Here is a 144,179-nt window from a genome sequence, read left to right on the forward strand (position 1 = left end):
TAGCTGATCCTTGTCCATTCAGTCGGTATTCTCCGGGTATCATTGTATAAATGATCTTAAAAAGTGACCGTGACTCCATCTTATGAAAGTGAGACTAACCACTGTGTGGGTGCATCGCTTTTGGAATGATTTTAGTGCTACATCTTCATCCTCATGTCCACGATTCACTCTTAACTGATGCAGGCACTGCTTTATATTCTTTGAATACTCTCTAATCTTACTTAACTTTCAATAGAACCTCCTATAAAAGGCAAGAATCACCAGCCCATAACATATGGAGATACACTGTGCTGAGGTGCATAACTGTTTTGCCTACCCAAACAAAGATTAAAAATTCTGACCTGAAGAATGAAATCGTTGCCTTTTCACGGATAAATTTACTTCTCAAAGAAGGAGAATATTACATATACTTGGATACTGCATGTTGTACTTGTAATCGCGCAAAATTATACACGCGCGCATGCACAAATGAAGAAACGAGCATACACTAGTTACAGGGACGATCCGTAGAAACACCTTATAAGGGATTACCTAAGCAATCAGGTAAGATCGTTTAGGTATGTTGCAAAACTCCAACCAGGCATATCATCTTGTTAGACTCAACTTCACACTAGATAGTTTCATATTTTTTTGTATACACAAAGTATGAAACTATTTTGTGTATTGAGTCTCAACCCAATTAATAATTTCTTAAGGCTCTGTAATGCAAAATCCATTCAAGTGCAGGCCCATCGGCTTATACACATCTTTTCTAATATCAGAATAACTCATCACATCGAAAACGACCCACATCCATTTCTTCTCTCCATTTTGAGTATTTAATCCTTTGATATTATGGCTCTCCTTTTTAATTCAGTCCTGTGCCATCTCGATAATAAGCTAAGTGTTTTTACGCGCGTATTTTTCATTTGTTCCAAGACGCACCACTATCTCCTCTACATTTCTTTTCTGCTTGTATACTACGTTTGCCATATCTTTAATTTTTGCTCCCGGGCAGCTCGAAGTAGTCAACTATAATTCCATCGACAATCATACATTTCATCATTTAATTACTTAATACTTTAGTTTCTTTTCTTTTCTTTCCTATATTCCAACTGACTTATAGTTCGTACGATTATTCATTGCTACTTTACTATCATCAACATTCCTTTGCTTGTTTTGTTCACTTTTCTTCTCCTGTCCGACTTTCTTCAATCGTTTCTCGATTTTTTCTAATTTTAATTCCAAGAATGAGATAAAAATATTTCACTTAAACAACTTAAAAGTTCATTAGATAGGCAATCAGCACACCGCAATGAAATTTCAGGTATTAGTTTCACATAATATTCTATTTAAGAACAACATTTAATTAGATGATGTGAAAATTTAATTTGAATCCATGAGTGTAAATTTAAACGGAGTTAGCTCCTTGCACATGATGTTTAGGCCTCATCTTGTATTATGTCGCTATAATTGTTTTTATTTTCTTTTTCTTCGGTCGAGTTTTAGGTTAGAAGTGTTTTTTATATTCTAGATTTTTTCTCTGGCAATATAAAATATAATTCGAGTGTTTTATATTTAGGTGCATCTAAAAAGTAACTTTGCTACATTCACCATATGTCATTTATAGAAAATTCAAGTCTTTATTTTAGAAAACACTTAAAGCCTGCATTAAATAGATAAAGTGCTTAAATGAGGTTTATGTGTTTTATTTATAACAAGATATAAGAGAGCAATTTATAAGGCGCAAAGTTCACAATTACTTACATACTGAAGTTCCAAGCTGATTTAAAAGATTGTTAAGTAAACCAAGTAGAACAGAAATTAAACCGCTAGAGAGATTTATCGGATATCGGATTCATGGTTTAAGGATATCCGATAGAAAGATTTATCGGATATCCTTAAACCATGAATGAATCCAATCATGAAGAAAAAAATCAAGAAAAGTATGAATTTTAAAGAACCGAGAAAAAAGAATAAAAGTCATTTTATGTACGTCGAAACACAGCAACAATACTGTGGGCAGGCGGCGTCATTAAAAAGGTTATCAGATTTAAGACAGAAACAAACTGTGATTGCTGCTTAGTTTTTATGAAACGATATATTAAGAGGAGTTTGTTTGGTTCAACATTAGCGGAGAAAGTTATTTCTAATTAATTATTTGTAATAAATAATTCATTAATCATTTGAGTTAAATTAAACACGTGTTTTTTCTTACTTAAATTGCTAATTTTTCTTTTCATATTTGAAAATTCCCTTACAGAAAATAAACAACGATAATAGAAATGATCCTCCAACATAATTATAAAAATATCCTTTCACTGCAGCATCCATATATATATATATATATATATATATATATATATCATCACTCCCAAAAGTCTCTTTAGCTCCTTAAAGTAGTCTAGTACGCTTTCAATATAAATTTAAAGCTGTACAACAGTCGTACGCCATCCTAAAGAAAAGCACCATTGAAAGAGATTTTTCAGCTCCAAGTAAATTTGTCGGTTTGTGAGTTGGGAAAGTTTTTTTTTTTTTTTCTTTTGTGAACCTTGCTTTTTCACTCTATAAAACGGGCAAATTGGTCAGAGAATAATATAATTAACAGACAAAAGAGATTATCAGAGAAAATTAATTGCGCATGATGTGCTTAATCTTGTTTCCATAAAAATGCCCCTGAATCTTCTATATTAAATGGTAGCTGAGATGAAAGAAATATGGGCATCTATTCTCCAGTCCATGCGTTTCGTTTAAGATTTCTTTAATTCTTCTTTCGAATTCTTGATCTCAAGTTAATTTACTTGCCTACAGAAACATTTTCATTAAGTTTTGCTTTTGAAGGAAAGGGAAGTGAAGTTATTACAGATATACCCGAAACAATACTCTGCAAGGATTCCTTTATGAACTGCTTAGTCAAACCCAGTTCAATAGGAACTGTGAGAATTGCTGATCTTGCAACATACAGAAAACATTTATTTGTTTAATGTTGTTCCACAATACTTATTGGGTCTTTTAAACTAACGTTTGGGACTTTTCTGTTTTACTAAATCCAACTGAACCATGAGAATGAATTCGCATTTCATAAAAAAACTTAATAAAAGAGACAAAACAAAAAGCAAAATCATTTTGTGAAAAATCTTTAAGCGATATCAAGTAATGGTTTTCTTCAGAATAATTGCAGGAATCGCTATAAATAAATAAATTAATAAACATTTGATATCGTGAAACAACTGCAAGCTTATTAATAGCATAATTTCGCAAATTCATGCAAACAAGCTACACACTAAATTTAAAATATTAAACTTAGTTTAGAAATCACTTTTCTGTGCCCTTAGTTAATTTAAGATGAATAATAAAATTCTATTAACATGAAAATGGAATTATCACTGGAAGATCAATTTTAGTTCTTACTGTAGAGTCAACTTAAGAAGATATTCACATAAAATAACTATAATGTATACTTACAAGGATTCCTAGGTCAAGCATACTAAGGAAGCATAAAAGTTTGCTTACTAATTCCAGAAGGTAACTCTGAAATGAAGAAAATATAACAATAGGATTTATACGACTACACACATGTTTTTAGTTTATGTTACAAATATTTATTATGTCGAAAGTCTGCCCAAATAGCGATCAAGTAGGACTTTAGCTGCAATTTAGCTAACATTAATTTTATTCGTGTTTCGCTGGATTTTATTGCAAGAATCTTTACACCCGTAATGATTATCGTAATGACAATGGTCAATAACTCTAAACTTCCTTTTTAAAATTCATTTTAAATATATATATATATATATATATATATATATATATTTAAAATTTCATTTTTATTTATTTTTTACATAATTCGAAATTGCTGCATAGAAATTAATGATGAAATATTTTCAGTCCACTTCAGGTCTCTAATAAGTAGCGCGATGGTTTCATACAGGCGTATGATCTCGCCTCCCCCTTACTTTAAAACTATTCGTAAATATCTATGCATGCGGCGGGATTCGATTGGTTGTCTTTGGATTGTAAGTATGCTATCACTTGGCCAACCAGGGCCAACAAGGTGTCAGAGTGACACCTTGTTGGCCCTGAGTTGCACTGAGTGACAGAGAACGTTATTTCTGCTTCAGAATTAAAGATTTAATGGGTGTTATTCTAAAAAATATAATAAACGAACAGAAATATTGCATATAACATAAAGTTCAGGGAGTAACCTCATTAGTTTTATTCTTTATTTGCAGCTCCAGCTACTACTACCTACTGCTATTATGCATGATTTAAATATACTTACTGATTTATATATGTCTACCTATTTTTGCCACTTTACAGTTGAAATTATGATACTTTAGTTAAAGAACTTTCGAATTTTTATTTCAACCCTTTGAAATTAAATATGTAACAGTTAACTTTATGTTTTAAAGTTTTACTGAAATATTTAGGATTAATCTGATTGAATGATAATATTTGCATGCCGTTATTAAACAAGTAAAGTATAGAAAGAAATTGAAGAAATAAAGAATACTTACATTGTTAGTCATCACGCATTCCATTATCTAGAAAGAAATTGAGGTGTTTCATTTAAAGGACATTATATGGCAACAAATATTTACAAGTAGAATTCTTGTTTATTATTACTTTATGAGTGTTTTTTAAATTATTTCTTACTTGAGAAAAAATAAGATTTAGATACTTATTTGAATGAAACACTATAAATATTATCTTATATTTAAAATATTATAAACGTATAACAGTAAATTAATATTGTAATTTTTATATATTAAGAAATCCAGAGATTCATTGGTGATAGATCAGACATTTGTAGTTAGTGGAAGAAAGGTATGTTAAATATATATATTGCTTGAGCAGAAACATCGCATAATGACCATGCTTTGTAGAACAGAAGTGGACATTACAGAACGCGTCTTAGTTTATAACTGAATTTCGCCAGTGTGAATTCGTAATTCTATATTGAAATCGATATCTGATGAAGACTACAATTACATATCACTTTGTGATACCTTTCTCGTAACCCGGATTTTAACAAAGAAATTCTAATTATCATTATATTATATTCTTCTTCAGGGTTAATATAATAGGTATATTACTTTCTTTTATATTTGTAGAAAGTCTTACACTGACTTTTTTAATGACTTTCCATATAGTGCCGTTTCTTATATTTTTACTTTATACCTTTTAAGGACGAGCCAAAGCAATTAATCGGTATTGACGTTACTCCTTGATTGGATAAAGGCGAGTGTCTTGTCTCATAACGAAGTGACAGGTTTTTATTCAGAAAATCTATTCTATTCTTTGAAAAACTAAAGTTTTGTTGGCCTGAATACTTCAGTCAGGAGAATACACTCAACTTACATGCAAAAATGTAACCATCTATAACTAAGATGAAAAGCCAAAAGGCTATTTTTTTCTGGCGAGGTTGTTATAAGTTAAGGGGATAAAAATCCCTTCTTGTTTTTCAGCCAGTAAGCGAAACTAAGATCGAACACTACGATCTGTAACGTTTCATGCCGACGAACTGTCAGCGTATCCAAGCGTAAGTGACCACTCGGTAGTGCCACACCACGGCAACTCGTTGCAAAGGTGAAGCAAGCTTCCTCACTGTTCTTGATATTTTCTCATAATGTAAAACACAGCTCTTAAGAGATGTAGTACTGTTTTACATTATGAGGAGAGGTCACTACCCAGACCGGTTTCAACCTTTTTTGAGGTCTCATCAGTGAGTAGCTAGAATGGAAGTTAATGTCTTTCATCATCGGCCTTTGGAGTATAAAGATTGCTGAGGGTCAGCAGGTAGTAATAGGGGAGATTAAAGAAAGGTAGAGTAGGATAGTAGTAGGTAAAAAGAGGCCTCAGTCAAACCGTTTAGCTGTATAACCCAGAGGTTGTGGCTAAAAGGTCTATAAAACATCATCTCCTTACACCTGTTCTAAAAAAAAAAACTTTGAAATAAACTTTTCTTAAATGCGCTCGTAAAATACTTTTAAATTAACAATTTAACTGACCAGGTGTCTTTGGAGGTCATCTTCTAACACCTGTTTTTGTATAAAACTTAAATCGGATTTTTTTTTTTTTTTTTTTTAAATATATATATATAAACAGTAAGAGAACTGGCCAACCTTACACCACGGGAAGAGCAAGATTTGGTGGAAGAATCTGGCCCGAGAGATGCCGCTCACAAGGAGCAGCACCGCCTCGCTGTAAGCCTTCGCAGCCCGGGTTCTCAGATCTGCCCCCTCCTATATGAACTGTAAGAACTCGTGAAGAGAGAAAAAGAGAAAGGGGGAAAAAAAAAATAGACAAGCATATTTCTTTTTAAAGGAAGAGACACGGTATGATTAAGCCCTGTCTCAGGACACAGAGGATAGGAGGTTTGCACCATTTATGTACAAACCTCCCATCCCCTAGTATATGTCTTTCTTGTGCGAAGAACCTAGGTAGGTAGAAATAGATCCCACTGAGTATTTTGGCTTGTATAGTATTTTCATCGCTGATTTGGGACTTTTTCCGCACTTTCCAGATGTGATTCTTGAATACATTGATGAGAAAAATTGTAAATTTCTGAATTTTCTTGACTGGTGGGGGAAATTGCAGGTACAAGACCTCCTGTAGGGTAAGCGGCTTGATTCCCAGTGCTGTGCTTAGTCTTTGCCAGACATATCGGGCGGGGGGGCACGAGTAAAAGAAATGTCCCACCGTTTCAATGCTCTGGCAGACGTCGCAGAAGGGGTCGCACGGTCTTGAAGTGTATTGGGACATAACCAGTTTCACCGGTAGCTGACCATAGGCTATTCGCCATGCCAGATCCCGGTGAAATGGCTGTCCCCAGCTATTTCTGATATTTTGAAATAGCGTTTCTATGTTAGTTTCTATATTTGGCGTATCACATCCGGAAAGTCGAAAGAACTCCCAATATCTTGCTTGTGGCTTTAATTTTAGAATTTCCATTCCTTCGTTTTTAAATTTTTTAAGTTGTTGGCATAATGGATAATACCATTCTGGCACAACCTCTGCGCTGGGGTCAGCATGTCCCGTGGTCCCGAAGTAGGGGAGAAAATGCCCTAGAAAATATTTAATTAGGGATCCTGAAATATGGTTAGATTTTAAGGCTTTCCCTATGGTTTTGAGAGTGTTTGCATAGAATAGGCAGTTTAATTTCGGAAGTGAGAAACCCCCTTGATTGATTTTGAGTTTTAAATATTCTCTTTTAACTTCATGTTTTCTTCCGTTCCAAAAAAAATCTATTAGTATTTTGTAAAGTTGACCTTGTTGGGTTTTTTTTATATTAGTAATATTTATTGTATGCATTAGCATGGGGATTATTACTGTTTTTATTATTACTGTTCTTCCGTAGAAGGAGAAATAATTAGGTTTAAAACATTTTACTTTATTTTCGCACTCTTCCCGCAATTTCTTAACAGGCAGTACCGGGCTCGCCGTGAATGGGACGCCTAGTACTGTTAGGGGCTGAGTTTGCGGGACTAAACCACAAGGAAGGTTATTTCTATGGAAATTTCCAAAAATTTTAATTTTAGTCTTCGAAGTATTAACGCGAAGACCACTGGCCATGCTGAATTTTTGCAAAATGCCGAAATAAATGTAGATGGACTCAGAATCTCTGAGCGTCGCAACTACATCATCGGCATATGCTACAATTTTGCTCTGTCTGGAGACTAGGGGTAACGGTATTCCTCTGACTGCAGAGAAGTTATCTATTCTTCTTATGAGGGGTTCTAACGCGAGTGAGAAGAGGAGAGGGCTTAGTGGGCAGCCCTGTCTTACCCCCTTTTTAATAGGAACTGGTTCCGAGAGGAACCCGTTGATAGCTATTTGGGTAGAGGCCTTTGCGTAGATGTTTTTGATTGTTTGCCTAAGCCTCCAGCCCACACCTATTTTCTGAAGGATGTCCTGCAAGTACGTGTGTCTGACGCTGTCGAACTCCTTTTCCAGATCCGTAGAGAGAAGTGCCAAAGGGTAATTTTTATTTTTGGCCAGACGGATTAGATCTCGTAAGAAAAATAGATTTAATTCCATCGATCTACCCGGTATTCCGTAAACCTGGGTGCTTGTTATGATTTTTTCTATACCGCATTTGATGCGACTGCAGATAATTTTTGCAAATATTTTGTAATCCGAATTTGTTAGGGAGATCGGTCGCCAGCTATCTGCCAAGGTGCGATCGCGATCTTTCTTTGGGATAAAAATTGTGTAGCTTTTAACGAATTCCTCGGGGATATTTCCAGAAGTGAGGAATTCGTTAAATATTTTCACTAAAACTGGTAGTGCGTAGTCCCAGATAGATCGGTAGAATTCTATCCCTAACCCATCTAACCCTGGGGTTTTTCTTGCCTTCATTGTTTTGCAAGCTGTTTTTATTTCCTCAGCAGTTATCGGCCTGTCATGCAGAGCGGTAAGATGCTCGGGAAGACGTGTGATGTCCCACTCATTGAAAACATCTGCGCTCTGCTGATCAGAAAAGGCGCCGAGGTACTGCTGATGGAAGATGCGAAGTATTTCCGGGGTTGATTTTATCAGTTTGCCATTCTCTTGGATCTGGTAAACCGTTCGCTCGTCATTTGCCGCCACCCGTTGTTGATTGTAGAAAGCGGCGGAAGGTGTTTCCAAATATCTGAGATAGAGTCTCGCTCGAAAATCGAGGTCCTCGACTCTACTCTGCCGCTCTTGATGTAGCTCAATTTCTACCTGTCTGATAAGATCGCTACAGGGAATTCCTCTCCGCTCGTTGTTGCGGTACCAGCCGAGCTCCCTATAGAGATCCCTCAGACGTTGTCTCTGTTGGTGTGCCCTTTCACGCCCACACCGCTGAAAGAATTCCTTTGCCTGCGACTTGAACTGTAGCCAGGTTTCCCAGTCCCAGTTAGTGTCTCTCCATTCGTTACAGAGGTTCTGTAGCTTATCGCTAAAAAGACTGGGGAAATTGGGAGTGAGCCTCCAAGGACCTCTGGCTGTTTCTATTATTTCTGGTATCCTTATTTTTAATAGTACCATTTTGTGGTCTGTTAGCAGACCTCTCGCAGCGATATGACGTACCCCAAGAACATGTTGTTCTAAAAACTGGGATACATAGAACCTGTCGAGCCTTGTTGATATCCGACCACGGCACCACGTTGTTCCGACTTTCAGTGGATTCTGCCGTCTCCAGATATCGACAAGGTCGAAGTTTTCGCAGCAACGTTTCAGTGTTGCAAAACCGCCAGTTCCGCTGTTAGCATTCCCGCCTATTTTGTCATATCGTGCATCTTCTATACAGTTCCAGTCGCCCGCCACGATTAGGTGTTGCGCACCAAGAAAATAGTTTTCCAGTGTGGCAAAGAAACCGTCTCGTTGGTGGGGGTTATTCGGGGCATAGACAGCCACAAACCGGGTGTTACGGCCACCGTACTTCCAGTCCACGGACAAAAAACGTCCGGCAGCGTCTTTCTGGACATTGAAGACCCCCCTTCCCCCGCGATTGAGGGGCGAATTAGTATCCCCACCCCTCGCGAGTGAGCTTCCCCGAAGCACCAGTAGCTGGTAACCGGGTAGCTTCTCGAAAAGTTCTCCACGTCCCAGTGTTTGTAAAAGTGGGTTTCTTGTAAGAATAAAATGTTGATATTATGCATTAGCATCAGTCTCCAGACAGCGCTTTGCGCCTGAGGATTGCGCAGACCGCTTACGTTTAATGTTGCAATTTTTAAACTTTGGTTCATTTTAGAGGTTGGGGGAGGTGTTACTTCGTTTACGAACTTCCTGGATTTCTGGGGGGGCGGGGGGGCTGTTGTATTGTTATCCTCCATGTTGCTGTCTTAGAATTTCATATCGTCGTCAGAGTCTTCCGGAGATCTGGGATTCCAGTTCCCCTGGTTCCCCCATTGTTGTTAGATTTTCCTTTGCTGGTGTTGGGCTTTCACTATTATTTTCTGTTGGATTTGGGCTGCTGGCTTTTGTCCTTTTATTTTCTTCCGTGTCCGAGTCTCTCGTGCGTTTTGCGGCACTGTTTGCTTCCATTTTTTCTTCTCTTGTTTCTGTTTTGCTAGTAGGGGTTTCTACCTTTGAGAAGCGCTGCTTCTTCTTTTCTGGTTTTCTTGGTGTGGTTTGTTTCAACACTTTAGGATCTTCTATCAACATTGTGTCAGGTGTTGGCTGTACGGATGGAGCTGCTTCTTGCTCTGCAATCGCAGGGTTTTCTGTAGGTACTGCGGAGTCAGGGGTTATATTACCTCCTGTGATTTCCGCAGCTGTTCTACGCGGCCATGCATTTACTTTGTGTTTTGTGTCCCCGCATTTTAAACATGCTTGATCGCATTTATCCAGGCCATGACCTGCTCTCAAGCAGTTTTGGCATTTGCCTCTGGGGCAGTCTGCCCCCATATGTTCGAAGGATCCACATCTGAAGCACTGCTTCTTGATACCAGGGTAATTGATCATTACCCTGGCTGAACCGATAAAGACGAAGTTAGGAACGGGTGTTTTCATCTCCATGGAGACGTATACCACCCCCGACTTCCATTCTGGGAAGTCACTGTCCTGCATTATTCTGACCTCTTTAACTGTTCCCCATTTGGAAAAAAGATTCTTAATTAGAGCTTACCCGCTTTCTAAATATTCGACTGGGAATCTGTCTATTCTGATCGTTTTTAACATACTCCCTATTAAAGTAGGGAGGTATTTTTGTCCTTCGCATTGAATTCCTAAAGAGAGTTTTTCTCTTGTTGCTTCGTCTTTTACAACGACCTGGAACCTCCCTCCCCCGTACGGGGTAAAACCGAATATATTATTTATCCCTACCGTATCTATTAAAGCTTTCGCGAACGTCCGCTTTTCGATGCTAGATTTTACCTCGAAACCGAGGGTTTTCACTTTAGGTAAGAAGGAAGTCATATTAAGAGTATCCTTATAATTTCTCGAAAAAAAAAAGGAAGGATCCAGTGGACCTTCCAGGGGGGGGGGGAAGAGAAACGCTAAGCGTTCCCCGTCCGCAAAAAATCTCCTACTAACAGGCGGAAGACTGACCGACAGGCAAGATCAAAAATATCAGATATCAGAGAAAAACAGGAAAATAACAAGATAAGGGTCTTACCAAGTTGACTTGCAGTTATCATGCAGCAGGGCTCGCACAGGATTCTCAGGCTCTCTCGATCTCAGGAAAAAAAACAGCGGCTGGACTTCTCAGTAGGTGGACATCAGTGAGTAGCTAGACCAATTAATCTAGACCAAGCGAGACCAATTAGCTAGACCAATTAATCCCTAGTTAATATCAGAGTTTAAGTGAAGAAAACTTACATACTTCTGCTATACGATTGACCGAAAGGTGTGTCATAATGTAAAACAGTACTACATCTCTTAAGAGCTGTGTTTTACATTATGAGAAAATATCAAGAACAGTGAGGAAGCTTGCTTCACCTTTGCAACGAGTTGCCGTGGTGTGGCACTTCCAAGTGGTCACTTACGCTTGGATACGCTGACAGTTCGTCGGCATGAAACGTTACAGATCGTAGTGTTCGATCTTAGTTTCGCTTACTGGCTGAAAAACAAGAAGGGATTTTTATCCCCATAACTTATAACAACCTCGACAGAAAAAAATAGCCTTTTGGCTTTTCATCTTAGTTATACTATGTTATAATGAAATATAGTGACACACCTTTCGGTCAATCGTATAGCAGAAGTATGTAAGTTTTCTTCACTTAAACTCTGATATTAAAGAGTATCAGAGTCCTTTTTAGGACTTCCAGGGTAACAAATAGCAATGCTGAACCGAGGAAGTAAACTGAGGTTCGGCTGTTGCTGTTATCCTGGGTGTGAGTTTTTGAGTTCGCTCCCTTAGGGTTTGCCTTAAGGGAGCACCTTGAGTCTCCGGGGAAGGTGTTCTCCGGCAGGGCCCGCTGAGGGGTTCTTGTCGGTGAATTATTATTTTCCTCGGAATTTGAGCGGTTCTGCTCAGGAGTCGGGGAGCCCGTTGGGTTGCTTGAACGTGGCGGCCGACACTGAGTGGAACCAACGCTGAGCGGTTCTGCTTAAACGGGGAGCCCGTCGGGGTGCTTGGACGGGGCGGCCGTCGATGAGTGGAACCAACGTTGAGACATGGACGGTCTTTCGCCCACTATGGAGTGGCCTAGAGATCGTCCGATTTTTTGAGATTTTACCCTTTACTTACTAATCAGGGTAACAAATAGCAATGCTGAACCAAGGAAGTAAACTGAGGTTCGGCTGTTGCTGTTATCCTGGGTGTGAGTTTTTGAGTTCGCTCCCTTAGGGTTTTTGCCTTAAGGGAGCACCTTGAGTCTCCGGGGAAGGTGTTCTCCGGCAGGGCCCGCTGAGGGGTTCTTGTCGGTGAATTATTTTCCTCGGAATTTGAGCGGTTCTGCTCAGGAGTCGGGGAGCCCATCGGGGTGCTAGGATGGGGCGGCCGACACTGAGTGGAACCAACGCTGAGCGGTTCTGCTTAAACGGGGTGCTTGGACGGGGCGGCCGTCAATGAGTGGAACCAACGCTGAGACATGGACGGTCTTTCGCCCACTATGGAGTGGCCTAGAGATCGTCCGATTTTTTGAGATTTTACCCTTTACTTACTAATCAGGGTAACAAATAGCAATGCTGAACCAAGGAAGTTAACTGAGGTTCGGCTGTTGCTGTTATCCTGGGTGATGAGTTTTTGAGTTTGCTCCCTTAGGGTTTTTGCCTTAAGGGAGCACCTTGAGTCTCCGGGGAGGGTGTTCTCCGGCAGGGCCCGCTGAGGGGTTCTTGTCGGTGAATTATTTTCCTCGGAATTTGAGCGGTTCTGCTCAGGAGTCGGGGAGCCCATCGGGGTGCTAGGATGGGGCGGCCGACACTGAGTGGAACCAACGCTGAGCGGTTCTGCTTAAACGGGGAGCCCGTCGGGGTGCTTGGACGGGGCGGCCGTCAATGAGTGGAACCAACGCTGAGACATGGACGGTCTTTCGCCCACTATGGAGTGGCCTAGAGATCGTCCGATTTTTTGAGATTTTACCCTTTACTTACTAATCAGGGTAACAAATAGCAATGCTGAACCGAAGAAGTAAACTGAGGTTCGGCTGTTGCTGTTATGTTATCCTGGGTATGAGTTTTTGAGTTCGCTCCCTTAGGGTTTTTGCCTTAAGGGAGCACCTTGAGTCTCCGGGGAAGGTGTTCTCCGGCAGGGCCCGCTGAGGGGTTCTTGTCGGTGAATTATTTTCCTCGGAATTTGAGCGGTTCTGCTCAGGAGTCGGGGAGCCCATCGGGGTGCTAGGATGGGGCGGCCGACACTGAGTGGAGCCAACGCTGAGCGGTTCTGCTTAAACGGGGAGCCCGTCGGGGTGCTTGGACGGGGCGGCCGTCAATGAGTGGAACCAACGCTGAGACATGGACGGTCTTTCGCCCACTATGGAGTGGCCTAGAGATCGTCCGATTTTTTGAGATTTTACCCTTTACTTACTAATCAGGGTAACAAATAGCAATGCTGAACCGAGGAAGTAAACTGAGGTTCGGCTGTTGCTGTTATGTTATCCTGGGTATGAGTTTTTGAGTTCGCTCCCTTGGGGTTTTTGCCTTAAGGGAGCACCTTGAGTCTCCGGGGAAGGTGTTCTCCGGCACGGCCCGCTGAGGGGTTCTTGTCGGTGAATTATTTTCCTCGGAATTTGAGCGGTTCTGCTCAGGAGTCGGGGAGCCCGTTGGGGTGCTTGAACGGGGCGGCCGACACTGAGTGGAACCAACTCTGAGCGGTTCTGCTTAAACGGGGAGCCCGTCGGGGTGCTTGGACGGGGCGGCCGTCACTAAGTGGAACCAACGCTGAGACATGGACGGTCTTTCGCCCACTATGGAGTGGCCTAGAGATCGTCCGATTTTTTGAGATTTTACCCTTTACTTACTAATCAGGGTAGCGGATGGCAATGCTGAACCGAGGAAGAAAACTGAGGTTCGGCTGTTGCTGTTATCCTGGGTGTGAGTTTTTGAGTTCGCTCCCTTGGGGTTTTTGCCTTAAGGGAGCACCTTGAGTCTCCGGGGAAGGTGTTCTCCGGCAGGGCCCGCTGAGGGGTTCTTGTCGGTGAATTATTTTCCTCGGAATTTGAGCGGTTCTGCTCAGGAGTCGGGGAGCCCATCGGGGTGCTAGGATGGGGCGGCCGACACTGAGTGGAACCAACGCTGAGCGGTTCTGCTTAAACGGGGAGCCCGTCGGGGTGCTTGGACGGGGCGGCCGTCAATGAGTGGAACCAATGCTGAGACATGGACGGTCTTTCGCCCACTATGGAGTGGCCTAGAGATCGTCCGATTTTTTGAGATTTTACCCTTTACTTACTAATCAGGGTAGCGGATGGCAATGCTGTAGCCAATGAAGTTTTAACTGAGGCTCGGCTATTGCCGCTACCCAGCCATGACTAGAGCTATTTAGCTCAATAACACTACATCCACACAGATTTACTTCATTCAGATGACGGGATAAAGAGTCAAGGACTCAGTCCATCGCCCAGTTCTTATAAGAACTATAAGAACTCTGATATTAACTATATTAACTAAGTCTATTCGCAAAATTTTTGGAAATTTCCATAGAAATAACCTTCCTTGTGGTTTAGTCCCGCAAACTCAGCCCCTAACAGTACTAGGCGTCCCATTCACGGCGAGCCCGGTACTGCCTGTTAAGAAATTGCGGGAAGAGTGCGAAAATAAAGTAAAATGTTTTAAACCTAATTATTTCTCCTTCTACGGAAGAACAGTAATAATAAAAACAGTAATAATCCCCATGCTAATGCATACAATAAATATTACTAATATAAAAAAAACCCAACAAGGCCAACTTTACAAAATACTAATAGATTTTTTTTGGAACGGAAGAAAACATGAAGTTAAAAGAGAATATTTAAAACTCAAAATCAATCAAGGGGGTTTCTCACTTCCGAAATTAAACTGCCTATTCTATGCAAACACTCTCAAAACCATAGGGAAAGCCTTAAAATCTAACCATATTTCAGGATCCCTAATTAAATATTTTCTAGGGCATTTTCTCCCCTACTTCGGGACCACGGGACATGCTGACCCCAGCGCAGAGGTTGTGCCAGAATGGTATTATCCATTATGCCAACAACTTAAAAAATTTAAAACCGAAGGAATGGAAATTCTAAAATTAAAGCCACAAGCAAGATATTGGGAGTTCTTTCGACTTTCCGGATGTGATACGCCAAATATAGAAACTAACATAGAAACGCTATTTCAAAATATCAGAAATAGCTGGGGACAGCCATTTCACCGGGATCTGGCATGGCGAATAGCCTATGGTCAGCTACCGGTGAAACTGGTTATGTCCCAATACACTTCAAGACCGTGCGACCCCTTCTGCGACGTCTGCCAGAGCATTGAAACGGTGGGACATTTCTTTTACTCGTGCCCCCCCGCCCGATATGTCTGGCAAAGACTAAGCACAGCACTGGGAATCAAGCCGCTTACCCTACAGGAGGTCTTGTACCTGCAATTTCCCCCACCAGTCAAGAAAATTCAGAAATTTACAATTTTTCTCATCAATGTATTCAAGTATCACATCTGGAAAGTGCGGAAAAAGTCCCAAATCAGCGATGAAAATACTATACAAGCCAAAATACTCAGTGGGATCTATTTCTACCTACCTAGGTTCTTCGCCCAAGAAAGACATATACTAGGGGATGGGAGGTTTGTACATAAATGGTGCAAACCTCCTATCCTCTGTGTCCTGAGACAGGGCTTAATCATACCGTGTCTCTTCCTTTAAAAAGAAATATGCTTGTCTATTTTTTTTTTCCCCTTTCTCTTTTTCTCTCTTCACGAGTTCTTACAGTTCATATAGGAGGGGGCAGATCTGAGAACCCGGGCTGCGAAGGCTTACAGCGAGGCGGTGCTGCTCCTTGTGAGCGGCATCTCTCGGGCCAGATTCTTCCCCCAAATCTTGCTCTTCCGTGGTGTAAGGTTGGCCAGTTCTCTTACTGTTTATATATATATATTTAAAAAAAAAAAAAAAAAAATCCGATTTAAGTTTTATACAAAAACAGGTGTTAGAAGATGACCTCCAAAGACACCTGGTCAGTTAAATTGTTAATTTAAAAGTATTTTACGAGCGCATTTAAGAAAAGTTTATTTCAAAGTTTTTTTTTTTAGAACAGGTGTAAGGAGATGATGTTTTATAGACCTTTTAGCCACAACCTCTGGGTTATACAGCTAAACGGTTTGACTGAGGCCTCTTTTTACCTACTACTATCCTACTCTACCTTTCTTTAATCTCCCCTATTACTACCTGCTGACCCTCAGCAATCTTTATACTCCAAAGGCCGATGATGAAAGACATTAACTTCCATTCTAGCTACTCACTGATGAGACCTCAAAAAAGGTTGAAACCGGTCTGGGTAGTGACCTCTCCTCATAATGTAAAACAGTACTACATCTTTTAAGAGCTGTGTTTTACATTATGAGAAAATATCAAGTACAGTGAGGAAGCTTGCTTCACCTTTGCAACGAGTTGCCGTGGTGTGGCACTACCAAGTGGTCACTTACGCTTGGATACGCTGACAGTTCGTCGGCATGAAACGTTACAGATCGTAGTGTTCGATCTTAGTTTCGCTTACTGGCTGAAAAACAAGAAGGGATTTTTATCCCCTTAACTTATAATGTAACCATCTTTTAATATCTGAATTATGGTTACGAACGCTAAGGATATATGGCAGGTTGTGTGCCCTCAAGGACGATCGACCTGTATGTATTCTCAATGAACTGTCTAAGATTCTATATTATATTTTGTTCTACATTCTGTAAATCTGGCTCTTCGAACAGAAAATTTCCTTTTTATTATTCCTTTTAAATATTCCTTTGGTTTCTTAAAATTTATTATAAAATATCAAGAGAAAATAAAGAAATAAATAAGCACTCAGCTGAGTGAAAGTGGTGTTTGCATTAAACAACGCTAAACAGCGTGAAAAACAACGCTAAACCGCTCAAAGACAGGCTGAAGTTCAAGTCTAGTCGTCTACTAGGGGAATTTTTTTCTGACTTTTTTTTTTTGATCATTTTCGTTAGTCCGGGCAAGCGGTTTGAGTTCAAAAATTGATTTCAGAAAGAAAAATTTGAGTTCAACCGTAGAATCCACACTGTTTCAGACATTAAAATATTATTTTAGGGTTAAGGACCACGAGATGGCGACACTTGTCGAGTCGTCTTTTAACTATGGGCTGCTTAAATTAATGATAACCTTGGACCAGTTATCTCTGATTGGCTACCAGTTGATTTACATAGGGCTAAAACGGCCTCGCCTACTCCCTATATGGGAATACAAGGCGTTAGTTGATTTTTTTAAATATTTTTAAAATAAATAAATACTGGCCTTAATCATGGCATTGGTTGCTTTGATGTAATGCAATCTATCCTAACATTGACATGAAAAACGTATGCGGTATATCGTTGTAACACTTAACGAAGGAATATAACCTGAAGTTTAAATTGTAAATGGTAATTTTTTCCAGTTGAGTTTTAAACACCTCACTTAATGTAGCCAATCATATTATAAAATTGACATGAAACTTACTTCATCTTTACCTGCATCAGTCATGCAAGGTGTGTTAAAATCCGTAAACGATAACGTTGTGCAGTTTCCTGTTACCTTTGTGATCTGAGATGAAAATAAAGTAAGTTCTGTAAGTTGATTATTTAGAATCAGGAATATATTCACTCTATTAGATAATATACCCCATTCGACTAAATGCTAGAAATGATTAAAAAAAGCAAAAAGCAATAATTACGTTCATTAATTATTAATGAACGTAATTTATTTATTTATTTATTTAATGAATTAATGAAAGTTCATTAATTATTAATGAACTTTCTTGTATGCTTAGAAAATTCAGCTAAACTTATTTTATCTATGCTTTCCAGAAATTACCAAAATATTTTTTTAATGATTCCAGGACAAAAGTTCATTTTTTGCTGGGAAGAGAGGAAGGAAACCTCTATTTTTTTCTAAAAAGCCTCTTTCTTTCTTTTCTTTTATTTATTTATTCTTTTTTTTTTTAATTCCATTCGTCTCCTACCTACAAAAGGTGTAAACCTCTAGTGTCTTATATGTTATTTATTAATTTTTATTACATAAATCTTCTCTGGAGACGCCCAAGGCCACAGCAGGATTCGAATCTACATCAATCCACTGGTTGGGAAACAGGGATATATACTATCCATTGGATTCTATGGAGGTGAAGCGTAATAATATACTGATAAATTTAATTCGTCCTCTTTCATGCACACTTTCAATTTCTGCTGTCTGCAATTTATACGAATACTTCGGTGATCACTGTTCATCACATTTGATCAGCAATTCCTCCAATCTCTCGCTCTCTTCTTAACAAATCAGTATTTCCCAGACTCATGTTTAAATCGTTAATACAATTATTAATTACACGATCACTGTTCAACTCCAAACTCGTAACAAAATTTTGTTCTTTTATATTCCTGCAGCTATCCTTTGAAACAAACAGCCTTGAAGTTTGTATATTTCATAGAGAATCAATTTTTCATGCCTTCATTAGAAGATTCAGAATTTTCTTCTATTTCTTTATCTTCCTTCCCATCTACAGTACTGCATTGATACCCAAAAGGTAAGGGCGAAGTAAACTTTTATCTGTATATGAGAAAAGTTTTATGACTACACCCAAATGCGGACATAAATTTATTGCCATCATAATAATAAATTATATTACACAAAAATTCGTTATAAATTCCGTACAAATTAAACTACAATATTTAGCCAAGTGTTACAAATTTGCTAAGAACGTAGTTAAGGAATTTATGTACCGTGATTACAGAAAACTATGTAGAAAGAGAACGATTGCCGTATGAAATATGTCAAACCCGAACTTCGATGCGACTTCCACACAACGTACCATGCTTGCCACCAAGTGAATCAGGAGTTCTTGAGAAAAACTGGCCCATTCCTCTTTCAGGGCAAGGATAAGGCCTTGTTTGTTTTGTGAATGGAAATTACGAGCAGCAATACGTCTCTGTATTGAATCCCAAATGTGTTCTATAAGGTTGAAATATGAGGAGCGTGCTAGTCACTCGATTCGATTAATATCCTCGGTATCCAAAAGTATCTCCATTTCTCTTGTACGATGTAATGTGACATTGTCATCCATAAATGAATTTGCCTACAGCACCACGGAACAATCGAACATGACATTGAAGAATTTCGGTGCAATATCGTTCACCACTTATCCTTTTCCATAGTCCCTTTTTTCAGCACTTATAGCTCCGTGCGTATACTAAGCATAATGCCTTCCCACACCATGACACCAGCACCGCTGTATCTATCCCTTTCAAGAACATTCTCCCGATGGTAAGTAGTGCCACCTTCACGACAGATCAAGTGTCATCTAGAATAGGAGGAAAGACTAAAATGACTCTCATCTGTCAAGAGTACATTAGGTGATGGTGCTTTTCTAATTTTTCTGGATACAACACCACTGAAAATGTGTGCTCTATGATGAGCTGTGGATAAAGGGACGCAGACGAAAGGCATTGAGGCGTATTGGCCTACGTGTCGCAGACGTCATGGCACAGTTTGTAGAGATATCCCCGCTTACCTGTGCTTGAAGATATGTTGACTTGCCGTGGTGCGTCGATTACGTTTTGCTGTTATAACCAAAAATCTGTCTTCATGCTTGAAGGTAGAGCGAAGGTGAACATTTAGCAAACGTCTGTTTTGAAACGCTGTCCAGAGCCTGTATACAACGCAATGTGAGATTGCAAACTCTCTGGCAATAGTTTGCCTGATAGTTTTGAATGTATCTGTAGCCTTCTTCAAGCTTTCTAATAATTCTTCCCACGCAAATAGAATTTGTAAAGCGAAATTCTTCCCCCGAATCATCTAGATGATTTCATTCGGGGGAAGAATTTCGCTTTACAGCCTTTTACGTGACCCCTTTGAACACGAGTCGAAAATTTGAATGTGTAACAAATTTCTACTCGAAATCGTTATAAAAATTGCCACAAGCCAATTCGTCTGAATTTGCGGTTGCAATCTTCATAAATATTGCTTGTCTTAGGTTTTTGGACTACAGTGTAATATTCTAGAACAAAGGGGTGTCAAACTCGTTTGGCTTTGCGGGCTGAATTGAAGCCTAAATTAGATCTCGTGAGCTGAATAAGGACAGTTATTCCTAAAAATGCTATTCATAGTATTGATATATAATCATTTGACAAAAAATGTTTTTTAAATATTTTATTATCACTCTTTTCATGTATGTTTCTAAAACTGACTGCTGATTCTCTGATTGAGTGCATAGGTTAGCAATTTCTTTCTTTGTGAATCTTTTCACTATAATCTTTAAGTTTCCTTTCATTATTGGTTTTATAATGTCGTTGCACATTGCACTCTTTACCAAGAGAAATTTTTTTATTGCAAATCAAGCAGATCGGTTTACCATCCAATTCGACAATATATATATATATATATATACATATATATATATATATATATATATATATGAAAAAAAATTTGAATGACTAGAACCGAGATTTAATTAAAAAGGTTTTAATATAAACACACTACTAGTTTCGGCCTGTAACAGCCTTCTTCAGGTGACATTATAAAAGAAAAAAACACTAAACATTGAGGGTTAAAAGACTATGAACAACATAGACAGTCTTTATACATAATTAGCATGAAAACGTTGTAGTTGTATTAGAAGCTGTTCTTTCATTTGTTGCATTGTGCAACAAATGAAAGAACAGCTTCAAATACAAGTATGTGCTTGCTGCATCACGTGAACGCCAGTACATGATTACAGCTGAATGACTATCTGGGAGGTTGTAGCTTAAGTTGTTATTTAGATGAACAGGATTGAAGATGATTTCTCTCGATTCCACAATTTTTCTCTCTATTTCGTCACTGCAACGGAAGATGTTTGTAGATTTTTCCCAGCAGACTTTGTGACTTTGGTTATCATCATTAGGTTTAGCCGAGAAAAGGATATGACTTGATAATGCACTTGCTCGCTGTCTCTTGTAAGTAATGTCTGTCTTGTGTTCTTCCATACGCATTTCGACAGATTTGTCTGTCTGCCCGAAATAAGGAATATCGCAGTCACATAATATTTTATATACGCCAGGGTATTTGAGTTGATGATGACAAGGTTTTGGGTGGCTAATTAAGGAACGGATCTTTGGAAGTGGAGTGAACAAGGTTCTGATATTGTATTTTTTTAGAACTTTTGCTAATTTATGTGAAACAGTACTTATGTAAGGAATAGATATATTGCTTTTGAATCTATTTGTTTCTTCTGAGTGATGTCTAGGAGGATTAAGAAGGAATTTGTTAATGATTTTCTTGGAATATCCATTAACTTCGAAAGAAGTTTTGAGATGGTTTATTTCTGTAAGCAGTTCATTTGGATCATCAAGAAGAGAACGGGCTCTATGTCCCAAGGTGGAAATTATTCCAAGCTTATGAGGAGAGAAATGATGGGACTGACTGTGCAGATATCTGTTGGTATGTGTGGGTTTTCTATATATCGATATTTTTAGTTTACCAGAGGAGCGAGTCAGTTTGACATCAAGAAAAGGCAAGGAATTATCCGTTTCAAGCTCAACAGTAAACTTAATACTTTGATGTCGGCTATTGACATCTGGTAAACTAAAAATATCGATATATAAAAACCCACACATACCAACAGATGTCTGCACAGTCAGTCCCATCATTTCCCTCCTCATAAGCTTGGAATAATTTCCACCTTGGGACATAGAGCCCGTTCTCTTCTTGATGATCCAAATGAACTGCTTACAGAAATAAACCATCTGAAAACTTCTTTCGAAGTTAATGGATATTCCAAGAAAATCATTAACAAATTCCTTCTTAATCCTCCTAGACATCACTCAGAAGAAACAAATAGATTCAAAAGCAATATATCTATTCCTTAAATAAGTACTGTTTCACATAAATTAGCAAAAGTTCTAAAAAAATACAATATCAGAACCTTGTTCACTCCACTTCCAAAGATCCGTTCCTTAATTAGCCACCCAAAACCTTTTCATCATCAACTCAAATACCCTGGCGTATATAAAATATTATGTGACTGCGATATTCCTTATTTCGGGCAGACAGACAAATCTGTCGAAATGCGTATGGAAGAACACATGACAGACATTACTTACAAGAGACAGCGAGCAAGTGCATTATCAAGTCATATCCTTTTCTCGATATAAAATAAATAACGGAAAAAACTCACGTAAATATTATTTAATAGTATAATTTTCGCCTGTGTGTCACAGGCATCTTCAGTACAATTAAGCTCAAAATTAAACACCAACTGACAATTCCAAAAAGCACCACCTAAGTAGCTGGTGTAAGATAACTAAAAAGGTCAATAACTTTCCTAAAAAAAAAAAAAAAAAAAAATTAATACAATAAAAAGTTAGGAAAGATTAGCTGATTTGTAAAGTACTATCTCCCATAAAGGGGATAGACGTAAGCCGTCGGATCTGTTTAAGTTAGGAGAATGAAGTAGAGTTTCACATGTTTCGTTATAAAGGCGTTCCATGAGAAACTGACTTTTGTGAAGAACTCTTGTCTTTCTCCAATGAACTCTGTGTCTAGTGAAGATGGCATGTTCTGCAAGTCCAGACTTTTCAGGTTTAAAGTATTCAATATAAGATTGGTGTTCTTCTAGCCGAATGTTCTTCCATTCGGCTAGAAGAACAACTCATCACAATAACTCATCACATCTAAAACGACCCACATCCATTTCTTCTCTCCATTTTGAGTATTTAATCCTTTGATATTATGGCGCTCCTTTTTAATTCCGTTCTGTGCCATCTCGATAATAAGCTAAATGTTTTTACGCGCGTATTTTTCATTTATTCCAAGAAACACTACTATCTCTTCTACATTTCTTTTCTGTTTCTCTACTACGTTTGCCATACCTTTAATTTTTGCTCATGGGCAGCTCGAAGTAATCAACTATAATTCCATCGACAATCATGCATTTCATCATTTGATTACTTAATACCTTATTTTGTTTTCTTTTCTTTCCTATATTCTAACTGACTTATAGTTCGTAAGATTATTCATTGCTACTTTACTATCATCAATTCCTTTGCTTGTTTTGTTCGCCTTTCTTCTACTGTCTGACTTTATTCAATCGTTTCTCGATTTTTTCTAATTTTAGCTCCAAGAATTAGATAAAAATATTTCACTTAAACAACTTACAAGTTCATTAGATAGGCAATCAGCACACATGTTGCTTAGGCCTCATCTTGTATTATGTCGCTATAATTGTTTTTATTTTCTTTTTCTTCAGTCGAGTTTTGGTTTAGAAGTGTTTTTTATATTCTAGATTTTTTCTCTGGCAATATAAAATATACTCCAAGTGTTTTATATTTAGGTGCATCTAAAAAGTAACTTTGCTACATTCACCATATGTCATTTATAGAAAATTCAAGTTTTTATTTTAGAAAACACTTAAAGCTTGCATTAAATAGATAAAGTTCTTAAATAAGGTTTATGTGTGTTATTCATAGCAAGATATAAGAGAGCAATTTATAAGGCACAAAGTTCACAATTACTTACATACTAAAGATGTAAGACCTCCAAGGACACTGTTAATCGTATTAATTAATTCAGAAATTAAACCTAAATTTGAAGAGCCTGGTCCCTAGAAATAAAATAATGAAATGCATTTTAATATCCTTCTGGTAAGCCAAAATGTAACAGAATTTTCTAGGGAATAGAAATATTACCAAAAAAAATGTCCTTTTTTTTTAAAGATTTATCGGATATCCGTAAACCATGAATGAATCCAATCATAAAAAAATAATTTCGTATAATAAAGTATCATAATTTCAACTTTACAGTTGAAATTATGATACTTTAGTTAAAGAACTTTTGAATTTTTATTTCAACCCTTTGGAATTAAATATATGACAGTTAACTTTATGTTTTAATATTTTACTGAAATATTTAGGATTAATCTGATAGAATGATAATATTTGCATGCCGTTATTAAACAAGTAAAGTATAGAAAGAAATTGAAGAAATAAAGAATACTTACATTGTTAGTCATCACGCATTCCATTATCTAGAAAGAAATTGAGGTATTTCGTTTAAAGGACATTATATGGTAACAAATATTTACAAGTAGAATTCTTGTTTATTATTACTTTATGAGTGTTTTTTAAATTATTTCTTACTTGAGAAAAAATAAGATTTAGATACTTATTTGAATGAAACACTATAAATATTATCTTATATTTAAAATATTATAAACGTATAACAGTAAATTAATATTGTAATTTTTATATATTAAGAAATCCAGAGATTCATTGGTGATAGATCAGGCATTTGTAGTTAGTGGAAGAAAGGTATGTTAAATATATATATTGCTTGAGCAGAAACATCGCATAATGACCATGATTTGTAGAACAGAAGTGGACATTACAGAACGCGTCTTAGTTTATAACTGAATTTCGCCAGTGTGAATTCGTATTTCAATATTGAAATCGATGTCTGATGAAGACTACAATTACATATCACTTTGTGATACCTTTCTCGTAACCCGGATTTTAACAAAGAAATTCTAATTATCATTATATTATATTCTTCTTCAGGGTTAATATAATAGGTATATTACTTTCTTTTATATTTGTAGAAAGTCTTACACTGACTTTTTTAATGACTTTCCATATAGTGCCGTTTCTTATATTTTTACTTTATACCTTTTAAGGACGAGCCAAAGCAATTAATCGGTATTGACGTTACTCCTTGATTGGATAAAGGCGAGTTTCTTGTCTCATAACGAAGTGACACGTTTTTCTCCAGAAAATCTATTCTATTCTTTGAAAAACTAAAGTTTTGTTGGAGTGAATTCTTCAGTCAGGAGAATACACTCAAATTACATGCAAAAATGTAACCATCTTTTAATATCTGAATTATGGTTACGAACGCTAAGGATATATGGCAGGTTGCGTGCCCTCAAGGACGATCGACCTGTAAGTATTCACAATGAACTGCCTAAGATTCTATATTATATTTTGTTCTACATTCTGTAAATCTGGCTCTTCGAACAGAAAATTTCCTCTTTATTATTCCTTTTGAATATTCCTTTGGTTTCTTAAAATTTATTATAAAATTTCAAGAGAAAATAAAGAAATAAATAAGCACTCAGCTGAGTGGAAGTGGTGTTTGCATTAAACCACGCTAAAACAGCGTGAAAAACAACGCTAAAACGTTCAAAGATAGGCTGAAGTTCAAGTCTAATCGTCTACTAGGGGAATTTTTTTCTGACTTTTTTTTTGATCATTTTCGTTAGTCGATCTCTGGTACGGGCAAGCGGTTTGAGTTCAAAAATTGATTTCAGAAAGAAAAATTTGAGTTCGACCGTAGAATCCACACTGTTTCAGACATTAAGTGGCAGAAAATCCTTTCTTATTGTAATGTTACACACGAACAGTGGTTCAGCTTCTAGAACAGGGATGTCAAACATTCGGCCTGATGGCTTGATCCAGCCCACGATAATGTTCAATCCGGCCTGCGGCTCAATTTGATATATATACGTACAAACTTTAAGGGCAGGTAGAGAACATCAAAATCAACCAAATTCACATAGGAAAGCATGACCGAAAACGCAACCGGAAGGTACAAACAGGGACACAAAGATACAGAAATAACACAAGGCAGTAAGTACTGTAAAAAAACTTTATTAGGCGTAACTGAACAGTTCAATAGTAGTTGGAAGTTGGATACATAATATGGTAAACGAGGTGCATGTCTGCTATCTCAGCGTTCGTAAAACGACGCATGTTCTTCGTACGACGTCGAAAGCTTGAATGAGAAAGTCCCAATTACTCACCTGGAACGCTGACGAACAGCGCCGCCTATCACTTTCGGGTGGCGTTTCCGGTTATGTTTTGCTATGTGAATATGGTTGATTTTGATGTTCTCTACCTCTCCTCAAAGTTTGCACGTGGAATTTTGAACATATTTTGTTTATACGTGGATTTTTGAATATATATATATATATATATATATATATGTAGAAAGTTTTTTACCTTGGGTATAATATATGTTAAAGATACCAAGCTATTTTAAATATACACCTGGTTTTTTACGCCATTTCCCAAGTAAGCAAATAGACAAGTCAGTCAAGTTTGCGCCTGCAAGTGTTGCAAGTCTAGCTGACTCTGCACGTAGTGCAAGTCAAGGCAACTAATGGTAAAGGTAGAATAAGCTCTGATCACTTTTCTTAATATTTACCCTTAATGCAAAACACATCTCCTGTGTGTGTATATATATATATATATATACAGGGTGTTCGGGATAAATTTGACAGTTTCGTAAGGAAAAAGAAAATCTTCTTTGTATCTATTAAATTTAATGAATTGACAAAACAACATTACAGGCAGAGTTAATTACAATACTATCAACAAGATTTACTCAATATAACCACCATTAGCATCGATCACAGCTTCAATTCTGCTTCGGAACCTCGAATAAGCTGATGCTACAGTCTCCCTGGGAAGGGCCGCAAAAACTGTTTTAATTTTATCTATTAACTGGGCTTTTGTATTACTGGAAGTGCGATTGGTGTCTTTTTCAACTGCGCCCCATACAAAATAATCCATGGGGTTAAGGTCTGGGGAGTTTGGAGGCCAAACATTTGGACTGGTGAAGTCGTAGAAATTTTCAGACAACCATTTTTGACTTTTCCCAGAGGTGTGGCAAGGGGCCGAATCCTGCTGCCATACATACGGCCTACCATTGCCTACCCTTGTTATCCAGGGCTTGACTACAGTTAGCAACTCCACGAACAAAGCCCGAATTCCAATGCCAGGGTTCTTCAACACCTGTTCCTGCAGATTTGCGAGGAATTCTGCTGTACGAACGCAATCAGATCGTCTGCTAGGGATCTTTCTTCTTGCTACATCCTCGTAGTCACCATTGCAAGTCTCTAGTTCATGCCTGATTGTTTTTACTGTATTCAGGGAGCATTGGGCAGCAGTCGTAATATCCTTATTTTGATGGCGGGCACGAATCATCATGATACAAGTTATTCTCTGCCATGATTCAGGTGGTTTCCAGCTATCCATCCTTTCTGACATCTTGTATGTGAATGAAGAAGGGTCCAAACTTTTAAATGAAGAGAAGTGTGTGTTAATACATGTAACTTACGGAAAAATATAATTAATTATAAATATGTCAAATTTATCCCGAACACCCTGTATATATATATATATATGGCAGAATGATCATTGACTCGGTTAACATACATAGTTTTATGAAAAAAATTTGAATGACTAGAACCGAGATTTAATTAAAAAGGTTTTGATATAAACACACTACTAGTTTCGGCCTGTAACAGCCTTCTTCAGGTGACATTATAAAAGAAAAAACACTAAACATTGAAGGTTAAAAGACTATGAACAACATAGACAGACTTTATACATAATTAGCATGAAAACGTTGTAGTTGTATTTGAAGCTGTTCTTTCATTTGTTGCATTGTTGGCAGAGTATGTGCTTGCTGCTGCATCACGTGAACGCCAGTACATGATTACAGCTGAATGACTATCTGGGAGGTTGTAGCTTAAGTTGTTATTTAGATGAACAGGATTGAAGATGATTTCTCTCGATTCCACAATTTTTCTCTCTATTTCGTCACTGCAACGGATGATGTTTGTAGATTTTTCCCAGCAGATTTTGTGACTTTGGTTATCATCATTAGGATTAGCCGAGAAAAGGATATAAGTTTTAAAAGAGGTAAACCGTGAGTAGACATATCGATATAAAATAAATTACGGAAAAAACTCACGTAAATATTATTTAATATATTTACGTGCCATAAAATATTATTTTAGGGTTAAGGACCACGAGATGGCGACACTTGTCGAGTCGTCTTTTAACTGTGGGCTGCTTAAATTAATGATAACCTTGGACCAGTTATCTCTGATTGGCTACCAGTTGATTTACATAGGGCTAAAAAGGCCTCGACTACTCCCTATATGGGAATACAAGGCGTTAGCTGATTTTTTTAAATATTTTTAAAATAAAGAAATACTGGCCTTAATCATGGAATTGGTTGCTTTGTCGTAATGCAATTTACCCTAACATTGACATGAAAAACGTATGCGGCATATCGTTGTAACACTTGACGAAGGAATATAACCTGAAATTTAAATTGTAAATGGTAACTTTTTCCAGTTGAGTTTTAAACACCTCACTTAATGTAGCCAATAATATTATAAAATTGACATGAAACTTACTTCATTTTTTCCTTCAGCAGTCATGCAAGGTTTGTTGAAATCCGTAAACGATAACATTGTGCAGTTTCCTGCTACCTTTGTGATCTAAGATGAAACTAAAGTAAGTTCTATAAGTTGATTATTTAGAATCAGGAATATATTCAATCTATTAGATAATATACCTCATTCGACTAAATGCTAGAAATGATTAAAAAAAGCAAAAAGCATTAATTACGTTCAATAATTATTAATGAACGTAATTTATTTATTTATTTAATGAATTAATGAAAGTTCATTAATTATTAATGAACTTTTTTGTATGCTTAGAAAATTCAACTAAACTTATTTTATCTATGCTTTCCAGAAATTACCAAAATATTTTTTTAATGATTCCAGGACAAAAGTTCTTATTTATCTGGGAAGAGAGGAAGGAAACCTCTATCTTTTTTTTCTAAAAAGCCGCTTTCTTTCTTTCCTTTTATTTCTTATTTCTTTTTTTTTTTTTTAATTCCATTCGTCTCCTACCTACAAAAGGTGTAAACCTCTAGTGAATTAGTGTCGCAGGCAGGCTAATGTCTTATATGTCATTTATTAATTTTTATTACATAAATCTTCTCTGGAGACGCTCAAGGCCACAGCAGGATTCGAATCTACATCAATCCACTGGTTGGGAAACAGGGAGATATACTATCCATTGGATTCTATGGAGGTGAAGCGTAATAATATACTGATATATTTAATTCGTCCTCTTTCATGCACATTTTCAATTTCTGCTGTCTGCAATTTATACGAATACTTCGGTGATCACTGTTCATCACATTTGATCAGCAATTCCTCCAATCTCTCGCTCTCTTCTTAACAAATCAGTATTTCCCAGACTCATGTTTAAATCGTTAATACAATTATTAATTACACGATCACTGTTCAACTCCAAACTCGTAAAAAAGTTTTGTTCTTTTATATTCCTGCAGCTATCCTTTGAAACAAACAGCCTTGCAGTTTGTATATTTCATAGAGAATCAATTTTTCATGCCTTCATTAGAAGATTCAGAAGTTTCTTCTATTTCTTTATCTTCCTTCCCATCTACAGTACTGCATTGATACCCAAAAGCTAAGCGCGAAGTAAACTTTAATCTGTATATGAGAAAAGTTTTATGATTAGAGCCAAATGCGGACATAAATTTATTGCCATCATGATAATAAATTATATTACACAAAAATTCGTTATAAATTCCGTACAAATTACACTACAATATTTAGCCAAGTGTTACAAATTTGCTAAGAACGTAGTTAAGGAATTTATGTACCGTGATTACAGAAAATTATCTAGAAAGAGAGCGATTGCTGTATGAAATATGTCAAACCCGAACTGCGATGCGACTTCCGCACAACGTACCATGCTTACCACCAAGTGAATCAGGAGTTCTTGAGAAAAACTGGCCCATTCCTCTTTCAGGGCAAGGATAAGGCCTTGTTTGTTTTGTGAATGGAAATTACGAGCAGCAATGCGTCCCTGTATTGAATCCCAAATGAATTCTATAAGGTTGAGATATGAGGAGCGTGCTAGTCACTCGATTCGATTAATATCCTCGGTATCCAAATTATCTCCATTTCTCTTGTACGATGTAATGTGACATTGTCATCCATAAATGAATTTGCCTACAGCACCACGGAACAATCGAACATGACATTGAAGTATTTCGGTGCAATATCGTTCACCACTTATCCTTATCCATAGTCCCTTTTTTTCAGCACTTATAGCTCCCTGCATATACTAAGCATAATGCCTTCCCATACCATGACACCAGCACCGCTGTATCTATCCCTTTCAAGAACATTCTCCCGATGGTAAGTAGTGCCACCTTCACGACAGATCAAGTGTCATCTAGAATAGGAGGAAAGACTAAAATGACTCTCATCTGTCAAGAGTACATTAGGTGATGGTGCTTTTCTAATTTTTTCTGGATACAACACCACTGAAAATGTGTGCTCTATGATGAGCTGTGGATAAAGGGACGCAGACGAAAGGCATTGAGGCGTATTGGCCTACGTGTCGCAGACGTCATGCCACAGTTTGTAGAGATATCCCCGCTTACCTGTGCTTGAATGGAGTTGACCTGCCATGGTGCGTCGATGATGTTTTGCTGTTATAACCAAAAATCTGTCTTCATGCTTGAAGGTAGAGCGAAGGTGAACTCTTAGTAAACGTCTGTTTTGAAACGCTGTCCAGAGCCTGGATACAACGCAATGTGAGATTGCAAACTCTCTGGCAATAGTTTGCCAGATAGTTTGGAATGTATCTGTAGCCTTCTTCAAGCTTTCTAATAATTCTTCCCACGCATGAAATCATCTAGATGATTTCATTCGGGGGAAGAATTTCGCTTTACAGCCTTTTACGTGACCCCTTTGAACACGAGTCGAAAATTTGAATGTGTAACAAATTTCTACTCGAAATGGTTATAAAAATTGCCACAAGCGAATTCGTCTGAATTTCCGGTTGCAATCTTCATAAATATTGCTTGTCTTAGGTTTTTGGACTACAGTGTAATATTCTAGAACAAAGGGGTGTCAAACTCGTTTAGCTTTGCGGGCTGAATTGAAACCTAAATTAGATCTCGTGAGCTGGATAAGGACAGTTATTCCTAAAAATGCTATTCATAGTATTGATATATAATCATTTGACAAAAAATGTTTTTTAAATATTTTATTATCACTCTTTTTATGTATGTTTCTAAAACTGACTGCTGATTCTCTGATTGAGTGCATAGGTTAGTAATTTCTTTCTTTGTGAATTTTCCACTATAATCTTTAAGTTTCCTTTCAGTATTTGTTTTATAATGTCGTAGCACGTTGCACTCTTTACCAAGAGAAATTTTTTTATTGCAAATCAAGCAGATCGGTTTACCATCCAATTCGACAACACACACACACACACACACACACACACACACACACACACACACACACACACACACACACACACACACACACACACACACACACACACACACACACACACACACACACACACACACACACACACACACACACACACACACACACACACACACACAGGAGATGTGTTTTGCATTAAGGGTAAATATTAAGAAAAGTGATCAGAGCTTATTCTACCTTTACCATTAGTTGCCTTGACTTGCACTACGTGCAGGGTCAGCTAGACTTGCAACACTTGCAGGTGCAAACTTGACTGACTTGTCTGTTTGCTTACTTGGGAAATTGCGTAAAAAACCAGGTTTATATTTAAAATAGCTTGGTATCTTTAACATATATTATACCCAAGGTAAAATACTTTCTACATATATATATATATATATATTTTTTTTTTTTTTTTTTCAAAAATCCACGTATAAACAAAATGTGTTCAAAATTCCACGTGCAAACTTTGAGTGGAGGTAGAGAACATCAAAATCAACCATATTTACAAAGCAAAACATAACCAGAAACCCCACCCGAAAGTGATAGGCGGCGCTGTTCGTCAGCGTTCCAGGTGAGTAATTGAGACTTCCTCATTCAAGCTTTCGACGTCGTACGAAGAACATGCGTCGTTTTACGAAAGCTGAGATAGCAGACATGCACCTCGTTTACCATATTATGTATCCAACTACTATTGAACTGTTCAGTTACACCTAATAAAGTTTTTTTACAGTATTTACTGCCTTGTATTATTTCTGTATCTTTGTGTCCCTGGTTGTACCTTCCGGTGGCGTTTTCGATCATACTTTCCTATGTGAATTTGGTTGATTTTGATGTTCTCTACCTACCCTTAATGTTTGTTCGTATATATATCAAATTGAGCCGCAGGCCGGATTGAACATTATCGTGGGCTGGATCAAGCCATCAGGCCGTATGTTTGACATCCCTGTTCTAGAAGCTGAACCACCGTTCGTGTGTAACATTAAAATAAGAAAGGATTTTCTGCCACTTAGCCAGGATGTACTTTTTTGGTAAATCTAAGATGTTATTTTATTTTAATCAAAGATAATTGAAGTTCGATGTCCATTTATACATCTACTGGTAGCTGGTTTGGCTGCAGATAGCGTATCATTTCTTCATGATAACATGCTATGAATTTCAAGATCACTGTGCACATGATTATTTGTGAATGTCTATAGATGTCTCTAGTGATTTACATTGCCTGTGTTAGGCTCCCGCCATCCTGTTATGTTCCAAATTTTTCCAAGAAAAAGGTTTATGGATTGATTATTCCTTAATGTCCACTCACGGTTATAATGTGGTGCAGGTAAATTGCACTACAGTACATTGCACTTCTCGTTGTTTTTTTTCACATTAAAATTTTCACCTTTCTAATTTAGTGTAAAATTCACTTTAAAATGCTGGTTTCTATCATATAAACTGTATTATTGTATACGAGTATTATAGAGTTTTAGTGAATGTAATTCAAGTTACTTCAAATCTATGATTATTTATTGTCCTTTACTAGGAAATTTGTAAATGATCAAATTTACATTATGAACAGAAAACGACAAACTTACTACTACAAGAAGAAATTTATTTATACATCGCACAATTTCTGCATTACATGTCCTGTTGGCATTTGATGCGATTTCTGAAATAGAATGGAAATAAAAAGTACTGATCATGAGTGAAATGAATTTTCAATATTAAAAGTTAAGCAGTTAGGCCACCGCTGAGGTTATGGCCCTGCTTGGTGGTGGGGTGAGTCTGCCACCGGGTAGAGCCAATGCTAAGAAGTTCTTCTCGGTGATGGGGTGAGCTTGTCATCGAGTGGAAGAACGCTGAGTTGGGCGATCTTTCGGGATCGTCTTATTTTTAGAGCCCGCTTCACCTATACATAAGATTGAAACTGGTCTGGGTAGTGACCTTCTCTCATAATATAGAACAGTAATACAGCTCCTCGGAGCTGGGTTCCACATTATGGGTAAATATCAAGAATAGTGATCGGAGCTCGCTCCACCTTTGACATGAGTTACCTCAGCTTGCACTACCTTAAGGGTCAGTTGCTGCAGTATCCAGGTATTTGCTCAAGCTTAGAATCGCCGAACTTTATATATAGTTTACTATATTCGTCATGGAACTCTTTGAGTTTCTTATTCGGCTAAGAAACGATATGGGATGTAATATCCCTTAACTGAAACAAGTCATATGTCTCCGAATTGAAGCCTTTGGCTCTTCATATATCTAATAATCTATTAATAAGCACTGTGTGAGAGAGAAAATAAAGAGGGCACACCGTCAAATAGTGGCAAGAGTGTGAAGGAGCGTAAATATCGAAAATATGATGACAGTTATTTGAACTTTGGTTTTCCGTCGACAGAAGTCAACGGTGAAGGGAGGCCGCAGTATGTGTTGAGTTTTGGCACCAGAGTGCATGCTACCAAGTAAGTTGAAACGCCATTTAGAAACCAGTCATCCCAGCATGGTTAATACATCTCGTGACTACTTTACCAGAAAGTTAAAAGAGTTAATTAAATCAACCCCCCCCCCCCACCCCCCCCCCCCCCCACCCCCCCCCCCCCCCACCCCCCCCCCCCCCCACCCCCCCCCCCCCCCACCCCCCCCCCCCCCCACCCCCCCCCCCCCCCACCCCCCCCCCCCCCCACCCCCCCCCCCCCCCACCCCCCCCCCCCCCCACCCCCCCCCCCCCCCACCCCCCCCCCCCCCCACCCCCCCCCCCCCCCACCCCCCCCCCCCCCCACCCCCCCCCCCCCCCACCCCCCCCCCCCCCCACCCCCCCCCCCCCCCACCCCCCCCCCCCCCCACCCCCCCCCCCCCCCACCCCCCCCCCCCCCCACCCCCCCCCCCCCCCACCCCCCCCCCCCCCCACCCCCCCCCCCCCCCACCCCCCCCCCCCCCCACCCCCCCCCCCCCCCACCCCCCCCCCCCCCCACCCCCCCCCCCCCCCACCCCCCCCCCCCCCCACCCCCCCCCCCCCCCACCCCCCCCCCCCCCCACCCCCCCCCCCCCCCACCCCCCCAAGATGATGGGCTCTTCCACTGTAAAGACTTGCTTCTTCTCAGGGTCGTATCCATACACCTAAGTTTCGTCACCGGTAATGATCCTCAAATTTCACGTATTTTCAAACATGAATTTCACGTTTTCTCTTTGTTCTAACTTGCTGTCCATGATGAAATCGCAGCTGTGGTAACGCAGGTGGTCAGAATAGCATCAGTTGCACAGCTCCCAGTGTACACAGGACGATGTCTTTTGTCACACTGACTTATGAAGGTAGGTGCTCCCTGTGACTGTGTGTGTGCATCTGTAAATGTTAAGTGTTTTTACTCTATCTATTTTGGTTTCCTTTATTTTATCAATATTATATCTCTTTAATACAAATTCCCATTGGGATTATTTACATACAACATATGACTACTTTCAAGATATAGGTCTTACTGGGCTCAACCTTGGTAAACCTTATGTAAAAATATTTAGATTTGTTATAGCTATATAAATATTTTTACAAAGGCACACCCCCTTCATGAAAAAATTTTAAACCATGAAAATGGATGAAAATTTTTTAATACTGTGCTTCTGTGTCGTGAGTCATAAACTCTCTGGATTGGACTACAGTCAGATTTGTCATTTATCTTACAGCAGGGAACGCCATCATACTGTCCTGTGGGCTCCTCTGTTCGCAACTGATGCTATGACTGACTGTTTCCCTTCAAGTATCTTTTTTCCCCTGATACTTTGTTCTTCTTCTTCCAGATCTGCTATTGTCAGGGCAGTGGCTTCGGCTATTGCATATCTCGATGATGTTTATTTCTGTTACACCTCTTATATTTCTCACTGTGGCCTTTGTATCTTCCCCTTTATCTGCCGCCACCTCGATACTCGTGACGTGTAACATTTCACCACCCTTGACCTGTTCAGTATCTCTCATAGCTGGGATTTCAGACAAATCATTGACATTATCTATTTGACAAATTTTAAGTTTTTCAGCTCCCCCTTTTCTTGCTGGGAATGGTCGTTTTCTGTGTTGACCTCATCATTTATTTTGCGAGTGCAACGCCTTTGACTACCCCCTCATCCGGGCACCCTGATTGGATCCCGATATAGAGATCTCCCCTTTTGAGAAATGACATGCGAACTTGTGTTTCTTTAGGAAATCAATCCCAATACCTTTGCAGTGGTATGAGAGGATTCCGGGAGAACCAATAATTCTGGAGAAACATTCACTTTAAAGTCTGGCATCCACATGTTTACTTTTAATGTCTTTGATGCATAGACAGTGGGGTCTGTTATACCTTTCAACATGACAGGTGGTTTAAATTTAGTGATGTCTTGGGATACTCGGGATTGCAACTTCCTGAATAGAGATCCGGTCATCACTGAAACTTGTGAACCAGTGTCCAGCAAAACTCTGCATTTTACCCTATTTCCCCCCTTACTACCATAATGGAATTTTCCTGCTGACTATTAGTTTTTATTGGCCATCTCTTAGTTCTCCGTGTGGGATGATGGTGAGTCATTACCACATTGGCCTTAAATCTTCTATTTCTATCATAGTTCCCTCTGTTATAAAAGCAGTTTCTGGCAATGTGCCCAAATTTGTTGCAGCTGTAGCACTGGGGTGGTTCTCACCTATTTTCTTTATCACTGTGTGTTTGCTGGGAGCCTAAATTCTCAAATGAGGGTTTTGCCTTGAGCTCCCCTAATTGATTGAGAATTGAATTAAGCTTCTCCATCAAGGGTTGCTGTTGCTTTTCTACCTCATTTTTAATGAAAGCTTGTAGTTCTTCCCTGTTAACAGGATCAGAGGCTGTCAGTCTGTTGTAGTCTACACTGTTTATTTCTTCGATTCTATCTCCCCCTCTTTCTATCTTCTGTTTAATCATTCCCTTTTCTTTATGATTATCATTCTTCTCTTTTTTAATATCATTCTTGCGTTCAGACACCTCTGTAATGTTGCATATTTGACTGACTCTAGATGCTGGATGTAGATCATCTAATCTCTCTTCCTTATCCTTTATTGCATGAGAGCAGTCTTCTAATTTACTTATTTTCCTCTTATATGCTGTTTCTTTATATTACTCTCTCACTACTAGTCTGAACTGGTTAAAGATTGCCCAATCTAAATGGCTCTTTTCCTCATCTGGCACACTAAAGCTATGTTTAAGGTGAGCAGCCTATTGTAATAGTCTGTGATAGACTCTTTATTTTCCTTTTTGCATTTTTGCAGCGTCCACAGGTTTGGACCCATTCTGGACCCATGCTTCTAGGTCTTAGAAACTGAGATTTCAAGGTAATTTTGAACTGATTGTACTCAAAATTGTCTCTCAGTATGGGAGAGGAGTATAAAATGTTCTTTGCCTTGCCCATCAGTTTGTTTCTTAATATGACGAGAAGTTGAAAATCTGACCAGCTTCCAACGTTCCTTAGTTCTTCTACAAACCTAAAGAAAGATAAGACATTGTCATTGTCTTCACCAGAGAATTGAGGGATTAAAAGGTGAGGATTCACCATTCTGAAGAATTCTCTATCCCCCATTCTTTCAGTACTTGTAACTCCTGAATCAGTGTTATTCACATTCATGGTTAATTTTTTTTTTTTATACTTTATAAATACGCTCTCTCTACAATTTTAGTTATACACTTTCTTGTTAAATTGCCCGATTTTAATTTTTGAAACTGTTCCAATCCACTTGTATCTAATTTAATTACTTTAGTGGATTTTATAAATGCCTCGACATTGTAAATGGGAGGTGTTTTTAATCTACTTTGTTATATCTTATTAATATTCTTTAATATTCCTTTATTTCTTCTTAATATATCCCTTTAATATCCTAAATAGTCTGTCGTTACTGAGTCATTGTAATATCTTAGGGTTTTTCTATATTTAACTTTATCCTATTTCTTTATATCTCTCTTCTATTATATATCCTCTTCTGTATCTTATATATTATTTATCTTTTTCTCATTTCTTTAATTTTATAGATCTCTTCTTTAATATATATCTTCTCATCAATCCCCAAATCTTTAACTTATCTCTGTCCCTTATACAACTCTATCAACTTTATACTAATATCCTCCTGTTCCTTATTTCTACCTCCAGTATTCCTATTTTATTATACCAAGGATCGCTAGATATTTATTTGAATTAGTGACTGTGCCTCCGGAAATCCTTTTATGGCATTAAATATTACTACTTTCGGTATATATCATTCCTTGGTAAACCTTATGTAAAAATTATATGTAATAGATTTGTTATAGCTAAATAAATATTTTTACACAGCTTTGTGCTGCCATCTGTTTGCATGTTACAAACCTAGTCTCAAAACTTTTTGATACTACCGCGTATAAATGGACTTCCTTATATTTGTATCACACATCAATAACACCAAGTTTACACATTTTATTTGACTGAAATATTATATACAATGTTGTCTTTTTCTGAATCTAACATTCAAAAATCAAATAAAAAGAAAAGTGCATTATATTTTAGTTGCTTACTATTATTGTAGCATTAACAGTCATAGGGTATGATTTCCCAAGCTTGTGAGAAAGTTTATTCATTTCTGTTCTTGGGAACTTGTTACTGTAGTAAAATTAACTGTTCTATTTTTATTATTTTTAAAACCAATACATATATTTTGAGCATTATTTTAAGCACAGATTCTTTCGTTTTGTTTCCAAAAGCATTTAAAAGTACACGTTATATTTCAAGATTTGGGCATCCAATTTCATTTAAATCAAGAACAGGTTTCCCTATTAACTCGTTGATGTTTTTGATTTTTCTCTTCCTTTGGAGCAATATTTGAAATTTGCATATTGATTCTGTTATCAATTCTATTTCCCAGTTCAACTGATGGTTATATTTTATTAACCAAGAATTCTGTTTTTTTAACTCTTAAATGTAATTCTTTCTGACTACAAGGTGATTTTGTCAATGTATATCTTACAATAATTCCATCAGAAATAAAAATTTCTTTAGGAAATAAATTTGAAGTCTCATTGAAAATAAATTGTACATCAATTATACAAATGATAACCGAAAATTAGTATTTTTCACCCACTGTAGATTTTTCATATTTGTTTTCCTTCATTCTTCCCTTCTTACATTACTTCATTTGGCACCACAAATAAATATTTATCATTATTATTATTATTATTATTATTATTATTTGGAATTTACCTCGATGCAGATATGAACTGGAATAGCCACATAAACCATCTACACAACAAACTCCGAACAATAAGTGGCAAACTCTACAGATTAAAAGACATAGTTCCCATAAGCCTAAAAACACTAATATACAAAGCACTATGCCAAAACATATTAAGATACGCTATAACAACGTATGCTTTCTGTGCACCCTACAAATTAAATAGATTAATGTCGGTACAGTACAAAATGACAAAACTGATCTTTTGGGAACAAAGAGAAAATCACGACATTATAAACATTGCAATTCAGAACACAATATACTGACAGCAAAACATTTATGTCACTATGCAGCCTTGCTAAAACATTATTTCGATGCCAACTACAGAACAGTTAGAAATACATACCATATAACAAGACCTCAGACTACTATTTATATCACATATAAATACAATAATCACTACGGAAAGGCTACGCAAAACTTCTACATCCCAGACATGATAAACAAATTACCTTTTGAATACAGAAACCTTACAAACTACAATAGCCTGAAAAGAGCTCTAAGGACATACTACAAACAAGAAACATGCACCCAAAATACGATACAAACTTAATGAAACACAATATATTCGCTCAGGCTTCCAGTTCAGCAACGCATCAGTACATTCCAATTTAATGTGTGTGGGGGGGTGCGCGCACGCGCGCGTGTGTGTGCGTGAGCGTGTGAGTGTGTGCGCGCAAGTGAATTTCTGAATCATAGATTCCATAGCATCCTAACACAGCAAAAAAAAATACATAATAACCAACTGGTGTCATCCTCAGATAAGCTTACATTTAAGCTTCGAGGATGAAAGGAAAAAAAATTTGTTCTCATCCAAGATGTATCATATATAACCAAATGCATATAATGTACGTATCACAAGAAAACGAATCTATGTATTATATGTAAACCAATGTATGTAATGTAAATATCACATGTAAACACATGTAAGTAATGTATCATATGTAAACAAATGAATGTAATGTATATAATAACTGAAACAAATGTATGCAATGTAAAAAAAATATTTTAAAAGTAAATCATGAGTTTACACCATATGTTTGTGAAAATAAGGACATGTAATATTCAGATTGCATATGTGTAAATACTGTTGTATAATCACACCTTTTCAACCTTGAAAAAAAATAGTAAACCACAACATGTAATATTATACAACTTATGTAACTCTGAACAATATATTTGTAAATTATTATTGATTCTTAGTTTGTTTACAATATAATTGTAAATTATTATTATGTTTACTGTTATCATCATTACTATTTAAATCTCATTATAGGTAGCACAAAGTGCTTAACCTTGTAAAATAATATACTGAATAGATAATCATTGTACATATGTAAATATTTGAAAGAACAATAAAAAAAATAATAAAAATAAAATTATTATTATTATTCCTCTGATTATTAGCTCTAATCTTATATTTATGTTAACTTTCTGTTACAAAATTCTAAACAATTAGAACTTTTCACAAAGAAACTTTCAAAGAGTTTTTTTAGCTCACACATTATTTTTACTTTACGTAACACAACACAATGCAATAGCTTCAGTGTATGAATGATTGCCTTTAGTCCAGTCACTTGACTATTTTATTTCCTGTTTACCCTTACCCTGCTCTAACCTGACCATTTCTTCAAAAATGAAACTTTTGCCCAGATGACTCACAGACATGTTTTCACATGCTGTGGATATGCTGTTGATGTGTTTTCATCTTACTTTGGGTGGGGAAAGCCAAAATTTGTATTTGTGTTATCTGCACAGTACAAACCTTTTTTTCCTATACCAAACATTTTTAAGAGTTTAAGTCACGTTTTTGGGTTAAATTATTTGCTGTCTCTCTGTAAAAATCACCAAATTCTAACAGGTTGAATTTTCAAGTATGTGATATGTAATGATTACAGATAATGCAAGCAATGTCAAATAGGTAGCATTAGATAATTTTCTAAAATAATTAATTACAGGATATCAGTTTTCCTCGCTTGTTTTTTCCCACATTCCTGGCATTAATTTAACAGTAGTGATTTTTTTACATTAATTTAACAGAATTGCATTAAGGTATAAAGTTATGGATTCAAACACGCTACCAGCCAGGATGTATATATACATACACATTACCATGGATGTGAAGTACATATTAAAATTGTAATATCATTGACATTATACTGAAATTTATTATGGATATTAACTTTCAGGGAAGCTTATTTGATCTATAATGGCTGGTACAGTGGTTAAATATCAAATTCTAAACTAAATAACTGAGTAAAAATTTCACTGTGGAAAACACAACAACAATACACATCTTTATTAATTTAAGTTTTACAAATGAATATTTTATTTTGCTCGAATATTATTATTTACAAAGAAAAAAAATACGAAATTGTAATTACCTAAAAGTATTTCATAATATTTTGTTTACACTCTTAACATTTTCCAAAGATTTCTATAAAGAAATGTTCATTACTCACTGTTTCTTGGTTACATTATATCAAAATAGTTGATCACAAAAGAGTTTTTAGAGCAGTTACCATAGTAAGTACAGCTCCATACATTTGATATTGTGTCAGTCTGGAAATGACACCATACGTCGTTAAGCTTTCTGTATATTCTTTTGTCACCAGATATACACAAGCAGTTCTTGTAAAATGTTCGTAAATATCCCAAAATAAAGAATCTTTATCAAATTGAATAAAATCTTCAAGGTCTAATTTTACCATTGATGAATTTAGATGATTAGCAATGATTTACCTTATGATACAAATTGATGGTAATACAGTTTCCAAAAATAGTAAATGATTTTCAATGTCATAAATTTTTGGTGAAAATCTCCCAGCTTCTTCACAACTAATAGAGAAAATTTTACATCACCAGATCCTGTATCATCGAGCATTAATTCCCCATCTTGGCATTTCAGAATATAATAGTCACCATGGTCAATTTTGTAGTCAACTCTTCTTTGCAAATAGCCAAAGATATTATTATTATTATTATTCTCTGAGATAATAATAATTTTCTGCATAACTTTTCCCAAGTGGTCCTGGATAAATGCATCACAATGTATGTGTCTTCTAAAATAATAATTGGTTTCCATCCTTTTAGAGATATGTGAAGAGCTTTGTCTTGTGTTATTTTCCTGAAGAAAGAAGATTTCAAAGATTTTGTGTTTCACTCATTATTTTACTTTACTAGACACAAAACACTACAACACAATACGATACCTGCACTGGGTAAACGAATTTCAATAACTGAAAAGGCACTTGACTTGTTTGTTTTTCCTTACAGTACTGTTTACCTGACCCCTACCCTGACTGTTCCTTCATAAACGAAACTTTCCTGCAGATGACTCACAGACATGTTTCTGCATGCTGTTGGATTTGATATTGATTTAGGGTTTATCATACTTGTGATATCATGGGGCAAACCTTATCTCTGTCACTCGAATGGTATTCTATATTATTTATCCTCATTATGTTAAGTATTTTTATCCTTAAACAGCATTTTTGATGCTAGAGTATGTGACTAGTTTTCAAACTCATATGTACGAAATTGTTGGGATGGAAAATAACCATTAGGTGGTGATGATGAAAGGATAGTCAAGAGGTTAACAGTGGCTTCCCTACAATGCTTCCTCTCACCCCAATAATCCCTCACCTCACCTCCAGAAGATATCTACTTACCCAAGTGAGATGAGCGAGCTTGCCATTTGTGGATATCTTTTAGTGATGTCACCTCATACTGATAACCAGGGAGATGAGTGAGATTGATATTTGCGGATGTCCGAAAATTGTTGGGATGGGAAAAAAATAGCATTACGTGGTGGAGTTGAAGGGGCAGTCAAGTAGTTGACAGTGTTCTTCCCTGCAATGCTTCCCACCCTACACATCCCCTACCCCTCTCCTCCAAAAGATGTCTGCTCATCGAAGGGAGATGAACAAGCTCGCCATTGGTGGATATCTTTTAGTGATTTCAAGCTGATAACCAGGGAGATGAGCAAGATAGTCATTTGCAGATGTCTGAAATTGATGGGATTGGGAAAAAGCATTATGTGATGGAGGAGAAAGGGTTGTCAAGAGGTTGACAGTGATCTTCCAAGCAATGCTCCCCACTCTACACATCCCCCACCCTCCCTCCAGAAGACATCCACTCATCCAAGGGTGATGAGCAAGCCCACCATTTGCAGATTTCTTTTAGTGATGTCACCTCCAACTAATAGTGATAATTTCGGAGAAAGAAAAATGCATTTTGTTTTACAAACATTCACTACTATAAGGGTAAACAATACTATAAGAAAAAACAATCGAATCAAGTGACTTTGGATTAAAGGCAATCGTTCATCCACTGCAGCTATTGTATTGTGTTGTGTCCCATAAAGTAGGGATATTTATATACATATATATATATATTAAGACAATTATTATATTAGATATTCTTTCCAATACAAATAAATAATTATTTATTCTTATTTCAAATGAAAATTAGCTCAGAAAAAAGAAAGAAAGAAAGAAAAAACGTTTACCATCAAATAAATATTTATGATCACAGCAAACAAGAAATTCATCAGCTTTTCAAAGTTTTGAAATTCATGCAAATATTGTTTTCATCATTTGGTATCATTTATTATTATTATTATTCTACGACACCTCCAGGGAGTCCAAAGGTTCATCGAGGGAGGACACCTACTCTACATCAATGCCATTTACCACCTGCCACCACCACTAGTATTTCCACAGACAATCAAAAACATCCATGCCCACGGTAGGATTCGAACCCTTAGCCTTTTGGCTGGGGGTTCAGATTTGGCTGGTTAATGTTTTTTTTTTTATTTTCTCTTCCAATGATGAGTATTATTTGATATATGCATTTTGATTCACTTGATTTTGTCTACATAGTGTGATACATTTTTTCTACAACAATCTTTTTAAGTTTTAGTAACTTGTTGGTTTAAAATATCTAATAGCTCTCTGTAAAATAACCAAATTCCAACAGTATTGTAACATTTCATGTGAAATCTTCCCCACTAAAATTCTGGCTATTAATTTAATACCCAATTATTCCTTTTGCTTCCAATAGTTGACAGTTTCTTGAAATATTTGAGGGCTTACATGAACAAATAAGACTTTTAATTCACTGAGTCAAAAAAAAGTCTATTTAGTTTGTGACATGAAATTTCACAAGGAAAAAAATGTTATAGCCTTACATAAATTTGTATAACACATGAACGACACCAATTTGTTCATTTAAATGTACACATTTTATTTGAGTTAAATATTTTTTACAAATTGTATTTACTGAATTTAACATACAGAAAAGGGGTGCTTAAGGGTCAAAGCTGTATAACTGAGAGGAGACCTCCACATAGCCTTTAAAGGAATGAGGAGAAGTGATCAAGGCTTCTGCCCTATTGTCCAATCCTCATGTTCTCATGGTGCACCATGTTGGGTATTCAATACTTGGATACTAAATGAATGAGGATGGGCTGGCAATTTGGGATTTAGCTGACCAAATTTTATTGTTATTGGTTAACCCAAAATAAAAAATGATGGTAAGACATGACAAAATTTCATGCCAACTGGGGCATTGCCCAGTTAAACAAGGTCCCCATTGTTTTCACTAGGGAACCAGGGTGAACAGTGAAAAGTCAGCTACTGGAAAAAATCTGAAAACAAATCCCCACTCAACATCATCAGAGTTAAAGATCAGTACCATCAACGTAAGAAGCCTGAATGGCAAAGAAATGGAGCTAGCTGAGGAATTAATTAAGTACCAGATCGACATAATGGGGGTGACTGAAACAAAAAAGACAAAAACTAGTGAGATCTTTCTGAGCAATAAATACAAAATGTTATATTTAGGCAATGACAATCAAGGAAAAGAAGGAGTAGCCATTGTATTCAACAAAAAATCCGAGGCCAATCTTCTTGAATGGCAGTCAGTCTCAAGTAGAGTAATGTGGGCAAATATGAGAATGGGGAACTAGACATTATTTGTGCCTATGATCCCACAGAAGGTTCTACCAAGGTAGAAGTGGAGGAAGTTTTTGAGGCTCTAGAGAAAGCTACTGACACAATAAAAAAGGAAAAGTTGGTCCTTGTTGGGGATCTAAATAGCAGAGTAGGAAGTGATTGTCAGACATATAAAAATGTTTTGGGAAAATTGGGAGAAAAGAGCAAAGCTAATAATAATGGCAAATATCTGTTGGATTTCTGCTCAGGACATGGACTGGTTATTACTAACACCATGTTACAACATAAATATGTGCACAAATTCACATGGAGAGAAGAGGCTAGGAATAAGAAAAGTCTCATTGACTATGTTATTGTTGATAATGATGTTTTCTCTCTGGTGCTGGACATCAGAGTGTATAGAGGATTTGAAATTGAAAGTGATCACTATTTATTCTTGAGCAGGATAAAATTGAATTTCATATTGAAAAGAATAACATGTAACAAAGTTTTAAAGCAAATAAAAGTTGAGCTGCTCTCAGATGTGAACTGTAGACTAAAATACACAAAGATTATTGAAAAGAAAATGAAAGAGTTTGAGAATAGGAATCAAACCTTGGAGATTCAGTGGCAAACTCTGAAGAAAACATTGATTGATTCTGCCAGAGAGGCATGTGATGAGGTTGTGTGCAAGGATAAAAAAAATCAGAACTCCCTGGTGGACAAAGGACGTTAAAGAGGCAGTGAAGGAAAAGAAGAAAGCATATCAAACGTTCCTGTCAAATAAGTCAGCTTGTGCTCTTATATTCTGGAGGTTGTTCAAGAAGCTTAGGAATGGAGGAAAGGGTGCTGTAAAAGGAGTTAGAGATGATAAATGTGACATGAAAATGGGAGAAAAAGATATCTTTGAAGTATACAGTAATTACTTTGAAAAACTGCTAAATGAAACAAGCAGTGATGACAGCACAATGGTAAAAAACACTGTCCAGGCATGCAGTCAGGAATACATATCAATACTTGAAGTAGAAAAAAGCCATCAAAGGCTTGAAATGTGGAAAGGCAGCAGGGATAGATGATATTCGTTCTCAAGTAGAGTAGTATAAGAGTCTTACTGTGGCTGCACTGCATAGATCAGAAAGCCTGGACAGAGGGACAAATTCCTGATGATTGGAGTAGAGCTTTAATAGTACCCATATATAAAAAGGGAAATAAAACTGAATGTGAGAATTACAGAGGTATTTCCCTACTGAGTGTTCCTGGCAAGATTTATGCAAGTATACTTGAGAAACGGTTGAGAAGAATTGAAAATGGCAACGTGACGTAGCCGAAATATTGAAGTATATTAAAATTTATTTTAATGTACATCCTAGGTTACGTTGTAATTTCCTTAAATTATATAGTGAAAACCAATAATATATCTGTAGTTCTGTATCAGTAATTCTGACTTGGTGATATAGTCACAGTATACTGAGGTAAACGAATCGACAATCATTGGGTACATTGTGTAATTAAATTAATCACTAATACCATTTTAATGAATTAGTGAATTCATTAAATAGAATTCACTAATACAATTTAAATGCATTATTCAATTTATTTCTAACAAGCTGATGCTACTGGATGCAAACAATATGCATCCATCTCGAAGTCTAGAAGAATAAGGGTCCTGTGATTGAATAACTTGGAAAAAATCTCATCTATGATTCCGGCATATCCAGCGAGCTTGCAGAAGTGTTTTCCCATAAACTGGCATTTTATTCTTCGAAAAGAGACAGAATAAAATGTACTTGCAGTTTCTAGATAGGATGATCTCTTTTCATAGCATTACGTGCTTTAACTAAAATTAAACAAATCCCTCAATGTGAACAACCTAGCACCCATTAGTCAAAATGGAATTCTATATTTAAGTTATTAAGTGCAGAATTCCCTTTTTACAATACTGTTAGATTAAGTAATGGTATTGTAAGTATATTATTGTTTGCATGTTATATCATGTTATCTGTTAATGATTTGTGAGTTTCAATAAATGTAACTTATATATAATAATTAAGTTTAAAGTAGTAATAATAAATAATGATAACCAGTATTTTATACCTGTTACTTTCTTGGGTTAAACCGAAGATCTTCAATAAGGAGGAATTTCTCATTTGCTTCCGACTGATAAGATGGATGTTAAAGATATATTATACAGATGAAAAATAAGCAGACGTTAGTTGATTGAATGCAAATTATAAATGTTTTTCCACTTGAAGCAGGATATTATATTCTTCTATTGTAAGCAATAATCAAGCATATATGTATTCATGTATTCATGGATGTGTTAAGATAAGCATAGCTGAACTACTAATAAGTAAAATATTAAGAATGATGTATTGAAGATTAAGCGATAGTTGAAGCTCATTTTGTGCTTTGCTGGAAACAAATGGAAGGATTTCAAAAACAATTTAAAAAGTTTGAATGATTGCTTTGTTTCGTCTATGTCACAGGGACATTATCAGAGTTATAAAATGAAAAACCCAATAATGCATACAAACCGCACAAAAAACAAGTGAAAAAGATTAGAATGAAAGTCCAAAGAGTAACTCCCTCTTTGAACTGCAGTAGGTAGCATTCACCTTTCGGATATAAGAAGTAATGTTTCTCTTACCTTGGGAAGTTTTACATAGCCATATTTATTTCTCTACCAAGTTGAGATTTTATATGGTGGGAGGAGATAAGAAGGGTTAACAGTTTTCCTAGTGAGGATTCTTTATATTGTGGTTAAATTTTGAAGTAAGTATATAGTGTTTCGTGAAGGGGACAGTGGTCTTCTGTTGTTCTGTTTTATTTATTGATGGTTGAATGATTTGATTTTCCTCTACTAGCCTCAAATGTTGAAGAACACTGTGCAATAAGTGCCAGAGATGAGATCCACAGCCAAGAAAGCATGTTTTTTCATTTATGCATAAATATTTTATTTTACTGGAGGGGCTCAATTTGGAGTATGATTGATTGAATTCTTGAGGAGTGTTTCCTTTTCTATCTAGTCTAGATTATTGGATTTGAAGAAGACATGTCAAATGAGAAATAAAGAACCATCTCTAAATCACTAAATGTTGGCAGAAAAACATGAGATACATAAAACCAAAGCATGGGCATATTACTAGTCTTTGTTCTAAAGGAGGCAAAGCAAAAAATAAGTCAATGTTCCAGAAACGAAATCTTAATTCCTAATATCAACATTAGAATGAAACTCAGTGCAATCTCAATAGGAATTGAATGCTCTCCCCTCCTCTGCATAGTTATGGAAACAATACTTTCTAACTACGTATACATCAAAATTAAAAATTAATATCTACTCTCAACATGAAAATATCAATGGAATACTGCATATTTTTTCCACAAAAGAAACGTCTAATGCAATGGAATCTGATTTATTGAGTATTTAATGATTTTTTCATTATAGTTGATTTCTGGACTTAAACAATTAAAGATACAGTTATAAATACGACTGTAAGTGTAGAAAAACCAAAATAAATTTGAGTGTTTGCAGACAATGAGTACAAAAAACGATAGTCACACGGTACTCTAGGATGTTTAATTATGTTACCTGGTCTGCAAAGTATTCTTTTGATTTTGGTAGGAATGAAATCCTACTTCCTTTCAGAGTGTGATATTTCTTTCCCCAAAATTCAGATGTTAAATTAATAGCCAGAATTTTTAGTTGAGAAGATTTAACATGCAAAATATAGTATCAGACTTAATGTTCAGTTGAAACAATGATAACAAATAAATAATTACTTTATTTGTGTTGGAAAAAATACTTAACATAAGGATAAATAACATAGAAAACCATTTGCGCCCCAGATAATCTTTGCCCTATGATGTCATAGGGTTAGATAAAATCACATCAAGATCATATCCATCAGCATGAAAAAAAATAGTGTCTGCATAAAAAAAGATATCCATCAGCATGCAAAAAAGTCCATCAAACATCTGTGCAATTGTTAAATTTTTGAAGAAATGGTCAGGTTAAAAAGTACTACGAGAAAAACAATCGTTTTTCCTCGTAGTACTTTTTCTCTGAAATCATTCATCCATTGCACTATTGTATTGTGTTGTGGTGTTTTGTATCTGGTAAAGTAAAATAATGGGTAAGCAATATAAGTCTTTGGAATTTTCTTTCTTCAGGAAAATAGCATGAGACAAAACTCTTCACATAGCTCTAAAAGGATGGAAACAGATTATTATTTTAGAATATACATACATTGTGATGCAGTTATCCAGGACCACTTGGGAAAAGTTATGTAGGAAGTGGTCTGATACCTCGCCTGTTTACAAAGAAGAGTAGACTATGAATTGGACCTGGAAGACTTATATTCTCAAATGCCATGAAGGAGAACTAATGGTCAATGATACCAGAGCTGATGGAAGTAAAGTTTTCTCTATTAGTTGTGAAGAATATGAGATATTTTCACCAACAATGTATGACCTTGATAATCATTTACTATTTTTGGAAACTAAATTACCAGCAATTCATATCATAGGAAAAATATTACCACTAACCATGTAAATTCATTAATGGTAAAATTAGACTTTCAAGACTTATTCAATTCGATAGAGATTCTTTATTTTGGGATATTTATGAACATTATGTGAATATGGATAGTGTATATCTGGTGACAAAAGAATACATGGAAAGATTAGAGAGACATGTTGTCCAGGTTGACACCATATCACATGTATGGAGCTGTGCTTCCTATGGTGTCCGATCTTAAGACTCTTGTGTGACCAGCTAGTTTGATGTAATGTAATGAAGAAAATGTTTGTGAGTAACAAACATTTTGTTTATTGAACTCATTGGAAAATGTTGAGTGTAAACTAAATCTTGTGAAATATTTCTTCATAATTTAAGTTATATGTTTGAATTTTTCTCTGTTAATATATTTTCTCTAAGTAATATTCCAGCAAAATAAAATATACTTTCGTAAATTTAAATGAACAAAGGGTTTGTGTTGTTGATACCTTTTCTGCAGTGAAATTTTTACTCAGTTGGTCTGTTTAGATGTTGATATATAAAACCATAACTTTATACCTTAATGCAATTCTGTTTAAGTATAAGAAAAAAAGTTAACATTTCTTTAGAAAAAAGTAATGAACTTTTATAAGTTTTAAGATCCAGAAAATTACAAATTTACAAAGACCATATGTGAAAACATTGGAGACAATGAAATCTTTAAGGAGAATCACTGACACAAGTCATTATACATCATAATACAAGAGAACGTAAATGTCAAAAAAAATTCACTACTCTGAAATTAATGTTGGGAACAGGAAAAAAGTGGGCAAAACTGATATCCTGTAATTAATTAATTATTTTAGAAAAGTGTCCAATACTACCTATTGAGATTTTTAGGTCATCTGTAAATGTGTCCATATATTCAAAAACCAGAATTGATAATCTCAATCAGAATGATGGTGTCAAATTAGCATCACAGAAGGACTGTGCATAAACATCAAAAAGGGAGGATATGAGTCATGATTAGACACAGTTGACCTTACACTCACATAACACTATAGGCTAAAGTTTTAAATGTTTGGAACTTTGTAACATAGAAATTAACAGTATACTACAGAGCTATTATTCATTTGAAACAACAAGAAATAACTATTTATTTGTGCTGGCAAAAGAAGTTTCTAATAAGAAATCGCTAACGCCATGTTCAAACCTTGTTTGTCTCATTTCATTTAGCTCAAAACCTACTAATGTTAAAAAAAAACACTGCAGTTCTGAAGTATAATCTTTGGAAGTTGTAACAGAGGAATTAAGTTGAAAAGTATAGTACCAGACCTAATATTCAGTTGAAAAAAAAAAGAAAGAAAACAGTGAGTAACTATTTTTTTTATTATTTTTTATTTTATTCTATTATTAATCTCACTGGAAAATGTTAAGAGTGAAACCTAAAACTTAAGAAATATTTTAGGTAATTTCATGTTTCAAAGTATTCTCTGTAAATATAGTTGTAAATAATATATCAGGAAAATAAAAAATGCAAATATAAACCTAAATGAACAATGTTTGGTGTTGGATGTTTTCCATAATTAAATTACACTACAGTGAAATTTTTACTCAGTTATTCTATTTAGAAGCTGATATATAAACATATAATTTTTATGCCTAATAATCAGTTAAGACTTTAAACTTAACAACTGTCTGAAAGTAGGGTTACCATATCTCTTGAAAAACATACCCTACTTTCAGACACTTGTTAAGTTTAAAGCCTTAATTTTTGTTTAGTTATGAATGCGAAAAAAAATTTACGAGTGCAAATTACCAAGTCTTAGTACAATCTGTCACACTACATTGTGAAAATTAACAGAAGAGGATAGCGGTGACAAGCGTGACTTTATTTTACTTACTTCTCATGATGTCACTAAATAGAGAACTTCCAAAACCGTTGAGAAAAAAACATAGCCATGAGCAACAGTGAGAATGATATCAAGGAAACAGACAGAAACTTATAAGGAAAAGGAGTCAACTGCATTTTAAGATTATTTACTGCAATTTGTTCTGTCAGGCCTGTGTGTGTGTGTGCGTGCGTGTGTGTGTGCATGTGTGTGTGTGTGCTGTACTGTTTTGTGTATTCTGTAAAGTAAAAAAAATGAGCAAACCCAAAACCTTTGGAAATTTTTCTTCAGGAAAATAGCAAGAGAGACAAAATCTTATGAAATATTTCTAGATAATTATATGTTCTAATTTTCATTGTGAATATACTTGTAAATGTGTATTTATTTGAATGAAATAAATACACATTTATTTCATTCAAATAAATGTGTATTTGTAAACTTAAATGAGCATTCTCCATATTTAAGCATATTTATTCTGCTTAGAATTTCTAATAAATGTAACATTTAATTAGAAAAGTGATGAAGTTTTTAAGATCTTAAACATGACATAGAAGCAGTGAAAACTGCAATTCCAGTAGGTAATTATTTTAGAAAATGTCTAACTATAACCTATTGACAAGGAAAAGTGAAAGAAACAAAACAGTAAAACTTAAATTCCAGTAGTTAATTATTTTAAAAAATGTGAACATGAAAGGATAAAAAATGTGTGTATGCTTAAGGGGAGCGGGGGGACACTAGCAATGACCAATAATTAATTATTATGAGAAAATGTGAACATAAAAGAAAAAAAAAATATGTGTGTGCTTGAGGGGGGGAACATAGTGACAGCCAATAATTAATTATTTTAGAAAATGTGAACATGAAGGGAAAACAAATGTTTGTTTGTTTGTTTGTTTGTTTGTGTGTGTGTGTGTGTGTGAGTGAGACACCAATGATAGCATGTAATTAATTATTCAGAAAATGTATAATTGCTGATGTCATCTCTTGACTCTAGACTAAAAAGTCCCATAACCAATATCAGGAACGAAATTCCACACACTTATATTGGAAAATTCGTGCTGCCAATTACACATGTATATTTTCCAACACTTCCACAATCGAATCAAAGACCCCAACACTTGAACAAATATCCCCAGAATTCCATACTCTAACCATCACGCGAACCAAAGACATAACATGACGTCAATAAGGAATGTGTTTTCCTTCGAAATTCCAAGGATTCCATACTCTTATGGAATCCTTGGAATTTATCTTATCTCTAATCATCACCCACAATTCCATACACAAACCATTGCCCAGAATACCAAACACAAAGAAAAACACGTGACATCAATGATGTCACCCTATCAAATCGCAAACATTCCATACTCTATCTTATCTCTAACCATCACCCACAATTCCATATGCAAACCAAAGCACACAATGTGACATCACTGACACATGTGGCCCCCAAAGAAATTCCAAACATTCCATATGCATGATGTCAAGCACAAAATCACACACAATGATGTCACTGATCATCAGCCAATGATGTCATGAATCCTTATCTTGATCTTGAAATTAGACGTAGGTTCAAGTCTAGCCACCGACTGCAGGAACTTTTTCTAAGCCTATTTTCGACCTGTTCCCGAGTTAGTCGATCTCTGGCACAGGCAAGTGGGTTTTTTCCTCCCAAAAACTCAAGAAAATCAACTGTAGTATCCACATTATTTCAGACAGGCTTGGTTCCAAGAGATAGCAGCACTTGTTTGATAGCCTCTTCATCGGTGGCTGCCTATAATTAGTGAAAGACATGGGCCAGCTATCTCTGATTGGCTACTGGTGGAGATTGAACTACCCGCTCAGTCTCCAAAAGCTAGATAGGGTTTAAAGGCCTCGCCTCCTCCCTATAAAGAATAAAAGTTAGCACCCGTTCGTTACTTCAGAACTTGAAATGTTTAAAGTATTCTTCAAAGTTTATGCTTTCCTTAATCATGAAGAATGAAATGATTAAGAAAAGCATAATCAAAATATTCAATTACCATCCCCTTTTTCCAAAAAAGAAATCTCCCAGCTTCGTTAAGTATTAGAAATTGCTGAAAGCGATATCATTATACGGTGCATAGGAAACTTAATTTTTTTTTAAAATTTTGGCCCAGATTTGACTAAATTTTGCAACACTTGAAGTACACAAAAGCTAGAATGAAGAAGCCAGATTTTGTACTGTATTAGTGAGGTTTTAGGGATTCACAGATGAAATTGCACTCATGGCAAAAGTTAGTCGAAATCCATAAGCAATCCTGAATATATCACTCATAGAAATTTTGCATATTGCATGACTGTTTTGCCAATTCCATACGAACACTTTTGTTTTATTATCTCCCTTCCTAATTACAGCATCAAGCATCATATTTAAAAAAAATGAAGTAAAAAAATAATAAATTCGGAAGACAAATGTGAATTACACCTTTTTGATTTAATTCGCATTTGATGAGATATATTGTCATTTTATTATATCGTGAGTTTTCCTTGGATCTCACTTCTATTATTACATTTATCGTTACTTCTTCTTCTTCTTTGGATATGCATGTCGAGTAAGATTCATGGAAACGTGTTTTGAGATCATAATGTAACTGATAATTTTGGAAAAGATTTCTGAATTCATATACTCTTTTTTAACTTTTATTTTATTTTTATCAACTTTCTTTGAAGATCAAGATCAAAAGACATGAGTTCACCTTCCTAAAGTGAATTATTATTAATCTGATCATTTTTGTATACTTTAAAATATTAAGTATTCAAGTTAGATGTAAGTGTCGAAAATAATTTAATTTGTATATCATCAATTATTTTGAATAACTTTTGCAAATTATCTGTTGAATGATATTTGGTTGATTTTGAATTATATATAAAATGTAATTTAGAATGAAACAACAGAAAAATGCACAATATTGTTTATTCTCTGATCTTACATGAAAATAAAGCTAAATAGATGCCATTCATAAGCACTATTATTAATGATCCAGTATTTAATATACAATCTAACAATCCTGAGGACTCCAGGCACTAGCTATTTCTTGGTTGCTTTTAAAATTCACAAATCCAGTTATTCTTAGCCAAATTTCAAGCAGTTTTCAACAAGCCAGAATCTGAAATGGAAATAATTGCATTATAATCTATAAGCAAAGAATAATTAAAAAAACGTGTGTGTACATTGCACAGAGATTGAGAAAATATTTTAGAAATATTTATATTATTACATATTACAGGTATCGCATAAATAACAAATTTAATTCTAAATAATAACAATATTTTAACATTTTATTATTTCTCAGATAAATTACATAAATACAATAATAATGATAAATAATAATAATAATAATGTATCTCTCTATCTATATATATATATATAGATATATAGTTACATAGATCGGAACCACTTAGAAAACAAAATCACTCTAGATGAACTGAAAACCGCATGCATATCTTTGCCAAAGAACAAATCTCCTGGCCTTGATGGTCTCACGTCAGAGTTTTTCCATAGCCTTCTGGAATCAACTCGGACCACTTCTCTTTAAAACACTGCAAGAAGCCTACATCAATGGCCTCCCACAATCCATCACAACCTCAGTAGCACGAATGATACCAAAGAAGGGAGACCACATGGATATCCAAAACTGGCATTCACTCTCCCTAATTAATACCGATTGCAAAATCATTTCCAAAGTTATAGCAAACCGAATAAAGCCAACACTGCCTGAAGTTATTGGCCAACATCAAACGTACTCTGTCCCAGGAAGATCAATATATATTACCTCCATTTAATAAGAGATCTCATCCACATCGCAAACAGCCAACATGAAACCTAGCACACATCAGCCTTGATCAGGAGAAGGCTTTCGACAGGGTAGAGCACGAGTACCTTTATGAAGTTCTAAAGGCATTTGGCTATGGTTCCTCTCATCATTGAATCAGTGCAATTGCTCAACAGAGATGCACACTTCTGCTTAAAATTCAACAACAGGCTAACTCGCACTTTGTCATACTCTCGAGGGATCAAGCAAGGATGTCCCCTCTCCGGTCAATTATACACACTGGCCATTGAACCCTTCTTAAAAAAGTACACGACGCCATCATCTCCAAACGAACCAGCATAATAGAGCCACATCAAAAAATTACCCTATCAGCATATGCCGATGACGTCACTGTAATAGTCCGAAATGAAGAAGAAATGACAGTAACCAAGGAAGCACACATATTATAATGCACAAGCCTCAGGGGCCAAATTAAATTCCTCAAAAACCACGGACTTGAGGTCAGGCAAATGGAAGTCTAGAAATGATTCTCTGATTGAATGTACCTGGTCAAGCTAAGGACAAAGGTGCTTAGGTGTTCACCTTGGCAACACCAAAATATGTAACACACTGAACTGGACATAGCTGCAGAACCGTTTTAAACAGGTGCTAGGTAAATGGAACAGCATTCGTTCCATGTCATCACTTAGAGGAAGAGTACTAATAGTTAACCAGATGGCTGCGAGTGTCTTATGGCATACCCTCAAAGTACTCACACCTCCTGAAGAATTTCTTTGCCACATTCAAAAGGAAATCAAACGTTTCCTCTGGAACAAAACTCATTGGACAACATACCTTCAACTCTGCAAGCCACTCAGAAAGGGAGGTCAAGGCCTGATTTCTCTTGAAAACAAGATTAGATCCTTCAGGAAAATCCTCCTCCTAAAGACACTTCAATGCAATCACACTTATGTAACTACCTTCTATTACATCACGAAATCATCCACCAGAGGATTTACACTTTCCACAATCCTCCGAATGGCCAGTCCTGCACCATCTCCTCCTAAACTACCTCATTTTTACAAAGATGCTCTACAGCGCTGGAAAAACACAGGACCTCATCACACACTTACAGAATCAACAGAGTCAGCTGTACTCAGAACCACTATTTTTGAACAGAAATATAACAAGTCTCACAACTGGCCAGCCCTTTATTTTCCCTACATGGAATTGGGCAGGAATAAGAGTCATAGGGGACCTCCTAACGCAGACCCTAAAGTGGAAAGCATTCACGAGCCTACCAATGAAGAACCCAAAAACTGAAAAGCAATATCAACAGCTGCAAGCCTCCATTATAAAAGCCTATCCAGATCTCGATACACCTCAGGAAATCCGTATTCCTTCTAGAAACTGCTCGGGGCCGATATTTCATCTTGTACAATCTGAAGCCCCACTTCCAATTCTTCCCTCCAACTACAAGAAAATATACCACTTCCTCATGTCAGTATCTCCAACCTCGCCCTTGTTATATTCACCCTTAACCCTCTCATCTACAAGCTGCATATGGCACTCAGTTTTCAGTGGATTTGCCATATAAATCGAAGTGTGCCAAACCCGATTCCGACATACAGTGAAGACTATGGCATAACATCTTGCCAACTTCTTCTAAGCTCCACAAATTTCAGCTAAGAGAAACGGATCTGTGTCTATTCTATGACGTTTCAGGTACCTAGGAACACACATATCTAACCTGTCCCACAAACAAAGTGATAACACCTATGGCCTGAATACTGCCTCTAGCCCCTGTAACTACGCACACAGCCAAGAAGACTACTGGAATTTAGTCCATACAGAAGAAAACAGACACAGAACATGCAATTTCCTCTTCATCTCCGCTAAGGCCGTCATCTACAGCTTCTACCTAAAACACACAAGAAATAACCAGCACACATTCATCAATGAAACTGAACAAACCCTCATGTATATCCTCCGTCGGAAACTAAAAAGCAGGCTTTTATTGGAACTTGAGTACTTCAAAGAAACAAAAACTGTCGCGAAATTCATATAGGAGTAGAATCCAACTGGTACCCTCATCTGGATTGACGACGATAATACGCTTCATCTGAAAGATAACTCAGACTGAAACTGAATTGTAAATTTTGAAATCATTAATTGCATTCTCTGTTGTATACCCGAAAGGAAAATGTTTCTTTCTCTATAATATATATACTTATATACTTATAATATGTACATAGTCCTTGTTACCTATCGTCTATTGTATATTTTAACAAGTTAAATAAAATATAAAAAATTTAAAAAAATATGTATATTTAGATAGATAGATACCGGCCGAGGTGGATGAAATCGTCAGACCACCTCCAGCATTTTTCATGGATCAAAACTTCATCGGCAATCTAACTTTTATCAAGTATTTACCCTCGGCAAAGGTTAATCTGTTTACGCGATTTTAGAGCCATTAGCGGATTAACTGTGGTGGAACGACTTTTGCATCACTTCACTTTGCATGTACTGTGTTACTTGGAATTTCCTTTACCGTATTAGGATATTTATCTTTTTGTTTTTGCTGCCCATTTTATTTATTGTCTCTTTCCAAAAATAAAAACGAGTTTCACATCTGATAAATAAATAATCAATCCTGAAATGACCACAGATCAGCATTTGCAATGAATATATTTCAGTAATAATAAATTTCCTTCACTTTACTGACAACATAGATTTATTCGTGAATTTCCAAATGTTTGTTCGCATTTAATATATTCTGTCAAATATTTATATTTTTAAATAACATTTAGTGAAATAAATATAACATTTTGCTTGCTTTCATTGAAAAGTACCTTTATATGGATCATCACATTTCAATTTCAGGAACGAATTTTTTTTTTTTTTATGAACAACGAATGATTATAAACTGCATTACTTGGTTTCCGATTGTGTATTTTTTAGTATCAAAATTCATATCTTACTTAAATTTATAACTGCTTAAAATTGCAACAATGTTTTTTTTTTTTTTTGGTAAGATGCATCTTATTATAATATCCAATGATTAAGATACGTAGATATGTTGAAAATATAACAGAATATAAGGAATGATTCAAAATTTATGCTCATTTTTAAGATTTTTTACTGAACCCCCCCCCTCCTTCTTTCCTGGAACTCAGTTACATAACTACTTTAAGTTACATATCTACTGGTTTGAAAACTTTCAGAGAATATTCAAAATCTCTTATTTCAGTTTACCGTTTTGACAAAAGAAATAAAGCAATAATATTGTTGTATATTCGAAGCTTCTAATTCTGAACTCTTTCTTTGCATCTCAAATCAGCTGTTCAGCGGTCTGCTAAAATTATTCTAAAATTTAGAAATGCTATGCTATGTTTTCAATATGTAAAACTGTTTATGCATGCCACACAAAAGAAAGTTCAGTTGTGTTATTTTGTTTCTTTCTTTTTTTTTTTTTTTTTAAATCTAAATATTACTACTTATACTGCTGCTGGTTGCAATTTCTGAAATACATCTTAGAAATTCCTGACAATAATCCTCTTAGCTCGAGGAAAAGCTACTGCTTTTGAGAAACATATGAGAAAAAGTTTCCCAGAAGTCACGAAATTGCCTCAAGCAAGAATGTCTTGTTTCGTTTTCAGTTGTTTGTTCAGACTTCTCACTGTTATTTATTTGTAATAAATGCATGCATTTATAAACATTCCATTTATGCTTTCATTTTTGTAGACAGAAGACGTCTTAAGCTTGCGCGGCAATAATTGAGCTTTGCGTTGTGTATCGAAGGCCGATGCTTGCTCGTCTAGTCAAAGCTACCTTTGACTAGACGAGCTTGCTCGGTTAGAGGAGCTTCCATATCCTCGCTGCAGCGCTGTGATTTCATGCACGCGCATAGCCATTCCCGCTCCCTTCACGTCGACTTAAACACAAGCCATACGCAGTCAAAGTAGGTCTAGCTAGTGAGCTTCAATCAGCCTTTACAAGTGTGCGTGTCGCTTGGGAAAATTAAGTTACAACCAACTTTTTATGACGACGTTATTGACCAGTTCCTAAAGAAGAACCGTAGGGTAGAATTTGTATTCAAGTAGCTAAATTGAAAAAGATAGAATATCGTTTGTAAAATAAATGTTGTATTTGTATGATTAAATGTACATAAATTTCTAAATATATAGTTTTAAATGGTCAGTAATTCATTATTCCGCTGATCTGACTTCAATCACACCTCTTACTCCCTAAGTGAACAAGAGCAAGCATGGATTTCAAGACCAGCATTCGCTCTGCATCCTAAAACAGAAAAACTGACATTTCTTTTATAAGCTGATGCAGTATATATGCTCAAAATGATTTCTTATTTATAGTGATCAGTTTCACTTTTATTATCAAAAAATTCTAAATTATTTGATACAATTATCTTGAAAAAAGGATTTAAATATTTTAAGAGAAAAGGCACATATCTCTTACATAAGCATTTATTTTTGGGGTTGATTGGGAGGGGAGGGAGGGATTTAGACCTACTCAATCTGCTTCGGGAATATGCTCATGCAGTTTAGTGTAAAATTGTAGCAAAAGTTTAACTACTTCAATAATGTCACGTATCTAAACTAGAACTAAATGTCGTTATATCTGCTGATGTTAGACCTCTTACATAAATATTTTTTCTGGCATGAAATCTCTATCAGCTATAATGTAATTAATTTACAGAATTTTGCACTCTTGTGTTAACAAAAGAAATATGTGCAGTAATTTCTTCTTTCTACTACAAGAAAAAAAAACAGATAATAACAGAAGAAAATATGTAGTAATTTCTTTTTCCTTTGATGAATTTACAATGTTCTTTCTTCATGTTTTGAAATGAAAGTGCAAATGATTATTATCTTACCATTTTTCCCAATAGAAAATCTGCTATAATTATACGAGTGACATTTTACCGTTTTTCTCCCACATGATAAAAGAAACCATGCAATAATAAAAGAAAATGTTAACGTTATTATTTATAGATTTTAATTGTTTATTTTATTTTATTATTTATGTTTTTAATTTTTTTGTTGAAATAATTTACTTGAAAGATGAAATGGAAACAGTAGAGTCCGGCATCTCTCTAACAATATTTGTAGTCCTGAAAAGGACTGTTTTGATGGACCTGAAAAGAAACATTTTGATTTTACTGGTCAAAATTTATATATGTTGAACAGTTTGCAACACCCTAAACAAGGGTGAAAGGCACCTGTTTTTTTAGTGATATTTTATTCCTTCGAAAATATACTATTAGGTATTTTGAAAGAACAATATATCATTGTGTTATAAAAATAACTTAAGAAATTCGCCTTCAAGGTGAAATGGAAACAGTACAATCAGGCATATCTCTATCAATATTTGCAGTCCTGAAAACGATTGTTTCGATAGTGCCCTGAAAACAAACATTTTTGTTTTCCTATTGTTCAGAATTTAAAAATCTTGAACAGTATGGAATACTCTAAAGCAAGGGTAAACACACAAAGCAGTTTTATATTCAGGGCACCAGATTGGTGTCTCCATTCTGATATTGTTTTTTATTTTTTTGCATATACAGTATAGCATTTGAGTTGAGGTTTTTTTTTTTTTTATTAGCCGTGGCTGGTAGATTTTCGGGATAATGGTTGGAGTAAGCAGCGTTCAACCTCAGAAGTCTCGAAGGATTGCCTGCTTTCCTGCTTGCTGAAGAAGGCACATATGCATGTAGCAATGATTTCACGATTTCTATTCTGTAATCTAAATGTTATGGTAGACAAACATTTCTTTTCGTGCAGGAGGAAACTGTTCCAAATAACAAAATCCAATATATTTCCAAACACTTTTTGTAATATTTTTTATGCTGTTTCCTCATTACGGAGTAGAATGATAGCTGCTGTTCGCACCTGTCGACTCCACCTGTAGTGTTGTTGTATGCACACACACACACACAGCAATGGATTTTTCTTTCATGAAACCATGCTTCACGGATTCCATTGATGGATTGTGCAAGGGAGGACAGCAGAAAAACATCTTTTTTGTCTTTCCAACGTAGCGCAAAGACTTTTCCTTGCTGATAAGCTGGATTTCCCCTTCGATAGTTTTCCTGATGCCAGATCAGGTGTAAAAGCCGAGTTCCGGATACATGTAGTAATTATACATTGCAATAACCTTTACCCAGTAAAGGGTCTAGTAACTGCATTACTGCACGCACAGACAAGGGGGAGATCCGAATATTTATCATGCTTGATTACAGTCTGCTTTCCCGTATAAGGTTTGAAATCCCAAAGATATCCACTTTCGGATTCACAAAGCATAAAATATTTTACCCCATACTTTGTTTTCTTTTCGGGAATATGCTGCTTATATTTCACTCTACCTTTGAATGCATAAGGCTTTCATCGATATTCAAGTCTCTCTCTCAGTAATGTATAGCGATCTACGGATTTTCATCAGAAATTCATAAATTTTGTTGTGGAATGGGCAAGGATGCGTTGCCTGATCATATTCCTCATTATTCTGAAAATGCAAATATTTCATGATGAGGCTGAATTGTTTTTCCGTCATAACATCACGAAACATTGGCGTGTTCAGAATCCAGTCTGTAGACCAATACATTTCGAGAGTGGGCTTTTTCACGATGTCTTGCACAATCAAGAGTGCTACAAATGTTAGGAGTATATTGATATCTATTGGGCTCCAAAGTTTACTGCGAGAATACGGACTGTATTCAACTTGCAGATTTTGTTGGCAAGCATAAAGGTTAGTCTGTTCCTGCTTATATTTCACTCTACCTTTGAATGCATAAGGCTTTCATCGATATTCAAGTCTCTCTCTCAGTAATATATAGCGATCTACGGATTTTCATCAGAAATTCATAAATTTTGTTGTGGAATGGGCAAGGATGCGTTGCCTGATCATATTCCTCATTATTCTGAAAATGCAAATATTTCATGATGAGGCTGAATTGTTTTTCCGTCATAACATCACGAAACATTGGCGTGTTCAGAATCCAGTCTGTAGACCAATACATTTCGAGAGTGGGCTTTTTCACGATGTCTTGCACAATCAAGAGTGCTACAAATGTTAGGAGTATATTGATATCTATTGGGCTCCAAAGTTTACTGCGAGAATACGGACTGTATTCAACTTGCAGATTTTGGCAAGCATAAAGGTTAGTCTGTTCCACTATGAAGCAAAGAATACCATCGTCTAAGAATAGACGGAAAGAGCCTAAAATGTTGCTGGAGTCAAAGTCTTCAGTAATTCCTGGTTTCCCTATGAATCGAATGTTACTGCTACTGCTCTTGCTTGCCATCTCACAAATGAATTGTGTGTTGGGCATACTTCCTAATATTCCATTCTGCCCAGTAATACACTGTAAGCTAACGGAGATTACTGATTTCCCCCCACCACCACCACACACACACACTGGGAACCAGATCAAAAGAACATGCCCAGCAGGAAGCACACTAAAGTGCCTCGAATAATAACTGAATATTTTACAGGCAGAAATTCCTTGTTTTGTTTTTCCATCTTTCTGCTTGATTAGCAGACATTCGAAACATATTATTCTGATATTGCATTTGTAGGATGACAGTATTTTTAAATATTAATTTCACCTATTACCCAATATCATATAACTTCCTGATTTTTAATAATGAGGAAATAATATGAATATTTTCTTATTTATAATTTTCTCATTTATAATATATAGTTCGTGAAGAGCGATCTTTAATGAAACACATCAATAAGAGAAGAAAAAGCTTAATTAGACACCATTTGAGTCATGGGGGACCGATTACAGAAATAATGGAGGGGACTGTAGAAGGAAAGAGGCCACAAGGCAGACCAAGAATTTCATATACAAATAACATAATGATGCTAACCGGCGCTAAGAGTTATGAAGAGATAAAAAGGAAGTCAGAAGACAAGATGTTGTGATGTGCTGCTATATTTACCAATTTTCGGATTGATGCACCAAAGAAGAAGAGAATTTATAATTTTCAAAAAACCTAGTTTCTCTGTCGAAATTTCACATTTTCATGCATGCACATATACATATTTGTATCATAGAATATACGCAAAAGTATAGCTTACTTTAATATTGGAGCAAAATATATAGTAGAAAATATATACATATATTTAAATAATAACCGTTTACTTCATTTTGTAAAGACCGATTATACAGGGAAACCAACAAGGGGAAAGTGCAAAAAACAATAGATTACGATATTTTAAAAAAAACTTAGTGATATGATTAAAGAATTGCATATTATTCTCTATAAAGCAAAGTCGTCGAAGAATAATTCACAGATGTCCTTCAGGAAATCTGTGAATTATTCTTCAAAATATGATTTTGAACGAAGATAACATAATCAACAACGTCGGCAGATGTTTTTTTTTAATAATATTTCAAATAATTACCGTGAATTTATTTTTTCTTTGAAACAAAGAAAATGTTCTTTGTTTCAAAGAAAATTAGCACAAAAACATTAAACATTGGTTCTCCAAGGTAATGCAATATTTAAGTGAAGAAAGTATGCAAGGATTTATATTTCGTCCTGGAATTATAAACTGTACAATAAAAAGAGAAAATAAAAATAATTTCTATATTTTTAATCTCTCTAATATTACTAAGAGTCCAGTTGCCCAGCATAAAACAAGGAACTGCGTTCCTTGTTATAGAGAACTGAGACTCAGTTTCACAAGATGTTTTTTAGGTGTTTTCTACAGCGTGAAGGATTATCGCACCTTCTAAAGGACTAGCACTTCTTATCCATGTTCTCTTTCAACAAGTGTATTCAATCGTATCCAGATTTATCTGGACGTATATATACGTCCTGGCAGGTTGGAGGGTTAAAGATACCAATAAATTTTATACTTGGTTTTAATCCTTTTCCCAATTAAGCAAAACAATTTTGTCGTGAAATATATTCACGTCTGAGCTACTTATCTATAGACACTAATGATTTCATATCACTTGTCTTAGTATGTATCCCATAATTCAAATCACACCCTCTTTCAGGCATGTATAACACAATGCATAATGGAAAAGGCAACTACCCAGACCGGTTTTCCTGTTTAAGGGTTACCTCTCCAAAAACTCGTGCGATAACTCAAATCACCCAACAGTGAGAGACATGAATGATCATTTAACTCAGTGTTGGTTCCCCACCAATGGCAGGCTCACCCCACCACCGATCACAGCCATAATTGCAGCGGTGGCCCCACTCAGAGACAGGCAAAACCCTACCCCCAAGCACAGCCGCTCATATCTCAGGGAAAGCACCACCCCTTCTGCGCAAAAGCACATCCGTGAGAATCAAACCCGGAAACAGCAATCGCCTCAGTTAAAACTTCATTGGCCTTGCCACCACCACCTCCACACAAAAGCACATCAGTGGGAGCCAGACCTGGGAGAGATACCAAAGTTGAAGCAATGCAGCAGTCATATATATCTCATATACAAGCAGTCAAAAGGTGCTTGACCTTCTTAATAAAAATCTCTGGATGACAGAAAGATGTAGAAAGTTTTTACCTTGGGTGTAAAATTTGTTAAAGACACCAACAAGTATCTTTTGATACTTGGTTTTAATCAAGTATCAAAAAGATTCTTGATTTTATCAAGTAACTTTTTGATAAAGATACTTGAAATTTTATTCTTGGTTTTAATCATTTTCCCAAGTAAGGAAAACAAAGTTTTGCGAGTGAAATATATTCACGTCTGACCTACTTTTACATAGAGACTTGCCTTAGTATGTATCCCATAATGCAAAGCATCCCTCTTTTCAGGCATCTATAATGCAATGCATGATGGGAAGGATTTCTGCATTACTTCAAACTTGGTATATCTCTCTCTCCTGGGTCTGGCTCCCACTGAAGAGACCTGAATAAAGGTTGAAATCGGTCTGGGTAGTGGCCCTTTCCATTGTGCATTGCATTATACACGCCGGAAAGAGGCGTGCTTTGAATTATGGGATAAATGCTAAGGTAAGTGATATGAAGTCATTAGCTTCTATATACAAATAGCTCAGACGTGAATATATTTCACGCGCAAAACTTTGTTTTGCTTACTTGCGAAAAGTATTAAAACCAAGTATAAAATTTCTTGGTATATTTAATATATATAATAATAATAATAATAATAATAATAATAATAATAATAATAATAATAATAATAATAATAATAATAATAATAACACGCTGTTCATTGGATAAGTTAAAATTATTGATAAGGATATAGTGTAAATGTGAATAATGAGAAATGGTTTGAAATTCTTGGATTATTTCAATGGAGCAATCATGCTCAAATTCTATTATAGTGATATTCCGAAAGTTCTGACACCTCAGAGTACTTTTATCCATAGCTATTGCTCATATCCCTTTTCGCATGTGTAGAGAATTTTATCCTTGATCAAATGCTAAGAGATATCTCTCTGAAGACTGCGCTAAGTAGCACACGGTTAAATTTAAAAGATGAGGTAGTCAGCAATGCAGTAACATTATCCATTATACAGCAGTCTTCTGACATGGAGGGCGCTGCAGTCTTTCAACATTCCATATGGGAAAAGCGTTGCAAAGGTTGCTGCCTTCATAATTTTACACTGAGAATTGAAAAGGGTATTATTGCAAAGGATGAAGAGTATTGAGTTGTTGTTGTTGTTTATAAATAGATGTCATCGACTCTTTGTTCACATATTTTAGTGTACTATAGGTTTTCGGTATTTCATACACAGTATCGCTATTAAAAAGAATTCGTAGCTTAAACTGCTCGCATATCTGATTACTTTTCACTCCTGATTATCCTCTGACACGTTTCTAGTGACAACTGAACTCGTCCTTTTTGGTATACATACATAGGTATATGGTTTGGTTTAGCTGAAACGTCCCAGGATGTGTGCCAAAATATTGTGACTGTTAACTGTGATTTTTCTCTGAATGGTTAGTGGTAATGTAAATTTAGAAACTCTGTTTGTAGAAGAAAAACTGCGTTTTAAGTTGAAAAAGCCGTAAGGTTCTTTTGACCTAGAAAGAATTTGAAACGAGGTATTTCAAATTGAAGCGAATGTGATGGTAGCATTGTCGAAAAGTATTCGAATATTTTATAATCATTGGCTGGCTGTTAGTTTATTGTTTGTGGCATCAAAGGAACGACTCGAAAGCCCCGAATACCGTTAGAATTCGTGACAGTGAATATAATTAGGTCAATATTGTTCACCATAAACTAAAGCGGCGAGCCTCAATTACACTCAACAAAAACAGGCTTTTTTGCAACATTTTAAACAGTCAAAATTTGTTCTGAAATAACAATAATGCATCATCTTATTATCAACAAATAGAACAAAGTGACTACTTTTCTCACCACCTAAGGGCCCACAAAGAACTGAAAAGGGCATTATGTAAAAATATGGCAGGAAATTTCATAAATAATGCGTATCGTGCATATAAAAATTCCAACGATAAATACAATGCAGTGTGTGTGTGTGTGTGTGTGTGTGTGTGTGTGTGTGTGTGTGTGTGTGTGTGTGTGTGTGTGTGTGTGTGTGTGTGTGTGTGTGATATTGAGCTAATCCTAAATCAAAGTAATTAAACTCTTCCCCTCCAAAAACCATTCTCAGGTCAGCATACTATAAAACTTGAAGATATCTATAAATATATTAACAGATCAAATGAAACAATAGTATTGAAACAAAACAACAGTTTGTATTTCATTACTGCGTCATTATCTAAATTCAATCTCCAGCTAATTTGAGTGAATCAATATATAAAAATTATAATAAAATAATTTTATACGAAGTCTAATTGTAAGTTTTCCATGTTTCCTAAAGTAGTCGAATTACTAACCTCAGTCACCCCAAAATTAGTTAAAATTTTTAGTTCACTTGGATCTTTCATCAATTTTAAATTACTACCTATTAATCTTATAAGGTCATCAGAGGTTCAGCAAGAGAAGATGAGAGTTCCAATGGTTATTTATTAATAGTTAGCGTTTTGTGCAACTTAATAAGTAGATATTTAAAATTACTAATAAAAATAATGAAATTCTATATTACAATACTACATTCATTTAATCGCATAATTGGGTTTTCCAATTTTATAACCAACATGATCAATTAGTATTTTGAATTCAACAACATGATTCTCTTCAAGTTATTTTTTTCTCCAAATCCATGGATTATTCATATAGTGTTTAATAATTTTGACTTTTTGATATATCAAAATGTACTCATGTAGTAGAATCGACAATCATTTTACAAACTACAACATATAAATAAATAACTTATGAATATAAATTTCGTGAATTGATCCTTGATTTTATTTTCAACTTCGTCCAAGATTTTCCAGTGAGTTTCTAATAATATTTTATTATTATTATTATTATCACGTGAAACATCCAGGGAGTCCAAAGACTCATCGATCTTTTGGCTGTAGAGGAGATACGCTAGCCACTCAGCCAACCAGGCAAACCAAGTGATGGATGGAGCTTATAAAAGAGATGGGTTGCATTTAAGTGGATTCGGTAGTATATATTACTACTGAATAGGATATATTCGTAGTGCATTTATATTAAAGTCAAAATGAACGTGTGTCCTGTGATTGAAAGTTCTGGGTAAATCTTGAACGAAATTTCGGGATAGGGTCTCACGGAGTTCTAACAGGAAACCGTTTCACCTTCTTAGAGGAAAAAAAACAGAAAAGTTGCACATGCCGGAAGACTGCGTGAGAAGTGTAGATGATGTTTTCAGGAGTAGATGTATGAGAGTGCAAGAAAGGATTAAATAGTCAAGGATGTTCGAGGTGACATTTAAGTCAGGGGAGGAGTGTAACATCAATACCGATAGAGAGGATTTGGACAGGAAGAGTGTGGAGGAGTCATATTCGAGAAGTGGGGTCAGTAGTACTCCTTGTAGAAACAGGAATGGACTGGCGTGTATGTTTACAAATGCTAGAAGTATTCTAAACAGGGTGAATGAAAATGTAGCATTGATAAACTTCACCCTATAATTGTTGGAATTCGTGAGACATGGTTGAACGAGGTTAACAATATGACAGGAATAGAGATGGAGGGATATATAGTTTTTCGTGAAGACAGACGACGCAAAAAAGACGGGCAGTGTTATTGATGATGGCACAGGAGTGGTGCCCATGTAGAGTGAAGATTCCAGGAGGAAATAATGACAATAGTTTTGAAGCAGGGTGGTGTGAGGTGGGAGTGGACAGGATAAAATATTTAGTGGATGTTGCTATAGACCTGGTAATGTGAAAGGCAGTGAAAAGTAAAGGTTTAGGCAAATTGGTCTGGTTATTAAGAAAAGAGTGATCATTTCAGGCGATTTCAATTATGATAATGTAGACTGGAATGAAGAGAGAGAATCACGACTTGTACCCTCATTGAGGGTACAAGATGTCGGCTGAGAATTAGAACTGCAAATTTGTTATATTATTTAATGTTTTTTTTTTTAATTTTATTTCCAGGAATGTTTCATCAGCAGATTTACCAATAATATCTGGAAGGATGTTCCAAAGTTCAGGATTCAAAACAAAAGAGAGAATGCTGTTTTGAGGAGAGCTAATGTTTGCGTTAGTTTCAACGAGGCAGCTACGAATAGCAGCAATCTCGTCTCCTAAAAAAGCAAAACTGGCATGTATCTTATATTCTATCTGGATAATGTCTCCCTGACAGAAACGAAATAATGGAATGATTATCCCTCTGTTTGGCTCATACTTTTGATAAGTTCGTTTATAAATGTGTGTAATCTTATTAAGAAAGATATTCGTAAGAAAAGGATGACGTCAAAGGAACACAGTGTGCATAAAGATGATATCCGTTATGAAAATTATAAGCAGCAGGCTAGATGAGTCAAAACTCTTTTACGGAAAGCAAAGTCCGGATATGAAAATCTAAAATCTAAAAGCTCTGAAATCTAAAGACAACCCACAAGAACTCTATCGATATGCTGCAAGTAATATGAAAAATAAACATGAAAGAATAAATCTTCTAAATGCAGATGGAGTGAGGGTGACAGATTGTTCAGCTAATAAGTGCCCATTTTGTTAAACTCTATCAACCTGGTGTACACAACATTGAGCTCATTGCTACTACATTTCTGGATGAAGAAACTCAGGTAGATGAAGACGAGGTATTAGAGCCAGTTGCACAAACTGAATAAGAATTTATAAATGGAGACTAATAGGATATCAGTATGTGTGTTCAACTGAACTGATTATTCCTTTGACCAGACTATTTAATATGAGTCTTAAAACAGGTAAGAGTTTGCAGGAATGGAAATAATGTACGGTAATTCCATTGCGAGGGAGTGGTGCTAAAGCCGATGTATCTTACTATCAACCAATTTGTATCTTGGGAGTGGTGGTGAAGATTTTGGAAAATTTGGTTATAGCTCACATTCAGAAATGGACTGAGAGAGAGAGAGAGAGAGAGAGAGAGAGAGAGAGAGAGAGAGAGAGAGAGAGAGAGAGAGAGAGAGAGAGAGAATCTCTACTTCGCAATGGACAGCATTGGTTTACTAAGGGAAGGTTATGTTTTAGCAACTTGCTCACATTCTATAATAATTTTATCATTGAACTTAGCAAGGGAAATGGATACACCTTGATACTTTGGGATTTTACTACAGCTTTTAACAGAATAGCATCGTAGACTGTTGCATAAATTGGAGAATATGGGTTTGGATAAAAATATCAGCATGGATAAGAGGATGACTTACTGACAGATATCGCGAAGCGATATACGGGGGATGAGAATCTAGAAGATTTAAGGGAACAACTGGTGTATCACAGGGATCTGTGATTAATCTACTGTTATTCAATCTGTACATTAATGATATTTTGAAGGATTTGAAGGGCGACATACAGCTATTTGCTGATGATGCAAAGTTAGATAGGATAATCAGGAATGTTGCTGATATGCAGTACTTGCAGATTGATTTGAATAGGATGGGATTGCGGGCATGGGGAAATGAATGTCAATTCAACGTCAGTAAATGTAAAGTCATGCACGTTGGCGTGATTAAATATCCAGTGTGGATATCTTATGTTAGAAGAAACTGATTAGGCTAGGGATCTTGGAGTGTTTGGAGACAGAAAGTTGAAGTTGAGCTGCCGTGTAGAATAGATTGCAAATACAACTAAAAAGATAATTACAAAGACCTCACTTGGGCTATTGTGCGCAGGACTGGTCTCCTGATTTCTTTTGTGATTCTGATACAGTGGATATAGAGTGTAAACGATATCAGGATTGTGGAATACTGATTATGAAGACAGCTTGATATTTTGTAGACTGCAGACACTAGCAAACAGGAGAAAGAGAAGTAATGTGATTGAGAGTTACAAACTTCTGAAAGGTCATACCGGATTTTATTTGAAGGAATTTTTCGTTTTATGGATGGTGGCGAAAGGACAAGAGGCATCCATGGAAGCTGAGAATGAATGCGCTAAAAAGAATGAGGGTGTTGGATTTTTCTCTCAATGAGTGGTATGTGATTGTAATGGATTGCCATTGGATGTTGCATGTGCATGCAATGTGAATTAATTCAAATTAAGTATGATAGCTGGTGGGTGTAGAATGTGCCATCTCTGGATGAGTCGCTAACTCCCTGGTATCTTTCGTAATAATAATAATAATAATAATAATAATAATAATAATAATAATAATAATAATAATAATAATAATAATAATAATAATAATTTCCGTACAATGTCATATTCAATCGCGAATACATTTTTATAGCTGAAACTAATAGTCATAGCATTTAATTCAAACACGTCTTTAATGAACAAGGACAATTACTTTCTAACAAGATAGAATAAAATGCTTACTTATTTTAGTCGTCATGATATTTCTATGTTTAGAAACCAAATGGGAATAATCGCCATAGACAATCCTTGAAAGAAAATCGAAGAAACAAGAAACATAATCAAATCATTGCTATTAAAATTTTTCTGAGTTCAGTAATTACATACGTGGATTATAAAATTAATTAAAGTGCACTCCGATTTTATATTTCCCACGTAATGGATTTAGTTGTTAACAAGATCAAATGGAACTAGTGAGAACGCTGCACAAGTATCAATAATATTTCTTTCATTAAATGGTATTTCATTTGCCATTTATGCCAAGAAACTACATGATATTCATTAAAGAAATTTTTTAGTTGTTTACCCATACACGAAGAAAGAAGATTTTTTTTTTGTTCATGCTTGGGTAAAGCATTAAAACAAGCATATAATTTCTTGCCTATTTTAATTTACTTATTGGATTAATGAAAACAATATCGAGAACTCACCAAATATAGTATTGGAACTTTTATAGTAGCGATTGCGACGTCGAAGTTCAAATTCATCCCCTATGAGAAAAATACATAATGTATAAAATTAATCCATTAAAAATTATAAAAAAATAACATAAGCCATCCATAGAATTGCATTATCATTTGAATGATATAGTTTGTTTTTTATTTATTTATTCATTTCTTCAATACATTTCTTCTCGTTGCCATTGACAGTTGTTACTTTATAGTACTAAGTATTCGTAATATCTTTCTGGCAAGAGATTCATGTAGAAGAATGTATTCTGACTTCAGCTTTATAATACTGTTTGGTCAACGTTAAACATTATTCATCATTATTGTATTACAATAACAACTGAGAATCAAATACTATATCGATATGAAATCAGTATCAAATTCTGATTTAATTTTAAACATGGGGAGAAATCACTGAAGAAATAAACGAAAACTTGTTTTCAATAACTGAAGCTACATTGATAGCAAAAATTGTGGGATAATTATCACATTTATAATGTGAATGTATAAATGGAGAAAGATTGAGAGAGTTTTAAGATATTTTAAAAAAATCAAAACGTATTTGGAGTATTTTAAAAGTTTTCTTATTACCACTACAATGATATGCCTTCGAGTTCAAGGAAATACTCATAACATACGGTTTCCCTGAATTCGTTCGAAGCAATGGATAACAAATGTTATCAAGCACCGATAATTCACCACCAGCAAGAGTCACCTATCCGAGCTCAACAGCAGCAGGCCAACTGTTACTGGTATCTGACAACCATGGAAAGGACGCCAGTTAGAGCCTTAATCACAGCAAAGGACAAAGGTCAGTAGTTTCTCCTTCCTAACAAGTATAGTTGCTTTAAATACCACGCGAATTTCTCTCATCATTACAGCTGTCTTACGACAGATTAACTCGCATACAAATAACGGCATTTCTCGAAACAACCTAAGAGTTATTTTTGTGATGGCAACACTTCGCTGGCGCAGTACCGCGAAGCTGAGGCGAACGAAGTTCCACCAAAAAACATTACTTATATCTTAGTTGTCGCAGGCGCTATGGAAATGTATTTTAACAATAATAAGAAGGAACATGATAGAAGGAATTATTAGAAAAGGAATTAACATTGGCACTTCCCGTATTAATGTGAGTTCGCCCACATTAAAAGCTTCCGAAGTTCCGATGCACTTTGGCAGCAATTCCGACATAATGCCAAAAATAACCAACCTTGAAATTTATGGAGCACCTGCTACATTACTCTGGTTATACAAGTCTAAGCGACGCTGACGAAATTTCACGTATCGAAGAAACCTTCTGAAGGCCAGCTGAAAACATCAGAGAGGCGGAGTCAGAGACAAAAACCAAGGAATGTAGCACAGCAAAATAAAGAAGTGCAAAATACAAAAAAAAAAAAAAAGCACAGCTAATGCTGGTAAACATCAACCAAACAGCCCAACATAACCAGTGCGTCTAAGCAACAGAAACGTCTTATTCAAGCATTCACAATCCCTCCCAACAACCGGTTGAAGGAGGAGGATGATTACCTTAATCTCCCTGAATCTTCAGATGATGAGGAGGAAACAGATAACGCAACGCTCCCCCCCCCCTCCCTCCCACACATCTGCTATCAGCTTATCAGATTCATATTTGATCCGGCCTGGTTGGCTGAGTGGATAGCGTATCCACTTTTCAGCTAAAAGGCTGTAGTTTCGAATCCCGCCATGGACATGGATGCTTATGATTGTGTGAGAAATACCAGCGGTGGTCGGCTGTACATGGCGTTGGTGTAGTTGCAGTCAGTTGGTGATCGAATCGTAGAGACGGAGTTGTAGAGAAAGTGCGCTCCCTCGATGAGTTCTTTGACTCCCTGGAGGTGTCAAATAACAATAATTATAATAATAATATTTTGCTCAAGAAAATTCGTGGCTCATAAAAAAAAACTGTTCACAGCATACGACTACGCCACAAACATTGATGGGTTGATAATTCAGCTAGAAGGGCTGAGAAACCTTTTTCTGGGGAAGAATAGAAAAATCTGAACCTCAGGAAGAGGATCTTTTATAAGTAACGCCTAGAATTTCAAAGATAGTATATCTATCCATAGCATACCTACCCATATTATGAGTACTTCTGTGACTATTATATCACTAAATGACAGAGAATGTTTCGCATCGCAGTGAAACCAGATGTTCTACAGAATATAGTTGATCTCTGTCCAGGAATAGCAATGCTGCAGAAAACTAACGTTCACTCCATACAGAACTCTTCGAACCAATGGAAATACTAGTTATTACAATTTGCATCACTCTGATGCTACACAACTTCATGGATCAGGAGTCTCAATTGATACCGTTACAAAAGTTCATTAAATCCACAAGGAATTTACTCCTTTCCTGGAAGTGCAATCTATGCCTGCATCCAAACAGCCACTAAGAAACCAATCCACCTAATGAACATATACATAAATGTAGCTCTTGAAGATCTGGACATCATCCAGGCTCACCTTAGTGGCATCGACTAATAAGTTCACGTCGAATTGAAGGAGATGTTAATTGCCCCCTAGAACCATGATTTAAGCGACATCATTGTCAAGAACACCGTCAAACTTCAGTTCATATTCTACAAGAAATAATCAACAGTGAATTTACATATATATACAGACAACGAAATCCACACCAAAAGGTCTTTACAAATGCTACACATATAAGCATACTAACGTACTCTTAGTAAGAAGCATCTCACATATTCCATCGCAGGTGTCAGAACACGACTCTATAATCGTCAGTATCTCTACTCCAGGACAGCAAAGTAGATCCATTTGGTGGAGTACACCGGAGGTGTAACAATAGCCAACTTCTTTATTATACAAATTACTTGACCAATACAAGGAACTACATCAGCGCACCCATAACTGACAAACTGCTCACAACCCAACCAATCAGCAAATGCTGGGTGCTCCTGAAAACTAAACTCAAGGTGTTCATTACGAAGTATAGTTAAAGTAGCAAGCACTTTAACCCGACACTGAAGAATATCAATCGTTGGAAACTAAGTCTAACTTAGTTTCCAGTTAAGTCTAATTGGAAGATAGGGATAGAGGTGCCCTCATAGCATCTCGTTGTAAGCAAATAAACTTTACAGATCCCTAAAGAGACAAATTGCAGAAGTGAAACAATCCCAGAATTGGTGCAATATAAAGCATATTGCACCAATTCTAGCAATGCCACTGCAGGAACTGATCAACGCCTGCAGGTCGTTGTTAAGACAAGTGCCCCCAAAGGACAGTAGGCCTTAGGGCCAGTAACTTCTACCATGCTTTCTAGGAACTATTCGGGCCGCTTTTCTATAGGTTGTGCAATGGCGTATGTACATCTGGCTTCGCAAGAGGAATGACAACATCAGTAGTCAACCCAATTCCTAAAAAGCGATCTCACCGAATTAGAAAATTAGTGATCCATCTCTGTCGTCAACACCAATTGCAAAATAATATGTAACGTTCTTGCTAACAAGATTAAACTAGCACTAGAGGAGATAATATAAAAACATCGGAGCTACGCTATCCCAAAGAGATCAGCGACAACTCTACTTCAACAGAGATCTAATATGCCTTGCTAAGGTGAAAAACGAAAACGTGTCTTGTAACACTGGACTAAGAGAAAGCCTTTGACCGCATTGAGCATTCCAATTAAGAGCCCATAATTTTGTTCCCAATATTATTCTAGGAATCGAGATGCCATACTCTAATTTCCTTTTTTCTCTAACATATACAACAGACTAACTACACCAATGCCACACAAAAGGGGCTTAAAACAAGGCTGTCCACTCTCTGGGTTGCTTTACATAGTGCCACACATCTTTCCTGTGCAGAGTAGACACTCTACAGAGTGATACTGATTCTTAAATGATTTCCTACCGAGCACTGATAATAACAGCCTCTGCTGATGATGTCACCATCATATTCCATCAGGACGAAGAATTCTCATTTTTGTGAACAATATATCAACTATACCAGGCAGCCTCAAAAGCAAAGCTAAATTCCCACAAAATCTGCGGGTTGTGGCAATGGCAACTGGAAAAAATAGAACCTACTGTCCAATGACACGCATTAGTCCTTTTAGAAAAAAAAATCTTGGAATCCAACTTGGAAACGCATATTCTTATGCCAGCAGAAATTGGGACACACTACTATAACGCTTCAAACAAATACTAGGAAATTGGACAGGAGTACGATCCCAACATCTGTCTGAGGGAGGGTAATAATAAACAACCATATAGCTTCCAGTCTTCTTCGTCTTCATCTGGCATACCTTAAATATATACTCAAATCTTAAAAATACACTAAAGACAGTCAGATTCATATCTTACGAAATGAATTGACTTTTATACACTTACCTCTTTCTACTTCCTCAAATGGGAAGGTAGGCCTTTGTGTCTCTTCTTCAACCAGAGATTTTTCCCTTTCTACTGTTCTCAGAATAACAGTAGCTCATGTGCCGATACAGCTAACCACCTTTCAGAAACATGCCTTTAGAGATGGAAAATCCTGGACCTCCGACATAGTAAAACAACGTCGCTTCCTGAAATATTCATGCAGCCTCTCTTATGCAACAACATGATATGAAATCCGATCAGACAGAAGCAGCTCTTCTTCCCTTTGTATATTTGGATTGTTTGAGGGAGTCGGAGGGGACATCATATCCAGAGACCTGAAATTTCTGCAATCCTAAGGAAACCATGAATATAGTAATCCAAATAAAGAGACGAGCACCATAAATTCTGCGGTTCAGATTTTCATGCCAGAAATCATAGGCAAAGCACAGCTGCAACGGCTAACTGCAGAAGGCTTGACACATCTTATACATCGTAGCAACTATGGGTTCACAAAGTATATTCACCCTAATTCAGTCATTTCTCCGTCAAAGAACCTTGTATTATCTCAGCAAGTATCCATGAAATGGGATGTAACCTACCTGAGTAGAGCTACTAACAGATGCAGACATTCAATGACGAATGTGGCAGATACTCTTATTCCCGCCCCTACTAAATTTCACAAGTTTAATCTGGATTTGACAAAAAGCAGTGCCGTTTGCTACCAAACTGGAACAATTAGACATATGATCTAGAGTGTTCTATATATATTAACACCCAATTGGTCCGTTCGTCTCGTTGAGCTCTAATATTAATATGCGGTCATTTAAATTCTGAAGAAATACCTCAGCCTTATATAACGAACAGCCAAGAAATTATCCAATATGCAACTATCTCTCCATGACTGCGAAAACAATGTTCTACGACTTTTACCTTCAAAGAGATTAAAAGCAGTTGGCCGTCTGATTATAATCTTGATGCAAAAGGTAAGAAACTGTATTCATCACCACAAGGAGAGCAACATCCTTGACCTATATATATATATATATATTTATTCTGAGGAGAACACTAGATTCGATCGATACATGTAGCATGATGGATGGATAGGATATTAGGAATGCACGGGAAGGATTTAAAATACTTAAATCAGGAAATACGAAAATATGTCCCTAGAGTGAAAAGTATAAACAGAATGGTATTGAAATGGATCTGAAGTTTTATTTAGCAACATATTCTTAAAAAATATGCTGTCTGTTATGAAAATTATCTCTATACTGAAGAATGATGTCAGTTAAGAAAATTTTAAGGCACAGTCGGAAGAATGACAGACTGTACGAAACGCTAAGTATAAGCATGAAATGAGAATGTCATTGCTAGTTCACAAACAAAATAATTCTGTATCTATGCTGCAGATGAAAGAAAGAAAGAATACTGAATGCCGTTAGTATGTGAGCGTCAGTCCGGAAGAGGCTTTCAAATAATGAGAGATCATTTTGTTAAATGTCCCCACCATTGTGTTTGCAACATTGAGTTCAGTGAAAGAAAAAGAAAAAAAAAGATTCATCAGGAAGAGGTACTCGAGTGTAATTAAAAAAATTGGCGATAGAGACTTGTAGAAAATCTGCAGATTTTAAATGTTTTTTCGTCGGGACTAGTTACGTCTTTCACGTGGCACAAGGTGGAAAGATTGTTGTGCCTACTAAACTATCATTATCTCTAATAGGTTGGGGAGTGGTAGTGAAGATTTTGAATAAGGGTAGTGAAAGCTCACATACAGAAATTGGTTGATAGTGAATTTATACTTTATAAAGAACAGCATGAGTTAACTGTAACTGAGAAAGGTCATGTTCGAGCAAACCTACTAGCATTTTATAATAATATTATGGTTTAGTTAGACAAGAGGAATGGATATATAGTAATACTTATGGACTTTATTGAGGGTCTTGGCACGACACAACATGAAGACTCTTACATATGCTTAATAATATGGGATTAGATTATGAGTTGAAGGGTGGGGATAACTGACCGATTTCAAAAAAGTGCTATAAGGGGGGGGGTGAGCCTGCAAGATTTAAGGTGACTAGTGGTGTTCCCAAGGATTAGATCTAGTTCCACTGTTATCCATTCTTTACATTAATGATATTGGAAAGGCTTTGCAGGAGGCATACAGATGTTTACTCGTGATTCAAAGATAGGTCGGTAAATTAGGAAGACGAGTGACATATAGCAGTTGCGAAGGATTTGTATACGCAAGAACTGTGAGCTGTGGAAAGAGTTGCCAGTTCAATGTTAGTAATATAAAGTTATGATCATGGGATAATGAGATATCTAATTAGATAGTATTATATATGTGAGATAATTCTAGAAGAAACTGGTGAATTTTTGTAGACAGGGAGTTGCAGCACAAGTGCGAGGTAATGAAAACCTCAAATAAAACTCATCAGAGAACTGGAGTGCTGATATATACAGGGTTTCCCAAAATTCACGCAAGATTTAAATTTAGCGCCATTTGTGGGGTAAAGTGTTGCCAACGAGACAAAAAAGACAGCATGACAGCTGACAGTTCAGGATTATTAAAAATGGAACGCTACACGAACGAACAACGCATTTTCATTGTTGAGCAATATTTTAAAAATAATGAAGGTTTGGCAGCTACAGTTCTCAAATTTCGTACAAAATATGGTCGGAATAGTGATTTAACTTCATCAACTGTGAAAAGATTAATTAAAAAATGCAAGGAAACTGGATCAATTAGTGATCTTATATACTCTGGCCTATATACAGAAAGCATCCAAGCAGGCAGTTCGTGAGAGTGTTGCTGAGAGTCCAGGAACATCAATTCGGCAACGTGGTCTTGAATTGGGCATTTCGAGAAACTCTCTACAGCGTATTCTCACGAAAGATTTGCATCTTTATGCTTACAAAGTTTAATTGACTCAAGAACTGAAGCCTACTGACCACACACAGCGAAGAGAGTTCGTTGAATGGATTATGGAACAACAACAAGTGGATGCTTATTTATCGAACAAAATCATCTTCAGCGATGAGGATCATTTTCATCTTGATGGCTTCGTTAATCGATAAAATTGTCGCATTTGGGGTTCAGAAAATCCACGAGTGATTGTTAAGAAACAAATGCATCATAACGTGTCACTGTTTGGTGCGGATTTTGGGCTGGAGGCATCATCGGTCCATTCTTCTTCGAAAATGGGGCTGATAAGGCAATAACAGTTAATGGTGCTCGCTATTGCGACATGATAATCCAGTTTTTATGTACCTAAATTGCAAGATATGGATGTGAACGACATGTGGTTTCAACAAGACATACAGCCTGAGAAACAATTCAATTACTGCATGAGTCATTTCCTGGTCGTCTAATTTCCCGTTTTGGTGATCAGAATTGGCCGCCCAGATCATGTGACTTAACACCGTTGGACTTTTTCCTTTGAAGTTTTTTGAAGTCTAAGGTTTATGCCAACAAGTCCACGACCACCCACGCCTTGAAGGAGGAAATTGAGCGCTGTATCAACGAAATTCAGCCACATTTATGCAAAACGGTCATGAAAAATGTCGACAAAAGAGTGCGTATGTGCCAGCAAAACCGTGGAGGCCATTTACCTGATATGCTATTCCATGCATAATCCTATACTGTATACTTTATGAATCAATAAGAAATTACAATTTTTAATTAAAAGCCTGTGTTTTCTATCAGAATTACTTCTTGCGTGAATTTTGGGATACCCCTTATATAGATGAATGTTATATAAGCTTCTTGCATATTTGACTAGTTTCCGAGATCGTGCAGATACAGTAGAGATACGACAGTGTAGAGGACCGTGTTAGAGATGATATCGAGTTTGTGGACTATAGATTAGGAGGAGAGAGTGAGAATTTGTGGACTGCATGCGCTGGCAAACTCGAGAGATTGGGGAATGATATGATTCGGATCTATTAATTCTGAAGAAAAAAAATTCCTGTAGATGGTATTTCTAATTTCATGGAGTAGTGGATGAGGATGACCGTAGGTGTCGGGAATACATGTAGTAAAGTAAAAATTATTTATATAATAATAATAATAATAATAATAATAATAATTAATATTTGTTTCTACGTTAAGTAATGCCTCCGAATTATTTATTAGTTAGGAATTATTTACAGTTTCTTGTAAATTTGTCTTTGTTCCTTACAAGTAACTTTGCTCGCATAAAAGTGAGAACATATACTTTCTCTCACTCTCATATTTTATTTGTAGAACAAAACAATAATACCGTGTTCAGTCCTACATAGTTGAACAATAAAATAAGAAAAAAGTGAAAGAAAGTATAATAAGAGTATATACGCTAATTCTTTATTTCTAGAACTGAGTTATTCGACATCTAGATTGTTATCAGAGTTGAGTTTCACTCTGCTTCATCCCCAAATTTAAAAAATTTGTTGCAGTAGCATTGCATTTTCTCAGTACAGGGTAAGTTGTAATGCTAATACACTTTCGACCGTAGAACAACTTTTTCCCTTTGTGGAAGGTTGAGTCAGTTGTTGCTGATTCAATTATAATCTAATTAGATTATTATTATATAAAAAAGAAAGCTAAGGGATCCCTTAAAACGTTTGATTCATTTAAAGTGTTTAATTAAATGCATACACTTAACCCAGTTGTTAATAGTTAATATTTTAATGGAGTATTCGTTTCAAACTTGGTTGTTGTGCGCCTGGATTATAGAAAATTTTCTTAATGGCTACCATGATAAAATGACACGTCGGTTCTCACATTTTCTGTTAAAATACAATGATACTGAAAATTATTGGATTTCGGAAACCTTCATTGAGGGATGTGAAACTACAGAAAGAATTCTACTTCATTAAGGAAAACTGTGTCAGACAGCTCTTAAAAGAAATCCTAACGATACTATGTATGCTGCTCAACCAATGTATTTTTCTTTGAAACTATAGTTCAAACGATTCTATAATTAATGTAAAGGAGAGTGGAAAAATGATTATGGAATACAGACTATGAAGACACATTGAGAATTTGTAGGCTGAAGACACTAGTAAACAGGAGAAAGAGGGGTGATGTAATTGAGAGTTACTTCTGAAAGGTTAATACAGAATTTCAGTAGATGCAATTTTTCATTTTATGAAGGGTGGAGAAAGAATGCGAGGACATCCATGGAAGTTGAGAATGAATGATGTCAAGAAAGGGGTTAAGGCTAGACTTTTCTGTCATAGAGTACTGCGCTATTGGATTGGATTGACTTTGGATGTTTTGTGTGCAATTAGCGTGAATAAATTCGAGAACAGGTATGACAGCTGATGCGAATAGTATGGCCTCTCTCGATGAGTTCCTAACTAACTGGAGGTCTCTCTCTTAATAATAATAAATAATAATAATATAATAATCCATTTAGAAATCCTCACAATTAACAGTTCTTTAACAATTTCAATGTCTCATAATAAATGGCAAATAACACGACTTGAAATTCAGGCAATAGTGATCAGGTGAAAGGAGCGAGTAGCTACAGTATTCAGTTCAACATTAAACATGGAGATGATCTCCTTAAAACGGGCCTCTCTATGCTAGTAACAGAAAAGAGATTTCCACATAGACTTTTAAGGAATACACAGGAGCAAGATGATCTGGCTTTTGAACCGAATGCCAACTTTTACCTCTTCGCAATGTATTTCGATATGGAACGAAAACGGATATGCTCCAACCAACTATTTTCGTCAGTGAACCAAGGGAACTGTAAAAAGTTAGTTAATTGAACAAACTTGAACTCAACATCGACAAAATCAAGAGAGTCGTCGGTTTGCTTCATTTGCATTTAGGGCAGAATCAATACAGGCTATTAAGCCAGTGCAATTATGTTTGTTAATTGATTGTGTTCTAGCGACATATTTGACTGTTTTGTGGGACGAAAAACCCCACTCTCTAGGAGGGAAATCCCCGCCACCTCCGTAAAAGACCTGATAACTCGCCTTTAGATGAAAAGATACTTTGCGTCCTATACCGGATTCACATTGAAGTCTTTCTAATAAAAGGGCAGAAGCGAGTCACAGTTAACATAAGAAGTGTGGAGGAATGGGAATGGAACTGGCAAAACAATTAGAGAAATACAATGTCAAAATAGTTGGCGTTACCGAAAAAAGACCAAATAAACCGGAAATTCTTATGTCTAGAAAATACAGGATGTTAAATTTAGCAACCAGCAAAAGCAACGAATAGCTATAGTATTCCAAACTAAATTAAAAATAATCTTCTTCAATTCCAGGTATTATGCAGTAGATTGATGTGGCACTGTCTAGTAGATTAATGTCTTGCATATTATGTTCAAGTTGTCTATCTGTCTGAATTTTAAAGTCCCAAAATATTCTTTTTATTTTCATTTTCAATACGTTTTTCAACTATGTGTTCCCATGGGATTTTGCAAGTTGCGAAACCATATTTCGTGCACAGGCTCCAAGTATTCAGCTTTTGCTACCCGATTAAAACTTTGTTTGTGGTCTGTATTGGCAATTTTGCTAAAAGAACTAATTAGATGGTTCAGTGTTCTGTTCCATATCTTTACGTGGTGAGCATTTGCTCTCATTACTGATCTTTTGAAATTGCATTCATTTGTAGTACTTGCTCTTGTTCAGCAAGTATCGGATCGTCCATATCGCTCTTGATGTTTCCCTGCTAAAGTAATTGCGAAGTTAAACTATTGTCAACCTTTGCTTCAATATTTTTCAACTGTTGACTATGAAGTTTTTTTTTTCCAAATCTTTATTTTTTTAAAAAAAAAAATCATGTCTATGTCAATGTGTTATTCTCTCGATGTATAGCCTAAAACAAAGTAAAAATTGGCCTAAAATCTTCACTAGAATGTTTTTTTATAAAACAAAATCATTAAGTCTAATCAAGGAATATTATATATAAAATTTTGTTCACAAGAAATAGAAACACTTCTTTATATAACTAGAAAGAATTGAATTTTTTTTTATTGCGACAACTGAATAAAACATTTCGTTTGGAAAGCTGAAAAGTTTTCATAACAGTCCTGTAAAAATATTGAAAGCAGACAGATTATGAACGTTGAAATTAAAAGAAGTTATATTAATTATTTTAGTAAAGTTTTTGCTTACTGGAACTGGTATTTAAATCATACCATAAATAATTATCTTTTCGACAATGCCAGTATATATATACTAATAAATATAATAAAATAATAAATACTAATAAAACCAATAAACGGAATGAGACCAAATTTATATTGAGACTTTTGAAGGCATGAGGAGATGATTTCTGCGAAAAAAAAAGTGTACCAAAAGTGACCAATAGGGGAAATTTTGACGCTGGCGGATTCGAAAAAAAGCGGATAATTACATTTAATGCAGATAATAATAACATTTCGACGGTGTAAGCGATAGCTGCATCACTCATTCCTGCTATATATGTGGCGCGTTACAATGATAATAATAATAATAATAATTAAACTAAAACAACAACTTGCGAGAGACACAGAAATTAATGTAGTGATTGAACTCACAGGAAATAATGTTTTATTCATCAGTATCAGGGTTCCCTGGACGACATACGATTTTCAATGTGCTGATCTTTCTTGTGTACAACAAATTGCATCCGGTGTGCGACATGTTCTACAGCTGAGCGTAAGGAGTCGAATTGGATGATCATAACAGCCTGTTTTATGTTCTCTTTCAAGACATGCAAGTTGGGAATGCCACCAAAATACACAACGGATTTCAAATATCCCCACAGCCAAAAGTTGTTGTGTTAATTTAATTATTTTTATTTTTATTGTCATTGTAACGCACCACATATCCAGCTGGAATGAGTGACGCGGCTGTCGCTTACATTGTCGAAACCATTTTATCTGCCTTTAATGTAATTATCCGCTTGTTTTCGACTCCACTAGCGCCAAAATTTTCCCTATCGGTGACTTTTGGTACTATTTTTTATTTTTTTTTTTTCCGCGGAAATCATCTCCCCATGCCTTCAAAAGTCTCAATATTAAATTTAGTCTCATTCCGTTTATTGGTTTTAGCTACAGATGTCTCCAAAGAGGGAAAGTAATTTTATGGTCATCCTATATATATATACAATATTTCATACATTCCAAAATAACTTATTTTCTTGTGATGAATGTACCTCATTTAAATGAAGAACTTTATTATAACTAATATTCTTCAAAATGCAATGATTAAATGTTTATTATTTACATTTCCAGTTTAACCTAATTAAATAAATTTGATAATAATAATAATAATGCATGCAACAGGAAACTTACCACATTAATCGTATTGTTAAGTATACATCTTAATTCCTAAAAATAAAAGGAGACGAATTTATATAACATAACGTAAACAAGAATTGTTTTATATACGTTGAAATCATACTACTAAAACACTTTCTATTTAATGGGATATTAGTTCCCATTTTAATTTAAAGCTTGGAAAATGTTTCATTTTATTTACTTGGTAACATGCAACATTAAATTATATCAACAAAAGTTTGGAAGTAATGAGTACATTTCAATCTAATATTCTTTTTCATAGGCAGTTATCTGTTTACAAAAGGCTTTGTTCAGATTTATAGTAATGCCTTAAACAAAATAGTACAAAAAAAATAACAAAATAATTCAAGTTATTTAGAAACCATGAATGTTGTAGTTATGGTGTGATGTAATTATACTAGGAAAAGCTAGAAGAGGTCTAATCAGACAGCTTTTCTCTTGTCGTTTAAGTTTAACCTTGTTAAACGTAACGGAGAAGAAAAAAAGAGAAACTGTACTTCTAATGCATAAAGGTGACCAAGTTGTTATTTTTATATTGCGTACTCTCATACCACTGTTATTTCACTGACACTCTTCATCAGTGGCGGTTGTCTCGCACTGTGCGATAAAATTCATCTCCCTCTAGTCACACACATCTATGATTTCGGCGGAATTCTAACCCTTAGATTGTTGGCTCGTAAACGGAGATGCTATCTACTCTGTCAACCAGGCCGAGTACACTCATCACCTCATCACCTCGTGGATACGTGCGTGTGGATGAAATAACAGGCCCTAAGGAATCTAGAAACCCTCTTTCCAAGAAAGATAATTTTCAGCAAATGGGACATAGACCACTTTCCCCATTACACACAGTGAATGACCCAAGAGAAAATTGGTAATTTCAGTTAAATGGCAATTTGTTGATAGGTATTCCATAATAAATGCCATCGAATATCCTAGAAAACTCAAGTGCAACAGTGAGAACTCTCCATGAAGATGTTTTGTTTTTGGAATAACGGTAAACTGACTTGTGTGTGTGTGCTGTATGTTGGACGTCAAGTGTAGTGCAGTGATTAAGGGTGTTAGTTCAGGAGCATATCTCTTGAGCACAGCTGGTAGTTTAACATCAGAAACAGAAGCCTGTTTCGTATCTATATTTTTCACCATTATTCTGATAGTGGAAGACCACATTATGATACACTCTTAAGCTTAAAGAATGTGATATTCCTTTCCAATCTACGCAGGAGTTTCATGCGGGAAGTCAGCTCTCGGTTTACGTGATGTAATACTACCACCTTGGTGAAAGAGGTGGGATCACAGATGACAGCAAATGTGACCAACCGCTTTTGTGAGAAACCATAAGGCACAACAGCCATTAGAACAATAAATAAAATAAATAAAATACATTTTATATGCTTATTCTTTTGAAAGTTAGAAGTGGTCCTGTTAATGATGGTTTTGTAAGTCTTGGTGGATTTCGTGTGTTAGACTGTGAATGTAACTGTAGTTTTTGTTTCAGGTATCGTAAGATAAGTCGATTTTTTTTTTGGATCAGCATGGCACACTTCTTTGGAAAAGAATATCTTTAGTATTGAATGTGAAGTTTGAAACAGTGTAGAATGAAAGCCATCTTGTCCAGAAAGACAATTGTAACAAAATTATAACAAAATATGTTGATCTGTAGAATTTACTAATAAAAGAAAAGAAAAAGAAAACTTGGAGATATTACATTTTGGCATTGTCGTGAATGGTAAGGAGAACCTGTTAGGAGAAAAATGGATGACATATGCCTTCCAGCCAAAACACTGGGGTTCGAATTTCGTCTAGAGCAAGGGTATTTGTGAGGTTTTGAGCTTTTGAGCTTTTTAAAGCTTTTGAGAATTAATATGCATATCTTTTTTTAAATAATACATACTTTATTCTTCAGAATATTTGTAATTTCCTTCACTGATTACACTGGCCAACAACAAAAAATTTTTTTTTCTGCTGATTATGATCTGACACTTGTTTTTTACTAATTTGGGTGCGCTGATTTCAAATATCAAACAAATTTTTCTCTATCACGTCAGATTTTTCCTCTATCGCATTTTCTTTTTGCTAATTTGTAAGTTTTTTATAGTTTTAAGGAGGCAGTACTATTTAGAGGATAAAAAATCGACTTTTTAATATTATTTTCTGAAAATATGTACTTTTAAAAATCTGTTCCTAACTTTTTATCAAGAAATTCAAAAAATTCCCGAAGATATAGCCTATTATTCAAAGCGGTGCGCAGATCAGAATCAGAGCGTTCACCGCTCTCGCTTGTTAGTAAACGAATAAATGCGTAAGAACCTGCAGCGGTACGTACTGGCGCTTTGAATGCGAGAGAGGCCGATAACCGACCTAATACATGTAGGTGATGAAAAGTAGGCGATGACAACTGCATGAAACAAATGAATGCTATATGCGTCATAGCGGACAAAGCACGATCGAAATCAGTCAATCGTTAATCGATCGTGAAAGTATGATGAGCGCTTATAACGTTTCAATAAAGTCTCTGGTTTTTTTTAATCTTGTTAATTGCATGTTAGTCGGCAGTGAAGAAAATACGTTATGCCTACTACTCGAAATTGTGTCAATAGTGTAGATTCCTTCTGCTACATTTGTGGCAGTTTGACTGTTCCCAGTAAAAGGAAAAATATCACTGATTTCGTTAAGAAAGCGTACTTTGCATACTTTGGCGTAAAAATTGCAGATCAGGACAAGTCATAGGCTCCAAATAAAGTGTGTAAGTCATGTGTAGAAAATTTACGACAGTGGAACAAGGGAAAATGCCAAAAATTAGCTTTTGGCATTCCAATGATTTGGCGTGAACCGAAAAATCACGTAGATGATTGCTATTTTTGTTTAGTTCAGACTTCTGGTTATAATAAGAAAAATCGTGTATCCAAATCTCGACTCAGCAATTTGGCCAGTTGCTCATTCAAGTGAAATAGCCGTGGCAATTTATAAAGGACTTCCTTTACTTGAGAACGAGCATGATCGGGATATGCCAAATGTTCTTGAGATTTTGGGCCTATCAAAGGAATCATCGGAATTGTTAGCTTCAAGATTAAATGAAAAAAACTTACTGGAGCAAGATACGAAGATAAATTTTTATCGTAGCAGGGAAAGTAATCTTGTACAATATTTTAAACACAAGTGTGGGTTTGTTTACTGTAACAATGTGTCAGGTTTACTAACTGAAATGAGTGTTATACAATATCATCCAAATTAGTGGCATTTATTTATCGACAGTTCAAGCAGAAGTCTCAAGTGTGTGTTACTACACAATGGGAATGTATATCGCTCAATTCCTATTGGCTTTCAGTCCACTTAAAGAAAACATATGAGGACATTAAAAAGGTTCTGAAGTTATTAAAATATACAGACCATAACTGGATCCTCTGTGTGGATCTTAAAATGGTGAACTTTTTACTTGGCTTTCAAAGAGGATATTCAAAGTTTCCGTGTTTTCTATACTTCTGGGATAGTCGAGCTAGAAATCAATACTGGAGTCAGAAACATTGGCCTCTTAGAATATCCTTAAATGCTGGAGAACAGAATGTTATAAATCAACCTTTAATCGACAGAGAAAAAATCATTTTTCAACCTCTACACATCAAACTAGGTCTAATGAAGCAGTATGTTAAAGCTTTAGATTTACAAGGTGACTGTTTTCAATACATATGTGAAAAATTTCCACCACTTAGTTATGAAAAAATTAAAGCCGGTGTATTTGATGGACCGCAAATTAGAACTTTAATGAGAGACCCAAATTTCATCAACTCTATGAACGAAATTGAGAAAGAGGCCTGGACTTCATTTACGATGGTTGCGAATAATTTTCTTGGAAACAAAAGAGCGTGCAATTACAAAGATCTAGTGGAAACGATGCTTGAAAATTTCCAGCGCCTAGGTTGTAACATGAGCATAAAGCTTCATTTCCTATACTGTCATCTTGATAGATTTCCCGAGAATTTAGGTGCTGTAAGCGATGAACAAGGCGAAAGATTTCATCAAGACTTAAAAACTATGGACGACCGGTACCAAGGGAGATGGGATTCTCACATGATGGCCGACTATTGTTGGAGTGTTCAAAGGGATTGCCAAAACAGAACACACAGCAGAAATTGCTACAAAGAAAAATTTATTCCCTGAAACTCATGTGTAAGTAAAATTGTTATTTTTTTATAAATATTCTTGTAATTTTTAATGAATATTGTTAAGTAGTTATGTATCTAATTATCGGCCTCTCTCGCATTCAAAGCGCCAGTACGTACCGTGCAGGTTCTTACGCTTTTATTCGTTTACTAACAAGCGAGAGCGGTGAGCGCTCCGATTCTGATCTGCGCACCGCTTTGAATAATAGGCTATATCTTCGGGAATTTTTCGAATTTCTTGATAAAAAGTTAGGATCAGATTTTTAAGAGTACATACGTTCAGATAATAATATTAAAAAATCGATTTTTTTGATCCTCTAAATAGTACTGCCTCCTTAAAACTATCAAAAACTTACAAATTAGCAAAAATAAAATGCCACAGAGGAAAAACTTGACGTGATAGAGAAAAATGGGTTTGATATTTGAAATCAGCGCACCCAAATTAGTAAAAAACAAGTTTCATATAAAAGTCAGCAAAAATTGTGTTGGGCTGTGTTATTATTATTATAAACATGAATTCATATATCATAAAATGGATAATAATGATGTATTGTGTGGTTTATTAATGCTAAATGACCTCACCATGGGGAGTTCTCCTAATCGATCTCCCAATAAAACTGTGCACATATTCCGTGTTCCATTAGCAAGATCTCCATTAGGATTTCTGATACATTTTTGTAATTCACTAGGCATCTGAAAAAATGAATAAACAAGTTTCAATTAAATTTCTAGACAAATAATAAAAAGTAAGTTTTTAAAATAATAACATAAATTAATCATTTATATTGGTGAGGATTCAAATAGCTTATATTCAAATTAGAAATGATAAAAAGTATCAAATAAGAATCATTAATTGCACATCCCAAGCATTCTGCCAGTAGTTTTCATTTTGAAAGAAAAAAACAAGTTCATAATCATACTAAATTATACTTGATCGTACTAAATCATACTAAAAGCTTTGATTTGATGCGATGAATACACTTGTAATATCTAAACCACAACTACACGTATAAAATATATAAAACATATTCGCTTCTTATTCATTTTATTTCTATAATATCTAAAGGTTATATTAACTTCAATGGACACTTCGCATCCATGTAATTATTTATGTATATACACGTCTATATATATATAGACATATATATATATATATATATATATATACAAGGCGGAACCTTGGTTAAGCTATGGAACAATAAATATTCAAACTTCAGTATCCATGGCTTTGATGTTTATATTTTGTTAATGCGCTTCCCGAAGCTGAAAAACGTTTGTTCATGTATTGTTTTGTGATGAGGGTAAACAATTTGGGGTAGAATAGATAACATATAAGTGTAGAATGTCTGTTAGCTGTTATGTATATTGCCGAAGACGGATGATTTCTTGGTTTAAGACAATCGACAGTGAATAATTGGAAACATAATTAGCTGCCTTAATATGGCATTTTACTCTTTTTATAGGGAAGGTAATAAGAAAAGAAGTGCTCATGGTTTTGCATATTTGTCGGTGTTTATGATATGCTTTTGGCATTTACGTAACGATCAGTTTTTAAGATAAAAGTTGTTTCTCTTAAGAAAAACAAATTTTAGATTTTTTTCCTTTCCCATATTGAACAGTGAGTTGCAATCTATGAACTGTAATTGTAATAAAATTGTTGTTTTTTTTTTGAGGGGGGGGATATTCTATTTATGATGGTATTCAGAAATTCACCGAATGATGGTATTCAGAAATTCGAAAGAATTCATCGAAGAACAATTTATCGAACGACAATTTACTGGCGAGCAATTTATCGAAAAAAACAATTATTGGAATAAAGAATTAATCGAAAAACAGTTCATCAAATAAAGTTAATAGAAAAGTAATTCATCAAATGGCAGTTAATAGAAAACATAATTTATAGAAAGGTTGTTTGTCGAAAACACCAACAATTCATCGAAATAACAATTAGCCGAAATTTCAAATCATTGAATGAACGGTTCATCGAAAAATGAATTATGTCATGTGAAATGAAGTATATATCAGAAAGACCTGTAGTTTTTATGGATTAACTTGTGACGTAATTGAAGCTTTGTATGATATTCCCTTTACATATGTTACGTAGACGTGTGTGGCAATTTTTTTTTAGATATATTCCTTTCAGTCAGTATATGTGTTTCGTGTATTTTATGTGTGTGTGTTTTATGCAATCTGGAAAAGATTATGTAGAACAATCTTAATTATTATTATAATTCTTGTTTCCCTTCCCCTTATCCTCCTCTCTCTCCTCAAAGGAATGATTGGTGAAATAGAAATGCTATTTTACATTGGAATAATTAGAGAGCAAGATGGTTTCCCATTGTCATAAATATCCGGTAAGTGTTTTATGTCCGTAGATATGTGTGTTCATGGGGACCGTTTTGAAAGATTAAGCGCCCTACTTTTTGGGAGTAAAACTCTCCCATCGCCATATGACACAGGATAACTCACCTTAAAATTAAGAGACTGATAAAAATTCTCCGGATTTTGCACGGTATTCGAACTCAGGTTTTTCTAACCAAATGGCGGCTTCGTTTATACCGACTGAACTACGAGGCTCCAATATTATTATTATTTATTCACATAATTGATACACAGTCAAAACAAGATATCATATAAACAAAAATTTGACTGGTGATACAGAGCAATTCAGATTCTACCTAAGAATCTAAGAATAGTCCGTCAGGTAGCCTTGTAAAATATGGATTGTTCCAAGTAATGCTGTTTTTTGTAGGTCATATGAAGTCACTTTGTTGACGTTTAATTGTTGCAAATAGTTGGATAATTTCTTTGAAGATGTACCGATAACTATTGGGATGACTTTGGTGTGTTTAAGCCGCAGCCAGCCAACTTCGATTGCTAGATCTCGATATTTAATTATTATTAGTAGTAGTAATAGTAGTAGTAGTACTGGTATGTGACGTCCTCTCTCTCTCTCTCTCTCTCTCTCTCACACACAAAACACACACACACACACACACACACACACACACTAGTTATATGGGATGAATTTTACTCCAATGTGGTATTTAAACCTATAAAAGTATGTCGAATCGTTCAAGTTTACAATTCAACTATATTCAGGCTACAAAGGGACAACATTTTACAATTTTATATTGCAATAACTCTGTGACTGAGTGGAATACGCGCAAACGTCGGAATTTGTAACACGCACAAGAAGTCTGTGTGGTTCCGTTTTAGTTCGAACAGAATCACTATTATTAGAAAATTCTGGTAAAGAAGTTTCGAAACGATATTAATAATTCCTCTCTAGTTGGATGAAATTTAATAAAATTTTATAGTTATGATCAATATTAAAATTTGTCAGTTTTGATTTCAATCTGAACATTGTGGCTGTTATGAAGTAACAGGTATGCTTACAGAATAATTTGTTGGCTAAGAGTAAGGAAAAGTTTTATTCACTCACTGGAACCGTTGGTTGATTCCATAAAAGCCACAAGGTCAACGATGTGTCAAGAACAATCTCCAGAGGCTCAGAACTTAAACGAATCTCTTCCTTCCGGCTTACCTCTACACTGGCAAAGGTGGAAGACATTGAGGAGACTTTGTTGCGGAATGGGCAGATCAAAGCAGAATATGGCCAGATGGGGGCTACACCGACAATGACAGCTGCTCATGTGGTGAAACACAAGCCATGGATCACCTTCTACAATGCTTCTTAATATACATTAATAATATATGTACCCGAGAAAATTTAATGCAATGTAATTAAATAGCTTTAAAGTATATTAGTCACTGTATGAGGAAATGTGATATTTTATGTTTTTGCTTAATATATTGTGGAAGAGATATTTTTGTCTTTTAATCTATGCTTTTAATTCCTATTCTTTTAATGCCTATTTCTTTAAATGTATGCGTTTAATCATTTATATGTATGCGCTTATATTTTCTGTAGTTCGCACACGAAATAAATAAAATTGTTTTTGTGAAACAAATTAGGTAGAACGAACTTTTTTGTCTAGAGATAAATCACTATCTGCACAATGAAGTAACAGATATGCTTACAGAATAATGTTGTAGAAAACAACAAAATAATTATACGATCTCAGTGACCACTCGTACATATGTCGTCTACATCTTGGGTGACGTTAGAGAGTCTTAACGGTCACCTTAAAATAATAGTTTTCAAGAAATTTCATCTTTCAATGAATTATAAAAGAATTCTTCGAATAATTATCGGAGAATTATCGATCAGTTGCATTCGCGAAGATTTCCCATTCGTTAAATTGCTTTCTCCATGAACTGGAGAAAACAATTTAAAGAATTCCCATTCCTTAAATTGTTGTTCGATTATTTGTTTATTTCGATGAACGGTTTTCGATGAATTTTCATGCATCCAGTTATCATTACCTAAGATATCACGTCATATCTTCCATAATAAGAAATCGCAGCAAGAAACAAAGAAAGGAAATAGAAGATATGGTTTAATCTGAGGAGGGAAATTTCTGTAAGTTAACACACTGAAATGTGTTTGTTATATCGTATGTTTAATATACCGCATGCTTTTTATTTTCAATACTGAAATATAAATAATATAATAACCATGCAAATATCTTATTTCAACATTATATAACAAGCCAATCATATTTCTCTACACGATTATTCAGGTATGTTGCTTTTCGTCAGATATTTCCCTAAAATGGATTCTAATCAACAATTATAAACATCTACTTATCATTGCTGTTACATGATGAGAAAAATATGTTTCATTGTGCCATGCAGAATTCTAATGAATAATTTTAACAGTAATAAATGTCAACAAACCCTGCATTAACCCTAAATATCAGAACCCTCATAACAGATAACTGATTACAACATCTGGGCAAAACACTATAAAATAGTAAACCTGGTCATCTCAGGCATCGCAGAAATGAAAAGCGATTCATAGGAAATAATTGGGTTTAGGAGTAGAGATTTGTTCTATCATACTAGAAGTGAATAAAACAGTAAGGTTCTTAATCAAAGAGAAACGGAAACCAAACTTAATAGAAAACCGAAGGGGAAAAGGTAGGCGTAGTCTCTTTGGAAATTGAAACCATAATCGAGCTACCATAACGAAGGCAACTACATAGTTAGTTGTTATGGGAAGTTCAGTGCTTGAATAGCCAAGAGGCTTCTTTAGAAGTCGCATCGATTGGATAATATAGTGTTGGATCACGAAACCCCATTAATGAAAATTTCGTTCAATTTGCACTAAATTAAGAATATGTAATACAAAAATGTAATTCAGCATATCCAAATCATGTAATGGGATTTGTTTATTCTTCCTTAAAATAAGCAGTAGTATTCCATTATACCATACAATTATTCTGATATGGTGTATGTATAAACTTGGTCCTTTGATAACAGTCAAGTCTATAAACATATCATATCAAAGATAAATTACAAGAAGTACCTAATTTGTTAGTTAAAAGATCCCAAAAGGTACGAAGAACCAGAACAGACATGAGGCAGCTTACAAAAATTATTGATGTTATTCCCAAAACCAAACAAATAAAGTAATATTGGGATGTCCATGTAGCCAAGAAAAACATAGGTGATAGATCTTACTACAATTTTAATTACTAGAGAGAGAGAGAGAGAAAGAGAGAGAGAGAGAGAGAGAGAGAGAGAGAGAGAGAGAGAGAAATTGGAGAGATGTAATCAAGGTACAGCAGGAAAGAAATGACGAACTTCTCAGTAGAGCAAAGAGTGTAAAATTTGTAAGATGAGTTGCATCCCAGCTGTGGGATGCAACAGGCTGAAATACAAATCTTCTATTATGAGAAGCAGAAAATTATCACTTAGAATGCTTTAAGTGATAAATTTATCTTGCATACTTAAACACGAACAAATCAGAAAATGTTTTCCATAGAGGAAATTTCTTGTTCAAGAGGTTTTCTCAGTAACCTGCCTTCCTGAATCAAATCTACAAAACAATAATTAGCTTAAGTGTGAAGTATTCTACTAACTTATTTATCTTATTCTGGGAAAGCTAATGAGCTATTGTTAATATAAAACTATTATGCTTTTTACCAAAGAATCGTACGATTCCAGTTATTTTCTTCCTAGAATGCTATACATCTTAAATTTAGTAATTAGACTACAAAATATTCAAAGAGGATTATATATGCAGGGTGTCCAAAAATTCACGCAAGATTTAAATTTAGCGCCATTTGTGCGGTAAAGTGTTGCCAACGAGAAAAAAAAAAAGACAGCGTGACAACTGACAGTTCAGGGTTATTAAAAATGGAGCGCTACGCGAAAGAACAACGCATTTTCATTGTTGAGCAATATTTTAAAAATAATGAAGTTTTGGCAGCTACAGTTCTCAATTTTCGTACAAAATATGGTCGGAATAGTGATTTAACTTCATTAACTGTGAAAAGATTAATTAACAAATTCAAGGAAACTGGATCAATTAGTGATCTTATACACTCTGGCAATCCTTCAACAAATCGTTCAAAAGAAAACATCGAAGCAGTTCGTGAGAGTGTTGCTGAGAGTCCAGTAACATCAATTCCTGGACACCGAATTGATGCACCGTGGTCTTGAATTGGGCATTTCGAGAAGCTCTCAACAGCGTATTCTCACGAAAGATTTGCATCTTTATGCTTACAAAGTTCAATTGACTCAAGAACTGAAGCCTACTGACCACACAGCGAAGAGAGTTCGTTGAATGGATTATGGAACAACAACAAGTGGATGCTTATTTATCGAACAAAATCATCTTCAGCGATGAGGATCATTTTCATCTTGATGGCTTCGTTAATCGACAAAATTGTCGCATTTGGGGTTCAGAAAATCCACGAGTGATTGTTAAGAAACAAATGCATTCATAACGTGTCACTGTTTGGTGCGGATTTTGGGCTGGAGGCATCATCGGTCCATTCTTCTTCGAAAATGGGGCTGATAAGGCAATAACAGTTAATGGTGCTCGTTATCGCGACATGATAATCCAGTTTTTATGTACCTAAGTTGCAAGATATGGATGTGAACGACATGTAGTTTCAACAAGACGGTGCCACATGCCATACAGCCCGAGAAACAATTCAATTACTGCATGAGTCATTTCCTGGTCGTGTAATTTCCCGTTTTGGGGATCAGAATTGGCCGTCCAGATCATGTGACTTAACGCCGTTGGACTTTTTTCTCTGAGGTTTTTGAAGTCTAAGGTTTATGCCAACAAGCCCACGACCACCCACGCCTTGAAGAAGGAAACTGAGCGCTGTATCAACGAAATTTAGCCACATTTATGCAGAACGGTCATGGAAAATTTCATGCAGAGACTAATTTAACATCGGAGTAAAGACAGTGAGGCAGTCACCGTTGGCTTGATTATGTTAGTTTTCCTAATAATCTGTTCACTCAGTTTTTATTCACTACATTGTAAACTTCCATACGCACAAAAATGTGCGTATGTGCCAGCAAAGCCGTGGAGGCCATTTACCTTATATGCTATTCCATGCATAACCCTATACTGTATATTTTATGAATCAATAAGAAATTACAATTTTTAATCAAAAACCTGTGTTTTCTATCAAAATTATTTCTTGTGTGAATTTTGGGACACCCTGTATATATGTTGAAAATTTCGAAAAAAATTTATGTTTTGCCAAAATCAGTTAAGAGTTCAAATCCCGTCAAGGTAAGGAAGTTTCTGAATTTATGTAACGGAAGCACCTGATAATATTGATTCTAGAAAAGAAAATGCTGCTGTTTCTTTTCATAACAGTCATTATCGTTTCTAAATACAAATTAGAGAAAAAATAAGGAAATATAAGACAATAATTAAAAACAGAGAGAAGAGAAACAGGAGTAACAGTTTAACAGCTCGATTTCAACAGAAATCGAAAGGAATCGAGAAGAATTAAGCTATCAATCTTAAAATTAGTTTTAGAGTTGATGTAATCATTTCTGAAAAGTCACCTTTCTGTCGGACTAATTTACAATGTAGTGAATAAAAACTCAGTGAACAGATTATTAGGAAAACTAACATAATCAAGCCAACGGTGACTGCCTCACCGTCTTTACTCCGATGTTAAATTAGTCTCTGCATGATATTCACATTGTACACATAACAGAAGGACATGTACAACTTGAAGTTCATGCCATTGCATGGATTACATCAAGTTGAACTGGAAACAATCGAGAGGCGTATGGTATGGCGTACTATTCTGCTGAAAGCAACGCTTACTTGATGGATAAATAATGAGGACGAAGGAATGCACTGGTCAGCTGCAATGCTCAATAAGCACGGATGTGTGGATATCGTTCAACTAATAAGCTGGGAATTAGCATATATGTGTGCCAAGACGCAATTGTTGAGCAGAGTTGCCACTAATGGTGCGATGCTATTAATATTCGCTGCTGACAGTAGCCAATCCATGTATTCCAAGCAGTGTTTATGAATGGAAATCTTTGTTGGAACAGAATATTCCATTTCTAACGTGTTTCATGTGGGTGTTTACATGTCACTTCTACCTGTACCTACATTTTTATAAGTAAACATGAGTTGATTTACGCGAGATAGTCTGCTGAGCTAAACTCTTTTGATCGATTGTCGATCATTGCTGATAACTGTTGTATTTTCCTGTCATATGTTCTGGTTCTTGGGCCGATGCCCAGTGTTGCACAATATGCAGTGCTTGTACTAATACGTCAGTGGAATTTTGATATTCCGTCACATTTGTGCCAACATAGATGTCAGATCAACGGTTTTCACGCTTCTGAAAACTAAATAGTTCGTCCTATGTAACCATTATATTTTTCAATTACTCAAGTACTCATGTGGGCATGCATCCTTCCCAACACACACACACACACACACTGCTTGGCATCTAGTTGTTTTTATATGCTGACCAGGTGTCAATGCTGACAGCACATACAAACATTTAGTAGAATGGCAACAAACTGAAATATGCCCACTTTGATTACCGCTTTTACTCAAGAGCATTCGAAGAATCAGCTGAAATGATAAAGTATTCTCTACAGTTTAACAAAACAACGGATGATTTTACATGAAATCTAGTGTTCCTTAATCCACCACGAACCATTTGTATCTACAAGCAGTATATAGCAACCCACGAACCAGCAGCCAGCGTAACAGCGAATGCATGATTTCCATTGTATAAAAGTTTTTAAATATTCTTCACTAGAAATGTTAAGTGTTATTACTTTCCTTTAATTTTCTTTTAATTTATTCGTACTGTTTCCTGATGAAGTGAAAAAACGCATAATTTCGTTTTTTCTGTTTTGTGAGTGGTTTAAAACCGGAAAATAAAATAGTGATTCTAAAAGCATGAAAATTTTTTATTTTCTCAGAGAAAGCTGTCAATTATAGAAGTACCTAATAAACTGGCCTCTCAGCACATTCTGTATATTATAAAGTGCTAATCATTCAAGTAACATGCATTTTCTTACCGTCTCATTCAGCAACTTATTGATAAAACAGTCGATATTTATAAAGGTCCAATTACGAATTTTCCTGATTTCCGTATCCACAATACCTGAAATAACGAAACAAATTATTAAACAAATATGAAATTCGCTTTAAAGAATCAAATAAATCTATGTTCAAAAAATTATTCTGACGTCTGCAGGTTTCATACCTTGCTTTCCTGCATGCTACTTACTCCTATGAGCATTTGACTTGTGTCTCAAAAGCTGCTGACAGCACAAATAAAATTATACGTGTCCGGTTCCTTCCTTGTTAAAGATTATAGTGGTTCTACTTGACTCAATCGCGATTCTGTCGTATCCAATATTTAAAACGCACTCTCGTTTCCTCAGCTCAACTTCACTGTCCTTGTGTTAGGGCATAGTTCATCATCATGACAATAATACAATTGAGTCACTTCCAGGTAAGCACCATAGCGTATGTAACAAATAATTATTCAGAACGTCAGTACAGCAATAGGATCTCATTGTTTATATATATATATATATATAGAGAGAGAGAGAGAGAGTCAGGGATGTTGAGACAATGGAGTTCAGTACATTGTGTTTTTGTACAAACAGCAATAGATGCGGAAGATATCAGTCTTTGAGCTAAATAATCGTTTCTATTATACTAAAAAAATTTCTTTTTCATATAGAAATGTTTATCCTGTTTCATTTCGTATTCAAGTATTTATCTAACAAACATACCAGTGTCAAACCCATTAAACATAAAAAAAGAATATTGCAATTGACTTTGAGCTAAATCTCCAACTTTCTTTTTGTTTACACCGAAATCCTGAAATAGCTGCAAGTGAACAATGAAAATATTCAAATCTAATTTTGAAATAGACGACGAAGACAATGTGAACGATTTTCATGATGTTCAAATAGAAAGTATGTTTTCTAATCTCATTTCAAAGCCATTGGCCATAAATATTGCCAACTTACTTATACATCTCTTGCTCTTGAATGCTTCAAATTTCATCGCAACCCACAGAAAAATGCAATCTCATATTTCCTCCTTTGCTCAAATTATGGTATCAACGATCTTGATAAATTCTTTTCGAGTATTCGAAGCAGACTCGAATTCAATATTCATTCATTCAATCAAACAAGCAATTCAAAATCCCCTTTGATGTTTTTCCATACACACATCAGCAAAATTTGGCCCAAATTAGATACAAAATATTATATTTTAATAATGCCATTTGTTCGCTTTCTTTTTAAAGTATTGCTTCAGAGTGCTCCTGTGCATACTTTGGAAGTATGTGCTTCCAAACGTATCATCAATATATATATACTGCTAGTGGCACCCTAATACCCTAGATCTCTTCCTAACCAGTGACCCCTTTCTAAATATAAGTGAATGTTGCGAGCCCCCCCCCCACCCCCGGGTAATTCCGACACAATCTAGTGCTCATCTCCTCTCCATGCAACAGCACTTACACAGCCACTCCCATACAAGAGTAGTTTGTCATTATAACAGTACCAAGTGGGCATCCTCCGTGACTCTTATGTCTCATTCCCATGGTTAAACTATTCATTCCAAAATCTAAACATATGCACCAAACGTATCATCAAAGTAATCGTCGTTGTCATGAAAGCATACATTCCCCACTCTTCTCTGACCTGCCGTCAGCTAATTAACCCTTGTTCTCCAATGTGTGAAGGGCTTACAAATGTAAAAAAATCAAGCATACCACAATTGCCTTACATCAAGAACTCCATCTTCCTTCAATGCGTATCCCCGAGTCTTAAATAGATAAAAAAAAAACTATTAATGCTTCCAAAATAGAATCTGAATGGGCAAAAAGCGGGAAACTTGCAGCATGTCGAAATAGCAGACATGCTTTTAAGTCTCTTGCCAAAGCAATTGGTCGTAACTTTTGCCATACACTAATCCCACCCTATCATACCCTACCAGATTGCTCTATTGCATCATCACCCACGGAAGAAGCCAATCTCCTGGTTTCACATACCTTGACTGCAATTCATGCGTAACTGACAATGGAAAATTCCCCCAACCATTCCAGCTGCGTAACATACAATGCCCCTATATTCTTTTACCCGAAAGAGATCAGAAACTTATTGTCCAAATTAAACACAAAAAAGTCTCCCAGCTCCGATGGCATTCCTCCAATTGTCCTGAAGGTTTGTTCATAGAACTGACTTTATCCTCAGCCGCCTGTACATACTCTCTTACTATAATAATATCCAGTAGTAAGCTATAAGGGGCTCACTGGGGCTCGCGCGAGCCCTTTGTTAAATTTTTCTCAAATTTGCAAGCCCCTTGTTCTCCTTGTTTACTTTTTTATTTTTTCGAAAAAAAAAATATTTTTTTGAAACATAATAAGCGACAAACTCATACGGTAACTTAACAAAACTTAGTTTATTCAGCAGTATGTAGATTATTTGGTAGTATTGTTTCAACTCCTCTATAACGAATGCGCCCAAGTTTGAAAATAAAATAAGCGCATGCGCTATCTTTACCCTTTTCCCATCTGGTAGCCAATCGTATGGTAAAACCAGCAGCCAATCAAATGTTTTATAAAAGATTATTAAAGATTTCATTCTTATTATATTTTGATAGTTAAAAAATGTTTTTCTTATGTAAGATAAATTAACACAGTTGATTGTGTGCAAATATTTCATGATTAGATCATGAAATATTTATTTAAAAATGATAGCCTTTAGAGGTTGATTGTTTTCTCATACGTTTTGATTGGAATTTGCACACAAGTTGTATTAATAAAAATGTTTCTGTGAAATACGGCTTTTTTTGCTCGATGATGCGAGCCCTTTGTGAAAATTTCATAGCTCACCACTGATTATATCCCACAGCCTGGAAGTTGGCCAATATTCAACCCATTCCCAGGAAGGGCTAAAAATTACTACCATCTAACTCATCTCAGCCCTATCTAAAGCAATGGAGGAAATCATAACTTCCCAACTCCTTGAAGGCACTCAGCTACGAGAGTTGTTTGAAATGATTGGTACAAAGATAAGTTAACCACATTTTTTGGAAAAAATCGCCTTTATTTCTCAACATAGTTTCCATTAAGGTCTACACATTTGGTCCAGCGAGTTTCAAATTTTTTCATCTAATCTAAAAAGTAGGATTTGTCAAATTGTTCAAAATAGTCATTGACAGCCTTGATGGCATCCTTGTTCGAAGAAAATGTTTTCCCACCGAGCCAAATTTTTAAGTTTCGGAACAAGAAGGTGTCACAATGGGTCAAGTAGTGAGAATCTAGTGGATGTGCAACCAATTCAAACCTCATTTCGTGCAAATTTTGCCATTGCGACAGCCATTGTTTTGCCATTGTTCCAAATTTTGTCAAATTTTGCCATTGTTCTTCAGTTCATCTTTTAAACGGTCCAACAATGACGTATAATAGACTCCTGTTATTATCCTACCGTTGTCCAAAGAGTCTATCATGATAATTCCTTGGGAATCCCAAAAAACAGTGGTCATCACCTTCCCAGTTGACGAAATGGTCTTTGCTTTTTTCGGTGCTCTTTCCCCCGGCATTGTCCAATGTTTTGACTGCTACTTGGACTCAGTTGTGTAGCGGAGTGGATCGAAGTTTCCTACACAGTCACGAATCGACGAAAAAAATCCTGTGAATTGCGATTAAACATTGCCAAACACTGCATTGAAATGTCTTTTCACATTCGTTTTTTGATTGACAATCGATAACCGTGGAACCCACGGTTATTGATTGTCAATGTTCGTGTGCAATGTTTCGTGCAGGATATTAAACGCCCATTCAGTTAAGATGCATACAATCTCAGCAATCTCACGCACTTTCACTTGGAAGTCTTCCATAAAGATACCATAGATTTTGTCAATCATTTCCTTCGTAGTGACATCAGTTGCGTGTCTGGAGAGCGCTTTATCTTCGATGGACTTACGACCACGTTGAAACTCATTTATCCAAAAATAAATAGTCTCTAATGCAGGTTCAGAGTTCCCATGAACTGCATCTAACTCAGCTTTGATCTGCGTGGTTGTCCACCTCTTTAAATAAAAGTGTTTATCACTGCACGAAACTCTTTTTTCTCCATTTTTATGAAAAATGCAAACACGGTCATTTTAAATCTTTGCCAAGCGAGAACTACGCATCGCATGTGGCTAAACGTTTGCCAGGGGTCATGAAAAAGACGTTACATGCCGACAATGCTGTGTATGAACGAATTGGGAAATTTACCCAACTTTTCAAACAACCCTTGTATTAAGCGACCACCAGTATCGTTTCCATCGCTGCCGATGAATAGGAGATCTATTCTCATATATTACCCATCTGTAGACCAGTGCTTTTTGAGAAATTTGGCGAATCTCAAGTGGTTGCACTTGATATCTCCAAAGCTTTTGACCTTTTCCATCATTTGGAGTGTTTCAGGACTTCTGCAGTTGGACTGTCAGCTTTCTGTCTGGATGCACACTTTATGTGATGCCAGACGGTTCCTTATCCTCTCACTGTCCAACTAATGCCAGAATTTAACAAGGTTCTGTTCTCTCACCAACCTTCTTCCTTCAGTATATCAATGATATACTTGAGTTGACCTTCAACCCAATACACAGTTTTTCAGATGATAGCACGTTGCACTCCTCCCTTTCATTTGATAAGTCTTACTCTACACAACTCACCTCAACCTACAGAACATCAACTACCACTGCCCTCAATTATGATCTCCAAGCCATCCTCCAATGCGGCTCATATAACCTCGTCAATTTCAATGCTAGTAAAATCCAGTTCTGTCTTGCTTCTCAAAAAAAGAATCATTTTTTCCCTTGTATTATTTTTGATAACACTCAGATTTTCAAACAAGATAAGATTACTCTTCTTGGAATTATTCTGTCATCAATCCTTTCCTCTCATAAACACATCACACCCATTGCATCCTCAGCTTCCAAAAAACTAGGATTTCTCTTTGGCTCAAGACGTTACTTAACCTCTGAACAGCTGTTCAGAGGTTAAGTAACGGTTAAAGAGGTTAAACGTATACAAATCACAAATCCGCCCAGCTATTGAATACTGCTCTGACCTTTCTAGTGGGGTTACTAAAAGCTCCCTCAAAATGTTTCATTCAATAGAGGGGATGAGCAATTAGATTGATAAATAACCCCTCTCTTACCAATTCACTCTCCTTACTTTCACACAGACCTTTGTTCTCTGCAACTTGTGTATTTTATAAATATTTCTACGGCATACATTCATCTGAAATAGAATTAATGATTCCCCTACTCGGTAGTACGCCCTTTGGAAGACGTACAGTCGCCAAACATCCTTTCACAGTACATCTTGAAACACACACAGAACAGGTTTCTCTTCCTCCTCCTTCATCCCTGCTAGTGTTGTACTGTGGAACAGTCTTCCTCCGATGGGTTTCCCAAGGAATACAATGTACAGGCTTTTAAATCAAATGTAAACCACTACCTATATACGGTACTAATGTACTTTAGGTTGATCAACCAATCTCTCGTATATGGACTCAACATAATAATAAATAAATAAATAAAATTAATAAAAATAAAAATAAAAAACCTGCCGCCTTGAAACTAGCAAATATGCCATCCTCTTGTAAGAAGAGGATGGCATATTTGACATATAGCTACAGTACAATGTTACCGATTTCAGTCCTTTCGCTGAACTCCTACACTGCTTTGAAGCCGCTATCGGTTGGCGGTATGCATTCTGCTACTAACAATCAACAGGAGATGATTTTGTGTATAACAGCTACCCTGGGACAAATTCAGAGAGCATTATGGAGATAGCTGTTGACATCTCTATGGCTGACCAGAATTGTTCACATAACGTAAGCTGTGATTATATGGTCTCTTCTAAGTTCTGCAGCTGGTTACGAGTAGACTGTTTACCGGCACATCACATATAATTGTGGATGGAGATTCTTTCCACCTACTTTGCAACTAATTGGGTGTTTCACATAGCTCTTCTGTTTCACCTATACTTTTGCATCAGAAAAAATGTGCATTAGATTTCCAATTAAGTGGAAATCTAATACACAATTTTTAATTACACAATTTTTCTGTGGGTACATCTCTTTCTCCTTCCATCTTTCTTTCAGTCTTTATTTAGACAAAACCGAAATATCTGGATGACAAGATGAAATGTTTTTGTCCTGGTGATTCCTGCAAAATCCAGTCCCACTTGATATAAATATAAACGCATATATTTCTTCTTTATCATCGAAGAAATTATTTCTTTCTTTTTCGGTGAGAGCATTGTTTTACCTCTGAACAGTTATCGACTCTACAAAAATCAAACATTCCTCCAAACTTCGATTATTGCTATCACATTAGAAAATATGTCCCAAAATGTCAATAAAATATTTGATTCAATACAGAAAATGGCAACAATTCAGTTCATGAAATGTCCACATTCGATGAAATCGATCTACACTGCTTTATAGGCTTCTGTCTATTATCACTGAAAAGTTCTGTTACATATTTTATCCAAATCAGTGCTTTATTCTCTTCTTCTAGAACTATTTTTCCATTTTCGTCTCTTAGAGACACTATTTGCTTTTTCCTCAGTTTTCTGGAAATTTCGTTGATTTTCTTATACAGATTGAAATTATCATGTTTCTTCTGAAGCAGTTCAATTTCAGTACATAAATGTTTCATCCAATTTTCCTTGGCTTCTTTTATTTTTTTCTTGATGATGTTATGTGTTTCTATATATCTGGCTAGGTTTTTGTTTTTGTACATTCTTCTTGTATCAATAAGAGAAAGAATCTCATCTGTCATCCATTCATGTTGTTTTATATTATTCACATAACCTACTTCTTCGATACATGTTGTTACGATGGCATTCTTTAAGCTATTCCAAAGAAATGCGACTCTTTTATTTTCTTCTCTGTTAATCTGTTGTAATCGCAGGTTAAGCTGTGTCTTGGCACTTTTATTTATGTTCGGGTCTTTCAGTTTTTCTACATCAATTTTCTTTTTCTTCTTTTGTGATTTTTTAGCTGATTTTAATCTAAGACGTACTTCTGCAACTATGGGATTGTGGTCTGATGAGATATCTGCTCCAGGACAAGTATTTGCACTCTTTATACTACTGTGGAATCTTTTATTTATCAGTATGTAATCAATTTAATTTCTGACAATGTTATGTCAGTTATCTTGAGGCGATTTCCAAGTGTACAGTCTTCTAGGTGGACGTTTAAACCAGGTATTTGCTATTGTTAGATCTTCTGCCTGACAGAACTGGACTAGGCGATCTCCACTGTCATTTCTGGTGCCTAAGCCATGTTCTCGAACAATTTCTCCATCACCCCCTCTTCCCAATTTTGAAGTCACCCATCACTATGTTTATATCATATTTCTTCGTTGGATTTTAATCTCTTTTAGGTGTTCATAAAATTCTTCAACATCTTCTTCACTTTTGTCAGCTATAGGTGCATAAGCTTGGATGATATTTATGTTAACGGGGTTTCCCTTTAGTTGTAACAGCATTACCCTTTCAGAAAATGGAATCCAATTTATTACTGATTTATTGATTTCTTCATCTACTATTACACCATGTCGATGTTTGTTCTCATCATTCCCAGAGTAATACATTGTCGTATTATCTGGTTGACACTTTCCAGATCCTGGCCATCTTGTCTCGCAAATTCCCAAAATCCGGATGCCCAGCCTCTTCATTTCTCTTGTGGCATTTCTTAATTTGCCAGCTTCATACAGAGTTCTGACAGATATCTTCATACAGATATTTGCATAGTCAGTCCCATCATATCCCTCCTCATAAGCTTGGAATAATTTCCACATTGGGACATAGAAACCGTTCTCTTCTTGATGACCCAAATGAACTTCTTACAGAAATAAACCATCTGAAAACTTCTTTCGAAGTTAATGGATATTCCAAGAAAATCATTCACAAATTCCTTCTTAATCCTCCTAGACATCAATCAGAAGAAACAAATAGATTCAAATGCAATATGTCTATTCCTTACATAAGTACTGTTTCACATAAATTAGCAAAAGTTCTAAGAAAATACAATATCAGAACCTTGTTCACTCCGCTTCCAAAGATCCGTTCCTTAATTAGCCACCCAAAACCTTGTCATCATCAACTAAAATACCCTGGTGTATATAAAATATTGTGTGATTGTGATATTCCTTACTTTGGGCAGACAGACAAATCTGTCGAACTGCGTATGGAAGAACACATGAGGGACATTACTTACAAGAGACAGCGAGCCAGTGCATTATCAAGTCATATTCTTTTCTCAGATAATCCTAATGATGATAACCAAAGTCACAAAGTCTGCTGGTAAAAATCTACTGGCATCTTCCGTTGCAGTGACGAACTAGAGAGAAAAATCGTGGAATCTAGAGAAATCATCTTCAATCCTGTTCATCTAAATAACAACTTGAGCTACAACCTCCCAGATAGTCATTCAGCTGTAATCATGTACTGGCGTTCACGTGATGCAGCAAGCACGCACTCTCCCAACAATGCAGCAAACGAAAGAACAGCTTCGAATACAACTACAACGTTTTCATGCTAATTATGTATAGAGACTGTCTATGTTGTTCATAGTCTTTTAAACCTTAATGCTTAGTGTTTTTTTTCTTTCTTTTATAATGTCACCTGAAGAAGGCTGTTACAGGCCGAAACAAGTAGTGTTTTTATATTAAAACCTTTTTACTTAAATCTCGGTTCTGTATATATATATATATATATATATATATATATATATATATATATATATATATATATATATATATATATATATATATATATATATATATATATATATATATATATATATATATATATACAGGGTGTTCGGGATAAATTTGACAGTTTCGTAAGGAAAAAGAAAATCTTCTTTGTATCTATTAAATTTAATGAATTGACAAAAAAACATTACAGGCAGAGTTAATTACAATACTATCAACAAGATTTACTCAAAATAACCACCATTAGCATCGATCACAGCTTCAATTCTGCTTCGGAACCTCGAACAAGCTGATGCTACAGTCTCCCTGGGAAGGGCCGCAAAAACTGTTTTAATTTTATCCATTAACTGGGCTTTTGTATTACTGGAAGTGCGATTGGTGTCTTTTTCAACTGCGCCCCATACAAAATAATCCATCGGGTTAAGGTCTGGGGAGTTTGGAGGCCAAACATTTGGACTGGTGAAGTCGTAGAAATTTTCAGACAACCATTTTTGACTTTTCCCAGAGGTGTGGCAAGGGGCCGAATCCTGCTGCCATACATACGGCCTACCATTGGCTACTCTTGTTATCCAGGGCTTGACTACAGTTAGCAACTCCACGAACAAAGCCCGAATTCCAATGCCAGGGTTCTTCAACACCTGTTCCTGCAGATTTGCGAGGAATTCTGCTGTACGAACGCAATCAGATCGTCTGCTAGGGATCTTTCTTCTTGCTACATCCTCGTAGTCACCATTGCAAGTCTCTAGTTCATGCCTGATTGTTTTTACTGTATTCAGGGAGCATTGGGCAGCAGTCGTAATATCCTTATTTTGATGGCGGGCACGAATCATCATGATACAAGTTATTCTCTTCCATGATTCAGGTGGGTTCCAGCTATCCATCCTATCTGACATCTTGTATGTGAATGAAGAAGGGTCCAAACTTTTAAATGAAGAGAAGTGTGTGTTAATACATGTAACTTACGGAAAAATATAATTAATTATAAATATGTCAAATTTATCCCGAACACCCTGTATATGTTGAATAGTGTGGGTGATAATATGGGACCTTGAGGTACACCGTGATTTACTTGTATACTCCGACTGTGACATGTTCCTATTTTTGTTACTTGTGTTCTGTTTGAGAGGTAGTTCTTGAACCATGTATGCAGTGTTCCTCTTATACCTATTGAGTATAGTTTGGTGAGTAGTATGTCATGTTCAAATGTATCAAATGCTTTGTTTAAGTCAAGCAGTATAAGGACAGGGTACTTGTTTTTGTCGAGAGCTTTGTTTATTGTCTCGGCGATGTCTTCTAATAAAGTGATGGTGCTTTTAGTTTTCTGAAAGCTGTATTGGTTTTGTGAGATTCTCTGGTGTGTGTTATTTTTTCTAGACATTTTGAGATGACTGGTAGGGTAGCTCTTATTCTGTCGTTCAAGAGTATCGTTTCTTTTACTGTGCTTATATATTGGCGTAATTATAGCAATTTTTAGTTTTTGTGGAATAACGCCGGTGTCGAATATTATGTTCACAAGTCTCAAAAGTATTGGAGTTATTTCTTCAAAGTGTGTTATAAGGTCTGTAAGTCGTATTTTGTCTGGTCTTTGGTTTTTGTTGTAGGAGTGCTTTTTTCAGTTCCTTTTTTGTTACGAGTGGAAAATACATCGTTTGTTGTTGACTTTGTGTCGGTAGGTTTTTGCTGATCGTTGGTAGTTTGCCTTTTTGAGTTGTGTGATATTGTTTGTGAAGGCATGGTTGAATGAGTTTGCTAGTTCCTCTTGGTTTGAGTCCTGACTGAAGCTTTTTGCAATAAAATCACGTGCTGAAGTTTTCTTTTTTCGAGTTACTAATTCCTTGAGTGTAGTCCATGTTTGCTTCACGTTGTCGTCGTATTCCATGAATTTCTGGCGGTAGTAGTGTCTTTTTGCCCTAAGAATTTTTGTTGTCAGTTGATTTCTTGTGTTTTTGTATAAGGTTTGTAAATGTGTTACTGGATGAGTTTTTGAGTTTTTTCCATAAATTTTCTTTTACAGTAATACTATTTAGTATGTCGTCATTTATCCATGGATTGCTGTCTGTTTGTCGCCTCGTTTCTGTAGGCTTTGTTGCTTTTTTGTATATTTCTTTGAACTTTAGTTGAAACTTTTCGTATAATGTTACAGGATCATTTATTTTAAGTAGGTAATTCCAGTCTGTATTTTTTACTTCGTTATCGACAATGCTCTTTAGTATGATCGAGTTTTGTGGACTTTTGTGGTGATGTGAGAGGGGGGGGGGGGAGTGGTAGGTAACGTAATAAAACGAAGTTGAAACAAAGTAGTGATCGGCAATTTTGACATTAATTACTGATGATATACTGTATATCTATGAATCATATCCCGTATTTGATATGATCAATGCATGAGTGTGTTAGTGAGTTATTGAGCATTTCTTCTCTTGTTGGGGAGTTTCAGTTAATGGTAGGGTTTATGTTGTACTGATTTAGTATATCAAGATATGTGTTAGTGGTTGAAGAAGCGCGGTCAAGAGTATTTACGTTAATTTCTCCTAATAGGATGAGCCTGTGTGTTTTACGGCTTTCGATGCCGCTTAGCCATGCATCTAACTCATGAAGAATGCTGAGTGGATTATTATCTGTGGGGTCTGTATATTGTGATTATTGTGTATTTGATACTGTTGTGGATATTTGTGATTTCCAAAATTAGTGGATCCGCATTTTCAAAATGAGTTTGTTTTTTATTAACATTGTATTTTTCTTTGATAAATGCCACGATGCCACCTCCTCTTTTGTTTGATCTACATAAGTTGTGAGTTTGGTAATTATTTATGTTGTATGCGTAAATTTCTGTGTTGTTCATTGCAACTTCGGTCAGTATTAGCGCATCTATGTTTATCATGGTGTAGTTGAGCTGTGTTATCAATGTAAGCCAGTGATTTTTCATGTTTGTGTGTACAATAGTGAAGTTGGTATTGTTGTGTTGGAAATGTTGTCTTATCATTTCTTCAGAGCGTCAAAGACCTTGAAATTTATATTGTCTGACTGGATATGTTCGCCTATGTTTAAGATCTCCATTATATAATTTTTGAAGGATTTCTAATCTTATTCTTAAGGATGTGAAGAGTTAGTGTTTTATATTGGTAAGCTGTGTAATTCGGATTCTCTTGTAATTATATAAATTCGAGTGTTTCATTCTTTATCATAAATATCTGTGAATCCTTAGTCCACAGGAACGTGTAGTTTTTCTCTGCTTTTTGTCTTCCTTGCTTGGTATAAAAGATTTTTGAAGTATGGAATCCAGTGTTCCGTTATATAGATTGGGGTTGGGAGTTTCTTGTCAGTTAGGATCGTTGTTGTCGGCCTTGTTTTCTTGCTTGCTGCAAGAATGGAGTCTCTCAGATTTCTGTTGGTAAAACGAGCGATGATTGGTGGCGGTCTCTCATTGTTTACTTGTGGGCCTCGGTTAATAGAGATGATGTCTGTGGTTGCAATTTGAATCCCAATTTTGCTGCCGATCAGTTGCATTATGCTGCTTAAGTCTCCTGTATTTTCTTTTGTTATTCCCTCAATTTGAAGTTCTTTTTTTCTTTCCTTTTATAGCATGTGCTCCATTTGACACTTGAGTGTGTTTATCTCTTTCCGCAGTTCTTAATTTTCGTGCTTCAGTGTTTGTTATGTTTCAATCGCTACCGTTAATTTTGTCTTTATTTCTCGCAGTTTATAACATTTCTTCAGAGGTCTCATTATTAAACTGTATGTAATTCATACTCCTCAAATTTTTTGTTGATTTGTTCCATGTGTGTATTTAGCAAGTCTTTCACCATGAGTTTTTTTTTCTACATTTTATCTATTACTTTTATGTTTCAAAATTAACAACATATAATAATAATAATAATAATAATAATAATAATAATAATAATAATAATAATAATAATAATGATAATAATAATTGGGATAGAGGGCTCTGTGTAGGCATACAAACGGTTGCATGGTTATATTGCTGGTCCAGTTTTTATACTTTAATGTGGTTCAAACTCCTGCTGTTAATTTAAAAGTGTCACAAAGTAACTCTTCTTGTCACACTGAAGACATTGATATATAATTCATCTAAATCGGCCAAGTGAAACGTAAATTTTGAGTGTGCTGAAAATTGAGCAGAGTTCACTGTGGTGACTAACGAGCATAGAACAATGGACGTCGCCATCTTTACAGTTGTCCAAGCGAAGAAACGTGAGCCATGAAGTGCAACAAGTGCCTGAAGGAATTATAGTCCGACGGAAGTCATATAACCTGCAAGAAATGCCTTAGGAATCTTCACTTTACATGTTCCAGATTTTCAGAAACAACATGGCAACGCAAATCCAATGCCAAGCGAGACGCATGGAAATGCCTATACTGCAGAGAGGACAAAGAAACGCCGCCACCCACGATGCAACTGATTACGCCGGAGGCAGAAGCGGACGATGCACTGAACAGACAAAAAATGCCGGTGAGTCTTATAATTTGAGTACTGTAAATATATTACTAGAAAAAGGCTTAGAAAATATAAACGCCAGCTTGGTAGAGCTTGTCCAAGAACAATTTGATAAACAGAATAAAGAAATAACACAAAACATTAGCAAATATTAAGAGTTTGTGAAATTTAATAATTCAAAAGTCGAAGAAGTCCTACAAACGGTAAAAGACATTAAAACCAGCATTAACGCATTAACTGACAGGCAGCACAAATTGATAAAAGACACATCAGAACTCCGTTAAGAATTTAATTCCCTGAAACTACAATATGAAGTTTTAAACCAATAACAACATAAAGAAGACTTTGTCATAAACGATCTTCCAGAAACTGAATCCACAGAAAATCTCAGAGACGTAGTTTTCAAGTTAAGCCATGCAATTGACATCACCTAGAGCATAATGATATTCAGAACCATAAATCGGTTTCTCAGGAAGAACAAAACACAAGGCTCGCCACGAACCGCACCATTCATAGCTCGTCTGACAAGCAAGGCTACAAGAGACAATCTCATAAAAGCCAGCAGACTGAAAAAACCAGTAGTCAATGATTTAAATGAATCGCAAGACAATACGCCAATCTTTCTATCTGAGTATTTAACACCTTTCAATCAGAATCTTTTGAACCAAGCAAGAAAAGAAAAACCAAAAAAAATGGTCCATTTTTATGGATCAAAGACGGCAAAATATTATTGAGAAAGTCACAGACTTCAAAGTCTATACAAATAAAAAGATCGGAAGATATAGATAGGTTGCTAGAATGAAACAAAAGACTCCAACTTAGTTCAATGAGAAGATCTCAACACAACAAAAATGAATGTGAACCATCAGATAGATGTAATTACACCAGAATACAACAGTAATTCTACTTTCGAATCGCTTGATGCATGGAAACAACACACAATACAAGCGAGAGGGCTCTCAATCTTGCATGTTAACATCAGAAGCATCCGAAAACATTGGTTATTGTTACAGGCTTATCTGAGGAATTACACTAATATTATTGATATATTGATTCTTACAGCAGTATCCATAACTAATGACGAAGCGACTGATTTCCAAATTCCAGGCTTCAACAACATAGATTATGTCGCCAAACAAAAAAGAGGGGGTGGAATATTAATATTTATCAAACAAAAATTAATAGCAAAAGAAACGGCCTATCAGTTTGAGCATGCTGAAACCCTTTGCTACGAAATCACTAAGACCACCAATAGACAGCATCCCATAATACTAAATGCTATTTACAGGCCACCAAACCTAAACATGATAAAATTTTTGTACGAACTCAATTGCTGGCTTTCAAGCCAAGAAATATGCTGAACCGAATACCTAATGATAATTGGCCACATAAACAAATATATTGCAAACGAAACCAGAACAACACTGTACAATACTTAGACACGCTATCCATGTATAATCTAATACCAACAAAAACATCATGTACTTTATGGAGAGAATTAAAGCGATATCCAAATAACATAGCTTTAAAAACTGAATATAAGATAAAAAGGAATCGCATTACAACACAAATCAAAAATGCAAAAAGAAGCTACTAGAGAGACAAACAAACCTACATACAAAACAACATGAAACAAACCTGGCATCTGATCAATGAGATGCTAGATTTTTTTCCCAACACCACCGCTTCCGAAACCATAAAACACAGCTTTTTAGAAATATACCGAAGAATATGTGGCGTTCTCATATATTCTGTAGAATATGTTCGAATATAGAAGATGATAAATTAAATAGACCAGATGTACAATACATTAGGCGAAGATAATTTTAAATTTCAAGTAAGGAGATTAAATAATACAGGAAATTGAGGATTTACGATATCCATAATATTAATTGCTGTCTACTGCGATGGCATCACTTCCACTTAGAATTTTCCATAAATTTATACCCGGTTCTTTAGCAAAAGAAGTTTTTGATGAAAAATTTGATTACCTTCACCAGCAACTAAATCAGTAGCATGTGGTACCAATGGGTAAACTTCTCACTATTATTAGAGTTGGGTGCCATTTAAAGATGTTGTATAGAACGTCATGATGTATGCTTAACTAATAGATTCAGTTTTATGAGAAATAAAGGACATAACAAACAAACGGACTCTCAGATCTTAAGAGTCCAGAAATGTGTACATCACATTTAATAATATTAATAATTCTAGTTTTCTATATTGATTAATAATATTAATAATTCTAGTTTTCGATATTAATTAATAATATTCATAATTCTAGTTTTCGATATTAATTATAATAGCAATAATTCTATCCAGTTTCCCTCGCTTAGATTGTAGTACTTTACTACAAGCAAAAAAAAAAAAAAGACGAAAAGCCTTATAAACTCAGAAGCTATACAAGCTCATCCGCAGCATATTTCTAAAAGAATGAATGTCCAAAAGCGATTTGAATCTGCCAGCTATTTGTTGATAACGGGGCGTGTTATTCGCTCGGCAAAAGGCCAGCAAGATTTCATGTTTAGAATTAGAAATTATTTTCTTTTATATCTGATCCGCACACGAAAGGCCAAGAGATCTATAGCACATTAGTGCCGTGTGTGGCCAAGAGCAATAGAAGAAACGAGGAATGAAGTGTTCTCTCATCGGCAAAGCTATGAATAGGATTGAAAGTGTGAGAAAGCAGGTCATTTATATACAAGAGAAAGAGAGTTGGTGAAAAAACAGAAACCTGGGGGTTTTCTGAGGAGAGTAAACCTTTCACCACGACACGTAATGAGCGACCAGTGAGAAAGTTAGCGATCCAGTTGCAGAGTAAGTAAAAGCAGACCATATAATGGCAGTTTGTTAAGTAGGCCGGTGTACCAAACCCGATCAAGTGCCTTTGAAATGTTCAGGGCAACCACGTGAGTGCCCCCAAATTTCTCCATGGCCAGAGGTGAATGTGGAGAGCAAGAAATTCATCTGTAGATCACTCGCGAGTGGCGGAATCTATATTGTTCATCACTGATTACTTGGTATGTCTCTAACTGTCCAAGTGTCGGTTGTTCATGACCTGCTCCATGATTTTAGAGTGAACAGAAGTGGCAGAAATTGGACGGTAATTCATTGGTTGACTTTTATTGCCGTTATTTGGGATAGGCTGGATGTGGAGTTGCTTTCCATGTTATAGGGTAGTTGCCAGTTGAATAGAATAGACAAGATGATACGATAGGTATTAGTTCTGGGGCACAATTTTTAACACAAGAAGTGGTAGACCATCAGGACCAGCTGCTTTGTTTGTGTTCAGGTTATTGAGGATACTTCTAATTTATTTTTCTCAGAAGACTATGGGCATCGTGAAGGGAGTGGTTCTTCGTTTTGTGGAGAGAAGAACTTTACCCAAGTGATCGATGCAGGAATTTGAAAACAGCAGTGATGCCAGTAAATTAGCCTTATCTTTGGATGACGTAACTACAGCACTATCAGGCTGTGAAAATGGTGGAAACCTGGCCGGGCAGAAGTCGTGCCGAGTAGCCTTGGCAAGGGACCAGAAGGAGACATTGCCATTTGAGCTGGATACGAGTTTGCATCATTTGGCCCTTTCAAAGTCTGGATTAGATTTTGTGATGATTATTTTACAATGTTTGCGAACCAGTGTAAGCAGAGTGTGGTCTAAACAGAAATATAAACGATTTGCACCACCACCACCACCACCTATTGTGATTTCGAGAAATACTATTTCTATCAAAACCCATACTGGTTACCTCGCAGCGACTGTCCACCTCAACTGCCCAAATTACACATTACACTACTCTTTCCAGCTGGAATTTTGAGCTTGATCCATTCGTGCTAATCAGAGGTTTTTTTTCATTTACAAGATTGTCACACTTTTTTGAAAAACTAAGACTTGGATGGCGGCTGTGAATGTGAAGTGGAACAGTTGATAAAAACCTTTATTCCTGTGAGGATGATTTCTGTTATTCGGCCTGATTGGATCAGAAGAACTGTTTGTTGAAGAGGTCAGAGTGTTGACAGAGTTTAGAGAGAGAGAGAGAGAGAGAGAGAGAGAGAGAGAGAGAGAGAGCATACGAAAAGGGCAGGTTGCTTTTGTAGAGAATTTTGAGCCAAAGCAGATCAAGCGTGGAGATTGAAGGATGTGAACTGTCTGGTATACCATGCCAGACACTGTATACTTCATTATACTTTTTTTCTGATGAATGAACAAGTTTACCCCCTTGTAGCGGACAGTCGCTGTGAGGTACTATTCCTCTCAAAGTGAAGTTCTATCCCTCTCAAATTCCGCTGTGAAGTACTATGAATTCCGCTGTGAAGTCAAATTCCGCTATCAAGTACTATTCCTCTAAAATCCCCAACTGGTTGTGGTTTTGAAAGGAATAGTACTTCTCGAGATGACAGTAGATGGTGGTGCACATCGTTTATATTGCTGTTTAGACCACAGATGTTAGTGAAGTGGATGTAAAAACTTTATTTTGGGTAAGAAGTAATGTAAGTGGGGTTTTTTGTTGGATTTTTGATGTTTTTTGCGGCCGGGTTTTTTATTTTTTGTTTTATATGAATTTTTATGCACATTTTTGAGAGACGTTTTGAGATACGTAAGAAAATCACATTTCTTTGGGTTGTGGCTCATTGTATTTTGTGGACAAGAAGAGATAAAGAAACGTCGGGCGTGCGGTATCCTTTCCATATGTGGCCTTCAGAGTTTCCCTCTGCTTTTTCCATACGCAATAATTTAGTACCTATATATAGTTAGGTAAAGAACTTTTACACTTCAAATAATCATTTAAAAAAAGAAACGTTTAATAATTCTATCGATGTAAAATGTATCTTTTTAATGAGCAGGTATTTATATTTAATGCGGTATCTATATCTATATTTTTATATTATTCGGGTATCTATAGATAAAGGAAACAAGCAGACAATTAAGTTATTGGTTATGCATGTTTTAGAGTAAGTTACAAATGTCTCTATGTTAGAGTAGCTCGTGATTTATTTTGCTATTGCTATCTACGGCAATATATTTCTTTTCGAATATGAGCTATTCTACTGAGTTAGCGGATGAGGAATGAATTTAATTCTGGGTGAGTAGTGAGTAGGAACATAACGGATTTTCTTTATATTTAGTTAGCTACTGCGAATTAGAATTTGTGGATTAAAGGATAATCGAGAGGCGAAAGCGATACCATCGTGGTGTGTTGTGTCAATGTGTCACCATCTTGAGTCTACTATATCTATTTTTTTCTTTGTAAGCTTTAATTAACATCTTTTCTGTGCTTTCTTCGATGTAATCATTCGAATCCCCTTTTCATCTTCTACTGTTTGCTTTTCCTGGTTTTGGATAACCGATCCACATCACTGCAGGGTGCAAGGCATCATTCACGGTCATCCATTTTCGTGTTTTACGATGAAGCGCATCGAAATCGGCTGGCATCCAGTCATTTATCTCTGCTTTGTATCTGTTTAAGGAATGGCCCATATATTAACTGCTGTTGTAGTGTTGCCTTAATTCATTTTGGACTTTAGAACTTTTCTAATTTTATTCTTCTTCTAATTTCTTTTTTGCATTTTCCATCCTCTGTAATTGTCTCCGAAGTAAGTGTAACATTTGGCTTTTGCTATAATTTGATTTCCTAATTTAATTTTTAACTTAGGGGTAGATTTTTCTCTACTTACTATCATAACCTTAGTTCTTTTCTGAGGAATGGAAATTTAATGCATGGCGATATTTTTATGATCTGTATTTATTTGCTTTATAGCAAATAAATACACATCGTAATTATACTCCTGCAAGTCTTCTCTTTTTCAGCATTCAATATAGTATCATTTGCATAATGAAGGTTATGTATCTTTCTTCATCCCATTTTTACTACCTCAAATTCTTTCCTACATTCAAAAAAAACGTCTTCACTGTAGAGATTGAAAATAAGATAATAAAGCGCACATCATCTCTGACTAACACCTTTTTTTTATATTTGGTAAATTCTGGATGAATTTACCAAACCAATTGATTTTTATGTTTACCAATTGAATTTTATGTTTGCAGTTTGGATCACTATATGTAGGATATCGATCTTATGTCATTCCTGTCCATAATTTTCTTTATTAAGGTTTCTGTTAATTTCTCACGGTAAACACTATCAAATGTTAAAAAAAAAAAACTAACGCTTGGCTTATAGGTTGTAATACACTGTTCAAAAACATTAGGGGATATTTTAGTTTCTGTCGGATAATTATAAATTTCTGATAATTATAACTATTGGGTGTTTTATACACGAATAAATATTTCTTTCTTATGGATAGGGTGTAATTGATGAGAAATTGTTTAAATAGTCAATATTTATTACAAATTTAACAAATTTATATTTTATTGTGAAATAATTTTAACAAGAATAACAACAAGAACAGCCAAAAACGCTTTTGTTAATTTTTAGTAGGGCTTATGGTCTCCATTAACAGCCAGATCAGCGGTACATTTGATTCCATGGACCGGATAAGATTATCAAACAGTTCTTGTGGGATATATCCCCACTCTTCTGAGAGAGCAATTTCGAGCTCTTGAAGCGATCGTGGTGGCACCGATCGAGCAGTAACGCGCCTACCTGAAGCATCCCAGGCATGTTCTATTGGATTACAATCTGGTGAACAGGCAGGCCAGTCCATTCGTTCAATACCTTCTTCCTCAAACCACTCTTGTACAGTACCAAATTGGCACGGGGTGGACGAGCATTAGCATACATAAAATGAATTCTTGGCGTTCCAAAATCTCATCGCGATACGTTTTACGCTGTTAAGGAACCGTTTCTGATAAAAATAGAGATCAGTTATGGCTACCTATATTTATTCCAGCCCATACCATCAAACTTACACCTTGATGTTGGGGTCTTTCGCGAACCAACTGTGGATTATTTCTTGTTCCACTTTCACGTCATATCAAGATGCGTTGGATATTTGGCAGACTGAACCTAGACTCATCACTTAAAATGTACACGAGCCCAATCCTCATTTGTCCAAATTGCGGTGTTCCTGGGCAGAAATTCTTCCGGCTCTTTTGTGATTTGCAGTAAGTGGAATGCAAACCATTGGTCTTCGAGCATATAAACCTATGGCATGAAGACGATTTCGTACTGTCTTTGTCGATACCAGCCTCCCTGTTGCTCTGGCAAGTTCGCTTCGAAGTTGTGTTGCATTAAATATTCGATTTCTTCTGGCAAGTAATGACAAATACTGATCGTCTCTTGGAGTTGTTGATGATAGGCGACCTTGACCTTGTCTTCAGCAAAAAATTACGCTTTGAGATACACGACACGCTTGAGCGACAAATTGCTGCGTTTGTCCAGCTTGTAATCGACCAATGGCTCTCCAAGCCATGGATTCCGGGATATCATGTTGCTCTGCCTTTTTTAATGGGCGGTAGGTGACACAAGTTTACAATTGAAGTGATAATTATGCACTGTGGAAGTGAGCGCAACAAGCCACTGTTTTATAATCTACACATGCTAATACGGCTAGGACACGTTTGACAAGTCTCAACATGATTTTGTACGCAGTTGCGTGTTCTACACTGTATTATATTAAGAATATTTAAAAAAAAATGTGTTACTTTTGTAAATTATTTTTATAACTTTATAATTTACAAGAAAACCAACTGGTAGATTAAATTAAATAACTACACAACTCAAATCAATTAGAAAAGTGTAGTTATTTATTTTAACCTACTACTTTCGTCACATATGCTAGTGGCAGTATCATTCTGATATTGAACATACCCTCTAGAGTTCCTCAATTCTTCATAAATCCACTTTGGATGTTTTTTTTTATTTCATTTGCTGTTTCAGATTTTATTCTTTCCAATATAATTCATAATAATAATTTTATTACATGGCTCATTAGGCTTGATCGGCCTGTAATTTTACATTTAACTTTCCTAGCATATTCGGAATTTCATTTCAGCAATTCTATCTTTATAAACATCAAGATAGAATTCCTGAGTTCATTAGGAACATATCCGCTTTCATAAATTTGTTAAACAATTGCCTTAACTCTTTCATGCAGTTTTCTTCTAGAACCTTGAGCATTTCTCTGTTTATAGACTTGATGTATTTTTCGTCTTTATTTTCTTCAGAGTTCATATTTTTCTTCTTTTAGTATTAAGAAAATTCAAGATTGTCAAACTTTGGTAAGAAAAAAAAAGGTCTGAAATGTATTTAACGAATATTTTTAACTTCTGTGTCAAATATTATTTTGCCGTCATTGCTCTTGAGTGAAATGTTGTGTGGGTTCTTTTTTGTGGGGTATCTCTGCGCGTTTTCTTCCATTTCTTTGCATTCATTTGCCTCTCTGCATCCTTTTCGTATCATTTTGTTTAGGTTTATATTCGGTTTTATATATTTTATTTTTTTAATTTTCAGTTTCTTTTCGTTTGCAAACAAACTTTACAGACTTTAATTAATTTCTCTATCATTCATGCCATGAAGTCCAAAGTTATTAATTGCCGGGCACAAACCTCTTCCTGTAGACCCAACGTTTGCATTTACGACTCTCATAACAATCAAGATATCATCGCTCTTTATTTGTTTTGTAGTTTCTTGTACATCTCAGCCTAGATAAAAAAGAGTTGAGGAAATTAGAGCTGCATATGTTAATAGAATGATTCTTTAAGCACTCAGCTTTACAGAACACTGCACACATTTCTGCCATCTGTATTTACGAAGATTACTTTATCATGATGAATCTTATTTTAAACTTCGGACGGAGGAATGGAGACAAATTCCACCTGGTGTCTATACGCAGTACGCACATGGGTGGAAAGCCTCCCTCAAAGGGTTCAGGAGGTGGTCGAAGGAAAAGATAGACGTACCCGATGTTAGGGTTCGCCTGTTGATATCAATTGTAAATCGCTAACGTGTCCGGAAAAGTATTAGTAGATAGTGTACGTGATGAAATTCAAGTATATCAGAAGAAACATAGCTGTTGGATAAGATAAATAAGATTTCTGCAGAAGTAGCTGATGGAATATCAGCAGGGATGCTAAAAGGTGTTCCTCTAAACTGGCGGCTCTTTCTACCTGGCTATATAATGTGAACAGCAATTTAGGGAAGATCCCCGATAGCAGAAAGATCCCACTGAGGTCCCACTTCACGTGAGTGGTGCAAGATTGATTTGTCTTACTATCGATCTATCAGTTTATTTGGATGATAGCTATGATTTTGGAAAAGTTGATAAATTATAAACCATTTGGACTGATGTTATGTATATTTTGAAAACAACATCATAAGTTTATGAAGGGAGGTCATGTTCGAACAACTTGCTCGCATTTTATTATAATATTATGGTTGAGTTAGAGAATACGAATGAAACTCTGTATTCATAATAGCTTTACGCTTCTCTGTAAGATTTGCAGGATACAGCATAGAGGTCTGTTAGACTGCTTGGAAAGAAGTCAAAGGGTACAATGGGCAAGGTGCATCGTCACATGTGATGAGCCACTTATTTGTAGCAGGTCTAAATTAGAGGAATATAAATATCCCAAGTCACCGAAACTGTGTTCTTGTGAATTGGCTGCGAGAAGGGAAGATGAAGTTTGAAAGAGGGGTTCCGATAGGATTACATGTTACAGGCCTATCTGTTCGGCACACCTTTGAAAAAATGGGCCATCCGAGCCCACCAATGAGCGATACAATACTGAGATGGAAGTGCAGAGAGTGAACTGCAATTGTTACCCATAGTGTAGCATTTGCAGTGTGTCGACGGCAATTTGTCGGTAGACACATTGAATACAGAGTTCCGGGAATCGACTGGAACAAGAATCTACACAAAAACATTCAGAACCGAAGCTCACAGCACGGTTTCCATGGTAGACCACAATACGCAAGCCTCACATTCGTTGCCAGATTAGTTCGCGCCCTGAGGCAAACAATTCCCTTATGGATTATAAGACAAAAATATAAGAAAATCTCCAATTGCCATTTTGTTTTTATTACATTAATGCAAAACGATTACACAATAATAGTAATTAAATGTTTGCTCTAAGGGGATATCGCACAATAAAACTGTTTATAAGCTGGTCTAAATTTAAGTTATAAGCTATGTCCCCCTCTCTCGAAATAGTTGCTAGACCAGCCAATCTTTCTTGGGTCATTGCTGTTCGCAAATAATTTTTAATAATTTTAAGCTTGGAAAAACTTCTTTCTGCACTTGCGGCGCTAACAGGAACTGTTAGCATAACGACAGCGCCTACCGCAATATGTCTGAATGTGCGCCCTTATTAAGCCGCTCCGTGAGGCGGGCTGCCTCTATCAGGGCCGCATTTATACTTTTGGAGACCCGAGGCGCAACATCATTATGAGGCCCTCAAAAACAAGCATTTTTTTTTAGTTTATTGAAAATAAAAGTCAACATTTCCATATAACTCATTTTAATAACACAATACAACATTAGTATACATATATTCGCATTTTAAAAAAGTATAAAAATAAATCGGTTCAAATTTAAATAAAAAATTAATAAGTAAATTTTTTTTTCTGGCTTTGATTTTAGCAAATATATCTATAATGTCATCATAATTGATCGAGTCCATTACATCTGATTCAATGCATAATAACGACAGGTTACTCTTGTTTTATTTTGCAAAGTGCAAGTTGCTTCTTAAATAATTTTTTATTCGTTTGAACACTGAAAATGAGCGTTCAGCACTTGCATTTGAAATAGGCATCGTCAAAAATATTTTTAAAATTGTTTCTACGTTCGGAAAAGTAGACCTTAGCCCATCGTTTATAAATTTGTACATATTTTTAATTGAAGAATTTTCTTCCTTTATCATTATAAAAAATTGCTTAACTTCATCAGTAAATTTTTCTGGATCAATATCAGTCCCATAAGTTTGTACAATTTTATCAATACTAGTCTTGTACTTGTCTTGGTCTATATATCTTCCTTCAAAAAATGTCAAACATATCTAATATATCGAAATAGCTTTTTGTTCTTTCATTAATTTCCAAAATTAGCTTATCGCAAATGACATTAAAAGTGTTCACAGCAAAATTTTCTTTTCCATGTAATATAATCTCATTGTTACACTGTGAAACTTCGTCACTCATTTTTTTTCGTTTTATAACTCTTTCCTTTTCATCTTTAAATTTTGTCCCATCTGTTAATAAATTCGCTTCTTCATTTACAGCAGCAAAACTATTTCTTATATCTAAAATAAAACCAACTAAAGAGTGTAACAAATTATTAGCTAAAAACAAATCCATATCGGGATCTTGTAGAGATTTACTAGTAGCATTTATTCGTTTTAAAATTTTGTCCCACATAACTGTTAAAATTGCTGTTTCTGGTTTGTCAAAATATTCAGCCAATGATGAACTCTCTAATTTAGAAATAGGTTTTTCATGATGATAAATGGATTGTTCAAGTAATGCGTCTTTAATTTGTTTATATCCACGTTTCAAAACCAATATAGCGTCAGCTCATGCGGACCATCTCGTTTCACTTAGTCTTTTATCCGTTAAAGGTTTTTTTTTTCTAAATGTTTAAGGAGTATACCCCATCTTGTTGAAGATGAAAAGTAATTATATACATTTTGAATAAAACAGAAATATTGCACTGCTTCCGGACAAGATTACGCGGCATAGTTGCCAATTATATTTAAGGAATGACTAGAGCAGGATATATAATGTGCAGAGGAACTACGTTTTTCAGCCTAACTTGTAAACCTATATAGATACCTTTCATATTGGCAGCGTTATCATAGCTTTGCCCTCTGCACATTTTTATATCCAAAGATAATTCTTCTAATTTTTTTAACACTACCTCTTCTAAATATAAGGAATTATGTTGTGTAATTCTGATGAACCCGATAAATGTTTCTCTAATGTCAGAATTTGGGGCAACATAACTAAATATCATAGCTAGTTGGTCATTATAGGCGATGTCTGGCGTTGAATCGAGTATTATTGCAAAATAAGCAGCTTCCTTAATTTCTGATATTAATATTTCTCTTGTTTTTTTAGCTATTAATGTGTGAATTCACACAAATATGGTAAGAAAGAAAATTTGATCTGCTAGAACCACAGTTGGAGTACATTTTCATGTGATGTTTTAAAAAATCATCAAATTCACTTAAATAATGTAAACACGATAAATAATTTCCGCAACAATCAGAAAAAATATTATTTGTATTTCCTCTAAATGCTAGCCCTAGTTTACTCAGTAACTTAATGGTAACTATTATTATTTTTAAAACCTATCTCCAATAATTTTCTTCAGATTGTATTTGTTTGATCAATTCGATTATTTAAGAACTTGATTTTCTTTTGTGATATGTGCACATCGCTCGTATATGCTTAGTAGACTGCTCGTAATCACATAAGGTTCGTGTTATATTTCCCCAGTCATTAAAACTTTTCATTAAGCTATTATTTGACTTAAAAAACAATTTACAAACAAAGCAGTAAATTGCTTTGCTGGTTTCTGAAAAAATTAGCCACTCTCGTTTCTCCTTTGTTCCATTCGCCTTTTTACAGTAAAAATGTGATATATTTACATTTCTGACATATATTTTATTGCGTTCTGTGTATTCTTTTTTTTAAATTTTCGATTTTACCAACATTCTGGGGAATATTTATTAAAATATGCTCGATAAACTGTTCATTAATAGTAAGTGACCACACTGCTATATCGGTAGGATAAGAGATAGCTTGCTTGCTTTCTGGTAAGTACAGACTCCGATTGAAAATTTTCTTCAGAATCCTCTTGATTTGTTTCATTTACTTCTTTCTCTCCTTCTATGTTTTCCACATCATTTTGATGTTCTTCATTTTCACTTTATTCTCCTCCTGATAATGAAACCAATGTTTCGTTTTCATTCCGAGAACTTTGAAGTACAACTTCAGTTATACGAAATTCTTTATTTTCAGAACGCAAGAAAAACAAAATTGCCCTCTTTTGGCTATTTAGCTGTTTTTCATTTTCTCTAAATTGTTTACTTTTACTAGCTCCGGATTCAAATTTTCTTGGCATCATTATGTGTATTAATCTATTAAAAGCGAAATAAATATTTATTAAATCCAAAATAAACATATAAATAAAATAAAAAATTACGTTAAAAGCTTAAAAAATACAAAAATAGAAACAGCAGTATCTTGGTTTTGTTAAAATAAACGAGTAACAGTAAAATAAGAATAATAATTAATTGAATAATATATTCTTACCGACTGCAACAACTACTTTAACCATAATTAGGTATATACACTTGCATACAGTATACTGCTTTAGAAGTGCTAGCCAAATAACGGTAATTAAACTATCAGTTTAATTACCGTGTTTTGGAATTTCCTTTACTGTTCTATGATATTTGACCCTTTTTTGGTGCACAATTTATTTATTGTGTCTCTTCCCAAAAATATAAACGAAGTTCACATGTATACAATAAATATTAATATTAAAAAAATCTTGGCAATATTAAACTAGCAACCTTGTAAGTGATTTTATATAAATAAATGACAAAATTTATATCGATGGATTATAAATAATTATGCAACTTCTACGATACTTTATATTTAATATTAAATTTTCTAAATAGTTTAAAATCTTTTAATGGTATTCTAAATATATATATTATTTACACTTTTAAATATTACATGTAATTGAGTCAAAATTAATTTAAAGGAAGATGTAATTAAAATATTTCTGTGAAAGATTTCAATTGCAGCGTTGATTATTGATTTTGAGAACATTGATTTTGTTTGACAAGCTTCGTTGACAACATCATAACTTTTATCTTGATTTTATCTAATCAAGATAAAAATTGGAACTTCATGAACTGTAAAGTTCAGATATTCTTACTAAAAATAAAAATTTTGAATTTACGGTAATAAAAATTATAGCAAAAATCATCATATTTATGGAATTACAACATTTTTTATATTACAAGATTTATTCAACTCCAGCTTTGATTTTTTTAAGTTGCAGTAATAAGCATAATAATTCCAGCTTTGGTTTAAATGTAGAGGCAATAAATAGTAACGATAACTTGCTATGCTTGCTAACATCCACTTTTTTACTCGATATTTTACCCTAAAATGACTAGAAACTTAATGCACAAAAAATGAACTAAAAAATCAATTTAATTTATAAATAATAATAAATTTTAAATTCAAATGCTCTATTTATGTGATATAGAAACTGCTCTTACCCAACTAATTAATACGAATAGCAGCAACAGCACACAAAAAACATCTGTTGTCTCTGGAACATGTTTCAAAATGATCGCAAAAACGTTCTTTAACTCAAAAACTTATTAACTCTGTTTACAATTTCCACTTATTAAACTCCTAGTATACTTGCAAAGAGGTTAGCTAACTCTCTATTAAGTTACTTTTACAAACTGTATATCAACTTCAAATATGCCAATAGATTCTCATAATGACACTTCTTATTACTGTTAATCTAAATCTTAATTGCCCAAATAAAACACATTATAAGAGGAATTGTACAAAGGTATGTAACTTACAAAAGCTCTGTATCACACATTCAGTCAAAGGTCTTGCACAAAGCATTCTAAGGCAATTCTCTCATCTCAGATCTTGAGCTTCCTTCAGGAAATCTGGCTTCAGAAATATCTCATCAGGAAAATAGTGGACTGTTAACTGTGCCTTGTGGTACTCATATATAGCTCCGGCAAAAAGTTATTCTCCCACGGCGAAAAGAAAAGTTCCTAGCGAAGGTACTTCGGGTAATTTGTCTCGCTTTTTCTCCTCTGCTTGGGCTTTCCAAAAATGCCTGGACGACTGCCTCCTTTTTCTGTCGCCTCCACTAACTCGAATTGCTGACTGTCAACTAGGATTCCTCTCTGGCCTGGAAGCTTTTCTGCGACGATGGGAACATCTACTTTCGGCAACTTAACGCCTTCTCTTAAGACTAGAACTGGAAAGCTCCTCTCTGACAACATCTGGAAACAGGAATCCCTCTCTCTCTGGTGACTTCTGGATCCGGGAAGCCCTATATGCTTGGCTCTGTCCCCTTTTTTATTATGCCTTCCCTGAGAACTCGCATGGAGTTTATAACCCCCGAAGAATTCGGCATGATTCTTTCATCTTAAGTTTCAAGTTCGGCCTGCTCTTTGTTCTCTTCTGTGCCTTCTTTTCTTTGTAAGTTGCCGACCATCGGAAAGTTGTTTGAACCTTTCTGACTGACTTTGGAGGTGTTTACGTGCAGAACTTGTAAGCCTTTCTCATACTCACAAAATTTAATAAACAACCTTTCTAATGCCACCATGTGAATCTATTACATACAGTTCCGGCGAAAAACATTGTCTTTGTTTTTAACACTCCAACATATTCTTATTAAAGAAGTATATACAGTTAATTTCCAAAGGGCTATTTACAAAAATATCTAGATTACAAAATATACAGAGACAAACAAGGTTATTTTTTACAACATTCTTATGGGACTTGACCTAAGTAAAAAATCGATGTAATGTGCTTTGGAATATTTAAGTTACAATAGAGTTTTTGCAATATTGATAAGAACAATAGTCTAAAAGTCCAGTAGTCCAGCAAAAACCATCTGCGACAAAATGAAACTTGTTTATTTATTTAAAAGCAGAAAAATACAAATTTATTAAGTATATCTTTCTAGAGTTCATAACTAAAAGGACTCTAATAATAATAATAATAATAATAATAATAATAATAATAATAATAATATTGCTATTTTATTATTATGCCGCTAATATTTCTTGAAATGCAGCACTTTTTACAACAAAACTGGCTAAGTTATGTTGAATATATCTGTTCGCAAATATACTCAAAATCCCTTTGACCTAATAAAAAGGCAGAATGCTGATGAAACTTCATCAGCATTCTATCTGTTAAAATCCAATTACCCCCCCCCCCGCCACGCCGTTAACGGATTATTGTAATTATTTGCACTGTATTTCTTGGATTGACCCTTTTTTACTGCACAATTTACTTATTGTATCTCTTCCCAAATAAAAATGAATTTAACATGTGCGAAAATAAATAATCACAATGCTTGTTTGCATTGGAAATATTATGTCAAATATTTATATTTTTTAAATAACATTTATTGAAATAAATATGACATTTTGCTTCCTTTCCTTGCAAAATAAGACTATATGGGTCGCACATTTCAATTTTAGGAACGATTTTTTTATTTTTTTTATTTTTTTTATGAACAACAAATGGTGTTAAACTGCATTACTAGGGGTTTCCGATTGTGAGTCTTTTTAATTTATATCCAATGGTATTTTATCAGAGATTCTACGCCTTTGTCTTTTGCTTAAAACTGCAACAGTACAATTACTTTGGAAAAGTAACGAATTCAAACAAAAAGAAAGTGCGCACATGTTACCTAGCAGTATTTGTGTGTGTGTGTGTGTGTGTGTGTGTGTGATAATAATAATTTTGGAAGGGGGGGGGGGTTAACCATTAAAGGCGAATTAATTCTGTTATGAAAATTTTCGAAATAAAATTTCATTTTGACGCATGCACCTACACATGTTTCGAAAGATAAACTGTAGGGAAAATATCGCTACTTCAAAACTGCCGCATAATATCGAAATTAGCCGAAAATATACATAACAGTTGACTTCATAACTGCTGTTTATTTTGATTTGTAGTGAGTGATTAGGGAGGAAACCTAAAAAGTTGAAATGCAAAAACCTACAGATTACGTTATGAAAATCATGCATTACATGATATGATTCAAGATTTATGTATGATAACTAAACTTCGAACTAAAATTATGAATAAAATAGGAAACTTAGTTTGGAGCAAACGGAGGCTGTATTCATTTTTAGATTCAGATTTTCATGAATTAATAAAATAATTGTTTGACAAAAATAATTCTTCAATCAAGTTCTTGGAGAATTTTAAAATGTATTGGCGGTTAAAATAATTAGCAAATAAAATTGATAGTGACATTGATATTCCAAAGTGATACAATATGAAGTGAAGAAAGTATGAAAGGATTTCTTATTTTACGCTGGCATTAAAAACTATAATTATACGATAAAAACAAGCAGCAAAATGAATATAACTCATAGGTATTTAGTCTGAACTTAGATTTCGGTTACCGAGGAAACTGCGTTTCTTGCTGTAAGCCACAGAATGTAGCTGCTACATATGCCAGGTATTGTGGTTAAGTGTTCTTTTCAGCGTGAAGGATTATCGCACCTTCTAATGGACATGATGGTCAAACTACACTTCTTATCAATGTTCTTTCAGCAGGTGGACAGAATATTATCCAGGTTTGTTGGACGTTTATATACATCCAGCAAAGAAATGGTACGCCTACATACATTAATTTTATGGAATACAGAGTTCCTGTTAGTTTTATGTTCTAAGGAAAGAACAATGTATTTCAAATGGAAGCGGGAAGCCTCACAAAATTTTCAGCGGCCTCTAGTTTTTATATTATGAATTGAATATTTAAAAATAAGTATTTTCTTTTGCAACTGTAACTACGCTGTTTTTTTATTGTTCTTTGTGAGGAGTAAGATTTTAAAATGAGGACCCCATCTTGCGCCTCATGCGCCTAATGGTAAATGCGGCCCTGGCCTCTATGCTACACCTTATCGACGGTACTGCCCACATTACCGAACTAACATGCAGCGTCATCTTCAGTGGTGCAAAGGGCGTGTACATTGGGACGTTGAAGTTAGGAACACTGAGGTTTTGAGCGACACTTTCTACCCAAAATATGGACGGGTGTAGGTGTGGGTGTGGCGGATGTCCAATGAATTTCTCTTACTGGAATTCATAACTCCAACTATGAAATTCGGAGGTGGCGGTGAGACAATATTGTTCTTTTTTTCATAGTTTGGCTTCGATCGAGATCTGAACTTTCAGGACCATGCATTGCTTCCTACTTTGTGGAGTTTCTATTTAACTGATCGTTGTCTCTGTCAGCAAGAAATGCACTGTGTTATAAGGCTTTTACTGTATCTGCTAATAGTTTGTAGACATGCACGTCGCCACACATCAGTGATCTCCATAGAGCCATGATCTTAACTCTAATAAAAATCTGGGGGATGAACTTGAGCGTCTGGTGAGGCCAAGGGACGTCCGCCTCCACAACAGTCCAGGATCTCTTTATATTTCTAAGGAAAAAGTGATGCAAAGTTCCAATAGATCGCTATGGTATGCTTATGGAAAGTATGCCCAGAAGGGTTGTTTCAGCCATCACAGCGAAAAGAGGACCCACATCTTATTAGGGTGGACATCATGGCTGTTTGTTCCACTCTATTGTTTCCCTAGACTTCTTTCCAACGAGTGTACATAATTAAAGTATATTTCAAGCAAGATGATATTAAACATAAATAACATAGAATTTAAAAATACGAGAAATAAAAAATAATATAAAATATAAACACTAGGTCATATTATAAACTATTAACATGAGAAACATGTCTGACTGACAGATATCAAAATGTAGTGTTTGAGAGATTACAGTCTGCACGATTTCGGGTATCCTTTCGTATACCGCGGTGATCAGTTATTGGTCCATTGTTATTCACGCTTTACATTATCGACATTGGAAAGTTTTTTAAAGGGAGAAATACATCTATTTCCTGATGATGCAAATATGGATAAGGAATACGTGTAAACTTCCAGGATGATATAAATAAGGAATTGTGGGCATGTAAAACGTGTTGTCAGTTCAACGTTAGCAAATGCAGATTTATATGACTTTGATGTAATGAGCTGAGTGATGGCATATCAAACTCAGAGGATTACTCTAAGGAAAACTACCAGATGGAAATATTATAACTTAAGTAGATATGAAGTTGAAGATTTAGGCGCCATATAGGAAATAATGGATCGTATAACTCAAAGGATAATGGAAATACTGAAACAAACCATGACATTCAAAGATAAGAAAGTTATTCTGCTTCTTTGCAAGGATTGATACGACCTAACCTTGACCAATGTCTGCAGATCTGATATCGTGTTTTCTGAGTTGAAGCTGATTCACTGTACAGGGAGCAAAAGAGAAATGTCCGAGATGATTCGTTACTATATAATGTAGATTATAAGGAAGAAGTGAGAATATGTTGACTGTATCAAACATAAGAAAGAGCGTTTACATGATACAGATCTACACTATCTACCAACAATTATTCGGATAGCGTTGTTAATTGAAGTTATGTAACATTCCAGGTTTGTTAATAACATTAAACCGGTGTACAGATAGCAGGAGGCAGTATTTCATCCTAGAAGTTCAATATAGGTGGTATAGCAACACGACATCACTGAACTCAGTGACTTCGAGAGAGGTAGCATATTCATATGTGCCATTGCCGCTCAACTCGAGCTTCCAAAATCAACAGTTGGTGATGTAATAAAAATTGGAAATATTCTGCCATCACTAGTGCAGGAAAACACCCAAGGGTGGCTGCCAAAAATGATTGAGAGGGACAGCAGGATGTTACAACTGATGTCACGAAAACACCGGATACAATTAGTGAAGAGTTCTAGAGCTCTAGTAACACAATACTGAGCACTAATACTATATGAAATGAACTCCATTTGCTATGATTCAACTGAATGGCAGAACACACGCGGAATATCAAAACGCGAAATTAGGCGACTCGTCAAACCTGATGCAAAGAGCGTGTGAACTGGACAATTGAACAGTGGAAAACAATATTCTGGTGCGATAAATAAAGGTCCACCTCTTTCCAGTCTGATGTGTGGTGCAGAGGCATCCAGCTGAACGCTTATTACAATAGTGTGTTGTACCCTCACTAAAGTTTGGTGGTGGAAGAATAATGATGTAGGCTGCATTCAGATGGTTTGGAGTGCGATCACTGGTCACTGTCCATGGTTCCATGAAGGAACCTCAGCACCTTGATATTCTGGATAATCGGGTGCTACCTACATTATGGAGTTTTTATGGAACGACCCATGTTACTTTTAAGACGACAATGCCCCATGCCACAAAGCTGCAGTTGTTGTGGAATGGTACCAAGAGATAGGTGTTAACCAGCCTGCGCAGTTTCCAGACTTGAAAAATGCTTCAAAACATTCGTGTCGAATGTCGAAGAAAATCACCATAGCGTTTGTAGCCAGAAGTATTGGGTACTACAACCTCTCCAAAAAGAGAATAGCCAATCTCACTAATAATCATTAGTGAGATTGGCTGACAGCAAAAGACAATATGTTTACAGGGATAGAATGTCAGAGAATATAGTATTTTCAGGGAGGGTGTAGAATGTGGGACTAGGGAAGGATCCATGCTGAAGATAGCAAATGAATTGCATCCACAGGAATAGGAATAAGCATTGGTGGCTGTTCATTTGAGGACACTAGGTGTAAGATTAAGAGAAATAGGATAAAATAAACAGTTAATCTCTTTTATAGTTAGAAGGTTAAAGAGAATACCAGCATCAACAAATTGGCACGACGATGATGGCAGATCTAATAATTATTATGGGAGAAATTCAGCTACGGAACATAGATTCAAATCACTAAACATCACATAGCATCAATTCATCGACTAAGTAATAAATATTAGAAGCAGAATGTTCTGGAGGATCAGCTGATATGAGAATGTTATATGTGGGTGGTCTGAAAGGTTCTCGGTCTCAAACATAAATGGTAGCACTATCTGTAAGATATTTTTTTCTAAGTTGGTACATCTGTTCTAAGCATCGCTGTGAAATTACAAGTAAATCTATGAAGTAGTTCGTTTTATATATATATACAGCTGTTGGAAGCCAAAGTGTTGACTGTATCCCTTGAAATGGATAGAATAGAGTATCGTGCAGTTAAAAAATTCTTTGTTTATCCGAAAGTGATATGCTCGCTCATCTCCACGAGGCTGAGCAAACTTCTTGTGGAGGAGAGGGGATGAGGGGGTCGAATTGCAGGGAAGACCTCTGTCACCCTCTTGACTACCTGTTCACTTCCACTAACTAATGCTAATTTTTCCCTCCAAACTTATCAGTATCAGTTGGAGGTGACATCACTAAAATATATCCACAAAAGATGAGCTCGCTCATCTCAACTAGGCTGAGCAGACATCTTATGGAGGAGAGGGGGGAGAATAGGGGTAATGGGGTTAGGTGGGGAAGCATTGCAGGCAAGACCTCTGTCACTCTCTTGATGACCTTTTCATTTCCACCACCTAATGCTATTTTTTCCCATCCCAACAATTACAGACATATGATTCAGAGAAATAGTCACATGGTCAACATCAAAAACAATTTTTGAGATAAAATACTTAACATGATAAGGACAAATAATATAGAATACCCTTCAAGTCACAGAGATAAGATTTACCATATGATGACTCAAAGTAAGATAATCTCACATCAAATCCAGCAGCTTGTAGAAACATATCCGTGAATCATCTGTGTGAAAGTTTCATTTTGGAAGAAATTGTCAGGGTTAAGGGTCAGGTAAACAGTACTAAAAGGAAAAACAAACGAGTCAATTGTCTTTGCAGTTATGGCAATTCGTTCATCCCGTGCAGCTATCGTATTGTGTTGTGGTGATTGGTATCCAGGAAAGTAAAATAAAATAAAATAATGGGTGAGCCACAAAAATCATTGAAATTTTCTTTCTTCAGAAAAATAGCACGAGACAAAACTCTTCACCTAGCTCTAAAAGGATGGAAACCGATTATAATTTAAGAAGACACCTACATTGTGATGTATTTATCCAGAACCACTTGGGAAAATTTATGCAGAAAGTGGTTTGATATCCTCAGCTACTTGCAAAGAAGAGCTGACTACGAAATATACCTCGGTTAGTGTTATATTCTGAAATGCCAAGATGTGGAACTAATACTTGATGATACAGGAGCTGATGTAAGTAAAGTTTTTTCTATAGTTGTGAAGAAGCTGAGAGATTTTCACCAAAAATGTATGACGTTGATAAACATTTACTATTTTTGGAAAGTGAATTACCATCTATTCGTATCATGGGGGAAAATTATCGCTAATCATTTAAATTCATCAATGGTACAATTAGACATTAAAGATTTTATCCAATTCGATAAAGATTCTTTATTTTGGGACATTTACTAAAACATTTTACAAAAACTATTTGTGTATATTTCTTGACAAAAGACCACACAGAATGTTTAGGGAGGCATGGTGTCATTTCCAGACTGACACAATATCAAATGTATACAAGCATGGTTACCATGGTATCTGATTTAAAAACTCTTTTGCGTGACCAACTATTTTGATGTAATGTAACCCAGAAATAGTGAGTAACAAAAATTTTATTCATTAAACTCGTTGGAAAATGTTAAGAGTCTAAACTAAATATTGTGAAATATTTTTAGGTAATTACATGTTTTCGAATTTTTCTCAGTGAATATATTTGTAAATAGTATTTCAGCGAAATAAAATATGCAATTGTAAACTTAAATGAACAAAGATCTGTAATTTGGTTGTTGTGTTTTTCCACAGTGAATTTTTTATTCAGTTATTCTGATTAGAACATGATATGTAAATTCATAACTTTATATCTTAATGCAATTTTTTTTATTTATTTAATAAATTTAAAAAGTTTAATTATTTAATAAAAAAGCACAACTGTGAAATTAATGCCAGGAATGTGACAAAACGTGTTGAAAACTGATATTCATGTATTGATTATTTTAGGAATTGTCTAATGCCACCTATTGACATTGTTTGAGTTATCTGAAAACAATATGTTCACATAAGCGAAAATGCGAACTGTTAGAATTTGGTTGTTTTACAGAGAGAGAGAGAGAGAGAGAGCAGATAATTAACCCAAAACGTGGCTTTAACTCTTAAAGTTTGGTATAGAAAAAATGTTTGTACTCTCCAGATAACAAATATACAAATTTTACCTTTCTTCACACAAAGTAAGATAAAAACACATCAACAGATTATCCAGCAGCTTGTGAAAACATGTCGTTGAATCATCTTCAAAAGGTTCATTTCTGAAGGAACGGTCAGGGTAGGGCATGGTGAGTGTAAACAGTACTATACAAAATACCATAGAGTCGAGTGACTTTGGACTTAAGGTAATTGTTCATCCACTGCAGCTGCCGTTTCTGTGTTGTGGTGTTTTGTGTTTGGTAATGTAAAAATAATGGGTGAGCCACAAATTCTTTGAAAGTTTCTTTGTGAAAAGTTCGAATTGTTTAGAATTTTGTAACAGAAAGTTAACATAAAATATCCAATTAGAGCTAATAGTCACTGAAATAGTAATAATAAATAACGATTTATTTGTGGTGCCATATGAAGTAATCTAATAAGAAGAAGAATGAAGGAAAACGACAATGAAAAATCGACAGTGGGTGAAAAATACGAATTTTCAGTTATCATTGGGATGATTGATTGCCAATTTCTTTTGAATAAGAGTTCAAATTAATTTCTAAAGAAATTTGTATTTCTGATGGAATTATTGTAAGATATGCATTGACAAAATCACCTTGTATTTGGAAAGAATTACCTGAAAGAGTTAAAAAACAGAATTCTTGGTTAATAAAATATAACCATCAGCTGAAGTGGAAAGTTGGTTCACTATCTCTGGACAAACTAAGAAATTGGATGATAGAATCAACATGCAAATGCCAAATATTACTCGTCAAGGGAAGAGAAAAATCAAAAACATTAACGAGGTTAATAGGGCGGCCTGTTCTTCATTTAAATGAAATTGGAAAACATGACATGTACCTTGAAATGCTTTTGAAAACAATGAAAGATTCTTAGCTTTTAATAAATCTCAGAAGTATATGTGCATTGGTTTCAAAAAAATAACTATGCAACCCTTAATTTTACAACAGTAATAAATTCCCACGATCACCAAATGAAAAATTAACTTTCAGATGAGTGTCCCATTGTCAAAAACCACATGATGGCAATTCCACAAGCATGGGAAAGAACCTTTGATGTATTTTTCAATTTATTTATTTTCTGTATGTAAGATTCAGTAAATACAATTTTTGAATAATATTTCATTCAAATAAAATGTGTAAATTTAAATGAACAAATTGGGTGTCATTGATGTGTTATACAAATTTAAGTAAGACTATAACTTTTTTTTTCCTTGTGAAATTTCTTTCACAAAGTAAGCAGAGACTTTTTTTGACTCGGTGAATTAATAGTCTTATTTGTTCATACAACCCCTCAAATATTTCATGAAACTGTCACCTCTTGGAACCAAAAGGAATAATCGGGTATTAAATTAATAGCCAGAATTTTAGTGGAGAAGATTTCACTGCAAAGTTACAATACTGTAAGAATTTGGCTATTTTACACCTTGTTTTTCGCATATATTCATTACTTAAAATTATTAATGCTAAAGAAAAAAAATAAATAAAATAAATAAATTTCAGTTACAGAGCTAGGTTTAGAGCTCAAGGAATCGCATTTAAAATTAATAGTCAATATTGGTTTTAAAAATTAAATGTATGCTTGTAATTTACTACAAAAATAATTTCCCACGGGAACGATGAATGAATAATTTTAGGTTATGTGTCATCACAATCATGTGAATGCCAATCACCTACTGATATGTAAATATGTGAGAAACATCCAACCTTGAAAAAATTATACCTTTTGAAAAATATCGCAATTTACGGATGTGAGTCATGTCATCTTCATGAAAGATCCGTTTGAAGAAAACCGGGATTTATAGTAACTGTTCTCTTGGGGGATATTGCTCATGACGATAACATAGCATCTATGGGCTTAAATCTAAAGGACGAAGTACTCAACTATTTCAGGTTACGATATTTACAGAAATTTCGTTCTTTTTGGTTTTTGTGTTTGTGTTGTGGTGTGGATATAAAATTCAACTATTTTGGAATATATTTTTTTTTTCGAATATTCATATTTAGAAGAGCCATTCTGGAAAGCTGTAACTAATTTTAAATTATCATTAGAATTTCTAGAATGCACACAGAAGGTTTGTAATCCATTTAACTGTCCGTTTATTTTAATTTATTTATTTTAAAATACCGTAGAGAGACACAACCATATATTTAAATTATTCAGAAAAGCATAGTACCAAGATGTTCCCATTCTGTAAAGAAATGTAAGTTATTTTTTTTTAAATTTAAACATAAAAATTGATAATTGTAATTTCAATAATCAATGCTCGTATGTTTCGGGTAAGTGTAATTCTAATACTGAATAGTTTTTATGCATTCCGGATAGCTGTAAATTCCTATTTCTGCATATTACATTGTAAATAATATCTGTGAAATAAATATATAAACTTAAAAGAACAAGCATGATGTGTTATGTATGTTTAAGTAAGAACACTTTCGAAATCGCTGTGAATTCACACACAATTTGTTTATTTATTTATTTATTGAACTTTAAGATCTTAATTTTAGTCAAATCAAAATATTCGGATGAATTATGAATAACATATGAATTTGAATTAGAATATGAATATAGAAGAAAATACAGGTGAGCTATGCAAAGAAAAGTGTGTGCGTTTGAGGGACACCAGTATATGATTAAATTATTCAGAAAAGCTCGAAACACTGCCGCCATCATGATTTTCTTTAAGAATTAGAGAAAATCATGATGGCGGCATCCTTTAACAGGAAAGAAATACCCCAAAATGTATTGAAAATTAATACAGCCATCTCTAGAAGGAAAAAAAAATGTCTGTTTGAGTGACATTAGCATATAATTAAATCATTCACAAACCCAAAACACGGCCGCCATCACGACTCTACTCTTAGAATTCCCACCCTTTAACAGGAAATCAATACCACAAATATATTGGAAAATTAGTACAGCCATCTATAGAAAACAAACACAAAATATGATGGATGTGTGTCACCCTGGGAAAACTCCAAGATATCCTATCTCAAAGACATCGCTCACAATTCCATAGCCAAAACAAAACACCATGTGATGTCCCTGACAGACGAGGGCCCCAGCGAAATTCCAACCATTCCAAACTCTATAACAACACACACACATCCACGTCACGATTCCTTATCTTATCTTGATCTTATCACTATGGTCCCACCAATAATGACACGATTCCTTATCCACTAATATATCTCCCTATTCCATTTAAAACAATAACGTCACTTATTTACAAATAACATGTAGATATCACTTATCTACATCTCATAACAACACACACACGCGTCACGATTCCTTATCTATTCTTGATCATGATCTTGTCACTAGTGCACCATCAATCGCAACACGAATCCTTATCTCTACCATCACCCATAATTCCATACGCGAACCAAAACACAAGAACTCACCTCACTGACACATATGCCCCCAGGGAAATTCCAAACATTCCCATCTCATGACGTCACGCCCACAATGACATCATCTTCTTATCAAACAATCACGTCACGATTCCTTATCTTATCTTGATCTTGATCTTGTCACTAGTGGCCACCCTATTACTCTTGTCGAACCATTCCAGTTTTCAGTTCGTGGCTACAAAGAAAAGTGTAGAAATTATGTATTTCAATAACTCCCTGTCTTAGCAGAAGTTTTCAGTACAAGAAGCTGTCTGCACGGTTCAGTTCCAAATGAATCAGTTTTATCATAACATTTCCGTAAAGAATTTCCTAAATGATATTAGCAATTACGCTCTGGCTGGATGCAATTTTTAATTTCAATTGGACTAGATTTATTGTGACAAAATTTGGTAGAATGAAATGTCTTCTCTACAGATAAGTCGTTATCTGCACAAAAAAGTAGGATGTACACTTACATTAAATGTTCTAAAATGCAAGAAAATAATTATTACCTTTCCATGACCCTTCCATCTGTTGACTGTATCATGAGTAACGTTCTGTATTGTTACTGAACATTTTCTAAACAATGGTTTGCAACAAAAATTAATTATGAAAGAATTAATCGAAACAATTTCGGTGAATTGTTTTTTCGATGAATTGTATTTTCGACGAATTGTCGTTCGAGGAATTGGTCATTCGACGAATTGCCACTCGTTAAATTGTCGTTCAATGAATTGTTTATTCGGCGAATTGTTTTTTTGATGAATTGCTGTTCGATGAATTGCCATTCATTAAATTGACGTTCAATGAATTGTTTATTCGGCGAATTGTTTTTTGATGAATTGCTGTTCGATGAATTGCATTCGATGAATATTCTTTCGATTAACTGTTTTTCGATGAATTTGCCTGTAACCCAGTATTATGGCTTAATTACATATAAATGTTTTATTGCTGGGGGCAGCCAAGTGTAACTTTCTTAGAGTAAAATCTGTTTTGTAGCTTTCTGTAAATTTTTATCTTCTTTTGTTGAAGAGAAGAGAGAATGGTCTGTTTATTATAGATGCAATTTGTATTCTAATAGTATTCGATTATGCGGTTCTGTCAATTAACTCGGAAGGAATAAAATTAGAGAAGAGATTGTTGTTTGTTTCACTATTTTTAAAAGCAACACCTCTCATATTTTTTTACGAATTCAGTTGTGCTTAACTTCACTTGGATTCGGTATGTGTAACTGAACTAGTCCACTCCTTGTGTATGTTTAGCATCCCATTAACATGTTACCTTTTTTTTTAATAAAAAATAAGTTTGACACTCCCTATTGTCTAAATTGCAGAGCAGTCACTGAGAAAACTCGCAAGGATAGAATCAAATTATTTTAACGCAGTTGAAGACAGAGGAATATAGGAGTTGTTGTTTGTTTTCCAGCAATATCTAAAACTGGATGTAATTGTGTGATATAAACTGAGATAACCTTACCTTTAAGTTGCTATGCTTATGAAAAATAATACCTTCTGTGTTTTCTTCAGATGGAAATGAGTTTGTTGAAAGAAGAGCATTTCTGTGATGACCCTTTGTTCTTCACATTCAGTTCTTTGTACCGTTGTTTTTCAGCTATTTTCGTTGTACATTGAAGACAGCTGAAGCTAAATATAATGATTCTAAATATTTATAGGGGAAAAGAAGATCTGCTTAAAAATGAAATCAGATAAAGCTTGACAGCGATCATGTTGCAGTAAGCTGCGTTTGTTTTCATTTTCAGTTTTCTTTTCAAAATAAAATTCATGAAAATACGAAATGCCATTCACGTATAGTAAAATAAGTAGAGCTTCAGAAATATAATTTTATTCTAGTTCAGTAGTTTTCCTTCTATTTTTATAATTATATTTTTTTTCTTAATATTCATATAATATATTTTTTTGTTGATATTTTGGTTACCATCATCATACTGTAAGAAAGTAGGCGTGAGAAAGCTCACTCACTCCTATACACAGAAGTAAGAATCTGATCGAAACCGAAACCGAATAGCTGAGGGAGAAGTTAACTTTCTTTACCAGATAGCATTCCCTCCTCTGACTCCATTTGCTTTGGGTGAAGGACAGGTCGAGCATCTCCTCCCCCATCAACGAGAAACGTAAACTGTCTCGGAGGAAGACCTCCAGTATTTTGAACAATGTGGACATTCATCTTCATTTCTGAGGGGGGGGGAAGGTAGAGTATATCTAGCAATATGCTGCAACCACTTTTTCATATTCTGAAAAACTAAATGTGGACATCGACCACGGCCTGTGGACACAACACTCTGAAACGGCCATATTCAGATGAAGGTGTCGAAAAGAGAAAGGGCTACAGTGCCTCCTAATGCTGAGGAGTTTAAAATATATGTAATAAACGTATATTCTGTGCTGTGGTAGGGTTAGGGCAAGTTGGATGAAATCGCGATCCCTCAAATACTCTTCGCTCTCACGAGGATGGAGATCTCTTCCCTTTACTTTACGTGAGCTTTCACTGCTAGCCAAAAACTCCTACCCTTACGGTAATTTTTTCATATCTCTGGGTCCCTGACTCGACTTCGAAAAAATAGCAATCCAGTCAGTCTGAATAGTGGACTAGGTTTAACGACCCTGCTCTTCTTCACACATGCAGCCCCCTAAATTTACTGCCTGTATCGCAAAATTGTTCATCCACTTCAAAATGTTTTGTACAGAAACCAGCCTACTCCAAAGTAATGTTTCGTGTATTCTTAAAAGGAAACAACGGTTAGAGTGGTTTACATCTCCCAGTTATTTACCTTGCTCCATTTCCAACCGAGGAGAAGGTGTGTTCTGAGGAACAAATGCATAGAAGATTTTCTTAACTAAGTGTATTCGAGAAAAAACTTTTCGACTATTGAAATAGGCGAAAACTATGCCCAAATATAAGTTCAATGATGATAGCTATGTTCTTAAACACTTTGATTTTTCATAGTGTGAGGGATTTAGAAACAACAATGAGCACCATTTTGTACAGAAATGAATGGCAAAATTTAGGAGAATTATTACTCAGTAATTTTGAACAACAACAAGAAAGTGTAAAAATCTTGATAAAGATTTATGGAACGAAATCGAAGGGGTAAACACAAATAATCTAAAACTATCGAGGTGTGTTTCTGTAGGCCAAAGAAAGCGATCTGTGATCAACTTTACCCCTTGTTTGAAACTGTCCTACTGATGTGTGATTGGTTAGTTCAAAAATCATCACTATGAAAACATGCTCTTCAAATAGTGCAGAATTAACTCAGTGAGATGACGCTTCCGAGTCAATCACCAAATTTCTACAAATATCACGGAGAAGGTGAGTCTATAAGTGTATGAATTTTCGTAAAACCTTATGTGCGTTTTTTAAAACAGATACAGTACCATTTCCTTATTATCTGAATGTTCGGATCTGAATGTGGTGTTACTGTGTCCGCTTCACAAAACTCTTTCGATTTTGTGATACAAGGAGTTCCCCCAGAGTAGAAAGTGAAACTGGAAAAAGCAGAATGGACATAACGAAGTAAATTTTGGAAGGTGAAATATCAATTGGATCGACAACACAGAGCCTTTGACAGCTACTTTGAAATGTTGGAAGATATAATGGAAAAGCACCAATCATAAATGCCAGTCACAGTCTGAAAATCAAAACTCTTCTTTAACTAAGGGTAAGCAGAAGTCACGGACATTATAAAAAGATTTTCGCAATGATCAAATTAATAATGTTAATCTTCATGAAAGAACCGTTTCAATTGATTTTGTACTCTCTATTCTTTTGAATTTAGAAATAATCATATATGCTATATTCGAGGTATATATATATATATATATATATATATATATTCGGAAAAGTTTCGCTGCAATTCGAATGTCCTTCTATTCGAGGAAGCACTGATTTCACAATAAATAACATGGACATTCCTTTCTGTATAAGAAAAAATTATTCAACCCTCAGAAAATCAAACATTAAGAACTACCCCACCGAGAAACAAAACAGGAGGTGAACATGTCGGTCAAATTCCTACCTCCACCTAAGCTAGCAACACTAGAAAACTAAAACTCTACTCTTATGCCTTCTACACAAAAATCATATCTCAATCCCCATTTTTTGCTAACATTTGAACATATAACTCCATCCCACAAAAATAGACGCATCTGTCAGTGACAAGGAACTCTTTGTATGACTTAGCCATCTCTAAGTGATACAAAGGGTTCACAAACACGTCACTCTATTTTCCTCTCCCCTTGAACACCTCACAGAACAGACATCAGCTGGCCCTCACCCAAAATCTCAGGGGTTAGTAAATTCAGTTATCTATGATTATATATATTACAATATATATATATATATATATATATATATATATATATATATATATATATATATATATATATATATATATATATATATATATATATATATATATATATATATATATATATATATATTGTAATATATTTTGCAAGACTTTACAATGAATAAAGGCTTGCTGCTCTCCTTTTTTATTCCTCTTCTAGTGACTTCTGGCACATCAACCAATTTGACATCCATGTATAATTGTTATGATCCCGAAGGAAAGTAAAAGAGGGATTCTGTAAATTCAATTTCTTATCAGAGGCATGCTAACATTTGAATCAATGCCATTATTTCAGCCCATGTGTTTTCACAATTCGTTTACGAGCTAAGACATTTCTCAATTTTGTGTAATGATAATATTTGAATTTTTGCAAAAAAAGAAAACAAAATCCTCATTCATTCAGTTTTAGGTGTGTTAAAAAATGAAAAGACAAGTACTTGTCATTTCTTTAATATTAAAAAGAAAAGACAAAACTTATTGCAAAATACTTTTTATTCTATTAAACAGCAGAAAATAGCAACTGAATTCAGTTTAATATATTTATATTTAATTTTGAAGTAGGAAATTCAAAATTGAACATTATAAAATTTTAATTCCTATTTTAATAATTCGCTTCTATTCATCCATTTCGCTTTTTTTCCAGCATGGCGTAATCTGAAATTAAAATGACAGAGTGAGTAGAGTGGCACTTATTAAATATTTATAAAATAAATAACTAACCATTTGAATTTCATTTTCACTTAAAAGATTGACTCCAAATTTTAATTTGGATATCAATTTGCAGCAAAGTAGGCATCTGCTGTAACTCTAAAATGAAAATGATAAAGCCATAAACAGACAAATAAATAAACTGCGATTGTAACGCCATTTTGATCGATATATGCAGAATCATGGTTATTAGATTTGGCTAAGTGTATCACAAAGGATGTGTAAGATATGTGATTCTTTCTGAAAAAAAAAAAACATAAAAATATAATCATACACAAAAGCAGAAACTAAATATCTCACGAAAAAGGAAGCTTCCTAACTCTGAAAATGAAGAATACTTTGAAAAAGGAAGTAGGAAACTTTAGCTGTAGGAAGAAACAGAATACTCAATTATTTAACGTCTATTAATGCAATGCAATTCGCTTCATATTATCATAACCAATCAAAATTTTCAACTTTCTTAACTGAGGAATTGGGAGTTGCAGCATTCAACCTGTTCTTTGAAAGCCCCGTACTGCAGTTTTAATGTTTCGTTTGAAATGGTATTTTGGAATAAGTAATAAATTCTTAGCGAATTACCTTAAGTAAATGACAAGTCATCATAATTTGCCTGTATTTAAGCGTAACCATTTGTAAAGAAAATAAAAAAAAGAAAAAAAGTTATTTGTTTTCCTGACAGAGAAGCTTCAAATATTTGCGGCACGTTGGCCGAGTGGATAGCGTCCCCACTATTCAGTTAACAAGCAATGAGTTTGAATACCACTGTGACATACATTTTGTTTGTGAATATCCTTATGTGGCAGGTGGATTTCTTTGCCCTGTGTGAAACTGGCACTTCCATATTTCTTCTTACAGGCCTGAATTCACATTGAAAACTACCAAAATTAGTTTCTAGGGCCGAGTAACCTGACTGTTAATATATGCCATAAGTTTAAAAACTATCTTGGGTGGGATTCATCTAAAAACAAGGTGCAGTTGTCAATCGAAGCATTTTCTGTTTTTCAGACAACACAGTAACTCCAAGTAATGTAACGAAAAACTTTTCTAAGATCTATATTTTCTATTTTCTATATCACTATACATTGCTTGGAAAGACGTTAATAGATATCCTCATGGAAATCATGAACGCATCGTGCCAGGTAACGACTCATATTTTTAGCCGGTACAAATTGGAGAAAAAATGATGCTCCCAAGTCAGAGAAACTTCCGGAATAAATAGCTGTGAGAAAGGAATTGATAAAGTTTGAAAGAGGCATTGTAATAGGATGCTATATTGCAGACCTTTGCACTTGGCAAATTGTTGACAAATTTGGCCATCTCAAATCAACAGTCAGTGACACATACTGAGATGGAAATTTAAGGATTCAACTGCAAGTACAGTCCGCAGTGAATGACTTACCACACTCATCGCACTTGACAATAGTATGCTGTGAAGGATAATATGTAAAATCAGCCATTAGTGGGTCGTCACTGAATGTGGAGTTCTTGTCATCTACTGGAACAGAAAGCTATACGAAGACATTCAGATCCGAAGCTCACAAACATGGGTTTTCATCGTAGGACCGCAATATGCCGATACCACATTACTCAAAATAACATGAAGTGTCATATTCAGTGCAAACTGCATTGCTCTACAGCCAAACGTGGAAGTTTGTAAAGCTATGTTGTGGAGTGACGAATCACGCTATATGCTCTTGACTTGGCTCCATAGAGCCTTAATCTCAACCATATTGAACATCTGTCAATGAAATGGCACTTCGGGTGAGTTCAAGACATATCTTCCCCACAACACTCCAAGACATCGTTATATACCTACAAGAAGAATGGTCCAAAATTCCCATTGATTGCTATCGTATACTCTTGTGCAAAATATGACCCGTAGGATTTCCACAGTCATCATAACGAAAGAAGGCACTACAAGTTATTAAAGTAGGAGCCATGGTTGTTTGTTTCTCTCACTATGGTGTCCATTTAATCCTTTCAAAGCAGGGTATACCAGGTGGTCACAGCCAAGTATCAATCCAGTCAAATGTCTAAAAATACTCTACACATACTGGAAACTTTTAATTGTGTTCGGGGCTGTACTTACACATTTTCCAGGGCTGGCAATTCCCAAAATGCTAGAATTCTCTGGGACAGACTCGTGATCGTTTGGACCCCTAAAATGACCCTAACTTTTCCGGCCACCCATCTAGAGCCTCATGAGCCCTGTATCTGGTCCAGAAAGCAGTGTTGTATTTGTGTTTCTTGGTTCATGTCTCACTTTGGCATGGATGTTTGTGAATATTCTTGATGTCAGATAATAATTATCCCTTATTATGCCATCAAATCCTGTTGTTTGGACTCCTGAAATGGCTTGGGAAATGTATTGGGTTGTTCTCTGCTTTCCCTTCCCAAAAAGAGTTCAAACGTTAATGGCTTCCTTGTATCATGTAAAACTTGATCTGCCATTTACTCACAAACAAATAATCCTTGAGAATCTATTGGCAAGTTAATTTAAACTTCACTGGAGACTGTCTACGCTAAGAATACGATGTGATAGGAAGTCAGTCACTTGGTGGATCAATCCTTCTTTATTATTTTATTCTCCATTACTTCAGAGAAGATTTTGAGATTTATCGTTTT

This window comes from Typopeltis vanoorti, chromosome 2 (assembly GCF_054136105.1).
Source record: "Typopeltis vanoorti isolate ZY-2024b chromosome 2, IOZ_Tvanoo_1.0, whole genome shotgun sequence".
NCBI lineage: Eukaryota > Metazoa > Arthropoda > Arachnida > Uropygi > Thelyphonidae > Typopeltis > Typopeltis vanoorti.